At 42.8% G+C, this 113664-nt stretch overlaps 7 protein-coding genes and 3 long non-coding RNA genes across 16 annotated transcripts; 3 read left to right on the top strand and 7 right to left on the bottom strand.

Moving 5' to 3' along the window:
• The first annotated feature begins 4743 nt into the window (after positions 1–4743).
• On the top strand, positions 4744–24159 carry rmdn3 (regulator of microtubule dynamics 3). The gene is made up of 13 exons (XM_037085779.1): positions 4744–4900; positions 5157–5387; positions 6418–6607; positions 10870–11013; positions 16896–17232; positions 20177–20279; positions 21691–21751; positions 21833–21908; positions 21981–22058; positions 22158–22256; positions 22413–22466; positions 22629–22709; positions 22821–24159. Exons 2-13 carry the CDS (start codon positions 5186–5188, stop codon positions 22878–22880), a joined length of 1485 nt encoding a protein of 494 aa, XP_036941674.1. The 5' UTR covers positions 4744–4900; positions 5157–5185; the 3' UTR covers positions 22881–24159.
• Positions 24160–24241: 82 nt separating this feature from the next.
• On the bottom strand, positions 24242–35173 carry rad51 (RAD51 recombinase). 3 transcript variants are annotated; one of them, XM_037085781.1, is made up of 11 exons: positions 34933–35135; positions 34473–34573; positions 29968–30105; positions 29716–29833; positions 28855–28946; positions 28243–28337; positions 27185–27298; positions 25965–26094; positions 25761–25882; positions 25524–25659; positions 24242–25244 (listed from the first exon to the last, which is right to left on the bottom strand). In XM_037085781.1, the coding sequence occupies exons 2-10, from the start codon at positions 34554–34556 to the stop codon at positions 25536–25538; spliced, it is 1017 nt and encodes a 338-aa protein (XP_036941676.1). In that variant the 5' UTR covers positions 34557–34573; positions 34933–35135; the 3' UTR covers positions 24242–25244; positions 25524–25535. The 3 variants fall into 3 exon arrangements, with proteins under 3 accessions (XP_036941676.1, XP_036941677.1, XP_036941675.1); XM_037085782.1 differs by having other exon boundaries at positions 24242–25659; positions 35030–35173; XM_037085780.1 differs by having other exon boundaries at positions 24242–25659; positions 34933–35131.
• A 250-nt stretch (positions 35174–35423) lies between these two features.
• On the top strand, positions 35424–36878 carry LOC119012201. Its single transcript, XR_005072394.1, has 2 exons — positions 35424–36353; positions 36472–36878. It is a non-coding gene; the product is annotated as an uncharacterized LOC119012201 (long non-coding RNA).
• A 1496-nt stretch (positions 36879–38374) lies between these two features.
• On the bottom strand, positions 38375–44628 carry smim8 (small integral membrane protein 8). The gene is made up of 2 exons (XM_037085783.1): positions 44407–44628; positions 38375–38743 (listed from the first exon to the last, which is right to left on the bottom strand). Exons 1-2 carry the CDS (start codon positions 44533–44535, stop codon positions 38585–38587), a joined length of 288 nt encoding a protein of 95 aa, XP_036941678.1. The 5' UTR covers positions 44536–44628; the 3' UTR covers positions 38375–38584.
• A 1212-nt stretch (positions 44629–45840) lies between these two features.
• Positions 45841–52253, top strand: gjb7 (gap junction protein beta 7). The gene is made up of 2 exons (XM_037085462.1): positions 45841–46948; positions 51415–52253. Exon 2 carries the CDS (start codon positions 51430–51432, stop codon positions 52216–52218), a length of 789 nt encoding a protein of 262 aa, XP_036941357.1. The 5' UTR covers positions 45841–46948; positions 51415–51429; the 3' UTR covers positions 52219–52253.
• Positions 46907–49236, bottom strand: LOC119012017. The gene is made up of 3 exons (XR_005072331.1): positions 49115–49236; positions 48867–48938; positions 46907–47000 (listed from the first exon to the last, which is right to left on the bottom strand). It is a non-coding gene; the product is annotated as an uncharacterized LOC119012017 (long non-coding RNA).
• A 3366-nt stretch (positions 52254–55619) lies between the features above and the next one.
• Positions 55620–75694, bottom strand: znf292b (zinc finger protein 292b). Of its 2 annotated transcripts, none has more exons than XM_037085998.1 (8): positions 75473–75694; positions 68923–69077; positions 68678–68753; positions 67300–67435; positions 64675–64877; positions 63743–63879; positions 63195–63336; positions 55620–62708 (listed from the first exon to the last, which is right to left on the bottom strand). In XM_037085998.1, the coding sequence occupies exons 1-8, from the start codon at positions 75635–75637 to the stop codon at positions 56211–56213; spliced, it is 7512 nt and encodes a 2503-aa protein (XP_036941893.1). In that variant the 5' UTR covers positions 75638–75694; the 3' UTR covers positions 55620–56210. The 2 variants fall into 2 exon arrangements, with proteins under 2 accessions (XP_036941893.1, XP_036941895.1); XM_037086000.1 differs by lacking the exon at positions 75473–75694 and adding an exon at positions 74587–74918.
• Positions 75695–77251: 1557 nt separating this feature from the next.
• LOC119012976 lies at positions 77252–99327 on the bottom strand. 4 transcript variants are annotated; one of them, XM_037087255.1, is made up of 18 exons: positions 98165–99327; positions 97601–98026; positions 89911–90687; positions 88287–88336; positions 86886–86948; positions 86281–86718; positions 85059–85176; positions 80887–81048; positions 80138–80259; positions 79978–80051; positions 79798–79885; positions 79156–79701; positions 78833–78979; positions 78505–78732; positions 78326–78397; positions 77911–78223; positions 77638–77727; positions 77252–77514 (listed from the first exon to the last, which is right to left on the bottom strand). In XM_037087255.1, the coding sequence occupies exons 9-14, from the start codon at positions 80142–80144 to the stop codon at positions 78674–78676; spliced, it is 921 nt and encodes a 306-aa protein (XP_036943150.1). In that variant the 5' UTR covers positions 80145–80259; positions 80887–81048; positions 85059–85176; positions 86281–86718; positions 86886–86948; positions 88287–88336; positions 89911–90687; positions 97601–98026; positions 98165–99327; the 3' UTR covers positions 77252–77514; positions 77638–77727; positions 77911–78223; positions 78326–78397; positions 78505–78673. The 4 variants fall into 4 exon arrangements, with proteins under 4 accessions (XP_036943150.1, XP_036943153.1, XP_036943152.1 ...); XM_037087258.1 differs by lacking the exons at positions 97601–98026; positions 98165–99327 and adding exons at positions 92860–92969; positions 96990–97333; XM_037087257.1 differs by lacking the exon at positions 97601–98026 and having other exon boundaries at positions 98604–99327.
• Positions 88153–89276, bottom strand: LOC119012975 (trace amine-associated receptor 1-like). Its single transcript, XM_037087254.1, has one exon. It carries the CDS (start codon positions 89251–89253, stop codon positions 88258–88260), a length of 996 nt encoding a protein of 331 aa, XP_036943149.1. The 5' UTR covers positions 89254–89276; the 3' UTR covers positions 88153–88257.
• Positions 99328–102374: 3047 nt separating the features above from the next.
• Positions 102375–112841, bottom strand: LOC119012977. Its single transcript, XR_005072656.1, has 5 exons — positions 112708–112841; positions 103913–104052; positions 103490–103829; positions 102633–102841; positions 102375–102536 (listed from the first exon to the last, which is right to left on the bottom strand). It is a non-coding gene; the product is annotated as an uncharacterized LOC119012977 (long non-coding RNA).
• Positions 112842–113664: the final 823 nt, after the last annotated feature.

The raw sequence follows: 113664 nt of genomic DNA, 5'->3' as shown, positions 1-113664 counted from the left end.
TTTTGCAATGTTTTAATCGCACATACTCATATCCCAATGTTGATGAAAATACAATTTATTGGTCAGCCCTAGTGGAGACATAACATTACAGTGGAGCGTTCCGCTTATTGATCATTTTAGAATCAAATCGTATCCCTTTGAATCGGAATCGAATCAAATCGTGATGTGCCTAGAGATTCCCACCCCTAGTATCGATAAGTATGGTATTGATAAGCAATATCAGTAGTGGTATAGGTGTTTAAAAAATCCTGACCATACCCATCCCTAGTTGTTTCGACTAACAGGTGCAGTTTTCTCATGATATGGCTTGCCATTGCACCCCTTTACCTCTTGTTTAAATTGTGTCTTTCAGGGTGACTTGTCTTACTGAGAGCTACTCTCTCCACAAACCAGAGAAGAAAGACTCAAAACTTGCGATGTCATTGGGCACAAAGTGTGGCGCTGCTTCGTAGACAATCAATGTGAAATTATTTTTGTTGAATATATATATACAGTGGGTACGGAAAGTATTCAGACCCCTTTAAATTTTTCACTCTTTGTTTCATTGCAGCCATTTGCTAAAATCAAAAAAGTTCATTTTATTTCTCATTAATGTACACTCAGCACCCCATCTTGACAGAACAAAAACAGAAATGTAGAAATATTTGCAAATTTATTAAAAAAGAAAAACTGAAATATCACATGGTCATAAGTATTCAGACCCTTTGCTCACTACTAGAGGCACCCTTTTGAGCTAGTACAGCCATGAGTCTTCTTGGGAATGATGCAACAAGTTTTTCACACCTGGATTTGGGGAACCATTGCCATTCTTCCTTGCAGATCCTCTCCAGTTCTGTCAGGTTAGATGGTGAACATTGGTGGACAGCTATTTTCAGGTCTCTCCAGAGATGTTCAATTGGGTTTAGGTCAGGGCTCTGGCTGGGCCAGTCAAGAATGGTCACAGAGTTGTTCCGAAGCCACTCCTTTGTTATTTTAGCTGTGTGTTTAGGCTCATTGTCTTGTTGGAAGGTGAACCCTCGGCCTAGTCTGAGGTCCTGAGCACTCTGGAAGAGGTTTTCTTCCAGGATATCTCTGTACTTGGCCGCATCCATCTTTCCTTCAGTTGCAACTAGTCGTCCTGTCCCTGCAGCTGAAAAACACCCCCATAGCATGATGCTGCCACCGCCATGTTTCACTGTTGGGATTGTATTGGGAAGGTGATGAGCAGTGCCTGGTTTTCCCCACACATACCTCTTAGAATTAACAGCAAAAAGTTCAATCTTGGTCTCATCAGACCAGAGAATCTTATTTCTCATAGTCTGGGAGTCCTTCATGTGTTTTTTGGAAAAGTCAATGCAGGCTTTCATATGTCTTGCACTGAGGAGAGGCTTCCGTCAGGCCACTCTGCCATAAAGCCCCCACTGGTGGAGGGCTGCAGTGATAGTTGACTTTGTGGAACTTTCTCCCATCTCCCTACTGCATCTCTGGAGCTCAGCCACAATTTGGCCATAATTCCCCTTTTGCCATAATGCAACATGCAAGACATTGTACTCATCAAATACAAAACTGTTTTTGCTTCCATTTGATGTCAGTTGAAGTAATCTGAATGAGAAAAAAATAAAGACATTCTAGCAAAGTATTCTGTTTGAGCTCTTATTGGTTTATTGATACTGTAAACTACGCACTGTTAAAATAGTGAATTACTTTTTAAACAGTAAAAGGTAATTTTATGCTGGTTATTATACATCTTGAAATCTCAAAATGGCATCTGCAGTGAATAGATTGAACAATACTGTAAAATCTCAGCAGAAAAATGTATATATTTATAAGTGGATGAAAGTAAAAGTAGATGTGACATAAACTTTCTGGTTTTTGTACATTCAAAACCCATTACAGTAATGGGAAAAGTCATTAAAGACATTGGATAGTTACTGTCGAATAATGTTTATATAGAGTAACTTCCATACATTAATGGGAAAAACATGTAAATATATAGGGAAGTTGCTTGTAATTACTGTCAAATAATGTTTACATACAGTAAACCGTATGAACTAATGGGTAAAGCCTGTCAATATATTGGATAGTTGTGTGTAATTACTGCTAAATGTTTATAAAAAAGTAAATTACTGTTTTTTATTATTAATTTATAAGAAAATCCTGTAAATATATTGGATTGTTGCTTAAAATTACTGACGAGTAAAGTTTTTATAAAGCAAACTATACAACTTCATAAGAAATGCCTGTACATGTACTGGATATTTGCTTGCTATTACAGTCAAATAATGTTTATATAAAGTTAACCCAATACATTATTAAGAAAAGCCTGTAAATACATTTGATAGTTGGATAGTTGCTTGTAATTACTGTCAAATAAACTTCACATAAAGTTGACCTCGTACAATAATTGGAAAAGTCTGTAAATCTGTTGTGGATGATGCCACGGATGACAGCAGGGACCTGCCAGTGACAACGCCGCTGGGACCAGCGGCCCTCGAAGCTGAACCAGAAATGCAGGAGTAGTACGAGATGACTGTGGATCCGGCAATGTGGAAAGACACAAGCAGCGATCGGACAAAGACCATACTTATTCAGAGAGGCGCTGCAGAATTTCATAATGGCAGGTCGACCTACCCAGCTTCTGCCAGGGACAGAACTATTGGAGTTAAAAATCGCCAGTCAAGTGTAGACTGTTTTGATAATACACACATACACATACACAGTTTCCAACAACTGCTACATCCACACTTGTGCACTAGTAAACTAGTTGTCTGTTGTGCTGGTGCACATACACGTGTGTGTGTGCACATGTGCACATGCATGTGTGAGGGCCTCTAAGAGTCTGGCCCAAGGGCCTGTGAATTCTTAATCCAGCCTTGCAAACACACGACCCAGATGATGTCCCACTGACACCATCCAGCCCAGCAGCACTGCAGGGACTCCTGCTCAGCCTGTTACTGTACATCGTCTGTAACTGTTTTAATATTGTTTTTAATGATAATTGTTTTTGTTAATAGTGAATAATAATCTGTAAACAGTTATTTATGCTGTAATTTTGTGAATAGTTGTAAATGTTAAGATCTTAATAACAGGGGGCACTGCATAGTTTGGTTGGTATGACCCGGGCTCGACTCCCAGCCTGGGTCCCCCCGCAGCGTGTCACTCCCCCCCTCTTACCTTGTTTCCTGTCACACTCTTCAGCTGTTCTATCAATAATAAAGCCAGAAAAGGCCTATATATATATATATATATATATATATATATATATATATATATACATATATTTTAATAATAAAAGAAGACATTCAATCCCTTGTTGTCCCTGAAAAGTAGCACCTGCTGTTTGCTGTTATAAATTGTCCTTACGTTGTAAATGCTAAATAGAATAGACAACGTGTAACTATAGAAAAGTATTTTATTTCATGAATGATATAAAATGAACAATTATGAACAAATAATTTAAAATAACTCATACATTAAATAACAACAGATATAAGGATTGTCCTCTGGAGCAAAGAGCCTCTCCATCCTCTCTGCAGCCTCATGTCCTCCTCCATCCTCCCTCCTCTTCCTTCTGGGCCCTGGCTTTCCTCTTCCTCCTCATCGTCGTCATCCTCCTCCTGGTTACTTGGCCATGTTGTGTCCTCAGGGATAGAGGCAGTTAGGACAGGGGGGGCAGTGGAAGACCTCTGTCCTAACACCTCATCCATGAGGACAAACCAGGGCCCAGTAGCAGCGCTGGGCCTCCCGCTGACCCTCTCCTGTCCCTGGATATTAGCAATCCTAAAGCAGTGGCAATCAATCACGTCAGCAATTTACAGCAAATTATGTATTAACTTGCACTTAAAACAAATATCATTTAGTTTCCACATCATCATTCAAACCTGCAGCTACTTTGTACTGGTTCTTTAAATTGTCCCACTTGTTTCTGGCCTGCTGGGGTTCGACCTTCCTCTGCAGGCCCATTGTTTCCAAAACTGTTCTGAACACAGAGAGAAGCGAGAGAAAAGGTAAACACAAGATCACATTGACACAGGGTTGCAAAGATTTCTGACATCAGGACAGGCACATGGGCTATTTATTATTGCATTACTTCCATCCAGCTGCAGAATGTTTCGCCCTGTGAACAAATGTTGTTCTGACCTCGGACAGTGATGAAGCTCTTTGTTTGCTCCCTAAAGCACAATGAAATGTAAAAGATGTTTTGTGTTACGCCAACAGACAAAAGGGTTCTAATACAGAAAACATATCATCATGATAAGGATAATCATAAACTTAGCTCTTTATTCAAACGTTCAACTAGACTTTATAGTTTACAGTATGGAAATAAAGCAGGGATCACAGCCTGATCTGAATCTGTTCATATTGGTCCATTTATGTAGGCCTACATTAAGTAAAAATATTATATATATATATATATATATATATATATATATATATATATATATATATATATATATATATATATATATATATATATATATATTTTAATGTCCCATGAAGTTTAACATATCTGGCGTTGGATGTTCAAAGGAGCAAATACCGAGTATATGCCCAATACTTACATTTAAATGAGAGCTCCGCGCCACTTGACGTCGCCATTATTTATTTATTCATTTCTTCTTTTCGGGCCCGCGATGAATCTTGAGATATGTGAGACCACGAAGGGTTGTAGCAGTGCACACTCCAAACACAAGTAAAAGGGGGGCGCATTTGTGGGGTTCATTCGGAGAACACTTTGAATTGGGACACCCTTCACCGCGGCATAGTGACGTAATCGCACTTCAATTGCGCACTCTAAGTGTGCAGACCCTGGGACACAGCCTGGCGTTTCACAGCATCACTACTGCCAGCCGACGACACCTTCACTTCTCCATGTGATGCTAGCAGAGTGTTGACGCTGTGTCGTCGTTTTAATACACAGGTGAGATCAAGCCAACATTAAACACTAGCGTTCAGCTCATTAACAGCTAGCCACTGAGCGCAGGAGCGATAGGCTAATAACATCAGGCTAACTTGCTAACAGTGAGCTGTTATTCACTGAAGCAGGACCGTTAACGTGAAGAGGCTCGTTGTGAACATGACATCCTGTGGGTCATGTCGGAAGACATGGTTGGTGACATATGAAGGTGGTATTTACAAGGAAGTGACGTTAACGATCTTTTTTTTTTTTTTTTTAGCGAGCTGTCCGTCTGCGTAGTGTGGAGAAATGAATATGCCGCTCGGAAGGAACGGGTTGATCGGTCTCGCTGTAGGAGCCACAGCAGGTTTGAGCTTGATCGCCTTCATTTTCTACCGTGAGATTAGAAAGAGAAAGTCCCAGAGCGTGGTGCTGGAGGCACAGACAGTTCCCCGACTGTTCGACGGGGTGGACGGAGCAGCGCTGCTGCAGGAGACGCTGGATGCTCAGGGTGGGTTAACTCTGCTCCGCCTGATACTGGCACCAGCTTATCAGGAACGTGTGTGTGTGTGTGTGTGTGTGTGTGTGTGTGTTATTCAGTTGAATTAAAGGGGCGGTGATGTATGAGAAAGGGAAAGCGGGGGACTTGCAGAGCGATATTTTAGGACTATACTGATAATTGGGACCAGGCTGAGGGGGGAAATGGTCACGTCAGGTTAAAAATTTTGCTGTCAAGGAGTCATATTCAGCACCAAAAATAATCAAGTCTGTAATGGGAGGAGGGAGAATGTGATGTGTAATACGGGTCTCTTGGTGTGTATGTCTCCCTGCATCAGGAGACCCAGATCTTGAAGGGCCTGATTCACCTTCAGAAGTGGAGCCAAATTCACCTCCAGCCAAAATAATTACTATGGTCTTTTCTATAATTTTTTCACAAATCTTCTAAAACCTCTACCTGAATCACCAGATGATCAATACACCTGGGTAGCTCATGACCTTGTAAGTTTGCATGCAAGTTGTGCTCTGTTGGCTTACACAGGGATTGTAGTACTATGTGACTTTGAGGTATATCTTCATACACAACCCATGGTGTAAAATACAATATTAACACTGGAACATATCCATGTGAATATTCTGCATCCAAACTTCCGTCATGTTAACCCATTACTACATGGGTCTTCTTGGCAGTATCATTAAGAAAATACATCATCTACTTGAATTATGTGCAGGTAGATGAAGGATTATCCAGATCATCCATTCTGGGCCTTGACATCACAGGTGTTTATGTATGTTATCACAGGTATTTATTATTCCTGACCCACCCCCCAGAGAAGTTCAGAGTGGTAGCCTTTTCACCATGAAAGTTTTTATTACTGTTATAGAATCCAACAAAACATGTCCTCACCATCTTCTGTCCACTGCTGAGTGGAGGTAAGCTTAAAGCCAGACCGTTGTTTGAGCTGTGTCTTTGTCCTGTTGGGGTTAGTTCAAGTCTCAGCTCTCACATGTCTAACATGATGTATGGCACTGTCTTCCTCAAGAGTTGGAGGCCCAGCAGCAGGCACTGGCAGCAGTGGAGGCGGTGGTGCAGGGCCTGTCCCCAGAACAGCAGCTGGAGCTCAGGAACCAGCTGGACCAGGTGCTGAACTGTGTGGCCTCCCTGCGCTCCGAGGTGGCGGAGCTGAGGGGCGGACTGCAGGACATCGCTGTGCAGATCATCCAGGATGTGAAGTGAGTGAGAGTGTGCTGAGTTGTAGAGCATCTATCTGCCCCCTTGACCCAGTATGCACTGAACCGAATAGTAATCTATTTGAGGGGTCATCATACCGGATACCATCTTGCATGGAAAAACATGGTTCTAAACCCAGTAGTCTTGTGACTCAAGTGATTGAAATTGTATTAGGCTTAATCACTTGTAAATGCATTATCAATACTAGCACTGCAAGCAGTTATTAACGGGGGCCAAGCCCCCCCGCGTGACTCGGACCCTGCGCACTGCAGAGGCCACGGAAGTTTGCCCTAAAGGATGACAGGTTCGGGGCAAAAACAAGTGAGGACACAGGCCAATGTCTGAGCCATGGTATTCGCTAATGGGAAATGCACTGGAAGTGCAAAAGGCTGAATGTGTGCCGATTTTGCCGATTATGCCCACTTTGGCCAATCGTTAGTTAACTATATGGCTGTCCTCAGGAGTGACCCCATATCAGTACTGTTTCATTACATTTCTATTATTGCAACAAAAAATGAGAGTGACAAGGAAAAATGCATTTATGTTGATTAATGTGTGGTGACTTAAAGGAAAAGTGCAGCAGAAGTTGGCGGGGCCTATATCAGAAAACCTAGCTCTATTCGAGAAATACATGAATATAATGTTTATGAATGTGTTCTTTAAAATGTGGAAGTTAAAGGCAAAAATGCATTTACATCCATTATAGGGCCACCTATTGGCCTATTTGCACCAAATTTGGCGCAGAGCCTCTGGATGACTTCAGGAACAATTGACTTAAGTTTGATGTTGAAAGCATTTAGTTTGACCGAAATATGAAAGCTTGTAATAAGCCACGCCCACACTGACCAGTCATGACCACCTTCAAGCTATGGCCTCAGGATTGGCCCTACATCATACCGACCAAATTTCATAAAAATCAGTGTAGCTACTCAAGAAATATAAACTTCCCATATTTTTAGCGCCCCCTTGTGGCCAAAATTTGCCAAATTCAGACCATGCCTTCCCAGTCTCAACCAAGGATCTCAAATTTTGTGTTAATAGAATTTAGTTTGAGCGAGATATCAAACAGTTTACATTTTTATAGCTAGTTAGAGAAATTAGTTTGTTAATAATTTGCACATTTTTTGACCGAGCAAAATTCTTTTGATAACTTTAGATCAGGTCCAGCTGAAGAGTGTATGGCCCCTCGGACTTTGCCCCCTAATATTCATTATATATCTTTAAAACAAGTCTAAACGAGCAAAATAGTGAGGGCAGTGCTGGGCAGTATGACCAAAAATATATATCAAGGTATTTTTCAAAATAAAAAAAATAAAAAAACGGTTTTACGGTATATGACAGAATTTTTTTTTCATGCATAATCAGGTGTTCACAGCATTTTCTACTGGTTGAGAGAGGAATTACTAGCCCCTTTTACATAAAAAAGGCGGCACATTTGCTGCAAGGTAAAGGCTGTACTCTGCCACCCTGTCTATCTGAAAGGGAGGTTTAATATTCCTTCTTTCCCAAAAAGCCACCACTGGGGTAGGCATAAAAACATGTGATGTGACAGGAAGCATGAAGTTGGGCGTGAACAGTGGCGTACAACATATGCAATGTGGCGCACTTGATAGATTTACTTAACTAGACAAATTGCATTTCCTGCGAAAATACAGTGTGAATGCTGAAGGCCGAAGGGAAATCTGCTGAATGTACTGCCAATAAGCTGAAAAAGCTGAAAAGCTAAAGGCAGAAAGAGCATAAACACGTTGATAGCTGAACAGTTTCTGTAGCTGAACATGAAGCTGAATGTATATAGAAGCTCAAAAGGCAGAAAGATGAATATTTTCAAAAGATGAAAAAACAGAAAAGCTGAAGAGGGCTGAAAGAGTTTAAAAAGTTGAACATTTTCAAAGCTGAACATGAAGCGGAATGTTTAAAGGAGTTAAAAGGCAGAAAGATGAACATCTGAAAAGGCTAAAAAGGTGTAGAGCAAGAGGGCTGAAAGAGCTTAAAAAGGTGAAAAAGACTGAAAAAGTGGAAAGTTAAAGGCAGAAAGAGCTTTAAAAGTTGAGCATATTGATAGCCGAACAGTTTCTGTAGCGGAACATGAAGCAGAATGTATAAAAAAGCTGCAAAGGTACAAAGATGAATATTTTAAAAGATGAAAAGGCAGAAAAGCTGAGGAGGGCTGAAAGAGTTTAAAAAGTTGAATATTTTCATATCTGAACATGAAGCAGAATGTTTGAAGGAGCTGAAAAGGCAGAAAGATGAATATCTGAAAAGGCTAAAAAGGTCTAGAGCAAGAGGGCAGAAAGAGGTTAAAAATGTGAAAAAAGACTGGAACGGTGGACAGTTAAAAGCAGAAAGAACTTATAAAGGTGAAAAAAACACGGAAAAGTTTGAAAGTTAAAGGCAAAAAGAGCTTAAAATGGCTGCATCATCTATGTAAATTAAAAGATGTTGGATTCAAATCCAGCTGAAGAGAATTCTCTCTCCAGTGTTCCAGCTGCTCTCACTCACTCACTCTAGCTGACGCAATACACACGCATTCTACAGATACACACGCTGGAGAAGTAAGAGACAGAGATGAAAATGTCCCCATAAGAATGAATGGGAAAATGCCTCATAAACCCCTGCGATTTTAGAAAAAACGTTAATAGTTAGGGTCAAAATATCCATATGGTGAGTGAGAGGAGATATTGCTGAACTCGGTGATCTGGTTTTTATTTCTGGAAAGTGAGAAATGAGGGCACAAACGCGAGAGACAAATCAGGTACCGTCTGCTGTCCTCTAGAAATTTAGGCTCAAAATTAACATTGCGGCTTATGGGGCAGCTGCTTCACTTCTTGTCGCTCCAGGGCTTCCACATCCAAAACTGTAACTCATACATCTAAAATGAGACCATCATCTGAAAGCCAACAAGTTTTCCTACATTTCTATGTATACATTGTCTATGTTGAGTAAAAGGTTTGGGATCTAAATCAAGCTGAAGCGAATTTTTTTTCTCACTTTTGGAGCTGCTCTACACTCTGGGGTGCAGCAGTTGATGATGTCACGCACTCTAGCTCACGCAATACACACCCATTATAAAGTCAGAAGACGGGCTAAAAGTTCTTCCAACTAAAACTGTGATTAGTCCAAAATCGTACAATATCTTTAAAAACTGAATACAAGCCCAGTAGTTCAAGGTTTTGTGACTCTTTTAAAGTTGGAATGGTGTCTAATCAATAAATAGATTCAGATAAATATAATCTGAAAATGTTTCTGTTCGATGCATCTCGAGTCAGCAGGATTTCCCATCTCATTTGAATGCAGCATGAAGTCATACTTGTACTCTGGTACGATTAACAGTAACTGTATAGTACAGTCAGGAGCATGTACGTCAGTGTCATGATGTAACTGTACAGACTATGTGCTTACATGTAAATATGGCAGATAATTTTCATCGGTCTCTCCTGTTCCATCATGATCATAGTTAAGAAGGAGCGGCTTTTATCTCAGGTAAATATCTCTCTACATTAATAATGTAACTGCATTGTATGGTGCAACCGCTTGTAACTAAGGTGGAGCGTAGCTTCAACACTAGATTAAAATGACAACGCCTTAGAATTACACCAGGCTGCAGGTTTTTAAATAAGGCTGTTACTGTCTAACACAATAAGAGCTGATATTTCTCAGACTGCACATCTACAGGGGCTCCTTAAAGTAACTGACTGACAGCCACAGATTCAGCTGTAGCAGCTGCAATTCTTGCCTAAGGAGAGTGCAGAACCGCAATAATCAGAGACCTGCTTTCTACCAAAGTCAATCACATGATGGTTATGAGCTGGTGCTAGTGCTGGTTCAGTGTAGAGTCACATCATTCAGTCACTGTATACATTTCCAGGTCTCAGCATTGTTGGGAGCAGCGACAGAAATTTACGTTGACTCTACAAGAGCTGCTCCTGGCTTTGCAAGTGTCCATTAGCATCTAAAAATGCATGGCCCTCTGACGACTGCTGCGTTGATTAATTAAAATGGTTAAAATCTTTTGTTTATGCTTCCCTAAGTCAGAACACACTACACTAGCCATGGTGTTTAGTGTCTAGACCACTAACGTGTTGGTGCCACTTAAGATCCAATTTTCCTGGCTGAGAGCAAAAAACTGGTTCCAGAGTAGTACTAGCTCTAAACCAGCACTGGGTCAAAAAGGGGAGAGTGAACATTCAAAGTGGGCCTGGCTCCACACATGGTGGTTGCTGGTATGTTGAACTGATGTTTGTTCCTTGTTGCCCATTTTTAGGAAGGGAGTGGAGGACAGTCAGCGGGTTCGTCGACGCCGCCATGTCGTCCACAGGGAGCGCACCAACTCCACCAGCTCCAGCTCCATATACTTCACAGCCAGTCAGGGCATGGCCAGCACATATGAAGAGACCAGTGAAGGAGGGTAAGTGTCTCTGAGACACCATCTGACATTATACTACTGTAAAGAAAGCTGTGTCAGCAGTTTATATTGTAATATTATGTGTCCCTTTTCTGTTTCACAGTCATTTGATCCATTCTCACTTTAAAGTTGCACTCATCAACATTTTAAAGGGTTGTTGTTGCAGTTGGTGTCTTTAGTTTGTGGGAAGGAAGATGAGGAGGTGGAAATACATTATTCAGAATTACTGAGGGATACAGGGGCGGCTGTGGCTTAGAGGTAAAGCCACTTCGTTGTTATCACTTGATTGTTTATTCTGTGACATATCTGCATTTTTATTTTGTGTTTTGTGAATATCAGGCTCGCCCCTGTTTGGTGAGTGCAGACGAGACGCTAGCAAACGAACTGAACTCCTTCTATGCACGTTTCGAAGCTAGCAATGCTAATGCTGGGCTGACTAATGCAGATAGAAGGAGCTCTTCCAGTGAGGCAACACTCAACCCCGTTTTCTCTGAGCACGACGTAAGAAGGGAGCTGAAAAGAGTGAACACTAGAAAGGCATCAGGCCCAGATAAGATCTCAGGACGAGTCATCGGGACCTGCACTGACCTTCTAGCTCCAGTGTTCACCACCATATTCAATCTCTCTCTTGCACAATCCACAGTCCCCACATGCTTCAAGATGTCCACCATCATCCCTGTGCCCAAGAACGCCTCCCCAGATGATATGAACGAGCACTGACCTCGGTGGTTATGAAGTGCTTTGAGAGGTTGGTGAAAGACCACATCTGCTCCTCTCTTCAAGGCACCTTAGACCCACTGCAGTTTGCCTACTGCTCCAACAGATCCACAGACGACGCCATCTCCCAGGTCATCTACTCCACCCTCCACCACCTTGACAGGGGGCTATGTCAGACTGCTGTTCATAGACTACAGTTCAGCTTTCAACACTGTAGTCCCCAGCAGGCTGGCTACTAAGCTGCATGACCTGGGCCTGAATCCATCAATGTGTGGATCCTGGACTGCCTGACTGCCAGGCCTCAGGTTGTCAGAGCGGGAGGGCACACATCACACACCCTCATCCTCAACACTGGTGTCCCCCAGGGCTGTGTGCTGAGTCCTTTACTATACTCCCCGTACACCCACGACTGTGCCGCCAGGCACAACTCCAACACCATAGTGAAGTTTGCGGACGACACAGTTCACTAACAACGACACACGGGCCTACCTACAGCAGGTGTCAGACCTGACAATGTGGTGTAAGGATAACAGCCTACTACTAAATGGAGAGAAGACCAAGGAAATGGTGGTGGATTTCTGCCCACAACGTTGCAGGACCTACAACCCTCTCTTGATAGACGGGACACCAGTGGAGAGAGTGAGCAGTTTTAAATACCTCGGAGTACACATTTCCGAGGATTTATCAAGGACTGTACACACGGACACTGTGGTGAAAAGGGGATCCTGATTTCCTTCCACTCTGCTGCTGTACAGAGTATACTGACTGGAGCCATATCTGACGCCTGCGCTGTCATAAAACACGCACAGAGAGGATGAGGAACAGTTTTTTCCCTGCGGCAATCAGAACCCTGAACTCTGAACAAAAAAAAAAGGTTTTATTGTATTGTAGTTATTATATTTATTATATTCTATTGTATTTTACTTGCATTGCGTTATATTTTTATTTTTACTTATATTAAAGGGATATTCCGGTGTAAGTTTAATCCATGGTCTAACACACTGTGACACCAAGTAGGACCCCCCCTCGAGAGATAAAGTTTGGGGACCACTAGCTTACGTAGTAACAATAATACACTGCAGTAAATCGCCATCAAAAAGCCAAAAATAATGCTCAGAACAGCACCAAATTTCAGCAACATTATAAACAGGGTCCCAGCACATATTTCAAGGAATCAAACATTTGATATCGTTGCCGGCTTTGTCGGAAAATATAAACAAAACTCTTCAGCTGCAGGCTCGTTGTGGGGAAGCCCTGTGAGTCGATTACCAAGTGCAGTAGAGTTCCGCAGCTCAGTGAATGAAGCGACGCCTGCGAGCTAGTTCAGGCAGTCAGCTCGAGCTGCACTGCACTTGACTCACATCAGAGAAGCTATCAAATCCTGGTCTACCGCTGCTTTTTTTTTCTAAAAGAGATCTTTATCTCTATTAGGCCACCTCAACTTTGCTAAGCACATTATTCCGCAAGGTCGTTCATTTGTATCACGCTTGCTAGAATTGGCTCATTCCGTTCAAAATCTAAGTGACATCATAGTCTTAGACGAAGGCTGTCGCTCAGATTTGCGTTTCTGGGGCTTGTTATGTGATGAATGGAATGGCATTTCTTTCTTTTATAATGACTTTGTTGAGTCTTCAGATTGCCTCCAGTTTTTCACTGATGCGGCCCCTTCCGTTGGTTTTGGGGGGTTTTACATTAACGAGTAGTTTGCAGACGTCTGGCCACCTGAAATGCAGTCCCTTTGTGACAAATCCAAATCCACTGCTCATTATGAGCTTTACCCTATCGTTGTTGCTTGTTCACTATGAAGCAGTAGATGGACCAGGAAATGAATTATGGTGTTTTGTGACAACGCTGCTACAGTACAAATAATCAATAAGGGGCGCTCTAAAATACCAATAATTAATAGTCTAATGCGACGTTTAACTTGGACATGCGTTCTAAACAACTTCATTCTGTGAGCTACCTTCATTCCTGGTCATGAAAATTGTGTAGCTGATGCTCTCTCCCGCTTTAAATTTCAGGAGTTCAAAAGTATGTAGCCCTCCAGCATGCCATGCCCGCCATTCAGTCAGATGACTCTAGATTAAGTACACCCAAGCCTCTGCAGGATCTCTTGGACTCTGCCTCAAAATACATAAGACTTGGTTTAGCAAAAAGTACTATTAAAGCATATGATTCAGCTTGGTATTTCTTCTCTTCTTTCTGTGCCAACCTCATCCTTAGTCCTATACCAGAAGATATCTCAGCAGTTTGTGCATTCATTGTATTTTCATTTGAGTCCTCCAATCTTCAAATCCAAAGTATAAAAGCCATGCTAGCAGGGATTCATTTCCACTTAAGATGCCATGATCCAGCATCCCAGAGCCTTCTTGGGAATCCTTCCATCCAACTGCTCCTCAGTGGCCTCAAAAAGGCACGTCCTTCAGGCAATGATGAAAGACTACCTCTCACCATTTCACTGGTGCATAAGTTGGTGTCAAGATTAAGACAAGGGTGTTTTTCACCTTACATTGATGTTCTGTTGGAAGTGGTTCTGCTAATGGCTGTCTTCGGGTTTCTCAGGTGTGGTGAATATACGACCAGATCTCTCTCCTTTAATCCTCAGCACAATCTCACTCTCTCTGATTTAACCATAGAAGATCACATGGACACTATATTTCTGAAACACTCAAAGTCTGATAGATCTCGTCAAGGCACCCAAAGTATCATTGCTAAAACTAACAATTCTTTTTGCGCCTTCTCCTCCATGATGAAATTCCTGCAACATCACTCTCCGACCCCTTGGTCGTTATCGCTGTTCATCACTGATGGTTGCAAACCCATGGCGAGATCTTGGTTTTCCTCAAAGCTGCGCGACCTCTTCCTGAGCTGTGGTCTTTCCCCAGAACACTATTCCCCTCACTCCCTGAGAATTGGCGCAGCTACAACTGCAGCTCTCCTTCTGCCTACATCGACGCTAAAATCTCTGGGCCGCTGGTCATCCTCAGCCTTCTAATGCTACATCAGGCTCCACAAGAAGGAGATTTTGTCTGCACAAAAGCTCATGAGCTCCTGTACCCTCTAAATGCATCAATAAAATTTGGTAGCTACCTGGCTGTTTAATTCTATTATCGCATATCAGGTGGTTTGCTGGGTTAGTATTTATTCAGCTTAGCATGTCTTTGCAATGTGTTTACAGGAGGATTGCTGCTCACTAGATAGAATATTCCCTTCATGGCCAAGGTGCTCATGGGGGATGGCTACACGGCGGCAGTGCCAGGCCCACACATAGTAGAGCCTCACGTCAGAAGCGTTGGGTTCCTAATCCGTGCAGTTCTGGGGGAAATGTATTTAATCATCACGCCCCAATATCTCATGTAAACGTATCCGCGGGGAGTGATGAGGTCAGAGCCTCGACGGCAAAAAATCTAACTGTCCTGCTGTAATAAACATTTCAAACGTGAGTTGTCTGACTGAAATGAAGCGACGCCTGCGAGCTAGTTCAGGCAGTCAACTTGAGCTGCACTGCGATATACACATGTGATATTCTTCTCTCTCCAGACCATAACACAAACGCACCCTCCCTATTGAGCGGGCTATTTAAACGCATGAATTTCCCTTCTCTCCCTCTGGCTCGTCAATGCTACTGTTGCTCTGCACAAGCATTGCCGCCCGCTCTTTCAGCTCACCACCACCCCAGCATCCACCTGCAGGCTCTGTCTAAATGTATTTAATCATCACTCCCTAATATCTCATGTAAACGTATCCGCGGGGAGTGATGAGGTCAGAGCCTTGACGCCAAAAAATCTAACTATGTCCTGCTTGTAATAAACATTTCAATCGTGAGTTGTCTGACTGAAATACCATTACTGTGAGACTCTACTGCACTCGGTAATGGACTCACAGGGCTTCCCCACAACAAGGAGGCTTCTTGGGTGGTGAGTTTTGTTTATCTTTTCCGACAAATCCGGCAATGTTATCAAATGTTTGATGCCTCGAAATATGTGCTGGGGCCCTGTTTCCAATGTTGCTGAAGTTTGGTGCTGTTCTGAGCATTATTTGTGGCTTTTTGATGGCGATTTAGACTTGAACCAATTTACTGCAGTGCATTGTTGTTGTGCGGTCGTTTCTGCGGATGCTAAAACTATGTAAGCTAGCGGTCCGCAAACTTTATCTCTCGAGGGGGGGTCGTACTTGGTGTCACAGTGTGTTAGACCGTGGATTAAATTTACACCGGAATATCCCTTTAAGCACAGAAGTACAGTACATGTCAGGAAAACATTTCACAGCGCATCCTGTATGAGTATGTGACAAATAAAACATTTGAATCCTTGAATATCTTTGGTCCCCATAAATGATGCAACAAATTTAATATGACTTTTATTGCATATCCATGCAAATGCATATATGCACCCTTATCCGAATATTCCTAACTCATTTTGTGTAGTGTCTGCCATCTTAATACCCAAAATGAGGCTGATTAAAGAGTCCATTCGTGATCTAACAGTGTTCAGGAAAACTTAGCAGGCCCCATCAGATCATCCCTGCTAAGACTTATAGACTGTTAACTAGTGCCATGTATGGTTAATACTGACTGACTGACTTAGTGTTTAGAACACAAATACACTCAAGTGACTTGGTTTGGGCATGTTTCAGGTTGAAATACAATCCACGACGATTGTTCTGGAGTAAGTATTCACCTCATAGTCACATAATGGGATATATGTGATTGCTGGACGGGGCTGTGCTGAGCTGCAGTAAAATATGACTGAGGTTAAATGTTTCTGCTGGGACTTTCTTCAAATGGTGCTGATGTCAACTCGATCATGTTTCTGTGGGAGCATTCTTATGTTAAATTCTTCACAGCAGTTGTATTCTAACTTGGTGTTTGTCTCACACTTAATCAAAGAAGTACAGCTTCTGCAGATTGGATATTGCACTTGGCCATGATGCAGTTTTGATTATATTTTGATTGATTGTGCAGCCATAAAAAATGCATTATTTCTCTTGCCTTTTGTGATGGAGCCATTTTGATTCAGAGACTGAGGCTCTGAATCAGACCTCAGCTTGTGTTGTAAACATTTGGAATAGTTTCATAGAGAAGAATAAACCCCTGCAGAGTATTTTTCAGTGCTGTAAGAATCCCTCTCACCTCATGATTCTCCACCGATCCTCCATGTGTGTTGCAGGTACTCGACGGCCTACGCTGAGTCGGACTACACAGATCGTGACACAGACAGAGAGGAGGGTGAGCGGGAGCCTGAACAGGAGTCCGAGGAAGACGAGGACAGAAGCTGCGCCACTGTCCTTACCCTGCGCCAGGAGGACTCCCAGGAAGAGGAGATGGAGGAGAGGGGGCTAGAAGAGGAAGATGCGGAGGAGGAAGATGAGGGGAGGCTGCAGCTGGTGACTGAAGCTCCCAGTGGGGAACTGGCTCTCCTCCTGGCTCAGAGTGACATCCTCCACACAGGAGATGCCAGTTTAAAAGCTGAGGGCTTCCGTCTGCTGCTGGACAACAAAGCAGAGGTGAGGGACACCACTGAGACTGACTGTTCATGTTATGCTAAACTAGAGCTGAAACTATTACAGTATTATGTACACATATGTTATTCCCATACATGTGTCAAACATATACAGTTACACTTAGTGAAGATACTAACATAGCAAATGTTAAATGTTGACAGCCGTGTCACAGTCCCAAACTGCTCTACTGTGGTTCATTTGAGCTCAATATCTCTGTGTTTTTGGACTGCGGGGCAGAAAGAATAAGCGTGATGAAGACTCACTTTGTAATTTGTTTTTTACATTTATAGACAAATCAGTAATCAGAAAAGTCATTGGTTTGTCATTTATGGGTGAAGTTGTTTCAACCATTATTGAAGCTTATGTTTTAACTAGGGATAGACACTGTCCCATGTCTGATATTCTTCACTCCAAAATGAGATATTCTTTTGTAAAAAGGGCCATGTTCATCTGTGAGTGAGACTGCTGCTGGACTGTGGTGTGGTTGTGTATCTGTGCTTTAGGATCAGCTTAAGTCTCACTCAGGATCAACAGGAAAACCAGAGCAGCTTATCACAAAGTTGTCTCAGTCTACTATCTCTTCCTCGTTGCTGTGTTGTCTGAGACTTCATCTACTTGAAGCTGTCTGTATTCCAGAGCTTCATTCACATTTAAAAGGAGTGATCTCACACTCTCTCCCTCTCCACCGACCCACTAGGCCGGGAACCAACTTGACCTTGCCTTCACAAGGTCCTGTAGCAGCACTCTCTGTTGCCCTGCTCACTGTGCTCATCGCTGTCACTTTATATGTGCCCTTGAAGTCCACCCCCCTCCTCATCCCTATGCTTCACACGGTCACCACCTGCCGCAATCTGAAATCCCTCTCTCCCTCCACTCTCTTCTCAACTGTTCTCACTACCATCCTCAGATCAATTTACTCTGTCTACAGAGGAAACCTCCTCCACTCTCTTATCTTCCCTCTCCTCCTCTCTAGACACTCTCTGTCCCCACACCTCCCAACCTGTCTGAATCTCTGTAAACAAATAGATCGGTGTTGAAAATGGAGAAAATCATGTCATCCTGATGACCTTGCTCACTACCACCACCTCCTCTCTGACTGCAACCAAATCTACCTTCTACCTGACACAGATCAACTCATCTGCCTCCAACCCCAGGAAACTATTGTCCTTGTTTTCTTCTTTCCTCACCCCTCCTCCCCCCTAGGCTTAGCTGACATCCAAAACTACAGACCTGTATCTCTTCTTTCATTCCTCTTTAAAACCCTGGAACATGCAGTCTACAACCAACTGGCCTCCTATCTTTTCCAAAATGACCTCCTTTTGACCCAAATCAGTCAAGCTTCAGGACTGCTCACTCCACTGTGACGGCCCTCCTCATGGTGACTGATATTCTTCACTCCCACAACAAAGAGCCTCATCCCATTCTTCAACCACCAAATCCTCCTCTCCACTCTGGCTGAACTTGGCATCGCTGACTCTACTCTAACCTGGTTCACATCATACCTGACAAATCGCACCTTTCCGGTCCTCTGGAATGACTCCTTGTCCAAACCAGCAGTCTGTTTGCAGTCTGCAAACTGGTTTCCCTCAAGGCTCAGTATTAGGACTACCTCTGTTTTCACTATACACTAGATCACCAGGCTCTGCAATCACATACTGACGACACTAAACTGTTCCTCTTTTCCCCATCAGCCCTCTCCAACACCCATGCATTTCTGAATGTCTGGCAGACATCTCTGCTTGGACAACTGCGTATCACTTCAACACATCACTTCAGTAAAACTGATCTCGTCTTCATCCCGGGGAAAGACTGTCCTTGCATGGACCTGTCAGTCGCTGTCGAGGATGTCACAGAATGGCTTCTTGTCGACTGCTAGGACGCTGGGTGTAATCCTTGATGATGGACTGTCATGCCCCCCAACATCACTGCTGTGGCACAATCCTGCAGATTTGCCCTCTACAGCATCTGCAGGATCCGGTCCTTCATGGCAAAGGATGCAACGAAACTCCTGGGCAAAGTGCTGGTCATCCCCCGCCTAGCCTACTGCAACTTGCTCTTGGCTGCGACTCCCAGCCACTGCGACTAAACCATTGCAGCATATCCAGAAAGCTGCAGCATGCCTTGTTTTCAATCTACCTAAATTCTCCTCTGTGACCCTGCTCCTCCATGACCTCCACTGGCTTCCTGTTGCGGCCCGCTTCCAATTCAAGACGATGGTGCTGGCCTTCAAGGCCATCAATGGAACTGCACCCATCTACCTCCAAACACTGGTCAGACCAAACGTTCCAGCCTGAGCACTTCGCTCTACTACATCAGCTGGCTGGCTGGTACAGCCATCACTGTGAGCAAAAAAATCCCGCTCTGCGAAGTCACGACTCTCCTCTGTTCTGAAGCTTCAGTGGTGGAATGAACTCATGACCAATGTCAGGACAGCGGAATCACTCACAACCTTCCGCAAAAGACTCAAGATTCATTTGATCAGAATTTACCTCGACCCTGCATAGCTTAACTCTGTGTTGCTTCAGCTGAGTGTGGAAAGGCCTGAAAGTGAGAGACAATGCCCTTGCCTCATGTGGACATACTCTTAGTCACTCAGAACTCAACACATTTAAACACTAGTTATTTGACTGGGCAGTTGTGCATTATGTGATAACTGACGTATAAGTTTAGTACTTAAGATTAGCAGGAATGAATTTTAACATGAAACTTTCTGTAAACTTTGAAGTTATGGATGTTTTCGTATGAATTTAAACGCTCATTTAAGTTCCAGCTCCTGCTGAAGGCTGCTGGACAGTCGAGACTGAACTTCCATCACCATTATTGTCAGGGCTCATTACACAACAGACAATAACCAAGAGACTTAACTTGACTATCATGACCCAAAAATTGCTTGGGAAAAGTAATCTGATTACAGTACTTGAGTAACAGTGTTGTTCCGTGGACACAGTATGGAGACAGCAGGGAGTTTCTATGGCGACTGGCACGGGCTTACAGTGACATGTACGAGTCCGCTGAGGACAAGCAGGAGAAGATGACCTACGCACAGCAAGGTAAAGCATTTGCACACAAACACCAATATAAGAATGATTATGTTGTCTTTTGACTGAAACGGGGAATTAAATCAAAGTAAAACAAAGGGTGTGTGCTGCTGTTGCAGTCAGTCTGACATTGGGTGAGTTACACAGAGAACAAAATTATGATGTCGTTATATTGATGTTGTGAAGAGATGGTTCTAGACATCTTCAGTGGGACAATGAGCAAAATGTGGTGTTACTTCCTATTGGCTGCCACTACCGCCAATAGGAAGTAACACCATCATCACAAAATGTGATTAGAATAAATCCTCTGGTGTGATTTCAGATTGATTTTTCTAACTCTGGTGAAGACTTCCGGCTGCTTATAATAATGATGTTCAGCACAGCTACACAAAGGGAAGTATCTGTATCAGAGATACACCATGTGGTAAAAACAAAATGAACATATTTACATTTACAGACACATTCTAACTTTAAATATTAGCAGTGGTGCATCATGGAGCATTTTTTCCAGTGTATCAAAATGAATCTGAAGCTTTATTCATAAAGTTTTCATTTAAATTCAGGTAGTCATTTTTATTTAAGGTCAGGGGTCAGACCAATTAGTGATAACAAAATAACTTTTATATACTTTTTTTTCAATTCATTAACATCACATCTTTCACATCTCAAGTCTTTAGTAATTAATTATTTAAGAATGCTGCTGAAAATACAGGTTACTTGGAGACCTGCTGAACAAGGTCTGATTTACGAAATGAATTCGTACCAGAGGGTCTTTCGTAAGGTTTCGGTTGCGGGAAATTTGAAATTAACGTGAATTTTCCTGTATTTGTGGGATTTCATTGCGCGGGCATTTTGCCGTACCACGGGCAAAAATATTGCCGTTAAGTGCCTTCGTAACTTGAATTTTTCATTAAATGGAGTCTTCGTAAGCCGGGGTTCCACTGTATAACTGATAGTATTTTAGGAGTAAACAACCTTCATGGCTTCTTTTGAACAGAGATTTCTGAGTTTATGAGGTGCACATGATGCAACTTGACATCCCTGTTGGTGCACCTTGTATCAGTGTATGGGAGCAGTAGATTGCAGAGTTTAAGATGTGCACCAGAATGCACCATGAGGTCCCTCCGAGTGTCACAATTAAACAGTAAATTAGAGACGCAGTGACAAATGTATGGAGACAAAGAACACCTAAACACAGCAAAGAAGCTCATCAGAGCTTCTTATTAAATGCCTAGCAAAACTAACTGTCAGTGTGGTGGAGAGTCTTACAAGTTTTACTTGCCAACAGAAAATATCCCCACAGTTGGAGCTGCATCAGACATAGTCTTTTGAACATGTGGACCTAACAGAAGACGTAGTCAGAGCCAGTAGACAGAATGTGAGTGTTGTTGTTTCTGTCAGTGACCTGTGAGCTGTGTTGCAGGTCGGGAGGAGGCAGAATCGGCCCTGAAGAAGAAGGGCCTGAATGCCGAGTGTCACAAATGGTAAGAAGGTGAACTCAGCCGAGCTCTCTGGTGATCATGTGCTCTGTCTTCATGTCACAGTGTGGTTGTCTTTGTCTCCAGGTTTGCTGTGCTGACAGGACTGCCCTACCAGAATGACAGCATGCACAGCAAGCTGAAGAGCAGCCACATATTAAAGGTAACATGCGCTCACTTAATGTGTGTCAACACGTGGTATGTAGATAATAATTAGTATTTGTGCATCCCTCAGGAGCATCTGGACCGGGCCATCGCCCTCAGAGACGATGACCCCCTATGTTTCTACCTGCTGGGCAGGTGGTGCTATGAGGTGAGACTCCAGTCTGATCACATGAACACTCATCAATCCAACATCAGCAGTGAACAGCCATGAGTGTGTGCGTGTGTGTGTGTGTGCGTGCGTGTGTAGGTAGCCACTCTTGACTGGCTGGAGAAGAAGGCAGCTGCTGCTATTTTCCACAGTGCCCCCACCACCACCCTGCATGACGCCCTTGAGAACTTCCTAAAGGTACCATACTGCTGGATATGTCTGCACAGTTCTGCTGCTTCACATGTCAATCTGACATATTAAATATCTGTTGAATATACACTCTGTTCAGCTCTGTAACGACACACAGTCAGTTTGATGGGAGGGTGATATCTTGTGTATTGACTGAACTTGCAGGCAGAGGAACTGAGTCCAGGTTTCTCCAAGACCGTGAGGCTTTACATTGCAAAGGTACTCAACCTCACCACATGTCCACAACTCATTTAAAGAATGCTGTCATAGAATTAAACCATCTTCACTGCTAACATACTATGGTGTATTTTCTGGTTGAGTTCTTGTGTGTGTGGACTGTGAGGTCTTTAAACAGGAACCATTGTGTTGTTTGAATTGTAGTGTCACATGGAGCTGGGAAACATCTCTGAGGCCTCAAACTGGACTGAACTGGCTCTGATGATGCCCACAAATACTAAAGATGTGAGAGCTCACTAATCACAATGAGAACAAACATGTGTCTCTGAACTGCAGAATGAAGAATAAGTTAATTTGACAATCATTTACATTGTTTCCTTTTTGATGTTTCCCAAGGATGAAGAGATGTCTCAGCTGGAGGCTCAGCTTCACAGATGTACTGACAGAAAAATCTGAATTGGTTTTCTACAGAGAGCTAATGACAGAGATTGGCTAGTCAGGCTGCCAGTCAGTGGTCATTCAATCAGATGTGCTCTACAAACAGCATACCCATCACCTTTCCCTTCATTGGTGAATCTTTGTCATACTGTCACTGTGAAATGATATGGAGTTTAGTGATGTGTATTTATTTTAACACAACTTATACCTTTAATTGTTTTATCTGTTTCGTTGCCTTTTTAACTGATTAAACACAATAAGGGGTTTTTTTCATCTCAGAGACTAAAATGCGATCTGCACGGCTCGATAAACTAAAGCAGAGTAGCCCAGACTGAAACTTTCAGTTGTATTGTGATGTTAAGATACAAGACCTGCATGGATCTAAAGTTCCCTTAACTGACTAACTTCCTACCGTGTCTCTGCCCATTGTACTGTGGAAAGTATTTAATAAAAAGGGATCACACATATTTAAAGAGCATTTTAATTCACACCAAAATTAAACTGCATTAAGGGTTATTTATTACATAATCTGCACTTTCATTTTGTTTATTGGCCGGTTTAAGTCAGATTTTAGTTAAACAAAGCAGTGGGTTCATCCATGGGGACTAAAAGACCAAAGCCATTCCCACAAGGTCAGGATGCCATGTTGGAAAAGGATTCCAGTTGTGTTCTCTCATTTCATCAGTGGAACATGTGGGGAAATGTACCACAATGCAAATATTCTGACACTGACTGACAGTGACAGGACAGTAAATATGTGGACACAGAGCTGGTGATCCAGTTTGATCAGGGAGGTTTAAAGAGCTTTAAGGTAAAGAGGGAAGGTCAGTATGACAGATAGATCCTGTTGAGATTTCTCTTCATGGATAAGAAGTTGTTCTGCAGGGTTCTGTTGTTCTCTGCCAGATGTGTTTGCTTTGTGGCGATAAATGATATTTCATGTACTCTGTAGTGATCACACTACAGTGTCACCTCACTGAATAGCCCCTCATTAGAAAAGTATGAAGTGACTGCACTTGCACTGTGATTGAATCGTTGCAGCGTATCAGTTAAATGATGGTGTGGAGTCTGTGACTGAAAATATTGTTTTTGTACCTTGAATTTTTTGATGGGTTTCTGCTGCTTACTGTCTAAATCCTGTTATTTTCTGAAGCTGCTATACGTGAGCAGGTAATACTCTGATTTACATATTATATTTAATGACACTTTGCTCTTCATTCATTGTTCATGTTGCTTGATTTTGCAGTCACTGCTGTTACCAACTGACACACTGAATAAACTTTTTGTATTCGCGTAATTTGCAGTCGAGTGTGTTTAGTAACCAGTGTAACCTCTCTTGAGCTGTGTGTGTGTTAAGAACAACAACAATATGCCAACACTTGACAGAGACAATTTTAATTTTATAATGAATCTCATATACAGAAACATAAACAGCACCAGCAGTGGTGAAGCTGGCAGGAGCTTTTTAAGAACGTATGAGAATGCTTTCATGTGAATATAATGCGTTTAAGCAGCTACCTCACTAAACATTTTGCCATCATACATTCACCACCCCCCATCCCCCAAAAATGGGACCATGAAACAGAAACGAAATAAAGACAACATTCTCAAACCATTTGAAATACTTTTTCCCCACTTAAACTAAACTACAGCAGCATATTGCATTCAACAAAGAAAAAAGTTTAGCCCCATCTCTAATTATGACTTAAAGATCTTAAGTTCGTTTTTAATTATGCAACAGAGATCTAATGATGTGACTAAGAATTCTAATTCTGAGGGTTTTTCAATAATTATGCAACAATACCTAGTAAGTAATGAGAGGTGAAGGCCCATCTCTTCCAGTGGACACCATGGGACCTAGAAAACCTATGTGATGTAGTTGCTGCTTAAAGACAAATGGTCCTTCGACCCGTTTGAATTATGCCAGGAATTACACCTGATGTTTGTCTACATTTTCCAACTTGACAAAAGCTGCTCCTGTATATTGGCAGCTCACCAAACTGACAAACTCTCCTTTCACAGAACACAGTTGTCAATATGAGCAGATTTATTGTGATTTTCATCTTTTTTACAACCTTTTCTGAGGCCAGTTGGCTCCATGTTGGTGTTGGTGACATTGAGTTGAGTGAGACGATGTAGTTCACTGAGCGCTTTAACCCTAAACTAGATGATGCTTAACCATCTCTATGACTAACTGAGGCTTTGACTTTTTAAACATCATACACACATCACAACAGAATCACATGCGTGATTCACGGCACAGTTAAAATAGGAACCAAATATTATGTGTCTCTTCTCTTCACTATGGTACTTACTCTTTCTGAAATAAGGTCCCATGGGACACAGAGGCGTCACCTCTCTATGAGGAGATTTCTGGTAATCCTAGAGATGCAAAAATCATAATAATTAGAAAACTATCAGGTCATGATAAAGAAGTGTCTTGACTGCAGAAGACTTTTTTCCTTGTTGTGTGCAATGCTTCAGTCTGAATGAACCCTCCGTCTGCAGGAAACTCCTCCCATCCCATCACTCATCAACCCCTTGCCCTGGTCTCTTGATTACCCATCAGTCTGAGGCTGAGTGTGACAGCAGTAGTATGGGTCAAGATCACACACAACTGAAGTCTAGGGTTAGGTAATAGTGGTGACATGTTCCACCAACCCTGCTGCCAGCTCAGTCCTTGGCATCTCCCACTCCGTCAGCATTGATGGCAAACATGGCCTCAGCCTCTGGCAGGCAGGGAGAGTCGTAGATTTTACAGATCCTCGTCTCACCTCGGCCTTTCCTCAGGTACAGACTGCACAGAAAAGACCAGGTGGAACAAAATGACTCCAGCTGACCTGTAGGGTGCTCTGTCTCAAATCCCACTGCAACAAAAGCACAAACTGATTCACTCACCGTGTGGTGGAGGCATGAGCCATAATGTTGCCTCCAATTGGTTTCTTGGGGTCTGCAGAAAACATTGCAGCTCCATCCACCTGTGCTACCACCTGGTTGGTTATCACCACGGCAACACCAAACTGTTGACAGGATTGAGTTACATTAGACTGAATGAAGTCTATGACGGATAATGTGAGCTGATGTATCAGAGCAGCTCCCCACCTCATCTGCCAGCCGGAGCAGCATGCGCAGGAAGCGGCCCAGGTGTCCCTGTCTGGCCGACAGCTCGCCTCGACCTGAGTAGTCTGTTCTATATAGAGCCGTGGCACTGTCCACTATCAGCAGAGCATACCTGACACACAGAGAGAGAAACAGAGTGTGTGTGTGTTAGCTTTAAGGATACAGCATCTGCGAGGGAGGAGGGAGGGAGTAAGGATTACCACTACAGTTGTCTCTTCAAACACTAATGTGTACAAGGCTTCACTGATGTCTCAAGGAATTATATGAAAATGGTAAAGAGTAAGCATGTATCTCTGCTATCTTCATATTATGTTTTATTGGCCAGATTTGTCCTCTGTATTCTGATTTGATGTTAGGTCTTGTACAGCGGTCTTAACTAGGAAAGGTTCCATTCAACCAACGTTTTTCACTTTCTCCAACAGATCACAGTCATCTTTGTTTTGAGGTCATCCTGGTTGGAGACTGATCAGTGCCGAGGGCTGATGTGTTGTAGTACTTCAGTGGTGTGTATAGGCTCCGTTACTACTGCCCTGTAGAGATCGTTTGGTCCTGAGTGCTACTTGGAGGCCTTTATTACATCGTTTAGATGCTTTCTCAGTTATGCAGCCAAGAGATGTCCGTCTCGGTGGCGGGACTATGTGCTGGTCAATGTCCTCAAAATACGGCACAATGTAAAATAAACAGGAGTCATGTTATGGGGATGGAGGTGAGGTCTGAACAAATGAGTCCCGAGTCTTTTCTGGAAGATGGATAGTGAGTCCACTGTCCTGACATCCAATCAGTGAATCCCCTCCTCCACCTTCCACAGTCTGTCTTGGATCATTCTTTTACCTAGTAAAGCTAGCAATTGGTTTCTCAGTTTGGTCCCTTGCAACCCATGAACCACGGTTGTAACAACAGCCCACTGACGAGACCGAACACAACGCGGAGAAGAGTCTGGAGGCCCCGTCATACTGAATTCAGTCAGTAACAAACTCAGAAGATAAGAGCTACTCTTTCCCCTTGTACGTGTGTGTTTGGGCGTGCGTGCGTGTCCATCAGTTGTGCTGACTTTTAAATGAACATCCACGAGTTCAGAGTCAAAGTGAACTGTGTGTAACCTAGTGTTGTCATCCAGCCTGGCAGAAGCAGAATCATACTGTCAGAGCTGTTGATGAGTACTGAGTTCTGTTTTACATGTTATTGTGTGAGCACTAACTGACCTGGACTCAGCCATCATGGCAGAGGCTTGGTACAGCAGCTGGGTCTGATGGTCTGTGTTGAAGGCTCGGGCGTAGGCCACGTTGTCCAGAACGTCACTGCCCACCAGTCCATACCTGCAGTGAGACAGCAGTCCTGTAAATCCATCTTGACTTCTCAAGATGAGGCCATGCACAGACAGGATCCCATTATACAAAATGGCCACCACTGATTAATGACTTCTATCCCAAATCTGAAGTTGCCTCAACTTCAACTCTACATTTTTTAACCTTCACATTTTATGTTTCATATAATTCCTTTGGATGGGAAGACAGAATCAGAACCTTTGAGATCTGGCTCCATCAGAATGGTATACCTCAGAGCTCATCACTTCTTTTTATCTCAGCTTTTGTGACAGCTGCTCAACAAAGACTCAAACTCTTGTATCACTGCTGGAAAGTTTTGCATAAAGGATGAGTGATGATGGAGAGGAAGAAAGGGTCTAAAGCATGGCTTCATTTCACAGAGACAGAAGACTTGTGATACTAAACGTCGGTAAAATGAGAACTTTAAGTCACCAGCAAAATGAGAAACATCTTTCTATGTGACACAGCCTTGAAGAAGCGCTCTGCAGTGTTGGTAAGGAAATGTGAATGAGGAGAGAAAGATCATCATTGGCTGATTTTTTTTCATTATGCCTAAACAAACTGACCTTGAAGCACAACACCATTTATACTGTTTTACTCTGTTCATATGTGGCAGACCCCGCCACCTGTCTACCTACCGTACAAACAGTGTTCTGGGACCTCAATTTCCTCTGAGAACAGCATGTTTACTCATTCATGGTAACATGGAAAAATATGTCTATGTTTGTATCATCACCTCATCTTTATTGTAAATATTAATATTCAGAGTTTGAATTCCTTCTCCAAAACTACATATTGCTCTTTTAAATTACAGGAACTACATGGATTTGACAGGCAAAAAATCCTGTTCTAACATCATTTGGATAATTATTACAAACTGCTCTGATCTGTGAGGGTTGGAGAGAAACACACACATCTTCACTGTGATGACTCACCGTTCAGCGACAGCTAGGAGTCTCTCTGGTCTGAAGGTTCCCTCTGTGTCAATGTACATGGCTTTACCTTCTCCACCCCCCTGATCAATGGGCAGCTGTGGACAGAAGGCACAGAGCAAACCATCAGTGCACTAAAAGGTCACTGTACAAGTGCATGCACAGGTAGTCCAAATATTGTCAAAAGTCCCATATGGTCAAGTGGGATATCCAGATCATAGAAGCTGAACTTCTATGATGAAATTAACCCATGTGACACACAGCATCATAGTGAAGTACTGTAGTAGAGCTACAGAGATGTTCTGGACTACAGGACCTGTTCTCCACATGGAAGGAAACAGACTCAACATGTCACTTCATCAGGATGTTTAGTTTTTCAGTGAAAATGAAAATTGTGATGACAAGTAACTGTGAATCTCAGCACAGTCGTCATATCTGTCAGAATAATCACACTATAATTTTTTGTTACCACTTCGTGCAGCCCAAAATTCAAGAATGTATATTTACCCTGCATCATTATAATGATACAAGACTGTCTCCACAGTAAGTAAGATGTTCCACAGTGGAAGAAATATTACATTATCAAACTCTGTGCACAGTGAGTGTGGACTCTACCTGACAGGTGACAGCCAGTGTGTGGCACAGCTGGGTCTTCCCTGTCCGAAACTCTCCAAACATCTCTGTGATGGAGCCCGTCTCAATCCCACCTGCAGGACAAATGAGCTGTCAGATGAGTCTGTGGTTAACACCCTGGGACACTGGTCGGCCTAGTCTGCGGTGGATCATTGGGCTGCATCCGGCCCGCCGACCTCCTGTTTGTGGCCCCCGAACTGTTATTCCTTCACTATGTGTTTTGGTTGGGTCAGCATGTGTATACTGGGGCTTGTCTCCATGCCAACAATACACAGATAGCTGGGTCACTCACTGCTGCAAGCGCAATTTTTAACTCTCACTGTCGTTTTTGGAGCAGTTTGCATAGTGACGTTTTGCCAGCTGCAGGAGCCTAGACTGCATGAAAATGGAGTGTTCCAAGTTCATTGCTAAAAGAAAAATGGACAGTGAAAATCAACAATTCAAAGAAGAACGGACTGAGGAATTTGTATTCATTCTCCCTCCAACCAGCACAAGACCCATGTGCTTAATATGCCAGGAGACTATAGCTGTGGTGAAGATTTCCAATTTGAAACGGCATTATGAGACGAAAAATAGGAATTTTGAGGAGACATACAAAAAATTCACTCAAAATTCAGAGGTAAGAACAACAAAAATAAATGCACTTAGGCAAACAAAAAGAGGGAATATTCAACTATATATTTTAATTCATGTCAAAATGGAAATGACATTTTATTTTAGTTTGCATTTTTGTTGTTGGCCTGACCGACCTCAATACATGGACCTTTAAGTCATTGAATAAAATCTTTGTAGCCCTTCAAGATTTCTATTTGAGTACCCCTGGGATACTCAACATGTACGAACCCTGCAGCAGCTTGTCGAGCTCCTTGGAGCCTGTAGAGATCTGGATGATCTCTGCTCTCCTCTGGTGGAACTCAGTAGCTGTGGTGAAACCCATGGGCACCAGTTTGGCAGCTTCAGTCTGAGAAACGAAGTACAAGACAAATAGATTAATAAAATATGATCTTTTAGAATGATGGTAGCTGCCCTTTGGTAGCTGAATGGTTACATGCATACACTGCCACTGACAACAGCCATCGCTGCTTTGGTTCTTACTAAGATTTTGTCAGCTTTGGCCTCACTGATGCCCTTGATGTTGAGCAGCTCCTTCTTCGGTGCATAGGCCACCGCCTCGATGGTGTGGAAGCCTGCATCCTCCAGCTTCTTGATGTCACTGGCACTGACTCCAGACTGCTGCATGTGGAGACATCTGTCAGTCACAAATAAATCCACTGGGAGAGGTAACACTACAGACGATCATTATGACAATGTGTCCTGCTGCTGGGCTTAACCCAGTTATATGAGATGGCTGAATACAGGTAGGTCTCCTGTTCTGTTCACAGAACTCTACACAGTGTAGAGGGTTTGTATTTCGCAGCAGAGCTGCAGCCCGACCGACCGAAAAACGAGACAGAAAAACGAGACATATTCGTTTTCTCTGGTCTCTACATATGTAAACTGGCCCTCCCTGAGCCTGCCAACTACCAGAATGAGGGAAGCAAACGATTCCTGCATGGTCTCCGCAGCCCACCCACTGGTAAAATGGTGCTCCCTAGAGGCTGTTCAGATTCAGCTCCTTTCGTTACGTGACAAAAGGAGTCATTTTCATTGGCTGGCCTCCTCTGCGTGGTGATAGGAGCTATCTGAGAGGGGGGCGTTCATCCCCGAGGTGAAGTTTGATGTGTCCAGCGGTAAGATAGCAGTGTTTTGCAATGTCGTCGCTCAGAGTTAGACACACAAATTGATATGTTAGCTTGTATGTGGGTGCTAGCCACTTCACATCGGACTGCTTCTGTAATGAGGGTCAGTACTAAGCAGGCTTTGCCTCAACACTGACCCTCGTAAATGGATCAGTCCCACCCATGCTGGACCCAGCAACTGCACCTGAACCACAGGTAAGTGTCGCCACGTTTTGATAGTATTTACAGTTGCCTATGAGTATGGTGAAGTCAGCTGGAAATTGGCTAACTAGTTAGCTACGTTTTGGTCTGCTATGCAATGGTGTCTGAAGCGAGTTTAATGTTAATATTAAAGCTGCAAGCAGCGTTGAACGGGCCCTCACAGTCCACGCACCTTGGGGCATGCTGCCGTCAGGGCTTCTACACGCAACCCCTTGCGATGAGTAGCTGTTCCTTTATAAATTGGTGGCCTGCTCCCGCTAATATTAAATAATGTATGCTGAAGTCAGAAAAAGTGCATGCACTGCTGCATGATTCCCCGGACAAAGACTGAGCTGATGGTCCTCTTCTCGAGCTGGCTGAAGAAAATGTCCACACAAGGCTTAATGCGATGAAATAGTTTAAGGAAGAAGCTCAAAGTATCATCATCCAGTAGCCGCACAAACCCTCAAGCTTCCTGCAGAGTGGTAGGCTAAAACTCCCCTGATGAATTCAAGACGCTGGATGATGTCACATTCGTGCTCAAACACAGAGTTCACAGAACACAGATGGAAGCTCCATCTTACTGTGCTTGCTCTTGGGAGTCTGTGTGCCACCACTCTATCAAGCACACTGGTTCTTGGGAGAGAATCCAGCCAGATAAGAGAAGAACTGATTAAGTAATGGGATGTGTCGCATGATGAAAGCTAAAAAGTAAGAGGGCTGAAAGAGCTTGAACAGTTTTGAAAAAAATGTCATGTTATCACCAAAATATTTATATACTGAGTCACAGGAGACACTGCAGAAATCTGTGATGTCATTTTTTATTTCTGGAGAGTGAAAAATGACGGCGGCAGAGCAAGAGACAAAACAAGTCCTGTCTACTCTCCTCCAGAAACCTAGGCTCAAAATTAACATTGCGGTTTATGGGGAGCTGCTGGAGTGCTTGTTGCTCTAGGACTTCTACAGCCAAAAGTGTAAATCCTACATCTGAAACAGGACCATCAGCTGGAAGCCAACAAGATGTCCTACATTTCTATGTATATAGTGTCTATGTGAAGTAAAAGAAGTGGGATCCAAATCAAGCTGAAGAGAATTTTTTCTCCAGTTCTTCCAGCTGCTCTACACTCTAGTGATGATGTCACGCACTGTAGCTCATGTAATACACACCCATTATCAAAAACCAAAATCAGAAGGCGGCCTAAAAATCCTTAAAACTAAAACTGTGATGATTTGAAATCCGTAAAAGATGTTTAAAAACTGAATACATTCCCAACAGTTCAAGGTCTTCTGACTCTTTAAAGGTGGAATGGTATCTGTAGCTGAAAGCATGAAGCACAAAAATAGGTTTAAAGTCTATGAGTTTTGAGGAGGATTTTAAGATTTTCCCATTTACTTTCCATTCAAACTAATTACACTGCGACCAGATCGCCACCTATTGGCAAATTTGCACCAAATTTTACACAAAGCCTCATCAGTCCATGGAACACAATTATGAACATTTACGTGATAGTCAGACAGTATTTTGTTAATATGTGCAAGATTGTCTGCTTTCAACACAATATGCAGGAATTTGTTGTTTTAAATTTCGGGCGTTTTATGGACTATCAAAATTCTTTTAATAATTTTTTGTCAGGAGGGTCCACAGATGCTTCACGCAAAGTTTAGTGCAAATTGGTCAAACTGCCTAGGAGGAGTTCGAAAAAGTAGGTTTTGCATTTGTCACGATTTTGCCAACAGAAACTTACCTCGAAAGTGGGCCTGGCCTACACCAAATAATTCAGCTGAATTGAGGGAACATGTAGATATAAGGTTTAACAATGTGTGACACAATATGTGTGAATTATGGGCCAAAAACTCTTTCACGTAGAAAATAGCGCCACCTACTGGTCATTTTTGGTGTGTAAGTTGCAGGGGCTAGTCTATACCACCCCTATGAATTTCGTTCCCATAAGTGTTATGGTGTGGGCACAGGGCCAAATATAATTTTAAACTGGCACCAGAGCACCACCTAGTGGCCGATTGATAAGTCCTTTAAAAGATATACTCAAGAGGGCAGTGGCAATGATCATACCAAGTTTCCTGTCAATCCGCCCAACCGATGTGGAGATATAAACTATTTGAATTTAAAGAGCGCCACCTTGTGGTCACTGCCTAAAATTTTGGACACATCCTCAGGAACTCATGTCAAAGTATTATCTCAAGTTTCATGTAATTTGGACACACTATTGTGGAGATGTCCAACACTTCCTGTTTGGCAGGAAATCTGCAGGAAGTTGTTATTTAATAAGTTGAGTATTGTTTGGCCTATCAAAATTCTTTTAATAACTTTTTGTCAGGAGGCTCCACAGATGCTGTGTGCCAAGTTTCGTGCAAATCGGTTAAATTGCCTGGGACGAGTTCGAAAAAGTAGGTTTTCGATCATTTTGCGACGTAGCGGAAAAAAAACGGTGGCGGAAATGTGGCCTATACCACGAGACTCAGCACAATTCACTGAACGCGTGGATATAAGGTTTTTGAATGTGCGACAAAGTATATGGGAGTTATTAGCCAAAATGCGCTTTCCTTAATAACAGCGCCAAGTTTGGTCAGTTTTGGGGTATGTCCAGGCAGTGAAAAATGCAATCATTTCGTCCGAAGAAAAAAAATAGATAAATAAATAAAGAAAGAAAGAAAGAAAGAATCCTTTAAAAAACAATAGGGTCCTTGCAGGTTCCCTGCTCGGGCCCTAATTAGGAGGGAGCTTGGTTGTCACGGTAAAAACTCTGGAAACGTGCAGGTTGGAGACAGAGACAATGCGAAACATTGTCCAAGAGTTTGGAGACTGTGTTGGAGACAAACACAGCTTTCGCTAGCTGTTAGCCATAAGCTACATGGTAGTAAGTGTAACAGCACATAGAACAAACTAACATTATTCAGACACACCAACCATTCTGAAACTGACCACAGTCTCAGCCTTCTAATGTGTCCTGTTTTGAGATTTACAGATGGAGAACTAGAAATAGTTCACTACATTCTGTACAGTATGACTTATTATACTTTACATGTTGTTGATGTTTTTTTAAATTAATATTGCATGCCTTAGAAGGCTGCCATCATGTACCAGCTACATTTATTGATTCCCTCTGGGGAAACCCTGCATAGAACACAGAATCGGCCTGCAATTCATAGTTGAAAAGCAGAGTTAAAAAGGGTGAAATGTGTCCAATCTAAACTGATCTTACTGCTGACTAACCTGTATTTTCTGTGTGAATGGAAAATAATGGGGTTTGCACAATTAATCAAATTATCAAAACTGCAATATGGTCAGTTGCAATATCCAAATCAAATTCAAACTGTGTGACAGTACAGCATTACAGTGAATTACTGTAGTGCTGCAGAGACTACAGATTCTGTTCTCCACATGTAGGAAACATGATTGTTTACTACAGACCCAACACATGTTTTTTCAGGAAAACTGATACAAAAATGATAATTCCAGCTGATCTTGACTCACATGACAATGTAATATCTGTCATTAATCTCAGTGATTTGTTTAACTACATTGTGCAGCCATGAAAACACTATTTGACATTGTTGAGTGAGAAACACATCTGTGTGTATTAAAGCGTGTTGGTGCCCCTCACTCAGACACACAGTGGTGCAACAGGAGTCTGTGTTTGGATACTAGTGAGATAGACAAACCTCCAGTCTGCACAGAGGCTGAGGGCCGAAGTTCTCCTCCTCCTCCTCCTCAGCCTGCAGCCTGGCCTCGCTCCTCATAGCCATGGGGTGAGTGTAAAGACCTGTGTGATGGACAGGAGGAGGGAGGCTCAGTGACAGATACTGATACTCCTGATAGCCGTTATCTTCAAATTAGGAATATCACAGTTACGTTATTTTAATACTCAGTTGTTGGATTAATTTTGTCACACAGCTTTAACTCACAATTTACAAAGGCAACTTCAGGAGCGACCTACAAGCTAAGTGAACAGACACATCTGCGAATAACTTAATGTACTGGGTGACAATAAACACAGCCGGTGTAAACACCGTTGGAAGCGGCTGTAGTTTAGGTCTAACTGACATTAATTAAGTGCTTAGCTTGTTAGCATTAGCCCTGCTCGCTCCGCTGCATTTTAGCCACAGAGCTAACGGTACATACCCACTAAACCGACGACAATGCTGCAAGATGGAAGAAAACGAAGTGACAAGCTGTATACAGGTTAACACGAGCGTGTTACCGCTGTATCGGAGTGTACCGTGTGCTACAGAATCCTGTATGTTCCTGATTTAACTGCAACTGCGTCTTCTTCTTCTGCTATCCTTTCGCTTTACTTCTCTGTTTGATAACCAAAGCTCCCGCGCGCAACCGAGTCATGTCACGCAATGACGTTGTACGTAAAGACGCCACCTCTCACACGTTTTCTGAATGGTCCAAAATCACTACTCCCTAGTGCTGTCCGAACGTCTAGTGAGAAATATTATACCCTATATAGTACACTCAAAGTATCCCACAATGCATCGCGAAAAGTAGTGCACACCTAGAGTCCTCTTTAGGACTCTATACACGCCAACCAATATTTACCATCATGCATTGCGCTAAGGACGAACGCATGGACGTTGCAATTCACGTTTCAACGGCGCGACATTAGTGACGTCATTAACGGCGCCAGAGTAGTGTCCGAAAGTGCGTTTTTATTTCTGCCATTGAGCTCATCTTTATAGTGCACTTTGTTGGATTCACTATGTAGTGACTACGGAGCAGGGATCGATACTGCGATATCTATACCTCAGATACCAGATCTTTATGCTCTAAAATCGATTCTCCAATCAAAATATCGATACTTTAGTAATTTGAGGTGATGTATATCATTAACAGGAACACAGTGGAAAGTAACTAAACTACTGAAATCTTGTCTAAATGATACGCGGTTGGTAGGAACTACTCTTTCTTCCGCCTGGGTAAGTGCGTAATGCGTAAGCGCATCCACGCTGCTCAGTCAGTCAGTCACTTGCTGTGTCCCAATTCAGGGTCTGCACACTTCGAGTGCGCATTTGAAGTGCGATTACGTCACTCTGCCGCGGCGAAGGGTGTCCCAATTCAAACGCCGTGTCTCAATTCAGGGGCAGCATCCTTCAAGGACCCATCCTTCGCCGCCAGCAAAGGCAGGGTCCTTCAGACAGACCTGCAGGCCGCGTCAGCCGGTTGTTAAATGAGACAATCTAGCCTTCGAAGCATTTCCTGGTTGCGTCACCAGATGTTCCCGCTTCTACCCGCATGTCACTATTTATGCAACCCAGGTCCGCGAAAGTGACAAGAAGAGTAAAGTTTGACTGTCAGACCTGTTTGAGTTGCAGGAATCCCAGATATCCCTTTTAATCCTTTTAAGAGGAGAAGCAGCTGGTGTATCTCGGGCTGAGAGGACCGTGGAGAGTTAAACCTGTTATTGATACCACAGTAATGTTATCAATATTATCATTATTAGCTAGCTAACAGTTTGGGGTAATTAACATACCGATACATAACGTTAATGCTGACATAAACTGCTGATCGCCACATGTGATTTTATTTTAATTTTAAAGGTATTGTATTTAAAAGGTTTAGTAGATAGTTTTGTTTGTTGTAATGTATAATTATTATTATTATTATTGTTATTATTATTGAATTATGATTCTTGCCTATTTCTTAAAACATTCTCAGTGACATGGCAGCCATGGATGGAGTCAGAACTGCAGACCCAGTTGATGGACGATGTGGTGGACAGAGGAGACTGGACTCCCAAACACCCTGAGTACCGACTCAGATGATGTCCCACTGACACCATCCAGCCCAGCAGCACTGCAGGGACTCCTGCTCAGCCTGTTACTGTCCATCACCTGTAACTGTTTTAATATTGTTTTTAATAATAATTGTTTTGTTAATAGTGAATAATAATCTGTAAATAGTTCTTTATGCTGTAATTTTGCAAATAGTTGTGAATGTTTAGAACTTAATAATGAAAGAAGACATTCAATCCATTGTTGTCCCTGAAAAGTAGCAGTTGATGCCGTTTGCTGTTGTAAATACTGAATAGACAACGTGTAACAATAAAACAATATTTTATTTCATGAATGATACAAAATGAACAATTATTAAGAAATAATTTAAAAAGAACCCATACATTAATTAAGTAACAGAAATTATGTAAGGATTGTCCTCTGGAGCAGAGAAGAGCCTCTCCATCCTCTCTGCAGCCTCAAGTCCTCCTTCATCCTCCCCGAAGCAAGAGAAAAGTTCAACACAAGATCACATTAACACAGGGATGCAAAGATTTACAAAAAAAAGTGACATCAGGACTGATAAATTGGCTATTTATTATTTATTATTATATAGTATTGCCTTACTTCCATCCAGCCAGAATGCACAATGAAATGTAAAAGATATATTATATAGATAGATAGATAGATAGATAGATAGATAGATAGATAGATAGATAGATAGATAGATAGATAGATAGATAGATAGATTGGGTCTATATTCGGGTTTTACTCCTTTGAACATCTAACGCCAGATATGTTAAACTTCAAGGTAAAATACGTTGGTAATGCTCAGCTTGATGCCTTTGGAAGTAAAACCTTAAAAGCTTCACTTTCAAACTTTAGACGTTCAGCGGTTGACTTATATCTTATTGTGTCTGTGGAGATGTTAGAGACTCGTTTTACATAAATGGACCAAAATGAACAGATTCAGATCAGGCTATGATCCTTGCTTTATTTCCAGACCGTAACACTGTAAAGTCTAATTTAAAAATCTCTCTCTCTCTCTCTCTCCCTCTCACTCACTCACTCATACATATATTGCTGTCTTAGAACCCTTTTGTCATAATGTATGGGTTAGTTTTAAATTATTTGTTCATAATTGTCATTAATGTTCATAGTTCAGTCTCAGTCTGTAGAGTAGACACAATGGCAGAGCGTAAACGGAGTCATGTTTGGAGCTACTTAAGCCCCACAAACAGCCAAGACGCAGTTTGTGATGTTTGTGGGAAAACGGTATGGAGTTGTGGCAAGACGACAAACCTTGTAGAACACCTCAGGTTAAACCACAATATTTTTAATGCTTCACTCTCACCCAACTATTTGGAAGCTTCATTCTCTTCAGATGAGACTTCAAAAAAAATTAAAGCCACCAATTCAGTTTGACCTTAGTTTTTCAACAAATCCCACATTTTCACAGTTTACAGATATTCTTGATATTATTCAAAGTTTTCACAGCTAGCAATCCGCATTTGGCTTCAGCTGGTCAACAGGGAGCATTAACAAAAGTTCTTCAGAACTTGCCTTCTCTAGTTTATACTGCTCCTCTGTAAAAGCTGACCAGGTTCTGGGTCTGTAATTTAACCTTCGTTCTCAGTGATGGTACTTCCACAGAACCTAATACTGATCACCTGCTCCACCAATGTAGACAGAGCATCTGCCTTTTTTTCCCCCCAAATTCAACAATGCTATTACAGGTGAAATGACATCGCTGGACTGGACAACTGTTTGTGTGTGTGCGGTTGTCTACGCTGCTCTGCTGACAGATATTGTGAATTTGCGCACGGTATTACCCATTAATCCATCAATTATTTTTTCATCAGTCTGTTTATTGAATGTCATTAATGGCCAAGTTACACACGTCATCTTCAGTCTGACCAACAGTCCAAAAACCAAAGAGCTTCAGTTTACAGTGACATAAGACTGAGAAGCAAGATGAGACAAAACTCAATCCAGACAGGTTTTAATTTACTCTGTCCTTATAGTGCAACACACACACTTAAGGGGTTCTTGTGCCTTCAGTCCCATTTGGAGGTCTTTCTCCTCATGTATCTTTCTCCTTCACTGTCGATGGCTTCGTATAACTGCTGGTCGTTTTCTTTGGTTGCATGCAGGTAGCCCAGGTAGCCCACACACAAGGTGATGGTCACCAGTCCAAACACCATCACTGGTTTATTCTGAAACACAGCACAGTCCCATGTCATCTGTCATTGTCAGACATGTCAGTGTCAGTGAGGGCTGCATTACAGTACAGGTTACTCAAAAACTGTGTAGTGTTGCTAATATCTATCTACAATTTTACAATATCACCAGATGTCAGTTTTCCACAACAGAGAGAGGTCGGTGCCACGGCTTCCTCGTTAACTGGGTCAGCGTGGACTGGATGAAGAGGCAGAGCTCCACTGTGGCCTCACACATACCAATACCGGCACCGGTAAACTGTTTGTTCACCAGTGCTGGGGCTCGTTACTCAAAAAAGTAATATATTACACATTAATCTCAAAAATAGTAATGCCTTACATTACGTGATTATTTCTTGAAGAGAGTAATTAGTTACATTACTAGTTACATTACTCGTTACCCATGTTGACAGTACCTTCTGGTTCTGTCGAAAAGAATTCATGTTGCTCCACGGTTCCTTAGCAACAAGTTTTGTGTGTGCATGCTGTCTCTGTAGGTGCTTCGTTAAGTTTGAGGTAGTGTGGGGGTCGGCAAGATGGCAGAGGGAGCAGACGCTGTAAACTGCTCTGAGTGGCAAAACCTTTAAAGTGTAAATACGGACTCAAAACTCATCTCTGTTCGATGTGAAAAATACTGAAGTCAAGTTAAAGCCGTTCAACTTCCAGTAAATAATCCCGGACATTTAACAACACAAAAGACCACATAGCTAAAGCTAATGTCAATGCTAAAGCTCGTGCTCTCTTACAACAGGTATACTGCGGTCCAGAGAAGATGGAGACAAACGCCAAAGGCACAAAAAACAAAAAAATATCTAACACTGCCTTCTAAGCCGCCAGCTCCACAGAAAAAACAAAAAGGAACAAAAAGGAGAGGAGAACAAGTTTGCAGGAGCCCGCGCTGAGGATGCTTCAAATGCTGCTATCTTGACTGCAAAGAAAAAAACAAAGAGTTGGGAATAGAAGTGAAACAACTCAAGAAGAAAAACACAGAGCGGGAAATGAGAGCTGCAGAGTTGGAGAGATACAAAAGATGATGGAATTGAAGACTAAATGGCCTGAATGAAGAAAAAAGAAAACACACGTCAGATCAGCAAGGACATCATTGGAAAGATTGTGCCACACTGGAAGGAGGACATGGACTTCATCATAGACCCTGTGCATCGTCTAGGACCATATAATGGCGACTGTCCTCGCCAGATCATCATGCAGTTCACTGGAAGACACTTCAGAGATGAACTTTGGCGTACTACCAAACATCGCTCAGTCGGCAAGGACCTCAACAGCCACTTTGCAGAAGATCTCACCAAAGAAGACACAGAGGCCCGAAAAGCTGTATGGCCAAAGGTTGAACAAGCAAGGAAGGCAGGTCTTAAGACTATGTTACGAGACCCCCATGCCTTCATCAATGGACAGAGTCACACCATGATCAAAGTAACATGGGATTTCTAATCCTACAAGCAAGTGAGTTTTGATAAGCAAATTGACATGCTTAAGGTTTTGCTACCATAATAGTATAGTATCCTTAAATAAAACCGTATTGTTTTTTTCTAAAACAGTTCAGTTAATTCATCTCAATTTTTGTTTGTTTTGAGTCATATGTTCCACTTAAAAAAATATATTTCTCTGATGTCTGTTAATGCAAAGGGTCTAAGAGACATGACCAAAAGAAAAAGCTTTTTTTCTTTTTGTAAAGGGAAAAATGCTAATATTATTATTATTTTATATTATATTATTTTTTATTTTATTTTATTTATTTTTTTTACAAGAAACGCATTCTAAGATAGAAGATATCACTTTCTGGTCTTAACAATGGGGAGATGAAGTTTATTTCAGGGGCGGCTGTAGCTCAGTGGGTAGAGCAGGTTGACTAGTGATCGAAAGATCTAGTTCAAATCCCGGCTCCGGGCAAGGCTGAGCTGCATGTCTAAGTGTCTTTGAGCAAGATACTGAACCCCACACTGCTCATCAGTGAGGGCCCTGTGATGAGCTGGCGACTTGTCCAGGGAGTACCCTGCCCTCGCCCTGACTGGCTCCAGCAGCAACACCCCGTGACAATGACATGACAAGTTTATTTCAGCCATTTCACTACTTCAAGATCAGCAGGGGTCACCATCCCACTAAAAAATGTCAAAGGTCAGGTTATCTCTAACATGGCAGATGTTAATGGTCACTGGCTAATGCTCATACTCACCCATGACAATTTCAGATTCATCAATATTTATTTATTTATCAAAATAAAAAATGTATTTGAACAAACTTACAATTAGATAATATGAAATCAACATACTCAACTGATAATGTTATAATAGGTGGTGCTCTTAACTTAGTCCATGATGAATTTTATTATAACCTACTAGATTCTCTGCAAGTCATCCAAACAACACCTTTATAAACTTCTGCAATGACCAAAGCTTAATGGATGCTTGGAGACATTTAAATTGAGAAATATTTAAATCCTCATGGTTCAACCCTGATTATAAATCCAGAACTGACCACTGGTTAATTGCAACCCACTTGCTCCTATGATATCAGCTCTGATATATCTGCTGCTCCACTTACTGATCATAGTGCTATCTTTCTATATGTGAAAGCTAAACCTAACAGTAGAACTTGTTCTAACAAATATTGGAAATTTAACTCGCCTACAACTTTGCCTAATTAAAAATAATGATTACTGTCAAAAGATTAAATCACTAATTACTGAAATTGTAAATTTGGAAGAACTAACACCCGTAAAAAAAGGGGAATTTCTTAAATATAAAATACGCCAATTTACCAGTTCATTTAGTAACTAGGACAACTAGTTTAGGAACTAGACATTATCAAACAATTAAATGTTTACTGCAATAAACTCAACCTTACTGAAGACGATAAACAGAAAATACTAAATCTTCAACCGAAACTGGATGAAATGTATATTCAAAGAGCACAAGGGGCTTTCATTAGGTCGAGAGCTAAATGGATAGAGGAGGGGGAAAAAACTCAGCATATTTTTGTGGTCTTGAAAAAAGGAGACAAGGAAAAAATAACATCAGTTCCTTGATGGTAAATGATATAGAAATCACAGAACCAAAATCAATCTCCTCCGAAATCCTCAAATTCTATAAACAGCTTTACAGCTCTAAATTCTCTAATGAAGACTGCCATACATTGTTTAAGGATACAGAAAAATATATTCCAAAAGTTGTAGATAACTTCAAACAAATATGTGATAGTCAAATAACAATTACTGAACTGGACAGCGTAATTGGCCACCTATCTCTTAACAAGGCACCGGATTCAGACGGACTCACAGGAGATGTTTATAGACATTTCTGGGAAGATATCAAAAAACTGCTACATCAAATATTGCTGGAAATATCTGAAACTTGTATACTTCCACCCACAATGAGACATGGGCTCATCATCTCAATTCCTAAACCCGACAAGACCCCAGATTTATAGAAAACAGAAGGCCTATTACTCTTAGAAACTCTCATTATAAATTACTCACCTACATTTTTACATTTGCAATTCATGACACAACTCTAAAAGACATCTGTAACATCCCGATCACGTCAGAAATTAAATACCTTGGAATACACCTTACAAAAGACCAAAAAACAAAGTCAATACTTGAATGTAAAAAAAATAAAATAAAAAAAAAATAGAGTAAAGCCAAATTAAACTCATGGCTCCAAAGAGACCTCAATGCTCGGCCGAATTTACCTAAATAAGATGGAATGTTTATCAAGGTGCATTTTTTTATTTGGAGAAACAAGCCACACTATATGAAAAAAGCAATGTGGTTAAAGAAATTAAAGATGGTGGTTTAAAAGTTACTGATTTTGATTGCCTCAATGGAACCTTAAAAATTAAGTGGCTGAAATCTTGGATCAAACATAGCAACTCATTCTGGTACTCCAAATTCCCTATTCAATAAGGTTGGAGGTTTAAAATGTCTTCTTATGACAGACTTCAATATCGATAAATTACTTATATCATTGTCAGGTTTCATAAACAAATTCTATTATATTGGAAAATGCAATATGTGCATAACTTTTCACCCCACACTACTATGCTTTGGAATAATAGGTATGTTTTATACCGAAATAAATCATTATATTATCAGGACTGGCATGAGAGGAATATATGGCCTGTAGTTGACTAAATGGATGCCACTGGTAATCTCTTAGATTATCAACAATTTTGCATTAAACATAAATTAAACCCCTCCCAATCAGACTTTATTAAATTACAACATTCACTTCTTCATGGATTTATATTTCTCACAAAAAACTGCCTCAGTGAAACATTGTTCCCCGGCAGACAAAACAAAAATAGTATCCTTCATAATTTTGATGATAAATCAATTGATAAACTAAGATCAATATACCTAACATTTCCTATGCCCCCCAAAATGAAAGAAACACACTCTAAAATTATGAACATTTATCCTTCTAAAGAATTAAGTAGACTATGCTTTAATATCAGTGACAATTTATGCACATTCTGTGAAAATGACATTGAAACCATGGACTATATCTTCTTCTCATGGTGATATACTACAAACATTCTGGCTTAACATTCACATTTGGAACAAACAAAAAATCGTTTTATTTCCAGCTGCTATCTCTAGAGATGATGTCACTTTTGGTATGATCTTGTAAAACAAAAATGATGAATTCTGTTGCAATGTAATCCTTTGTCTAGCCAAATTTTTCATCCACGAGTAATGAAGTCATCCCCCCAAATTTATTGTCTTGATAAATGAATTGTAATTGTACATGAAAGCTCTAAAACTTCTAACAGAAATAAAGGCACAGATATTATGATAACTTGAAGAGTTTTCCCACAGAAATAGATGGTTAGAATTTGAAACCCCCCTTATGAAATCAATGTTTATTCCATTTAATATGTTCATTTTAATTTTATTTCAGTTGCTCTGAAAGTATTATATTGAAGCACTAATGTATATGTTCTTGTGAGTTGACTTTCACTAATGTTGTCTGATGTTCACCTGGCATTATCTTTACACTTGCGCAATGTGTGTACTATGAAAACGTGCCAGACTTGTTTATTTTCGTGCTCTTTCAATAAAGCATGAGGAAATAATTAAATTAAATTAATTTAAAAAAGAAAACAAGTTTGAGGTAGTGTTAGCAGCGGTGGAGAGAAGTTTCCATCACGGGCAAACTGTGCTCCTTACAGTCATGTTATTTTTCTTACGTTCAATAAATTCAAAGTAATGTCTGTCTCTCCAACCGTCAAAAGTGGTTGTACGGGAGGTCTTCAGGCAAGTCGAACGCTGCAGCATATTCTGTTGAATGTTGTTGACGCTGCCATACCTTGTGCCAAACTCCATCCAATCACTGTTCCATTACTGACGGCCCTCGGCCCCCCTTTATCCCAGCCCGTCGTGTGTGATGCTAGCGACTATGCTGTTACAATTGATTAACCTAGCAATGCAACGTAAGCAACGAGCTTGGCGAACTGTAATGTGATAACTACATTCAGAACAGTAATGCCTTACACTTCTCGTTACTGAAAAAGGTTTTTAAAAAAAAAAAAAAGTGTGATTACACCCAACACTGGTGTTCACATGTCTCTACGTTTCTGTCAGGCTATGTGTGTGTGTGTGTGTGTGTGTGTCTGTGTGTGTGTGTGCGCGCGCCTCTCACAGGTCTAATGAAGAGTTCGGGGTTGACAGCTCGGAACAGTGTGGTGGTTTGAGCGCCCCGCAGCCCCGGTGTCCTGTAGCCTTTGTCTCCGGGACCCTCCTTCCCTCTCCTGACCCCTTTCTCCGACATGCCCGGTCAATGCTCAGTGGACTGACATATACTGACAGACTGACGTCTGTTCCTCTGTCGCCATAGTGGAGAATCAACGACGGCTGCGACATAGGATAAGAAGAGGGACCAGAGATCAGACAGGCCACAGCGCCCCCAATGGTCACCGGAGGGGGTTTGTCGTTCACTGGGCTATATATATATATATATATATATATATATATATATATATATATATATATATATATATATATATATATATATATATATATATATATACAACATTAATATTTCAAATATAACCAGCAGCCTTTTTGATTTAGTAACATAGGCAGGAGTAACTTATTACTGTCCCAGAATAGGACGAACCTCAGGTGCCAGCTCAGTTCACAACAGCACTCGTAGTCCCTCCTCCTCTATTCCTCCATCCTTGCCTGGTTTGGATTGGCCACCAACCAAGACAGGAAACGACACAGAGGACAGTCAGGATCCATGGACTTGCCCTCCATTCAGAGCTGATGTCCCCACAGTCCATCCCCACTTTAATAAAGTGTTAGAAGAACAGATACTAGCTGAGTCAATCCATTTCATTTTTCATTTAAGGGTAGCTCAATATGTAAAGTGAATAATGGATGGTAATAGAAAACATCGTGAAAAGGTAATAATTACATGTGAGGTTAATACATTTTGCTACAACACTGGACATAGTCACACAGACAACACCAACACACCCTCTGTCACAGATCATCATTCACTTCATTCAGTCTACAGAAACATCTGATGTGTGTATAGAAATGATAAAGCCTGCTGATACTCAGTGTTGCTTTAGTACACCAATTGTTTCACCTGCCTGCATGTATAACAGTTATTTGTTCATATCTTCACCTGTCTTTGTCCTTGTTTAGCATAATGCATATTTCTTCCTCTACTATTTCTACATGAAGGGTTTACAGTTTGTCTTTGCTGTCAATATTACACAGTTTAACACACAGATTACTGGTATGTGTGCATTTACTTTTTGCACACATGCCATACCATTTACTTAAAAACTGAAATAGTCCCCAGTCAATGCACTGCTTCCCATGTGAGTCATGTTTGTTGAAATCTTTTGAGACCAGTTATTAGGAATGACAGAGACTTCTGTATCAAAAAACTGACCTGTCTTTATGACTCTCTTTTCTTTCAGATGCATGTCTTGAGTAGTAACCAGTGAGCCACACACGAGTGGTCAGAAAATGTTGGTTTGGGATTTGTTGACAGTAACACAATCACAGGATGATACCATCTTTGTCCATGACAACATAAGCTGCATGCAGCTGTGCAAAAAAATAAATAAATAAAAATACAGAAACAGTGTTTTCAGATGTTTACCTCCCAGTTAATATGGTTCCTTTGTTCGGGCAGCTGAGTACAGGTGGTTTTATGTGAGTACTGTCAGACTTGGGCAGAAAAAGAGGACTCAGATGCAGGTTTTATTTTCTGAGTAGCAACTCTGCAGACAGAATGATAACTAAACAGGCTATGAAAAACTTTAAGTCCGAAGGACAAGACAAGGAGAGACGAACACAAAAATAACAAAAGGCGCTCCTGAAGGAGGAAAAGGCTACACTGATCTTAAGAATATGAACTATGAAAATTTAACAAACAACTCCATTCATTTATTTAGATTTAACAGACGAAAGATAAAAACCTTATAAACTAACCTCTGTAATCACAAAGGAGACTTGACTTTTTCAGTGTGCTACAGCCTGATCCCAGTTTAGTCCCACAGTGCCTCTAAGTGGTTGGAACAGCCTACTGCAAACATCCTAGTCTCCTGATAGAATCTAATTTCATACCGTGCAAATATAATGACACCTACTACAGACTGACAACAACAGACAGGCTGCTGATGTTCTCTGAACTGAACACTTTGACTGATTATTATAACAACAGTTCAGGAACATCAGGACCATGAGAGCAGTCCTCTGTAGACTCTGGGATCAGTGTAAACAGCAGAGTAATGTGATCGGATGCTCATCAAAGTTACATGAGTTGGTCGAGATGGGAGAGTGTCTGACGCTGTGTGTACGTATCTCCTCCCCCATGCTGAGCCTGAACAGGACAGGCAGCATGTATTATTTGCATTTGGCAGCTCCATGGTGATCCTGTCTGTGTACACACACACACACACACACACACACACACACACACACACACACACACACACACACACACACTTCACAGTAACATCACAACAAAGCAGAGAGTTTGATCGAGCTGATATCAGTTGCCCTGCTGCTTGTACTGTGTGTGGTTGGAGGAGGTGTGGCACAGAGCTGAGGCCTGCAGGTGCGCAGCAGACGACAGGCAGCACAGCTTCGACACCACCTGAGAGGAGACCCACCCAGCAGCACCTGCTGTCACTGAGAGGACACCGGCACTGGCACCAACGGTAAGTTCCTTAAAGCAAACTCTCCAAAGCCTTTCAGGAATGATTAAACCTTCTAGGAGAATGATGAGAACAGATTGTAACTGTGAGCTGATGTATCATGATCTGTCATCACAACATCAAACTATTCAAATGTTGGCTGCTTCAGAATCATTGTTGAAAATATACCCTGTATTTTTTGTAGAATATGATAGGAAAACTACTGTTTTAAAGGTTGCAGCAGTCAGCTCTGAGACAATTTTATTTTGAACTCAGTATCATTTATTGTGATATACAAAGGAATATTATTGGACCATGTCGACACCACTTTTCATATAACCAGCCTGCCAGTCATGGACAGATTCTGTCACCTGAAAAGATTTTTTGAAAACATTTTGACACGATGGTGTCAGAATAATGGACATGTGATAAAGTATCAAACAGTCCATCTGAACATCCTGGTCCTGTCACACAGTCTGATGGGTCTTTTCTTTGCACTAAGCAGAATTTGTAACCCTGAAAAGTGTGTGCTGAACAAGCAGCTGCCCAGGAGCCTGCAGTGATCATTTGCATTTGAAGGCAGTCCATCACTACAAGTGATTTTTTGTGACCTCAGATCTGGTGGAAAAAAAAATCCTATTTTTTCCATCTGAGAAAGCATGTGAAAACATGTGAAATCCTTTTTTTTACATGTTTTTTCTGTGTAAAAAAGTTTTGTCTGTTTTTATTTTTACTCAGTTTCACAAGTGGTACTTGTGCAAAAAATGTACTTGTTTTCCAAACAGAAAAAAAGTGAAAATCTTTTTTTTGTCCTGAAATTCTTTTTTTATCGGAGACACTGTCAGTGGAATGCTGATTCAACAGTTATATACCGATTCCTATACTGGTATACCAATCCTTGGAATGGTATGCCTCTATCATTCTGCTGGTATTCCGCTGATACATGATAGTATGTGCCACTTGAGACTGTTATACCAGTGAAAGACTGTTATAAATGACTCAAAGCTAATGAAGGAGCTAACCGTAGTCAACATGGCTAATGTTAGCCCAGCCACCTCAGCCAGTCAGACTAATCAAAAACAGAAACTCTGAGCCAACCAACCAAAAAATACTTACTGTCAGGTTTTCTTTACCAAGAGCACAATAATGCAGTACTTTGTATAAAATCTATGTTGCGGAACATTAACCATTGTGGCATATTATGTATCATGTTAACTGTACATTTTCGCAAGCATCCTGTCCTCCACCAGCTCCTTTATGAGTTTATACAGTCTGTTGGCATCCTTCACTTTGATGCCCGTACCCCAGGACACCATAGCGAAGAAGATGGTGCTCGCAACAACAGACTTGAATTTTGAATGACCACAATAAGCTGCTAATAAAGAAAAACATGAATCAATCAAAAAGAGGTATATCCACATTTAACCATCATGATACCCAAAGGCTTATACCACTGGATTAGTTGGTATATTAATGACCAAAGGCTAATACGCTGGATCATAATAATCACAATAAGCCAAGTAAGTAAGTAAGACACTAAACAGTTAAACTACCATTTGTCAGAAAATAGCCATTGTATATGCCAGTCATCTTTTTTCTCTATCAGTGGCTTATTCCAGCAACAATGGTTAATGTTCTGCGATGTAGATTTTATATGAAGTACTGCATTTTTGTGTTCTCCTGATAAAGAACACCTGTCAGAAAGTTATGTTTGGTTGGTTGGCTAAATGTTTGTTTGTTGTTCGAACAACATGTTTATTTTAATTGTACTCTTCCTCATTGATCATTATGTGAGAAAATAATTTGTGTTAGAATTTCTGTCATCTATACATATTTCATTTTCTTTTTTGTAATGGTAAAAATAGCAAGAGAGATGGAGAACTCCTCACAGACTCCCTGAAATGATGCTACCTGGCATGTCATTGAACACAATGTTGCTCACCTTCTTCACTGGGACAGGGAGGGGGACAGGTATGGGGAGACTGAGGTGCTGCTGACTCATCTGTTGTTAAATCTGCTAAAAGGTGCAGGGACACTGATTTATTATGAATATCTTTCTAAACGTTTCCCTGCACTGCACTGAAATGTTGATGAAATGTAGGCTAACACTAGTCTGTAGCTAGCTAGCTTATTTTGCTATGGACATCAAGCCAACAGGTTAATACTACTCACAGACTATAGGCTACCCACCTTTCTTGGTGAAAAACTGGGTTACAGATTGACACCCTTTCCTTTGTCTTTCCTCTCTCTCCTTTTTTGAAAACAGCTTTTGATTTAGGCGATGTGCATTTACATGACACTCAAGAAAACCGAATTACTGGGATAGCCCGACTATGATCGGATCTTTAAGATGCATGTATACACTTTAGTCTGACTTAAATCGGACCAGATCGGATTTCTCTCATAGTCGAATTAAAGCACCCAGATTATTCGATTGATAGACGCATTACTCCTGCATGTATACGTTCCAGCGGATCGGATGAGACATGAGTAACTGCAGCCAAAGATGGCACTGGAGGAGGGGCGTGGTGAAACAAATGGGTGTGGGAAAGCCCAGTAACATCACAAGTGGGCGTGCCATAACACGGATGTTTTATGCCATTGCACTCAGTTGGTAGTATAGCTCAATTGTTACAGGTGCGGGATGGGGACGCACACACTTGTGATTAAACTCCCACTGATGCCGACTTATCATGTTAATTTTTATTTTGAAATATTAATAATTGATATGGACCGAGTGGTGTCACTCTATGTGGCCAGGGGAGGCTGCACTATGTACGGGCACACACGTCTAGATGATCCCTCCTTGAAACCTGAACATGTCGGAAATTCATGATTTTGACCGACTGATTGTCATCTTCCAAGCCCGGGGAGGCTGCACTATGCGAGGGCACACACGTACAGACGATTCCCCCTTGAAACCCAAACATGTCTGAAAATCATGATTTTGACCGACTGGTTGTCATCTTCCAAGCCCGGGGAGGCTGCACTATGTGTGGACACACATCTCCAGACGAACCCCGCTTGAAATCCAGGAGACAGAGTTTGTAGGAGTGGCTGCAGCTGGATAGTATTGTTCGATCTAGGTTTTACCACGCCCACTTGTGATGTCGCTGGGTTTTCCCACGCTCATTGGTTTTACCATGCTTATCCTCCAGCGCCATCTTTGCCTGCAGTTACCCATACTTGGATCGGATCGGATTTTGCATTCCACGCAGGCGCGAGATTTTTTCCCCAGGGCCGTGAGCCAGAAGTAGACAGACAGCAGCATCTTTCCTCCGAAATGACTGCAAGAAAGAGCACCATTGTGCACCTAGTTTGTGTAATTATCATGTACACCATATACGAAATGTAAAAAGATGTAGATTTGTCTCACTCTCAACACGCCATCTTTGTTGTATGCCGAGGCAGCTGGTCACGTAAACAGATCAGCCAGAGGTGTCTCTGTTACCACTAGTTGAAATGGGTACAGCGCCAACTATAGCGTACCGGGGTATGACATGCTCCGGCCCAATAATCCAATTTTCTCACCAGCATGTATACTCAAATAAGCTGTCCGATGGAGTAGCATAGTCGAACTATGGTTGTAATTTAGTTTTGTTTTTTGTACCCATTTTTTGGGGGGCTTGTCAGTCAGGAATTCAGGAAGTCCTTGGAATTGTCATAACTTTTCTCCCCTATATGGTGCCCCTGGGTCTAACCTTCCAACTCAGGAGTGTCTGACATCTATCAAGTGAGGTAGAGAATGCTACAGCCTCCATATGATGAGCTGTTATCGATGTCACCTGCTGGACTACACCAAACAGCACAGTCAGTGGGTCCATATTATACATTTATGAGAAGGTTTTCAATATCAGTGTCCAGTGAGGTCAGTTTGGCACATAACAGAACATATGACAAGGCTGGCTGAGACCTGACTACACCTGATCCAGGTTGGGTCTAAATCCAGGGTAGATACATGTGACCTGTGCTAGACCTGAAAATAAAATAACCTGTGTCTCATATTTGTATCAGATACAGTGATTCCCAACTCTCATGATAGAAGCACTCATGGCTCCACTGATCAGGACCAAAGTCCAATACAATAAATAATAAGATGACACACACTTACATTCTTGATGTGATTTCTGGAATGTAATCGTCACCCTGAACCTGAAAATTCTGTTAACCTGAAAACCCGTGTTACGGGCTCTGGCATTTTGGTCCAAACGATGAAGCTGTCAGACCCCAGTTCACACCACACGCACTCAAACACTCAGGCACGCATGCACACACACAGACTCACTTTACATTACACATGCTGCCTCTGTCAAATCTAAATCTGTTGAATTATATTCATAATGTCTATGAACATGATAATATGGAATGTCTAAAGATCAGCGGCTGGTACAGTATGTGTAAAATCAGTAATTTGAAGTAAAAGATAAGAACACACTCAACTTCTCTCAGATATCTGCTGTACTGTGTTCTGTTGGTTTGTTCCCTGACAGCATACTCAGAGGAAGATGAACTGGGGCTTCCTGGAGAACGTTCTCAGTGGGGTCAACAAGTATTCGACAGTGATCGGCCGCATCTGGCTCTCTGTGGTCTTCCTCTTCAGGATCCTGGTGTACGTGGCGGCAGCCGAGCAGGTGTGGAAGGATGAGCAGAAAGATTTTGTGTGCAACACCGAGCAGCCCGGCTGTGAGAACGCCTGCTTCGACCATTTCTTTCCCATCTCGCAGGTGCGCCTCTGGGCACTGCAGCTCATTGTGGTGTCCACCCCGTCCCTGCTGGTGGCCCTGCATGTGGCCTACAGAGAGCATCGGGAGGCCAAATACAAGAAGAAACTGTACAAAGACAAAGGGAGCATTGATGGAGGTCTGTTCTGCACCTACACCATCAGCTTGGTGTTCAAGACAGCCTTCGAGGTGGGCTCCCTGCTCGCTTTCTACTTCCTGTACAGTGGCTTCGGGGTGCCCATACTGCTCCGCTGCAGCCAGAGTCCCTGTCCCAACACCGTGGACTGTTACATAAGCAAAGCCACAGAGAAGAAAATCTTCCTCTACATCATGGGCTGTACCTCCATCCTTTGTATCGCTCTCAATGTGCTGGAGCTCATGTACATTGTATGGAAGCAGCTGTGGAAATGTTTCCACAGGCGCTACGTTCATGTAAAAGACAAGTCTTTCGGCCAAGACCAGCCACTTGTTTCCATCGTCAACAAGTTTGTCTCTGCCGAGGCCACAGCCAACACAGAGGACAGCAACACACAACCTGCATCCACAGTTGAAAACCAACCCCGCCAGTCCTAGAGGACTCATGTTCCCAGCTCAGAATGAAACCACAGGAAAACCTGCCGTACCTGACCAACCACCCCAGACACGGATTACAATGGCACCTTTAACAACCTGCGCAAGGCGAAAAGATTTCATGGTACAATTTTTGGCCTGAATTGAGAAAAGCTGAGATATCATGTCTGAGTGTGAACAGACTGTAGTTACAGATGTTAATGACCAGTCAAATCACTCCTGACTGATGAAGTCTGATCTGTGTCCTCTGTAGAAGCTTTAACTGTTCCCTTTCCTGCTAAATGCACTCATGAATCTCATTGAACTCATCATCAGGGCACACTAGTGAGCCTGTGAAAACCTGTGGCTCTGGAGGAGCTTTGTCAAGTCATAGATAATAACCCTGATCATGCCAAAGTGATGTCATGGCTTAGAAACAATACATTTTAATGCTACTTTTTTAATCTGTTACTGTATTTACTATGGAAAGTTTAATCATACTCATATTTAATCATATTCACTGGATACTACTGTAAAGCTTATGAAAATGTTCACTCCAATAATAGATTAATAAAAAATAGCTTAAACATAAACTGCTCTTATTTTAAATACAGAGTGATCTGACAACTACAAAGCAGAGAATGTAGATGACATGCAGTGCATATCTCAAGAACTGCACATCTGATCTACACAAAGATGTGCTTTGCGTATGTACATATATATATATATTTGTGTGTGTGTGTGTGTATGTATAATGTCTGCGTTACAGTGCATTACAGTGGTAGAATGAGATGTAGTGGCAGCAGCACTTGACTGGCCAGCAGACCCTTCCTGTGGAAAAAGATAAAAATAAAATGTCATTATTAGTTATTACTGTCATTGTTACTTAATATTAAGAGTGCTACCAAGAGATCATAAAACTCTCAATTTAGATCACATCACTTAATTGTTTAGATCAAAATAAAAAGGGTTATTGTTGTTAAATGAATTATGAATACTCTATTTTGGCTCTTGTTTCTATCTAGACACATATATGCTGTCTGTCTCTCTGTCTGCCAGCTCGTCTGTTGTCAGTGGTCAATGTGATTGGTCAGATGGCTGCTGAGCCACAGGTAGACGCTGCCCCGGAGAACGGAGCTGAGATGAAAGTCAGTCATCTCAGTCAGTTTGTTTTCACTAACTCAGTCCATCCAGTGCGTGTTTGTTTCAAACCCTCCTCACTGCAGCTCTGCATCGATGTTTGGGGAATTATTAGGTCGACTTTAAAAAAGTAAAATCTACTATTAATAAGCGGTTCCAACGTGCCAAATCACGGATCAACTTCGTTCAGTTATACCACTACCTGATCAGTTTACATTAGTGACAGCAAATTAAACAGAGAGAACTCGACATACATCATGCACACAAGCTTTAGGTTAATTTACCTTGCATTCGCTGAACAGTTGATGGTGATGGTCGTAAAGTGAAAGCAGCTAAGTAAATTGGATGTGTTGCCGCCCCTAGCACCAACTTTCTTCTCGCAGCTCCTGCAGATAGGGCTGCCATCCTCGACCAGCTGTCCCGGAGTATTCTTATAACAACCACAATACGCCCAGACTTCAGAGTCGAAGGCGGAAAAATGCCGTGATGACCGCTACTATAACGCCGCACGTTGCACGCTGCGCATGCGCCGCGAGTTTTCCACACCGTGGTTACCGACTGCGGCGGTTACCATGGCAATTTAAACTTAAACGGTAACCTTCACAATCGGGAATTTTACCGTGGTTTACCGTGACTGTTACATCCCTAGTAGCCATGGGGCTCAATTCTGACTCTCAATATTAAATACATTTTGAATAATACATGAACACCTCAGCTTCAACTTTTTGCTTTTTTTTAGGGCATTCAGTATATGCTTTTGCCCAAAGGTGGTGGCTGCCTTGCAAGGTGCTGACCAGCACACCAGGAGCAGGTTTATCTTGCCCACGGACACTTCCACAGGTAGACCTGGGGAATCAAACCAGTGACCCTCTGATGACAAGATGGTAGCTCTACCCCCAGGGCCAGACTGGGAGACTTTTTCAGGCCAGAAGTCAGTCATGTAACCAGGCCACCCTGGCCTTGCCCACACATGCATGTTCACATCCACACCTATATGCATGGGCACACATGATAGACACATATATGCAATGTATAATACAGTCCGAGAGCATAGTTCCTGATAAGCAATCACATAATATTGACTTATATTTTAATATTGGCTCTAATTATCATACCGGGGAATAATAATGAACCCCAACCTAAATCTAAGGTTGGAATACATAGCTTTCATATTTGGGCTGGGATACATTACAGCAAGTCAGCAACAGATGGCAACATTCAACAACACTAGCGCTTAATAGAATAATGCTGTAGTGCCAAGACAGCTATTGTTACAAATGAGAGCCATTCATATCAAATGGCAGTGCCTGCTGGTGTTCTTATGTCTGCAACTTGTTGCATGTTGATGCTCTACTGTAGAAATGATTCTGTACCTTCTGCCAACTGCTCTGCACTGACTTCTCCTGAAGCACCAGCAGGACTGTCAGCACCATCACCACCTTTGAATGGCAAACATATGCTTACAGTGTTTTTCCATACACTATAGTTCATACCAAGATACTGTAGCCTATGTCTCAATTGATTTGCCCTTGTATTAATATACATAATAATGAAATGATATCCCATTTGTTGCACACGTAAATAATTTCAAAAACAGTAAATAAAACAAAAAGTGGCTTGTAAATCAGTGGTTTTAATATCCCAATCATTATTTTAATTTCAAGGCCAGGGCCTAGTAGGCTACATACTAACACTGCATAAAAGTGTACAGCCTCAAGGACCATTGGGAGTCCCTGGACCTCATACTGACAAGAACCAGTGTTTTTTTTGTTTTTGTTTTTTGTTTTTACATAATTTACTTGCAGACGCATAATGGCACCATGGCTCCAGCGCCTTTCTTTTTTCTCGCTCTCTCCCTCTCGGCACCGCCTTTTCTCCTTTTTTACCCGGGTTGGGGTCCATCATCTAATCGTCGAAGCCTCGTCTCCTCTCCCGGTCCGCTCCCTACACACACAGACCGCAGCAGGTATCAGACACACGTCACACACCTCTTCCTCCACACGCTGTCTGGGTGGTTAATATGGACTGTTGGGGCGGGTGTTAATCGAAACAAACAAATCGCCTTGTCCTCCTCACATGCTACTGGCCTGAGTGGCCTCTGATCGGCCTGGCCTGCCTCTCTGACTTTTTCTCAGTGGGAGCGGTAAAGAACAGCATTTTCCTCAACTTGTAGTCTTATAACTAAGCACTATCAACCTGGGAATGATTGATGAACAGGGTAAATATTGAGGAAGAAAGACAAAAAAATGTTTTATGGGATAAACATGTAATACAAGAAACCCATCTACTGGTTCTAGCTCATTTATTGGGAATAACTGAAGACCATCCACAAAATCATTTTCCATTCAGTGTACATGCAGCCGCTCCAAGCCTCTTAACCTGCTGTGTAACCTAACAAAATGTCAAATGATAAAAAAACAAGCCAGATTGGTTGTAAAAAAGCTGTTCTTTTAATAGTAAGACTGCTGGTGGCAGTGAGTGATTTCAAACTATATACACACACACACACACACACACACAATAATCAACAACGTCCTCAAATCACAAACTACACAACAGCACAATCCATTTCAAAATCATTTGTCCCACAGGGATGATTAAGACACCACAGGCTGATGTCATACTTCAACTTCTAGCAAAAATTTCACATAACTTTTTTTGACTTGGTTCATAAATAAAAACATGCTATACACTTTTCTATAAAAAAAGACAAAAACTTTACAGACAGTATTACAGTATAGTTCAAAACAACGTTTTTTTTTTCTTTTTTAAATAACAGGAGGTGTAAAAAACATTTTGTATGAAGGGCACCAGTCTGCAGCAGATTTTACTCATTCTAGTCCTGAGATTCTGCCTTTCATCAACAAAAAGACATGTTACTCAGTTTTTTCCAGTACCACTGTGGGCAGCATGTCTTGCAGCTGTCTCAACATGAGGTGGGTGACACCTGAAAAGGCCCCGTCTATAATTATTCTAACCTTACTAAGTGATTTCAAATTCTGACGGTTGCTGAACCGGACATAGGTGTCTTTGGTGTTCAAAGGGGAGGGTTTTCTCCATGTTTCTGGTGCATCAACGGTTCTTGTCAAGGGATGTTCACATTTATTTGACTGCTCCAGGAACTTTAAGAAAGACATTTCAAAGCCCATTGGTTTAAAAGAAGCCAGTGGAGCAGTCTGCTCTGTCACCTCCTCCTGGATTATTGCAGGGCAAGAAGAGTCTGATTCATCGTCCTTGCTGTAAACCACGTCCGTCTTGGTCGTTCGTGGAATTTTCTTGCGTTTTACAATTTTTTCGATCAGTTTCCTGGGACGTCCTCGTTTGCGTTTGAGCACTACAGAGCCATCAGAACTTTCATCATTAGACATCTTGCTCTCAAACAATGCCGGGGAAATCCCTGCTGAGGTCCTTCTGCGTAGGATAGGCTTCGAGTATCCATATTCCCCCCCTCCTTCCTGGCTGGTGTCTGCTGTCAGCTCATTGTCTGACAGGTCAGAGGTGTTGTCTGATTTGGAGTCGTCACTCCTGATGGAGCGACACTTCTGCCTGGGGAACTTTTTGCAGAATATGAAATGACTCCTTTGCTGTTCCAAGTACTTCTCTGACAGCCCGTGTCCCATGTAATGTTTTAAAATGCTCCGCTCTGACTTCATGACCGAATCACACCCTTTGATCATACAAGGGTATTGTAGAGGGAATTTTTTAGTGCACATGGAAGACGCCTCCACTTTAGTTTTCAGTGAAGGTTTTCCATATTTAGTCCAGTGGTTAGTTTTTGCCTTGCCAACTCTCTTTGTGTCATTTCCTCTCTGGACAATCTTTTTATTGCTCTCGATGTTTTCCTTTCCATTACTTGTCTTGGTAATTGGGTACAGTACAGTCTTAGAGCTCCGTTTCATCCCGTCTTCTTTTGTCCGTTGACTCCTCATTTTGGGCTGATACAGGTCCTGATGCTTTTTCATGACATGTCTCAGCATATTTGACTTTGTGGCATATGAACGGTCACAGCCTTCAATTTCACACTTGAACGACCCGTTAAATTGTTCAGGTTTGGCCAGCTTTATATCTTTATGCAGTTCTTTGACGTGTCCTATATATTTCCAGACAGCAGTGAAGGATGCTGTGCATCCTTTATGGCCACAAGCAAATTTCCCAAGCTTGATGCTGGACAACAGATTCCCAACTTTATCAAGACTGAATTCATGCAGATGAAGATAATGCTGCAAGAGGTTTGGAACTTCTTGGAAAACTCGGGAGCAGTCTTTCACTTGGCATCTGAATTCAGAAATTTGGGGGATCTCTGCCTCTGGATAGTCCTCATCATGGTTTATAACTTCATCCAGTCCCTCACTCTGGTCCTGCTCTTTGTTCACTTCCAGTGCTGACAGAGCAGACTGGTGAACAGCCCTATAGTGGAGGATCAGATTGTGCTGGATGGTGAAGGCTGCCACACAGCCCTGATGAACGCAGCGATATGGTCTGTATGGACTTGTTGCTTCACCTGAGCTGGGCTTCCTCTCCTTTGTCTTCTTGGGAATCTCTATGCTTGGCTTCACTATCAGCTGCCTATTGATAGCAACTTGTTTGCTGAGACAGGGAGGCCCATTAGCCTGAGGCATGGCACTCTGCAAAGCCTGAATGACTGTGTAACGACTGTCATCTTGGACATTCTGATTAGTTGTGTCCACACTGGTATGTGGTACAAATGCCTCAGATGGGCAGAAATGTTTTGCTGTGTCTTGAGATGAATCCAGATGTGTTCCGTTCTCTGTTGATGAATGAGCAGCCATTGTACTTTGAGCTGCTTTAACCTGCTTCTGTATTGCAGCAAATGCAGCCGCTTTGGCCTCTCTGCGCTTCATATCCAGATCTGCTATTTCTTTAGCTGATAATTTGTGAGCCGACTGATAGTGAACACGGAGGTTTGAGTTTCGTGTGAATGCTTTGCTACATTTTTGACACTTGAAAGGAGCATACTGGCCATACCTTTTTTTAACCACATTCACCATCTCAAGTGTGTAGCTGTGAGTTTTGGAGAGGTGTTTCCAAAGGGCTTCACATGACATGGAACTAAATGTGCAGTTTTCATTCTCGCAAGCATATGGTTTGACAAAGTTTGACGACAATGAGCTGTGTATATCCACCTTTGTTGATACTGTCTGACTGTTCATAGTATTGCCATTATGTTTGATGGAAGCTGAAATCTGGTCAGATATTTCTCTGACCAAGTCAAGCCTTTCAAACGCACTTTGAATTTCTGTCATCCACTGTTGCTGGCTGGCAGATAACTGAGTGGGCTCAGGCTCTGCATCATTTGCCCTGACCCCTGTGGGGCTCAGTACCTCCTGTTGCGGTGTGGGAGTCTCTCTGAAACAAGTAAAGCTCTGTGTGTTCAGTAGTTGTTTCATGACACCAGAGGTTACTGGAATGACTTGTGCTTCACTCGCTGAGTCACTTTTTGCATCACGAGACATTTGATGAAGTCCAGAATTACGAGAAGAACTGCACACTTGGCCAAAAGTTATGGGATTTCTTGAATTAGCATTGGGGTCGGTGTTGCCTGAATGATGCAAGATGTTTCTACGTTGAGAACCAGCCAAAATCTGCTCCCTCAGTCGCTTTTTGATATCTTGCTCACTGGTCTTTCTTTCCGTCTCACCTTGCTTGCAACTTGTTGATGGACTAAGTTGAATATCAGGTAATATTGTTTGCATCACTTGGTTCGAATCTGTATCAAGTATCTGAACGGTTGTCTCAGAGCGATACCCGTCACTGTGGTTTGTGGGAACACTTCCGGGTACAGCAGTGGAGGGGTTTTCTGGGAGACTCTGAGAAAGAAGTGGATCAGGGAATTCACTTCGAGCAAATGTATCAATGCCTAGATGAGGATAAAGGGCTGTACTATTAGAGTTGTTCTCACACGTCAGCTGGACATTTTCTGTATGCTGTATGACTGAGCTCCCTGGCAAACGTTCACTGACTCCATAAGGGTTTTGGAACAATGGCTGGGGAGCCGGTGTATGCACAAAGAGATCAGACATGTTTGATTCAGTCATGATTTGTTTAAGAATGTCGTCGTTTGACTCGCCATTCCCATATACAAGCAGATTATCTTGTGGATAATTAGGAGTGGGGTATTCTTTTGTGGCAGTTGAACCATTTGTTACTGACTGATGGGGCTTCTCCTGATAAATAGCCGCAGGAGTATAAGGGATCTGTGGCTGAGCCGTACCAACTGTTTGCTCTGAATTGAGAAGGTCAAGAAACGATGCTGGCAGGTCTGTGTTCAGTTCAGGCTCATCATATGGTTTACAGATTGCACGCTTGGACAGATGGCCTCCCAGTGATTTGGGACTATTAAATTGTCTAAAACACCTGCAACAAACAAATTTGCCATCTCTAAGTATAGCTGGCCATTTTGTCCTTTTATTTCTTTTAGATCGTGTTGGATTCTCAGAAGCACTTTCAGAGATGACTGGGCCATTTTGAGGTTGGCTGACACAGTTTTTTTGGCTTGCACTGTCTGGAGAGGGAATTTGCATTGATTTTGTTTTTTCTGGGGCCCTGGAGCCAGACACTAAACTGCTTTGCATCTGTGATGTATATGGCTGAAGAAGGTTTTCTGCTCGTGGTGGCACATCATTTGCACCAGACATGTATGAGGGCAACACTGACTGGGACCCATTTTCCGTAACTGGTGACTGTAAAGACTCTTCTGTTCTGTTCATTCTTGACTCCATCATAGAGGAAGATGGGACACAGAGGGGCAGAGCTGCACTGGTTGAATCAACATGTGGCATTGCCTGCATGTTGGATGGATAGACTTGAGAAGAGCCAGAGATTTTATTTTGTTCACTTCCAAGGGCTGCCTGCCAGTTTTGGCTGCCTGGATCTGTATCACTTCCTAGCTGAGAGAGAACAATGGGATTTAAAACATTTTCCATCACAAGGGAAACATTCTGGTTAAGGGCAGATGAAGACTGGGGATGTAGGGCAGTATCCTTTGTGCTTGTACCCGTGTAAGTATAAGGAGGGGACTGGATAACATTTTGCCTCTGAACTCCATGAAGTGGTACTCTGCTGTCCTTCTGGTGCTGGAATGAGGCATTTGAACTGAGATGTCCAACAGATGATGTAATGGGGGCCGAAGCGTAGGTTATCTTGATTTTGGTTCGAGCAACTTTCCATTGCTCGTAGAAATCTGGATGAACCGTTTTCATATGCTTTGCAACACTTCTGTAGGAGCTGTAGTGCCTTGCACAGGTTTCAAATGCACAGTGATATCGCTCCCTCTGTCCTGGAAGAGGGCCAGCGCAAGTCAAGGATGTCATTGAGTTCTCTGCTCTGTCCCTACTGAGTGGCTGTGGGGTTACTGATGGAGGAAGTGGTTGTGACATTGCTGGCTCTGTGGATTTCTGGAGTGGTGATGGTGTTAGCAGGTTGCTGCTACACATTGGCCCTTGCTGCACTGGCATAGGTATGTTGCACTCAGAATTGTAACTCATAGATCTGGGATTTACATCACCGAGGAACATCTGTGGCTGGCCTCGTGGGATATCTGCATTACAATCATGTGACACATCACCTAAATTAGCCTCACGAGGACGTACCGTTTGATTCTGTTGGTGTGGTCTCAAATAATCAAAACAGTCTCTGTGTTCGTCAGTATCAGACATGGAGGAATTCAAAGGTTGAATCACTGAGTTATTTAAACTCGATGTGTGACTGGTTGAGAAGGGCATATTTTGTGGTTCATGTTTGACGCTGTATCCCCCTTCGGTTTCTGAAGATGCTTGTGATGATTTCAGCACACCCTCCAAGGACATTGGCAGCTTTACATTCCAGTTTTCTTGGGAGGTCGCTTGTTTACTTGGAGTGTGATTGACAAGCATTTGTTCAATGAGTGAAGGGCCCGGCTGCATGTTTTGTGAGATGTGTTCAGAAGATAAAATTTCCTCTTCTAAGGTGGCGTGCTTCTCCAAATGTAAATCCAGCTGCTGTTGTGAATGAAATACTTTTCCACAATCCAGAACTTTGCAGGTGAAAGTTTTGTAATGCTGTGCCTCATGGTCATACAGTTTGAAGGCCTCGTTGAAAGTCTTTCCACATTTTGGAAACATGCATCTAGCCTTAAAAACAGAATGTGTTTTCCTGTGTAGAAGTAGCTCAGTGTTGGACAGGAAACTTGCTTTACAGTTCAGCTGAATACAGATGTAAGGCTTCACACCACAGTGTACCTGTAAATGATCATTTAGATGAGTGACGTTAACAAAGTGGCGGCGACAGTACTGGCAAACTACCTTTTTGCTCTGGATTTCAAGGAAAGTCTTTGCTTCCTCGTCATCCCCATGGGCTTTAACATGTGCAACAAGATTTTTGAAAAATTTGAAGCTCCTTCTACATTTTCCAACAGGGCACACATTGTCTTCACTACCATCTGTGTTACACCTGGACACTGATGCCTGAACATTTCGTATTAACCCAGCATTCTGAACTTGGGAATCAGCATTTTCATAAAGTTCATTCTCTGTCTTTGCCTTCAATGCAGCGATTACAGGGGCAGCTGTTTTAGGATCCGCCAATTTCTTGTTTGTTTTCATGGCAGTCAGTCTTTCCTTACACGACTGTTTAACATGTAACGTCACATGGGGAATCAAGGTGTCTTTTGACGCAAGGGTTTGAGCACATATCGGGCAGCTGTATACGCCACCGCTCAGATGAGTCTGTGCATGGCGCACAATCCTGTGGCCGAGAAACTCTTTGTCACACAGGACACAGTACTGCATGTATGCCTGCCAGTTTCTGAACCTAGCAGATATGAAACCTTTTTCTCTCAGTTTCTTCATTTCTCTGTTTTTTTGTCTCTTGTCAGTGACATCCTTTAGTTCATAGGTGCCGCTGATTAAGTGTTCTGGGATATTCTTAAACCCATCCTGACTGAGGAATTCTTCCTCTTCTTCGGGGTCCTCAGTATCATTTAGCAAGTCGATAGAAGACACTATTGAAGCTTCTTCACCCATTAGAGCTAAACAATGTCGCTTTAGTGTTTTCCAATCCCAGAACTCTGGGTCAAAAGGCCACTGGGTTTTAAAAACCAGCAGAAGCTCGCAGCGTAGTGAGTTGGGAACAGGCATGCTCTCCTCCTCAAGTTTTTGATCAGGTTCGTTGTAAAGCGTCTCCACAGCATAGTATGAATCCACTGTGGGCTCCAAGAGGAACTCTGTCAGCTGGCAGGCTCGTTTCACTTCCAGGTCAGTGGGAAGTAAACAGGAAATAGTTTTACACACGGTGGCCTTGAGGCTTGCATCATCTGATGCCATCCGAAGAGCCCTTATGCACATTTCAATGCACACTGGCAATCCAACGCTGTCCATCTAGGAAAAAGAGGAAGTCAAAGAATTTAAAGCTGCCCAACACAATTATTCTGAAACTCACATGGGACAATTAATCAAGCAAATTCAATTTTTTGAGAGACATAAAAACACTTTGAAATACAGAAATTCTTACTTCAATAATGAAATGAAACATTACCAAAACACTATTTTGATCATAATTGTTACCATTTCATCAAAGACCTACATATTCCACTTTTTAATGCATTTAAGGAGTACAGTACCCCGAATCAACGACTCAACCACTGTAGACCCGAGATATTTGACAAGTGTGCAATGTTCTTTGTGGGTAGCAGCTGTAGTCTCCTTCATATAAACCAAAATTAACAGGCTCAATATGTTTCAACTATGGCAAAAAATACCACTTACATTTCTCTAGGGCTTTCTACTTTTGTCATAACTGAGAGTTAAGGGGAGTTAATAACTTTTTTTTTTTTACTACACCACCGCAGATCACTGTTTACTGACCTCTGATTGGATGACCTTGATGAGGAACAGGATATGGTACACGGTTTTTGATAGTAAGGACATCTGGTGACATCTGGCGAGGAAGGCCTGCGCTGATGGTTCTAATCGTTTCAGCAGCTTGCTCCAAAACAAAGTAAGCTCCCTGATAAAAAAGGCATAAGATAAATATCTTTCTTTATTTAAATATAAAAATATATATAAAAATAAAAATATATATATATATATATATATATATATATATATATATATATATATATATATATATATATATATATATATATATATATATATATATATATATATATATATATATATATAGACACACACACCGCGGTATACTGATCACCATGATAATTTTGGTCACTATTACCGCGGTGTGAAATTTTCATACCGGTACATCCCTATTTATCAATATTTATGAGTGGGATAAACATACAGCCAAATTAATATAATTTAAACACAGGTGTATATTCTGTTCAGAATCCTGTTTTTCTAAACAAAGAAACCCTGCACAGATGCATCAGACGGGGATACTTGTGTTCTCTTACCAAGCACAGTATGTATCTCCCTGGAGAAGCTGTCGGGTCAGGAAGGCCGAGCATAAGGTGAGAGCTGCCCTTTCATCTCCATCCGACTCCAGGTTGCAAATCATCTCTAAAGCATCACGGCAGTCCTCCTTTGAAAGCTTCACACACACACACACACACACACACCCCCAATAATGACACCATACATGCCTCCAATAGTCTTAAAGAATGTGTTCAAGTATGGTCTGCCATCTTGTGAAAGAGCGATGTATTGCAGTCAAAGCTGCATAAAATACAGGTTCAGTAGAAAGTATGGCAAAGATAGCAGAGAAGTAAGGCCTGCAGCAACGAGCACTACACAGTTCAGTTATCAAAGGCTCATTTCAGGGCATTCATATTAAGTCAAATTATACTAAGACTCTAAAGTTTGGGTTCACTTAGAAATTTCAATTTTTGAAAGATAAGGAACATTTTTTCAATTAAAGTTAAAACGCTAATTGATCATTAAAACACACTTATTATCATGATAGACTGGCCAATAAAAAGGAAAGGATCAATACAGGCAAAAGAACACAGACACTGGACAGAGGAAGAAGGAAAAATTGTTATGGATGGACAGATCTAAGTTAGAGGTCTTGGCATCACAGAACATTTGAGAGACAACAAATATAAAACATGCTGGAGGAGTGACTCTAGGGTGCTTTGGTGTTGGTTAACTAGGTCATTTGTACAAGGTTAAAGGGATCATGAAAACAACTTAGATCTGTCCATCCATAACATTTTTTCCTGCATCCTTCCTTCCTGTTAGGAGCTACTTTTAGCCTTAAGATTCTTTGTAAATACGAGCCCAGATCTTCATGCACTTTATAAACACTTGGCAAAGCTCTTTCTTGAGCCTTAAAAAGAAAATCCTATACAAGTGCATGTGGCATCAACTAAGTAGCTGCACTTACCTCGTCCATCAGCTGATCCTGTTCTGAGGTAGCACATAGGCAGACGAGGTACATCTGCTTGAAAGATCCTTTTTCATGGAAGGCAGGACTCTGACAGCAAGTCTTTGCCAGCAGGAGAGCCTTCCCCATCTCATTCTCCTTCATCAACTGCTTCACTCTCATCTCCAACAGGACCAGCCCCTCCTGCACCAGGAACTCTTCAACTGAAAACCAGGGAATATCAGCAATGACACCACAAATAGACACTGATGTAATTGTTTATGGAACAAGAGTACACATCACTTTAAAGAAACACTGGAACCACACTGTATAATGTTATCATGTATGCTGGAGCAAATTACATTTCACTGCAAAAATTGACTTCACCTCAAAGTGATGTTTTATGACAATAACAATGCAATGGCTGTTACCATAAGTGTTCACCTAAGCATACCATTCCTTGTATTCATAGCACACAGTTAAAAATCATTGCACCAAATCAGGCAACTGGTTAGCTTCAAATTTTCCTGATCACAACTCTACAGTGGAGAACACCGATTTCTGGTTCTGTGCACCTTACTACTGCAATGACCTACAATGACACACCTGTTCGCTATGAGAGCATGGCTGTGCAGGTGTGGTGTGGTCAGGTGTTGTGCAAAAAAGAAAAAAAATAAGATTAATCTTGGTTAGATTTCCTCAATAAACCTAGAAGACTTCAAAACAATCATTAAAAAACAAACATGAGGCTCCATCAAGATGTTAAAACAATTAATATAGATAATTTGCTCTCTATTAGATTATTAATCATAACTATAGATATCTACAAATATGACAAACTACTTAGGAAGAGGGTGGAGTTACCAGACTGATATGTTAATATCCTATTTGGATAAATCCCTCAACTATAGCGTTGTCTTCTATAAATTAATAAATAAATCACATAAAATCAACTTTTTTCAGCTCAGAGTTCATTCTTTTCTGCAGTTTGCCTCAGCAAGTGATGTACAGTGCCTAGGGCTGGGAACCGAACTTCGGTTCTTTTATGGCACCAACCGAAATGCTTTGGTAGTACCAAATAACCAATTAAAGCTGCAAGTAGCGATAAATGGGCCATCGCAGTCTGTATCGGGGCATGCTGCAGTCGGGGTGTGCCATGTAGATGTATTCAGGGCAAGACCCTTTCCATGTTTGAGTAATTTGGAGTAGATGGAAAACTGTATGTGGAAGTTATAATGAGTTGATGGTTTTATGGCGAAGCACCAAAATGGATTGCTCCAGCAGGTGTGACGCAGGTAGAAAGCTTTTGATAAATTCTGTCTATAGACACTACTTGCAAAGTTTGCTGCAAATCAGTCAAATGGCCTAGGAGGAGTTTGAGAAGTAAGCTTACCATTTTTTCATAGAGCCTTAGTGGCTCATGGGGAGGTAGTCACCTGGGTTTCATGTCAGTCGGACAGACCAATGTGGAGATATGCAACACTTTGTGTTTTAAACAAAATGTACAGGAAGTTCTTATTTAATAACTTGAGTATTGTTTGGAATATCATTTTTTTTAACAATTCTTGTCAGGAGAGTCCACAGATGCTGTGTTCAAAGTTTGGTGTAATTCGGTGAAATTGCCTGGGAGGAGTTCGAAAAAGTAGGTTTGCGTAATTTCGCGAATCTGTGGAAAAAAAAAGGTAGGCAGAAATAGACGAGGCCCATATCACGGGATTCGGCACAAATCAGTGAACACGTGGATATAAGGTTTTTGAATGTGTGACAAAGTATCTGTGAGTTCTAGGGCAAAATGCACATTCCTTGATTATAGCGCCACCTAGTGGTGGAAATGGAGGTCAACGAAAGATTATGAAAATGTTTTGGCAGATGTAACATATAGATAAGTTTGGTGAGTTTTGTGTGTTCAAGCAGTGAAAAATGCGATCATTTGGGACGAAAAAGTGGTCATTCCAGGTCGAAAACTGCTCGGGCCCTAAATATGCCTTGTCTTTTGGTGCCACTGCAGTGGCGTTGCTAGAGGATATGAGGGCAGAATTAAACAATATTTCCTGTTTCCAATGAGAGAAACAAAAATATCCTCCAATTGAAATCACGTTCATCACATAATGTTTTCCCTTTACATAGTCAAAAGCATAGTCAATAGTCAACACGTTTTTAAATGTAGTGTAATTTAAATCGAGCTGAAATGAAAAATACCTTGGAAACCCTTTTTTGATAACATTCACGATCATATTGTACACCTAAAAACATAATTCTTTGTCTTTTTATACTAAAATACAGTCATGTCTTCTTCCTGTAAAAGAAAACGCTTTATGCTAAGCTTGAACCAACCAGTATCTATAGAAAACTTCATGTCCACCCTTCCATTAATCTTCAACTGCTAACTGCTACTGTCTGTTCTACCTACTACAGAATACTGACATTACCGTTACTGTAACAAAATTAGGTGTCCTTTTATGCAGATGAACAAGTACACTGATGCATAACAAGGAAGCCCATTCATGAAACCTTAAATATCAAATATACATTTCTATCTTTTGGTTTCTGATTTTCTTTCTTAAAAGAAAACCCAGGATAAGTGAATGTCAGAGCATATTTACACACTGAAAGAAGCATTTTGATTTAACCGGGAGAGGAACTTACCGTGTTCAGTCTGTAGGTTTTCATTTGACAGAAGACCTTGCAGGACCTTGTTGGTCCAAACACCGTCATATTTGCCCAAAGCAGACAGCAGAGACAACTGTGCAATTCCATTCTCCTGAAGCTTACTGTAAGAAAACTATACAGAACAAAAGAACTTCAGAACTTTAGACACAATACAGAAGGTATGTCACTATCTGAGGTTTGAGGTTAAATGTGTTGGTAAGGTTTGAAATGCAAATGACGAAGCACGTTCACTCACTTAATCACACACGCCAATTTCTACCCCCCCCCCCCATTCTTCTTCTTTTTTTATTATTGTTGCAAATACACCACCGCCGCATCATATCTCCACCTTCACAGCAGAGTCCTGCACTGGGTCGGGTGTCGAGAGTGCTGAGGTAAACTAGATAACTATCTTGCTCAGTATCTACTCTTTGGAGTAGACCCCCCAAGTGTCATCTTGAAAATAGGCTCACCGGAGAAAAGGTAGACTTATTAGTTTAAGAAAACTTATAATAGATTTTACAAGTTCAATAGACATTCGCAAAATATTGATGGCCAGCTAAGGTTACGTAACATATCAGTAGCTTAATTAATTGGGCCCGGTGCCAACTCATCTCAGTGACGCTAACATGACTAAACTAATTTATAGCATTAAGCGAATACATACACGCCATGATGTAACTGCCGACTGCATTTTCAGATGAGCCTTTTCAAATATTCCTCAAAGAAGAGAAAGACACCTGATGAAGATGACGCTAGTCAGGTATCATTAGCCTTTTACTGACTCAAATGATGATGGTTAGGTAAAAAACCGTGTTCACACTTGTAATCGGATGTGATGTGAGTGTACATTCTCTAACGTTAACGTTTTATGTAATTGTATAAGACAAGTAACATTAGACAGGAAGGAGCAGTGGAACAAAGTGATGGAGAGCAGAGTACAGCGGGGGAGAGCCGAGTGAGCCTGGGTTGTTCTGAGCCTGGGTGCAAACATTACCACTGATTCTAAAGCCCCATCAAGAAATTATTATTTATCATTTTATTTTTTATCTTATTATTGTATTTTTGTCATCATTGTTTATTTTTACATTCAGCCTTTAAAAAGGCCATTTTCCATGCCTGTCATTCAATAAAAAGCGGGATTATGCTGGGCATAAAATTAAAATCTGCAGTCAAGTGTCATTTGTTTACGCCGCCACTGCTGGAAAAAATCCTAGTGGACAACACAAGTTCAGCGGATAGTGTCAAGGAGTTATACTAATACTGTAATCACAGGAAGAAGTAGGGTGACAATGCTTGGTCATGGGATGCTAAACAGGTGTTATTTTTTTTACTGAAAGATATTACTACATCCAGTGTGAATTTGCAGCTTTACCTGCACAGATGATTTAAATTCCTTCCATAAGTCATCTGGAATTTCCTTCAGTGAGAGCAAAAGCTCCACAAAACTCCTGCAGGATAAAAAGACAATCAACAAACATTATATTTCTGTTTGTATGTGTGCATTCATTGCATGAGCTTTAGGATTTGTGACAGGGTTTCATTCTGCATTATAATTATCCATAATGGGTAAGAGCTCTATATTTTATCTGCAGTTAATCCCAGTTTACTGGTACTTACATTGAGAGCCTCTCAACCACAAGAGGAACATTTTCACACTGCAGGGAGAGGTATTGAGAGGCCTGGGCGTAACTCAGCAGGGCGACTATGTATACTTCCACCAGCGGCAGAGGCTCTTCCTCTATCCTCCAACGGCCTGCATATTCCAGAAGTGTCTGCAAAGAGGGAACCACAATAATTCACCAATTGAACAAACAGAGTTAGAGACTCTGTTTGTGCTGATAGCTTTCACACAGAATTGCCGCATTATTTTTGCCAGTGTTTGTTCACACAGAACCAAGCAGCTCCAGCATAAAGCTGCATTAGTGTAATTCACATAGCAAGCTGGCACTGTGAATCCAAAAGTGCCGAGACGGTACACGTCATGATGATGATGTCTGTGTTTTTTTTTTTCCCCATGTCTTCCCTCTCCTGTCATCCTGTTAATCTGCACACGTACCCACTGCCTGTTGACTTTAGCTGACACAAACTCAAAGTAAGGACTGTATTTCCAGCTAGGAAACACGCATCTCCCTCCTCCCTCCATTGTTGTTTGTGGCACTGCATGGTGTTACACCCGAGTTGTCTTTGTGCTGAAAACGTGACTTGTTGCATATGTGACTAACTCCCCGAGAATTAAAAAAAATTATGTATTTTTACTAAGGAAAATGACAAATAATAGTAACGCACAGTGACTTGAATAAGGAACTTTAATCTGATTACTGGTTTGGAAATATTAACACGTTAGAGTACTCGTTACTGATAAAAGTAGTTAGATTAGAGTAACGCATAACTACGAAACTAAGTACACTGTAGGGCTGTCAACGAAGCGCACGAAGAAACTTGATTTGTTCATATGCAAGGACATGAGGCCGATCAGTATCGTTGATGGCACAGGCTTCAGAGAGTTTTGTCAAGAATTGGAACCAAGGTACCATATCCTGAAAATACCTATACAAGTACTTATGTCTCATTGTAGTAGTTTGTCCTCCTGTTACTGACATAATGTGCAAATATAGATATTCGAATGGTTCAAACATATGTGTTTGTTTTTTTTAGAGTGAATATTCGAACGTCATTTTGAAGCAGTTTTGAGAGCCCTATTACACTGGTTGTGACTAAAATCCTGAGCCACCACACATCCTGGAAAGTGACAGTGACTTTGAAACAAAGCACTGATCTTTTGAGCAAAGTTATCCACTAAAGTCCGAGCTGAGAGAAAACAAAAAATAAACAAATTGCAAGCCCAGTATGACAGCTCTACATGGCTCAGCACACGTTCATTTACAGCCCAGAAATGTGCAAACGAATGTTCACTAAAGGATTTTGGGGCAACATGAAAAAACATTTAGTAATGGGACAGTTGTGAAGGAGTGCTTGAACGCCATTGCCAAGACATTATTTGAGGGAAAACAAAAAGACAAGTTATGTGAAAAAAAAAATCAAACAAATCCTGCTGTCAGCTTCAAAAGCAACCCGAAAATCTGAAATATTAGCAGATGATGTACTTGAACAGCTTGATGCCGTTATTCGGAGTGCAGCCTTAAATTCATTAGGTTGGGACTTCTTTAATTTAAGGGGAAATAAAGAGTTATTCGAGGCTCTGTTTGCACTTCTTATTCCTTTTGTTCTGAGGTTTCTGTATTCTTTAACTTGAAATAAAGGCCATAAATTCATTTGCCTGGGACTACTTTTACTTATGGTAAAAACAGTAGTTGATTACTATACAAGTGCACTCTGTTAAAAGTTTCTTGTGTTGAAAACTGCCAATAAATATTGTTGAAACCATATGAAAATGTGGACATAGACGTCCAATTGCCTTATTCGACCCCTCTGTTGCATCTTGTCTGACCCGTTCGGCAGAAAAGTTGCATTGAAACACACCGCTTCGACCTGCTGCCTACTCCACAGTAGCGTGTGCGTTCTGCGCAATAAGCGGGTGGCGCTTGTGTTGTGAGTTGTAAATAAGAGGCTTATGCATGTAACTCTCTTTACTTTCGATCAAAACAAAACTTAACTATTTCAGATAAAAACAGCTGCATACTAAACATGCAGCGAGGCATTACCAAACGAACACAAATTAATTCGTCCAGAACGGACATAACAACTACTCTTGTGCCAGTACTACAAAATATGAAAACGGAGAATGACGGAAGGGAGTGCATAGGAAAACAAAGCGCACACAGTATTCCGCCCCTCCCACACACTGCGCTGATTTGCTAGCACACCACCAATCAGAACGGCCACTCAGCTGGCACACAACCAATCAGAGAATCCAATGGCTCAGACATCCAAAGGCCCACCTCCTCAGACTTTGCATGCTCAGTCGGAGCCGACAACATCCGTGTGGCTCCGAAAGCTTCCAACGCAGTTGACCACACTGAACATATTTGTTCCCGACCTCGTCCGAGTCTCTCCAAATGCTTCAGGTGTCCAATGGTTGGACCGGTGTGTTCCTGCCTTAAGACACAAGTTGAACTTTATGAGGTTCAGACCTTTTACTTGGAGGACATTTGAGTAACTGAACCTCAGTGGCTTTTAACCGAATACCCCTGGTACACTGTTTCAAAGTCCAAAATAAATAAACAAAACAACCAGAAACATCAAATAAAAAGGACTCAATCTCTGTTAGCAAAAACTGCACTTAAATACAACCAAAAACAATAATCCCGTCGTCTTTCATGCTATACAGTTGTGGAATTGCCATTTGTGACATGTATGTTCTCCCAGGCAATTAGTACTGGCTGTCAAACGTTTGCAGAATTTGTCAAAGTGCCGGCTTATCGACAGTATTAAAGGGCTGCATCTCTTTAGCGATGTAGCGTACTATACTGTCTGTGAGTGCACACCATTTTTTTTGTAGTTTGTCGACTAAACACCCCAGTGATTGTGGACTGTCAGGAAGGCAGAGACAGCCTCTCTGTGGCTTTAAGGCCCCCACACACCGCCCAGACGTCCAATTGCCTTATCCGACCACTGTGTTGCCTCTTGTCTGACCCATTAGGCAGAAAACCCAGCGCTTCGATGTGGTGCCAGCTCCACAGTAGCATGTACGTTCTGCGCTTGCGCGAGACGCAAGAAGCGGGTGGCACTAGTGTTAAAGACGCTGGACTAGAGGTTTATGCACACAACTCTCTTTACTTTCGATCAAAATGAAATGTAACCATTTCAGACAAAAACAGCTGCATACTAAATATGCAGCGAGACATTACCAAGCAAACATAGATTAATTCGTCCTGAACGGACATAACAACAATTAGTCTCATGCAAGTACTCCAAAACTTGAAAACAAGAAATGACAGAATGGAGTACATAGAAAACCAATGCGCATACAGTATTCCGCCCCTCCCACACACCACGCTGATTCGCTAGCACACCGCCAATCAGAGTATCCAATGGCTCAGACTGCCTTTAGTTGTAGTTTTTTTTTCCCCAGCTGGGAAAACTGCATTGTTTGATTATGCCTTAGGCACAGATGCATGTTTGTTGTATTGCCGCTTTTAGTTGCTACTCTATTACAACAAATGAGTCATACCGGCTCATCCAGGTTCAGCTGTCAAGACTTTTGTTACTTAAATTATTCTATTATTATTTGTGGGTCTAAATAATTTCTTCATGGGTTTCTGTACCTGTTCATTTTATTTTGAAAAGGTCCATTTTATTTTGAAAAGCTGTTTGTAAGTCTGTGTTATGGCCAGTTCTGGTTGATCACGGAAGTAGCTTACATCCAGACCATAGATCAGGGCGCACAGCCCACTGGTTTATGACCTGCTGTCAATTGGATATAAAATAAAAAGAAGCCAAAAAAGACAATGGTACACCACGGTCATTCGGTTTAAATTCGAAGTGCTCCCACGCTGCAGCTGTCGCGTTCGGCTTTGAAACCAATTCCATCTTTGTTTCTATTCCGTCAAATCTCAACTAGCGTTACCTCTGGCTTGCTACTCCTCATGGGGCTCTCATGCTGCACTCCCCACACAGAGACAGAAGCCGTTTTTATTAGAGCCCGACCAATTTATCTGTGGGCCAATATTATCAGCTCACAGCAATTCATAGCAAAATCAGAGCCAAGTCTTATTAATTTTGAGGATTGTACTTGTACTGGGAGTTCATCATAAACGCTCATCATAGGGGTAGGGACTGAACTCAGTACATCTAAAAAGGTACCAAATACCAATTCACAAATTTTTGTATCTGATTGCGCTTTACAGTAACTATAGAGTGGAAGATATACAGAGACATCACCCCAAACTGTAGCTTCTGGTTGTACTTCAAGTGCCTTATGTCTTAAAGGGACAGTTCGTGTTTTTTGAGGTGGGGTCATATAAAGTATATACCTAGAGTCGATCTGTTCCCTATCATAATCACTGATCAGCGCAGCATCAGTTTGGAGAAGTAGAGAGTCGCTCCAGCCCAGATGCTCAGCTTTGTACTGCAGTGGACAGGGTCCAGAGAAAAAGTGAAATTTAACCTCCTGAAACAAGGCCCACCTAAAAAAAAATCTTAAAAAACTGTAAAATTCACACCGCCTTACGTTGCCATCAGACCTGCCTTTCTTTTGGCACTACATTTTTTCAACTGTAGAACCTCTGCATCCCTACGCATTAGCACAGCTGGGCAGTGATCTGGTGAACAGGCGCAAGGCCCAGTTGTTGGACGAGAGGTTTACTTTCAATAAAAATGAAACTTAACAATTTCAGACACAGACCGTAGAACCTCCATATCCCTGCGCATTTGCGCAACTGCGTAGAGGTACCTCTGTATGTGACTGCATACTGCAGTGTTTGATTACTTTATTAAATTCATATGAAAAGCGCTCAATCTGGGGTGTCGTTTTACTCAGTTGGTAGAGCGGGCATCCCACGTACAGAGGCTTCTTGCTGCAAGACCCAGGTTCGACTCCCGGCCTGGGTCCCTTTGCTGCGTGTCACTTCTCCTCTCTCTTGTCCTGTTTCCTGTCACTTACTCAGCCATACTATCAATAAAACTCCCCCCCCCCCACACACACACACAAAAAAAACTGTGGGAAACACTGCAGATTATTCGTTGTTTGTCATTAGCAAAAAACAACAGTGACCTTGAAGTTTAAAAAGGAGCCTCACATAAGAGACAATACTAAAAAAGCTGGAAAGGTCACGTGAGATATTGCGTGGATAGTTGTTGCCAGGAGACAGTAACGGTCCACCTCAACTCTCCTCAAAGTTACATTGCATTCTGCTCAGCTGCCATGCCGACTGGGAGCAGAACAAGCAACTGCTAAGGTGAGTTGTTAGAAAAACTTGCTTTTTAGCAAACTCTGTGTACACAATGTTCTCAATGCTCGTGTCCATGTGTAGAGACCCTGGTGATACTAAGAGCAAAGTTTCATATTGTGTCGAGCCTTCTCAGTGTTTTAAAAATAGCGATTTTGATGCTCGTAAAAGTGCCCCTTACACTGAGAAAATGAGCTTGACCCAAAAACGAAAATACAGGAAATCTTAAAAGTGACTCTTTTGTCGTAATTATGCTTTTACTCAAAGTTTTGACTCCTAAACATTCACAAAAAAAGCCTAGTCTGCATTATGGCGAGTTTCACATTAAGCCCTCCACATGACCCTGCTAATATAATACACACCTGTAATTTGAAGATTAGCCTAAACATTTTCATACAACTGCTGCAACACTGTGTCTCTCGATGTGCTGTACCTGGGCACGCTAGATGAATTTCATTTCATCAAATCAAGCAGACTTTTTCAGTGGTAGTCCAGATCCGCCAATATGCTCACAAATCTCTCGAACCACTGAACTGCGCCGATGGCTTCCTGATGGGCTTCGCTCTGGGCTGAAGATGGCTAGCTGTAATCAATAGTTGAGCATACAGTTCTGCGTGCTTCCTCTGTGCTCGATTCGGCACGTACTCACACGAACAAACGGTGCCGTGCCCTCCTCCTCCATCTCTAGTACGCCTAACGTTAGTGTTGACAGCAGACTCTATGGTAATGACTCCAACAAACAAACAGGAGATTCGGTTTAGCTAGCTTGAGGGCGACGTAACCGCCACAGACGATCAGCCAAATTATTCTCACGTGCACGCGCACGTAGCAAAACACACAAGGCTAAAACTAATATTTGGCTAACTGCGGGTACAACTGTTTTGGTCGATCTAGTACCAAGTAACTAAGTATTGTTACCACATTGAACCAAATCAGACAAACACACTGGTGATAATGTGTCGGAGCCACTCTACTACATATCCATGTCAATGATTTTAACGACTCAATCTAACGTTTAGCTGACGTTATCTCCTGCAGAAATAACTATCAGCTAGCGTGTGCTAGTAGCTAGATGGGCGAGCCATGTCTCCGTCATGCTGAATTGTATTTGTACGCTCTACATTACCGATTGGCTGAAGTCTGACCACAGCACACGTTCTTATTCTGTTTGTGGACGAAGCACACTGAAGAAGTATCCATTCAACACCAGTTCGGCACTGATATCAAACATTGCCCTGGATTAGCCAGGAGCCATGAGAGACCGTTATTAGTAATGCTAGCTGTCTTTACGGCTGAATATGTTGGGGACCATAACTCACCCTACAAAACTCCTGGCAATATTCAGAGGAGGACTGTGTTGGGGAGTCGCCGCTTTCTCCAACCACGACCCCTTGCAGTTGTTGCAACCGTTGTCTGAGTTCCTCGATGGTCGCAGTGTTACCGTTCTCAGGACTACGGTCCTGCTCGGCCTCCTCGTCCGCCATCTTCACACCCAGCTCCTGCGCGTAGCTGCGTATCTTCTTCTTCTACATCTGCTTCTTCTTGTTTTACGGCTCCAGCTTATTGGCGCATTACCGCCACCCTCTGCTCATAGGTTGGACCACACAATAGACTGTAACTGCAGATCTTCTGTTCAGGAAAGGTGCTTTAGGGCTCCCTTTCTTATCTCATTTTAATTTTTTTTAAAGATGTTTTACACATCGACAAAATATATAGATGGATATGCACATAAACAACAAAAATGTGAGAGACAGGTGCAAAAAAAAATATTAGGGGTGTCACGATTCTCCAAATCCTCGATTCAATTCAATCTTCGATTCTAAGTTCACGGATCGATTTGATTCTCGATTTTTACATTTACTTTTTTTAAAGCACAGGTTGCTATGCCATTTTTAGACTAGACTTTTATGCAACATAATATCTGACCTTTGCTCGCAATGTACCACACAACATTGTCAAATGTTGAAAATACTTCCAGACCTGCGACTTCAGTGAAAAAGGAGGGGGTTCAAGTTCTGTCGATGGGTCTCCTGCATCTGCAGTTGCCATTGTTGTAAGATCTGCATAGCCCCTTTCTGGAATAGGGCGGTGCGTGAGGTGTGTGTGCGTAATAGGGATGCAACGGTATGAAAATTTCACACCGCGGTAATAGTGACCAAAATTATCACGGTTATCAGTATATGGCGGTATTTTTTTTAAAAATGTCTTCAAAATGTTGAAAAAATACTGATAAATTGAAATAATTTCATCAAGATTTATATTTAAATATATTTATGTCATGTCATTGTCCAAACCACTTATCCCTTTCCATGGGGTTGTGGGGTGTTGTTGCTGGAGCCAGTCCCAGCCTTGTCTCAGGGCGAGGGCAGGGTACTCCCTGGATAAGTCGCCAGCTCATCGCACTTGCCAGTGGACCAGCCTCTACCAGCTGCAGAACACAGAGGACCCCAGCCTCATTGTTTTGTGGCTGATGAAGCGTTCCCACTCCGGAGGAACCTCATCAGGCCATTCCCTGGGCGCATCCTCCCCAGAGACAAGAGGATCTTCAACTACCATCCCGGGCTCGGTTGGTGATCGAGAATGCCTTCGGCATCCTGGCGGCTCAGTGGAGGATGTACCACCATGTCCTCGAGGTCCAGCTGGAAGTGGCAGAGAAGTGCGTGAAGGCGACTTGTGTTCTTCACAACTTCCTGCGCATGACAGCCCAGACACCGGGAGTTGGAGGAAGCGTCACAGGGAGTGAGGTGGAGCCACTGCCAGGTCTGGGAAGAGCTGGGGCGAACAACTCGGCGAGAGAGGCCATCAGGGTTCGGGAGACCTTCTCAGCCCTCTTCTCCACGGAGGGAGTGGTCCCGTGGCAGCATAATATTTAGTGCACAAGCACCCCAAAAACAGCTCTTTTAAGAGCCATCCAAATAAAAGAACTGAGCAATAATCCTGCAATATCACTACGACAATTCATGTCTACCAGTCACTGTCACTGTCATGTCTGATATTACACCATTAAACTTTTTCTTTACTTTAATTATTGTTTTGAAACTGGCCAGTCTACAGTCTCATTGTACTTGAAAGAATGTGTGAAATAATGACATGAGAAGTAGTAGTTATTAAGAAATATATACAATATATTTTTAATTTGAAAACAAAATAGACTCAATTTGCTGGGGTGGCAGCCTATGGAGGGAAGGAGCCAGGCTTGTCAAAAACCTCTCCTCCTCAATCCACGCAGGTGGAGGTGGTGGAGGTGGCAGGGGGGCAGGTGGCCTCTGCAGGCTCTGGATGAGGAGCTCCTCTATCATCTCCTCCTTTCTTCCAGCTGCATCAATGTCCCTCCCTCTTTTCCTCTTCCCTGTCCGCGCACCTTTATGAAATCAAAATCACGTATTCTGTTGATGACATAGTCTGTAAACATTCATTTTCAATTTAGACTGGAGCTCTACAAATAAACACAATAATCAAAATCCCATTTCTGTAAAGTACACACCACTGATCGATGCAGCAGCAGCAGGAGCAGCAGCAGGAGCAGCAGCAGGAGCAGCAGGAGCTGTGCCCTTGCTGTCACTCAAGGATCGCTCTATAGAGAAATTATCATTATTATATGATCCAAATGTATTCTACAATAGGTGAACATAACATTTGAGATTTAATGGAAACAAATGAAAGAGAAACAATACAGATATAAATTGCTCTTTCGCCAACTGAATTTGAAAGTGTTTTTACATGTACTTTACTATGTGTATGTCTTCACTTAACCAACCATCACAAACTAATGGTCCTGATGATGGCCCTGACGATGGCCCTGCTTCTGCTTCTCCTGACTACAGCTCTGACGGCCCTGCTGCTGCCTCATCTCCCAAGCTCTCTTCATATGAGGTCACTGCGGTCCAGTCTTCCTCGACCCCCTGAGCCATGTTGCCACTGGGCGTGGTGAAGGGGTCGAGGAAAGACAGGACCGCAGAGAACCGCCACATTTTAAAACTTGCCCCTGCTGACCCGCTCCTTTTTTCTCCTTCCCTCTTTTTTTTTTAAATGACAGTCACGACCCCGGCTGCCATCGTCTGGCAAGAGTGCTACAATACATGACACAGATTCAATAAGTTGAATGAATTCAGGTTCATGTCAATTCTCCTCTCTTTGTCTCCAAATGCAAAGATGTGCTGACTTGCACTTACCAAGCAGCTGGGGTATTTTCTGCTTGGCCGCCTGCAGGAACTTAACCTCATTTGAGGCCTCCAACTGCTCATCTGGGAAAACAGTGTCACAAGCCACCCATTAGGAGGTTAAAAATAAAAAATTTTGACATGACAGGATATAAACAAAACAATGACACAATTGATATGTCACACATTACCGGTCTTCTTCTGTCTGACTTTCTGACGGTGCACCACCACCTTCTTATGTAAAGCTGCCATGAGCTGCTTAAGCTCATAGAGCAGCTTTGAAAACTCGGAGGCACTCAGCTTGCTATCTCTCGGGAAAAAAACACTGAATATGACGAATGAAGGCAACGACATTACTCATCATGTTGCGGACAGTGGTTGCCACGTAACCCTTCTTCTGCAGGCTGTAGGCTGGCCACCTAATAGAAAAGGTAAGCAAGTAGAGGTGATGAAACACTGCACCTACTTCACAGCACCTAATTCCATTATCTCATCACTCTAACCAAAAAGCACACTTACGACCATAGTTTGTCATTTTGGAGGAGAAACTTGAGATCCAGGCAGAACGCCTTTTCCAGCAGTGTAGAGGCCATGTACAAGCAGAATCGGAGGGCATGACTGGCCGGTTGCCGGGCGTTATCTTTCTGAGGTCATCAACCGTACGCTCTGAGATGAAACACGCAGAAAGAAGTTAGTGGATGAGTTCCAAAAATACATCTCTTGTAATACACTGCAACGTGGAAGCCATGAGTTAGAATCTGGAATATTCCACGTTGCTATGTCTATACATGTGAATATGATGATTGTAGATGAGAAAAAGTTATCAGGATGTTAAAACTCACCAAACATGTGCCGAGATTTGCCAAGTTTAGCGACATGCTCATATTTTTGGGCTGATGTCGTCAGCGTCGCTGGCATGCCCCTGGGGGTTTTGGGGGTGTGGGCGCCCTGTTGCTGCTGGAGAAGCTGGGCAAGGGTGTCCTCAATGGTCTTCACCCTTGCCATCAGCCCCCAGCAGCTCTGCTCATGTGCGGCAGCTAAGGAAACCATTGATTCAATCCCACTCGAGGAGGTGGTGGTCAGGCCGGCACTGGTGGGTGGGGCACCCGTGTGCGAGGGACAGGCCGAGGGAGCGTCGACTGAGGGGGTGCCGGCCGAGGGGGCACCGGTCGAGGGGACCCTGGGAGACGAGGGGACCCTGGGAGACAAGGCAACGGTTGCCTGTTGGGGGACTCCAAGGCTGGCGACTGCTTGTTGTGGCGTAGACGCCAGCACAGGGACTCCGATGGTGTTGTTGCCTGCCTCGGAGTCCTCGCTCAGAGAGAGGTGGAGGACCAGCTCTACTTTCTCCATCAGCCCGCAACCCTCGCCATAGTCCAGTGCTTCGCCTACAGTGAATAACAAAAGACTTGTCAGGGACACATGTACTGTTTGTATCAGTGAACCTTTCACAGACAAATTCACTAATCAGAGTGTAAACTTACCTTCATCTGGATTTGCCTGTAAACCAAGCGTCGACACCATTGGTATCGGTGGGTAAGGGTTAGCCTCCTTGACCATGAAATCTCTGTCCTATTGATGTAAAGTGACATATTTGGACACAAAATTTTTTGTATTGCAACTTCAAACTACATTTGCAGGAAATGCGTTGCATTTACCCTTACCTTTGGAGGGATCATATGGACATCGGTGAGATTTCTCCTGTCACATATTTCGCAATCTAGACGTTCGGTGGTCCCTGGAGTAGGGAATCCAAAATGAATGGGTGCAAAATTTGGACTTGCAAAATGCTCCCTTTTTTCATGTGGATGACTAAGTTCTTACCTGGCATTGCCGTATTTCATTAACAGAGCCATCTCTGCCTTATTGGGGATTGTGTGCATCCCCGTCAGATGTTGTTTTAAGTTCGAGTAGTTGCGGAAACATTTTCCACACACCTTGTCAGCCTGCAGATGAATACCACAAAGCACATAGAAAGAAAACAATTTCCTGTCTCCGCTATGGGCCGCTGTGACATTGACTTTATGATGTCTTAAGACAATACATGATGAACCCTCGACACACTTTCTCTCACAAAGGTAAAGAAATTACAGACAACACTTGCCATTTTCTCTTGCTCGGCTTTCTCCAAAAATGGAATATATGGAAATTTGGAAGTTAAAATACAAACAATTCCACATTTACATTTATATCATTTGATCAACCATGTGCACAGACAAAATCACAAAGACTAACTTGTCAAGTGGTGAAAAGTACATGAAAACACAAAGTAAGGTGATCTTGATATGTTACACACTGAAATGCAGCACAAGCAGCAAGTTGACAACACTTTGGCTTTGACAACAGACGCGACGGGCCTCACTTAGCAGGCAGCTACTGCTAACATTAGCCACGTCAATTTTGCAAACCCTCTGCACAGACATTATGACATGAATTAACTTTTCAAAGGGTCAAAAGTGCATGAAAACACAACGTAAGTTCATGTTGATATGTAACATAAAATGCACCAGAAGAAGCAAGTTGACAACACTTGATGTTTGACAATAATTAAAGACGTCATGCCGCTGACTTACCGAGCTGCTACTGTTAGGGTGATAGCTAGTCAGGTTCTACTTCCTGTTGGGACAGGAAGTTCAAGTTCCCATGTAACAAATATGGAAGCGCATTCAGTAATTCCGTATTTACATTTATGTCAGCTTTGCGACCATGTGCGCAGCCATGACGACCTAAATTAACTTTTAAAGACGATAAAAAGTACATGAAAACACAACATAAGCTCATCTTGATATTGTCATGTCTCCTGTTTTTGTTCTTGTTTCTGGTTTTTGGTTTCTTGTATTTGATTTTCATCCTTGTATCTTGTCTTGTGTTATGTTTTGCTTTCTCCATGTCTTGTGTCTCGTTTTGCCTTCTCCATGTCTTGTGTCTCTTGTTTTGATCTTCCATGCCCTCATGTGTCCTTTAAGTTCTCCCCTCTGGCTCCCTCTGTCTGTTGTCTTGTTCCCTCCTGGTCTGTTCCTCTGTGCTCCTCCCCCTCATTATCACACCTGGTTTCCTTCCTCCTCTCTCCTCACCTGTGCCTCGTCATGTCGTTAGTGTGTGTGTATTTAGTCTCTGTGTTTCCTTCACTCCTCGCCCAGTCATTGTATTCTGTTTGTTGGATTCGGTCTTGTGTATTCTGTCTAGTGGATTTTGTCTTGTGCTTGCTCCATGCTCCATGCTCCATGCTCCATGCTCCATGCTCCATGTCCGTTTGGTATGTTTTTGGTTTTGAGTTTTCTATGATTGAGTTGGACTTTGATTTTTTTGATTTGCTACTTTGTTTGGTTTTGTTTGCTACTTTGCCTTTTGCCTGCTTTCGGATTTTGTATTCAGCTTTAATAAAAGCTCGCCCTTTGTTTGTTCCCTTATCTTTGCCTCCTGAGTTCACTGCGTTGGGTCCACCATTCCCTTCCATAGTTTTCCCTTTTACCCCAACGTGACAGAATGACTGGGCCTGAAATGGACCCACCAGACAGTGTACTTATTTGTAGGCTAGGGAACAAGATGATGGAGATATTGAGCGGCAAGGCTAACACAGGGGAGAAGCTAAAGGCCATAGCAGACTATAACCATGAACTGGATATCAGGCCTTGGTTAAAAGAACTCCCTTGGGTCGCACAGGTTATAGCGGACCTAGATAACCTCAGAAAGGCCTTGGTGGCTACAGCCACTGCCAAGCTATCAGCCCATGCCACAGCTCCAGTCCAGGCCACAGCCACAGCCACAGCCAAGCTTCCAGCCCAGGCCTCAGCCACAGCCGAGCTTCCAGCCCAGGCCACAGCCGCAGCCACAGCCGAGCTTCCAGCCCAGGCCACAGCCTCAGCCACAGCCGAGCTCTCAGCACAGGCCGCCGCTTCAGCCACAGCCGAGCTCCAAGCCCAGGCCACAGCCGCAGCCACAGTCGAGCTTCCAGCCCAGGCCACAGCCGCAGCCACAGTCGAGCTTCCAGCCCAGGCCACAGCCGCAGCCACAGTCGAGCTTCCAGCCCAGGCCACAGCTTCAGCCACAGCCGAGCTCTCAGCCCAGGCCGCAGCTTCAGCCACAGCCGAGCTCTCAGCCCAGGCCTCAGCCACAGCCGAGCTCCCAGTCCAGGCCTCAGCCTCAACCCCGTCGACACCTGCCAGTGGCCCCCAGTCGGCGGTCCGGTCGACACCTGCCAGTGGCCCCCAGTCGGCGGTCCGGTCGACACCTGCCAGTGGCCCCCAGTCGGCGGTCCGGTCGACACCTGCCAGTGGCCCCCAGTCGGCGGTCCAGATGAGGCCTGTACCTGCACCTCGGTCGGAGGACCGGCCGAGGCCCACGCCAGGTCCAGCGCCTGTTCCTGCTCCTCGGTCGGAGGACCGGCCGAGGCCCACGCCAGGTCCAGCGCCTGTTCCTGCTCCTCGGTCGGAGGACCGGCCGAGGCCCACGCCAGGTCCAGAGCCTGTTCCTGCTCCTCGGTCGGAGGACCGGCCGAGGCCCACGCCAGGTCCAGAGCCTGTTCCTGCTCCTCGGTCGGAGGACCGGCCGAGGCCCACGCCAGGTCCAGCGCCTGTTCCTGCTCCTCGGTCGGAGGACCGGCCGAGGCCCACGCCAGGTCCAGCGCCTGCTCCTGCTCCTCGGTCGGAGGACCGGCCGAGGCCCACGCCAGGTCCAGCGCCAGCTCCTGCACCTCGGTCGGAGGCCCGGCCGAGTCCCACGCCAGGTCCTGCGCCTGCTCCTGCACCTCGGTCGGAGGCCCGGCCGAGTCCCACGCCAGGTCCTGCGCCTGCTCCTGCACCTCGGTCGGAGGCCCGGCCGAGTCCCACGCCAAGCCCTGTGCCTGTACCTCGGTCGGAGGCCCGGCCGAGTCCCACGCCAAGTCCAGTGCCTGCTCCTCGGTCGGAGGCCCGGCCGAGCCCCACGCCAAGCCCTGTGCCTGCTCCTCGGTCGGAGGTCCGAACGAGTCTCACGCCAAATCCAGTGTCAGGTCCTCGGTCGGAGACCCAGCCGAGTCCAGTGCCTGCTCCTCGGTTAGGGGTCCGGCCAAGGTCGTTTGTTGCCAGAGACCCTTCATCGGTTCTCAGACCACTAGCTCCCGGCAAAACTCCGTCGGTGGTCCGGCCAAGAACCTTGAGGGTTTCCCAGCCAGTGGTCTGGTCGCCAGTGGGTCTCCGTCCACGCCTTCGCCTTCGTCGTCAGCCTCCAGGGGAACCCAGCCCGCACCTACGCCTTCGCCTTCGTCTAGGTCGCCAGCCTCCAGCGGGTTCCAGCCCGCATCTTCGCCTTCGTTACCAGCCTCCAGGGGGTTCCAGCCCGCACCTACGCCTTTGCCTTCGTCTTCGTCTACGTCGCCAGCCTCCAGCGGGTTCCAGCCCGCACCTTCACCATCGTTACCAGCCTCCAGCGGGTTCCAGCCCGCGCCTTCGCCTTCGCCGTCGTCGCCGGATTCCAGTGAGTTCCAGGCCGCTCCTATGTCTTCGTCGCCGCCCTCCGACGAGTTCCAGGCCGCGCCTACGCCTTCGTCGCCGCCCTCCGGCGAGTTCCAGGCCGCGCCTACGCCTTCGTCGCCGCCCTCCGGCGAGTTCCAGGCCGCGCCTACGCCTTCGTCGCCGCCCTCCGGCGAGTTCCAGGCCGCGCCTACGCCTTCGTCGTCGCCCTCCGGCGAGTTCAAGACCGCGCCTACGTCTTCGTCGTCGCCCTCCAGCAGGTTCAAGCCTGCGCCTTTGCCTTGGTCCCTGGACTCCAGTGGGCTCCAGTCCTCGCCTCCACCCTCATGTTTGTTTGGACCTTGGCCCTCCCCTTGACCCCCTCCACCCTCCCGGTTTTGACTCTGGCCCTCCTCCTGACCCCCTCCACCCTCCCGGCTTTGACTCTGGCCCTCCTCCTGACCCCCTCCACCCTCCCGGCTTCATTTGGACTTTGAACCCTAGTATTGAGGGACATCTGGGAGCTGTCCCTTAAGGGGGGGGTTCTGTCATGTCTCCTGTTTTTGTTCTTGTTTCTGGTTTTTGGTTTCTTGTATTTGATTTTCATCCTTGTATCTTGTCTTGTGTTATGTTTTGCTTTCTCCATGTCTTGTGTCTCGTTTTGCCTTCTCCATGTCTTGTGTCTCTTGTTTTGATCTTCCATGCCCTCATGTGTCCTTTAAGTTCTCCCCTCTGGCTCCCTCTGTCTGTTGTCTTGTTCCCTCCTGGTCTGTTCCTCTGTGCTCCTCCCCCTCATTATCACACCTGGTTTCCTTCCTCCTCTCTCCTCACCTGTGCCTCGTCATGTCGTTAGTGTGTGTGTATTTAGTCTCTGTGTTTCCTTCACTCCTCGCCCAGTCATTGTATTCTGTTTGTTGGATTCGGTCTTGTGTATTCTGTCTAGTGGATTTTGTCTTGTGCTTGCTCCATGCTCCATGCTCCATGCTCCATGTCCGTTTGGTATGTTTTTGGTTTTGAGTTTTCTATGATTGAGTTGGACTTTGATTTTTTTGATTTGCTACTTTGTTTGGTTTTGTTTGCTACTTTGCCTTTTGCCTGCTTTCGGATTTTGTATTCAGCTTTAATAAAAGCTCGCCCTTTGTTTGTTCCCTTATCTTTGCCTCCTGAGTTCACTGCGTTGGGTCCACCATTCCCTTCCATAGTTTTCCCTTTTACCCCAACGTGACAGATATGTTACACACTGAAATACAGCACAAGCAGTAAGTTAAAAACACTTTCGGTTTGAGCAAAATAAACAACTTGTGGAGCGTACTTACCAAACTGCTGCTGCTGCCGATGAAAGTCTTTTGCCACTTCCAACAGGAAGTCCAGATTTCAGTCCAGATGTTGACGTCTATGTCACTCTAACCATCACATGCTCAGTCCCACACAGTGCTAGAAATTACATTGATAAAGGTCAAAGATGGATGAAAATGCCACCTAAGGTGACATTGATATGTTACACACTGACACAGAGCAAAAGCAGTAACAATGGTTAGGGTTAGGGCTATTTCATAGATTGAATTGTGGAAGCCAGATTAACATTTTAGCCTCCAGATTTCAATCTACAACATGCTAGAGGCGTAGATTGAAATCTGGAGGCTAAAGATGATAATCTGGAAGCAAAGTAGCTTTAGCTTCCATATTTGAATCTATTATGTGTAAACATGACAGTTCTTCATGTACATTTCTAAGATGACTAATGCAAACTAATTGACATTAATGCTACAAGGAGTACAAGTGGGGTATCCTCGTGTTCGTCTCTTCAAGGCGTTTCAGAATGTTCCACTCCCCTTCTTCTATCTCTTTCTATTAAAGACTTTGATCCAGGAGAGCGCCACCTACATGTACTTGGCATATGTTGTACAGATGATCAAGACATCTCAACATAGGTTTTTGTCTTACTCCAGTGAGCTTTCATTGTGGAGATACAGCACTTTAAAAAGTGGAAAATTGGCCCCCAAGCTGCCCGCAGGACGGGACTAGAGCCACGATTCGAGCGCAGGGCGACTCGTCTCAACCAGTCTTTTAACAATATCCCCCTCCCCTTCTCATATCGCCCTCCAGGACGGACTTTGCTCCAAAAGAGCGCCACCTATATGGTATTGGGCTATGCGGTAGAGCCCATGGAGAGCTCTCTAAATATGTCTTTATCTTACTCCAGGTCCCCTCCGTTGAGGAGATAGAGCAGTTAAAAAATTGGACTTGCCCATCCCCCAACCCTGACTCGGCACTCAAAATCGGTTTCCAGAGCATCCCTCCCGGGTGGATTTTTCAACATCGCCCGATGAAGCCTATGTTGGCGTGTGTCGAAGGCCTGGCCTGGACGCGTGTCGTGCACGATTTTGGGACTCCCTGCTGCTAAGGCTTGTGCTAAAAAGGCATGATTACACAGTCCGCCTTTGCTTCTGTTACCATAGAAATTTGCCTCGTTTACAACGGCGGGTCGTGTCACCTGTGAGCGACATAGGCGATTTCTGCCGGCAGCTCTGCGCTCACCAACTAAGGGGGAAGGCGGCAACAGGAGCCACGAGCGGTTTCAGAGCGTGTGTTGTCCCAAATGTTGTCCCAGCTTCACCTCGACCCACTGGCCACATACAGGGTCCCGAGCGCTCCGCAGAAACATTTTCCTCACTGCTCTGGCTGCTTGCGTTCCCATGATACGGGGCAGAGAACTAACCCTAACCCTAGAACAAGAAACACAAAATGAATACCAACCAACTTCTTGTTGTATCTTCCCCACTAACCAATGACTTCCTGAAGTATTGATGCTGGCAACTTCTTCCGTCATTGTCGTTTCTAGGGAAAACAAAGTCAGATGGTAACCAACTTGGTCCCCTGGAAACCAGATGCGTCTGAATTCTCAAAGTCAGAACTGAAGGCCAGTTATCAGAGTCAGTGGACAGAGGCTCATCCTCAGTTCTGCTCCAGGCAATTCTAATGGAGAGCACAAGGACATTAGTATACACACATTATTCACAGCGTATATAGTGGTGGAAGATCACACACACCCAGTGATAATAACATTATAACTGTCTGCAAAATGCTTTGCATGGATGGAGACACACACAAACGTGCATACTGACACACACAAACATACACACATTTGTGGAGATGTGTGGCTGAGGAGGTAGATGGCTCGTCATCCTGGCTAGTGGCAGATGATGCTTTAAAATACAACATAAATAATCAATTCAATAATAGCACAATTTAATAAACACGTTATTAAGAGTAATTTATCCAACTTTTAGAACAGGAAACAAATTAATAACACAACATCCTTGGTTTATGGATAATTATATACGTGACACACTCCAAATGACTCAGAAAGCCATATCATAAATTATCAGTGCTATATATGTCTTTTGGATTAGCTCACTTTACTGAGCAGCACAGGACCTAACGTGACATTTACCAAACAATATGTGAGCTAGTCATCATTGTGTTACATTATTAGGGTGCAATTAATTACATATAATGTTTGCTAGTCAGTTGGACTGAAAACAGATACTGACATCATCTACTACTACAGCCAGCTGTATAGCAAGAAGCTAACGAACATATGAGGTAGCCTATACCAATTAACGTCATTTCATTTCATTACATGCATGATCATACTCATGAGGAGTAGATGACATGGCTCCATACCTTTATCTGTTGCTCGTTTCTCATCTTCTTCTTTTCTAACCACATTTTGTAATATATTTCACTATTTAACCAAACCACCAAAACTAACACATGTGAAACTATGGGCTTTTATTTATAATGTTATTATGACTGAAATGTGATTCATGTGGAAGGAATTTGCAATGTGATTGACTTTATCCTACTAATTGCATTAGAGCTGCGCTATTAGATGAATCCCCTGCTCCCCCACCCCAGTAGGTGAACCTGACCCCTCCCTACAGGCAACATGACATCATGGACTTGATGTGTAAATGAGCAATACAATAACCGGAGGAAATGAATGTAAACAAATGTATATACATTTTGCATGCACTCATGCTGCCCCTCCACGAATGCCACCCTGGGCAGCTGCCCATACTGCCCATATGCGAAACTACCATTGTGTTTGACAGTTATTGTATTATTGCACTGCTTTTAGTGTTTAACTCCTTAATCACTTTATATTTTACATCTTTTGTATAATTCCCTAATATGTAATACCCTTTATTGTCTTAAACAGACCTGACCTGAGGAACCCACTGGTTGCTACTGGTATTTTGTACTGTATTTTCATAGCAATCTGTGGTACAACAAATACCTTTCTGGATTAATACACTTTCATTTTATCCCATGTTATTTTATCTATAATCTCTACGATGAACTCCAGAAGGGACCAAACTGTTTTAATTTTATCCTTGCATACCCTCGTGATTTATCCACACCTTTTTATTTCTAATATTTTATTGTCTCAGTGTACTAAAATCCATTGACAGTGTGCAGTATGTAGAAATTTCAACACTGCATATTATTTCAAAACAAACTTGTGTTGGTAAAGTCACCTTGGAACATTTTTCCAGAAATTATCATTCTAAAAGCTGATCGGAACCACCTGTAAAAGAAAGCATATATGAAGGGATTCAGCATTGAATTTGACAATGCAAGCCAGTTAAGTGTTTCAATCACAGGAATGGGTGGGGTTTTATAAGCTAAAGGCTGAAAAACAATACAAAAAAAGTAAGGAATCATACATAACAGAAAAACTCCCATAACTATAGCCAGAGTTTTAGTTGCCTTTTTCTCCATTTTACTGAAAGTAACTCTAGACTTTGTGCTCTGACAGGCTGCATTTTGGATACTGTTCACCTGCTTCTGTGCAATCAGGAAAATTTTCACATATATGCAGAGCATTATGATTGCTGGGAGATAAAATGATAAGACAGGTCCTATAGTGTTTGCCAACACAACATCAACTGAGCACATTTCTTCACAAGTTCCTTGGCTGAATCCTGCAAATATAATTGCAATTCCAATTAAAATTGAAATATACCAGCTCACAAGGATCATGATCACAGTAACATGGACACTTATTTTAGATCTGTATGTCAGAGGCTGACACACTGCATAATATCTGTCTATGGAAATACAACATAAGTTAAGAATAGAAGATGTGCACAGTGATACATCAAAGCTGTCTCGTATTTTACAAAATAAATCTACATGATACACACACAGGGTTACAGTGAATACCATGCTGAAAGGAAAAACTACAAGTCCTACAAGCAGGTCAGCCACTGCCAGAGACAGGATAAGGTAGTTTGTAGGGATGTGGAGCTGTTTGAAATAAATAATGGAGATTATTACAAGAAGATTTCCACATATTGTGGCAACAGATAATGAGCCCAAGAAAATATTCAATATTACACATATTATGGAAGGGTTACTTGTTAATACATAAGTTGTGTTATCTGATTCATAGCAGGGATGCATGTCATTGATAGTATAAGTCAAATTGACAATCAAATCCATGCTTCTCGATTTCTGCAATAATTAAATATGGTATCAAAAGAGATAAACAGTTAAGCATGTAGATCATGTGACAGCAGTTTTCTCAGGAAAAAAAAAACAAAAAACAACAACCTTTCCCTAAAGCATTTTTCCTCGCTGAGTGACACCTCAATACAGCACATACAAGGGCAGTGTTGTATATACTTGGTCACTATGCCACTGTGAAGAGCCTAGTGACTTAATACAGTATTTATCAGTCCCTATCCTGTCACCTAAATTAAGACAAACTTTGCTTCTCCAATCAGATGTAAGTACCTCCCTCCTGTTTGGAAGAGACACAAAGACAGAAATAAAGAGTAATGGCATACCAAGTGTGTGTGTGTGTGTGTGTGTGTGTGTGTGTGTGTGTGTGTGTGTGTGTGTGTGTAAAAATGATGGTTTGGGTTAAATATGCCTGCTTTTCATGGTGTAGAGACAAAGGAAACTACTAACAAAATGGCTTATGAGGGTCCATGATGGCAGCTATCAGTGAAACAAAGAAACAGTGCTGTGACTGGTGGTGGCTAATGGCTAGTTGTATGCAAAAACCTGAGTCTGTGTGAAGTATAACTTAAATACCATACACATACCCGTGTGACGTGGTGTAAAGGGTGAAGAGGGAAGGAGAGAGGACAGTACCTTGTAGGGCCCCGGTGTTGCTGACAACCGCATCTGACACACAGTGCCACAAGCATGTGTACTGTGGTTGGCCAGTGAGGTAATCCACAATCCAGGCCACAAGGGGGTGGGGGATTGACCAGCATCGCCGTCAGCTTGTCACCCAGTAGAGCAGGCCTTATGGTATTGTAAGCACTGGAGAAGTCAAAAACATGACAATCACAGTGCTCCCTGACTTGTCCAGGTGGCCATAGAAATGGTTCCACAGGTAGATGATGGCATCCTCAACTCGAATCTTTGGGCTGGTAGGCAAATTGGAGGGGATCCAGGTGCAGCCTGACCATAGGCCTGAGCTCTCCAGGACATCTCTCCAGGGTCTTCATGACATGTGACACCAGTGCCACTGGTTGATACTCTGAGAAACCGCTGGGCTGTGGCGCCTTTGGCACAGGAACGAGGCAAGACATCTTTCATAACACAGGGACCCTCTGGAGGCTTAGGCTCATGACGAAGACTCAATGAAGCACTCCATAGAGCCATTGGGCACAGGCTCTGAGAACCTGTGGGCTGACACCATCAGGGCTAGCAGCCTTACTGGCGGGGAGTTTGCTCAGCTGTCTCCTCACATGAAGAGGTGTTAAAAGTGCAGGTCGAGGAGGGGGAAAGTTGGAGTCCATAGTGAGAGGAGGGTGGGTAGCATGGGAGCCAGAGAAGGTGTGAGGAGTAGGGGATGGGTGTGCTCTCTAACCCTAACCCTAATCCAGACTGGGAAATTATTTTGTCACAGCAGCAGTGGGTCTGCAAAAAAAATATACAGTGCAAATATACGATAAACCATAAACAATAATAATATATACAACAAAACAGTAGAGAGATCAGAGTTCTCTGTCAGGCAGAGGTGAGAGAGTTATTATATAAAGTGATGGCTTGTGGCAGGAAAGGTTTCCTATATCTGTTGTTATGAAAGCGAAGCTGAAGCAGCCTTTTGGAGAAGGTGCTCCGCTGTCTGACCAGTGTGAGGTGGAGAGAATTATCCATGATGGACAACTGTTTTTTTCAGTGTCCTCCTCTCCACCACAGCCTCCAGAGTGTCTTGTTTACAGGCAATCACAGAGCCAACCTTCCTGATTAGTTTGTTGAGTCTGTTGATGTCGCTGGCTCCGATGCTGCTCCCCCAACAAACCACAGCAAATAAAAGTACACTGGCCACCACAGACTGATTTAAGATCTCCAACATCTTGTTGCACACGATGAAGGATCTCAGCTTCCTCAGGAAGTAAAATCTGGTCATCCCCTTCTTGTAAACAGCTTCAGTGATAGATCTCCAGTTCAGTCTGTGGTTGATGGTAACACCAAGGTACTTATAATCCTCCACCGCCTCCACATTCTTTCCCAGAATGTACAGTGGTTGGGGAGCCGTCTTCCTCTTCTTCCTAAAATCTATCACCATCTCTCTGGTCTTGCTGATGTTCAGCCGCAGGTGATTCTGTCCAGTCCACTCCACAAAGTTGTCTACCAGTGCCTTGTACTCCTTCTCCTGTCCCTCACTTATACACCCAACAACAGCTGAATCGTCATAAAACTTCTGCAGGTGACATGACCCAGTGTTGTACTGAAGTCAGTGGTGTATAAGGTGAACTGGAAAGGAGACAGTACAGTCCCCTGTGGAGCTCCTGTATCACTAACCACCGCATCAGACAGAATGCTGCCCATATGGACAAACTGTGGCCTGCCTGTCAGGTAATCAGTAATCCAGGAGATCAGTGTGTCGTCTACACCCATCACCTGCAGCTTCTCCCCCAGTAGCAGTGGCTGAATGGTATTAAAAGCACTGGAGAAATCAAATAACGTGATTCTCACAGTGCCTCCTCCACCATCCAGGTGCGAATGGGCTTGTTGCAGTGGGTAGATGACAGCGTCATCAATTCCCAAGTGGGGCTGGTAAGCAAATTGCAGAGGGTCTAGCAGGGCTCTCACCTGCGGCCTCAGGACAGGGTGTTTGATGATCAGACCCACATTGTAAGGACCTGTTGTCCAGAGAGTTGGTGGCAGACCTTCGAACAGCCTTGGTGTGTCTGAATGATCAGTTGTGTCCGACTCATAGTACCTGGTGAGGTATTGTTTCTCCAGTACCCCTTGCTCCGTAGTGTTGCACGAGATTCTCCACATATTAGTCTCTTCATTTTGAAACAACAGGGGTGAATCGGTAGGCCGGTAGTCCAATGGAGAGTTATTGCTTTATTTTGATCATTGGGCCCAGTCACTTTGCCTCGTGACCTACTCCACTTGCCAGGGTGATGTGAGGTTCTGCTGTGCTTGATGAAGCGTACCACTGGAGTTGTTCTGAGGTTAAGAGACAGTGTGCAGCTGCACCCTGCTCTCTGAGGTAGATGTGTTTGGTTTTATGGGTTTCAGTCAGCCCCTCCTTTTCCTCCTCCCAAGCTTAGAGATGCTCTTCATCTGGAGCGGTGAGGTAATTGTAGGTACAATGCAGAGGGTCAGGTGGCTCAGTGTAAGTCAGCTGGGTTTGAATCCATGGTCTCTATTTCATGTATGTGTACTGAGTGTGTAGAGTTTGTTCTCCTTTTGGCATTAGTTTGGACCAGAACACTTCTTTAGGCTCTTGGGTGGGTGCATTGTACAAAATCCTTTGAGTCTGAGTGTGCTCTTTTGGGCTGTGTGTCATGACAGCATGGCTGTGGCGGGGTGTGGCATCTGCATCTTTCGAGAGTCCATTACATCAACTATGTCAGCCATTATTGCACTTGGGGTTCTCTGTGTGTGTATCTTGCCTCCAACTGGCTCTTCAATTTCCAGTATTCCTCCTTTAATTGTGAGAGTGGGACCTTGTAGTATTTGTTGAGGCACTGGCCTGAATGGCTTGTTGTTAGAAAACTCAGGTGCATAGGGTGGGGGAGGTGTTTTGTTGTCTGTGTCCACTAGGGTTGGGTATAACCTTGAAACACCTACAGGAGGTGGCACTGGGCTTTCAAGGGGTGCAGAGAGTGTGGGGTTTCCCTTCTCATGCTGCATCGCTGTCTTCTTCTTGTTGTTCTCTCTCTTGGCTTTTGCACACCATGCTATGGTCATGAAATTACACACAACTTTTGTTATTTCAGATTTAACTCTTTTGTGTACCACCATCCCTTTATCCCATCAGTGTTTTCCTCTCTTTTCCCAGTAAGCTTTGGCTTCATTGTATTCTCCGGTCCCATGTGTGATGATACACATAATAGAGGCAGGATTAGGCAGTGGAGCAGCTGGGTCGTTGGAGATCAATCCCTTATTTTCCCACTTTGTCCACAGCTTTTTGATTTCTTTTCTGGTTTCTGTGCCTTTCTCTTCCCCCCCTTTTTTTCCCGATTCTTTTCATCTTCCAGATGACCCATTCCTTCAGTTCACCCACATTGGCGATATTTTGAATATCCTCCAAGTTGTGAAAACAAATGCTCAAATCGTACACAGAACATAAATTGCAAATTAGGCGTATATTTCTTTGCTCAACTGGTATCAATTTAACCTGTGTGTTTGTGTCTAATACAGTTAGCTTTCCTGTATATATGTACTTTCAGTTATTCCCTTACTTTATTTATTCCCTCTAAGCAAAATCTTCAAATAAAATGATTTACAAATAGAGCGCTTATTGGCCAAGACAATCTAGATTGTATTATTTAAAAAATGAATATTATTATTATTGATTTTTATTTATTTATTCATTTATTTATTTTTTGAAAATGGAAGAAAAACAATAAAACAAAAGGGGCTTATAGCACACAATAATAGGAGTACTGTTAACACAAATGGAAAGAGGGGAAAAATCAGTCTTTCAAATGGTGTGGACGGTTGACAAAGCAAAGCAAATCAATGTATTTAAATTATTAAATATATGAGCCCTTCGCGACACAGCAAAACAAACTTTATATCATCTCATTTACACAACTATTTATTTACTTTTTCTTTGTTGCGTTTAACTTTATTTAATTAATAGTTTTAATCTGTGGGTAATTACCAAATTATTTTGATGAGACAACGTTTTCCCCCTCTCAACATCCTCTTGCTCTATCTGTTCTCTCTTCTGTCATGGCTCATGCTGACAACTGGGTGGTGGGGTGGGGACTAACTTGCGCCGGCCTGTGCCTTGCCGCTGTCTCTCTACCCAAACTATGCTTGTCGGTGGGCAACATAGGGAGAGACTCTGAGTACTTTACCACTATACCTAACCACACCAGTCGGTTATCCTAACCTCAGCCTCTCCCCTCTCCACGTCTAACCCCAGCCCCTCCTTCTTTTTCTGACCTGACGCTGGACACACCGTACTCAGCATTTTTTGTATAGATTTACGGACGTAAAACACATTTTTTTAGCCACTGGACGCTCGACTGTGGTTTGCATTGGTCCTGCCAATATGCATGGAGGCTCGCTGAAGGCCTTCTCCCCCTCCTCAACATCCTCTTGCTCTATCTGTTCTCTCTTCTGTCATGGTTCATGCTGACAAGTGGGTGGTGGGGTGGGGACTAACTTGCGCCGGCCTGTGCCTTGCCTCTGTCTCTCTACCTAAACTATGCTTGTCGGTGGGCAACATAGGGAGAGACTCTGAGTACTTTACAACTATACCTAACCCTATGTCTTAAAAACGCTTTGGTTCTCTGTCCAGGAGATGGAGGCAGAGAGTTATGTCACTACTATTCTCTGTCCAGACAATGGAGACAGAGAGTTATTTCGCAGGCTGTTGATGCATTCTACTTAAGACCAGCAGGGTATCAAAAGTCAAGTTTAATGTTCAATTTTTGAAAGACCCCAGATCGGCGACCAGATGGAGACAACGCTCCTTTCCTCCGAAAGTCAATATCACCTTTACCCACTCGGTGGAGCCAACGCTCCGTCAAAATGATTCAACCAACACCTTACGTCTCCTCAATCACTTCTTCAATCCAAAGCTATATTTTATGCACAAAACTATCATCTACAACAGCCAGTCAGTTTATATGGAATTCACCCAACCAACTGACCCCATAGATTCCTTGAACAGTGGCCAGCCGGTTTGTGTGGAGTTCACCCAAGCAAAAAGCCTTTTGGTGGGAGATGCTGTGTGTGTTATCACCATTAGGTTTTCAGCAGCATACGGACAATTTTGCTTACACCTTCAGGGTCACCCTGTTCCCTTTCTCCCAACTTGACACCACAGTTTTCAGAATCTCGACACTGTTGTGACTTCACTTCACTCTCAACACTCCATAAATTCAGCAGCAATTTCGACACCAGTTCATAAAACAAAACTGAGACTTTCCTCAGTAAGTTTTTCAACACTCCAACACAGCAATAACACAGAAATATCAATAATCATCAGCAACCATAGAACAATAGAATATATACAAACATATATACAAACATATAAAATGTAATATTGCTTTAGAGACTAAGCTCAAGGACTTTCTCACTCTGCCCTCACTTTTTTGCTTTAGAGTCTAAGCTCACGGACCTTCTTGTTATGCCCTCATTTTTTGCTTTAGAGACCAAGCTCAAAGACCTTCTCACTATGCCCTCACTCAATTACCAATAAATCTATGTACAACATACAGTGGGTAAGTATTCAGACCCCTTTAAATTTATCACTCTTTGTTTCATTGCAGCCATTTACTAAAACCAAAAAAGTTTGTTTTATTTTTCATTGATATACACTCAGCACCCCATCTTGACAGAAAAAACAGAAATGTAGAAATTTTTGCAAATTTATTAAAAAAAGACCCTTTGCTGTGACACTCACATTTAACTCACATGCTCTCCATTTCTTCTGATCCCTGTTGAGATGGTTCTGCTCCTTCATTGGAGTCCAGCTGTGTTTAATTGAACTGATTGGACTTGATTAGGAAAGGCACACACCTGTCTATATAAGACCTTACAGCTCACAGTGCATGTCAGAGCAAATGAGAATCATGAGGTCGAAGGAACTGCCCAAGGAGCTCAGAGACAGATTGTGGCAAGGCACAGATTGGGCCAAGGTTACAAAAGAATTTTTGTGGCACTCAAGGTTCCTAAGAGCACAGTGGCCTCCATAATCCTTAAATGGAAGAAGTTTGGGACGACCAGAACTCTTCCTAGACCTGGCTGTCCAGCCAAACTGAGCATTTGTGGGAGAAGAGCCTTGGTGAGAGAGGTAAAGAAGAACCCAAAGATCACTGTGGCTGAGCTCCAGAGATGCAGTAGGGAGATGGGAGAAAGTTCCACAAAGTCAACTATCACTGCAGCCCTCCACCAGTGGGGGCTTTATGGCAGAGTGGCCTGATGGAAGCCTCTCCTCAGTGCAAGACATATGAAAGCCCATATTGAGTTTTCCAAAAAACACATGAAGGACTCTCAGACTATAAGAAATAAGATTCTCTGGTCTGATGAGACCAAGATTGAACTTTTTGGAGTTAATTCTAAGTGGTTTGTGTGGAGAAAACCAGGCACTGCTCATCACCTTCCCAATACAATCCCAACAGTGAAACATGGTGGTGGCAGCATCATGCTATGGGGGTGTTTTTCAGCTGCAGGGACAGGACGACTGGTTGCAACTGAAGGAACGATGAAAGCAGCCAAGTACAGAGATATCCTGGAAGAAAACCTCTTCCAGAGTGCTCAGGACCTCAGACTAGGCCGAGGGTTCACCTTCCAACAAGACAATGAGCCTAAACACACAGCTAAAATAACAAAGGAGTGGCTTCGGAACAACTCTGTGACCATTCTTGACTGGCCCAGCCGGCTCATGGCTGTACTAGCTCAAAAGGGTGCTTCTACTCAATACTGAGCAAAGGGTCTGAATACTTACGACCATGTGATATTTCAGTTTTTCTTTTTTAATAAATTTGCAAATATTTCTACATTTCTGTTTTTGTTCTGTCAAGATGGGGTGCTGAGTGTACATTAATGAGAAATAAAATGAACTTTTTTGATTTTAGCAAATGGCTGCAATGAAACAAAGAGTGAAAAATTTAAAGGGGTCGGAATACTTTCCGTACCCACTGTATATGTAAATGTAACAGTTAATGATACAATTTTTGAGGGAATGTAGACTTTTACTTGAGTCAAAATTCAATAAATTTAGCGTTAGAGAACCTTACCTCTTCTTCACTCACATTAGTTTGTATATAGCCAATTATGCAGAATTCGGCTCTTTTAACAACAGGTTTTTTTAAGTAGGGCTGCCCTTGTGAGTGACGAGAAGTCCAGCGTCCAGCTCTGGTTCCAGCAGGAAAGTTGCTCGGTCCGGTCCCAATGTGGTCATTGTCTCCTTTTCTTGAATCACATCAGGGTCACCAAATTGTCTTCAGGATGCTGGGGCTGACACCGTCAGGGCCTGTGGCCTTCTGCTGGTGGAATCTGTCCAGCTATGTCTCCTAACCTGGCCTACAGTCACAGTCAGGCGGGGGAGGGTGCTGGTGTCTTGAGTGGAGAAGGAGGAGGAGGAGGAGGAGGAGGAGGAGGAGGAGGAGGAGGAGGAGGAGGAGGAGGAGGAGGAGGAGGAGGAGGACGGGGAGGAGGAGAGGTGCTGCACAGGAGACTTCACATCAGGGGAATGAAGGGGGAGGGGAGGAAGCATATGGGGCAGTGAGGGTGTGTGGGGGTCTGGAGGTGTCAGGGAGATGACAGAGGGCTCTGAGATGAACCTTTTGAAGAAATTGTTCAGCTCGTTTGCCCTCTCCAAACTGCCTAATGACTGTCTACCACTCACCTTACACCCAGTGATCTGCTTAATTCCAGTCCACACATCCGTCACATTGTTCTGCTGGAGTTTGGCCTCCAGCTTCCTCCTGTAGGTGTCTTTACAGGCCCTCAGCATATCCCTGAGTTCATGCTGCACTCTCCTCAGTTCTTCCCTGTCTCCAGACCTGAACACCCACTTCTTCTTGTTAAGAAGGGCTTTCAGGTCATTGGTGATCCAAGTCTTATTGTTAGGGAAGCAGCATACAGTCCATGTTGGCATGGTGGTGTGTTCACAGAACCTCATTTATTCTGTGATGCAGTCAGTCATGCTGTCGAGATCCTCTCCATGTGGCTAAACAAGTACATCCCAGTCTGTCGACTCAAGGCAGTCCTGTAGTGCATCAGCAGCCTCCTGAGTTCACCTCCTCACACTCCTAGTGTTGACAGGCTGCCGCTGAACAAGAGAAATAAACTTAGGGGTCAGCAGGACCAGGTTGTGGTCAGATCTACCAAGGGGGGGGATTGTATGCATCCTTAGCATTTGTATATAAAAGGTCCAGTGTGTTAGTCTCTGGTGGGACAGTCAACATACTGGTGAAATGTTGGGAGGCTTTTGTCCATTGAGATGTGATTAAAATCCCCAGTGATGACACTAATTGCGTTAGGATGCTGCGTCTGTATTTGGGCAACTGTGAAGTGGATGATGTCGCAGGCCACCGCTGCATCAGCTGAAGGAGGAACATACACACTGATAATGATGGTGGACGTGAATTCCCGGGGTAAATAATAGGGCTGCATCCCCACAGTCAGCAGTTCAATGTCTGTGCTACAGAGACGTTCCTTCACGTGAACATGTCCGGGATTACACCACCTTTCATTTACATACAGTGCAATCCCTCTTCCCATCTTCTCTCCGCTGCTTATCACATCCCTGTCCGCCCAAATGGTGCTGAAGCTGGGAACCACCACGCTGTGGTCTGGGATGTATGAGTGAAGGCATGTCTCTGTGAAATACAACACACTGCACTCACATTATTCCTTCTGAGTCTTTATCAGCGCGGCGAGCTCGTCTGTCTTATTCCCTAGAGACCTCACGTTCTCCATGATGATCGCTGGTACAGCTGGTCTATGTCTCCTCTTCTTTGCCCTCCATTTCACTCCGGCCCTGCAGCCCCAGCATCTCCTCCACAGCTCCTTCAGGACCTCAGGCCTGGCTCCGGGCAGAAGTGCAGGTTCACACAGCGGTGCAGGTTTACAAAGCGCGATCAACTGGTCATGTGTGTAAACAATGTGCTTCTGTTGCTAGGGCTAGCAGAAACATCATTATAAGTTCCACAAAAGTGCCACAAAATTAAAAAAAAGTAAAGTGTCCATCCTCTCATGGTCACCGGAGAAGAGTTGCCATAACTCACATTGAAAATCAAAACAAAAATACAAAAAAAATACAAAAAACTTGGAAACCCACCAGAGCTGCTGCAACAGGCTGTCATTTAGTACCGCGCCATAAACACCAAAGTAAATGTATTTTAATGGGATTTTAAGTGATAGACCAACACAAAGTGGTGCATAAAGTATTCACCCCCCCTGAGTTAATACTTAGTAGAACCACCTTTTGCTGCAATAACAGCTCCGAGTCTTTGGGGGTAATTCTCTACCAGCGATGCACATATAGAGACTGAAATATTTGCCCATTCTTCCTTGCAAAATAGGTCAAGCTTAGTCTGATCGGATGGAGGGTGTCTGTGAACAGCAATTTCCAAGTCTTGCCTGAGATTTCAAGTTGATTTAGGTCTGGACTTTGACTGGGCCATTCTAACATATGATGATGCTTTGATCTAAACCATTCCATTGTAGCTCTGGCTGTATGTTAAAGGGACAGTGCGTAACAATTCAAGTAATTCATTAACTCAAATCAACGCCTTTGTTCATAAGTAAGTCCTCATTGGTGTACAATTATCTCTGCCAACAACCTGACTTGTCGTCTTGAGCAAAGAATTACCTATCTGAATATACATAGCACGGGCAAGCTCTATGGAGACTGCCATGTCTTTCCGGTTTAAAAAAAAAAAAAAAAAAACTGGACTGCCGAGAGGGACACAAAGCACTACGTGGTACTACGTAGTAAGGCTAAACGCGTTTTCGGTCAGAGCCAGCTTGACTGCAGAACTGAGAGGGTGCTCAGTGAAAGTGCTTGTCACTGCCTTATAACTAACTACATCTTTACCTCATTACATGAATCAGTAGAAATACTCGACGCTGTTGGGAAAGAGTCCATATTTTGAAAATGTGTTTCTTGTCCGTCAGGGCCACTGTAGCTTTCTGAACGTCTCTAACGTCTTCAGAACGGGAAGGGTGAACAAAGGAGTGTTGCAATATAGAACCTCACAGCTAGATGGTGCTAAATACTTGATATATTACACATTGTCCCTTTAATGGTCATTGTCCTGCTGGAAGGTGAAACTCTGACCCGGTCTTAAGTCTTTTGCAGACTCTAATAGGTTTTCTTCCAAGATTGTCCTGTATTTGACTCCATCCATCTTCCCATCAACTCAGAACTCAGACCAGCTTCCCTGTCCCTGCTGAAGAAAAGCATCCCCACAGCATGATGCTGCAACCACCATGTTTCACAGTGGGGATGGTGTGTTCAGGGTGATGTGCAGTGTTAGTTTTCTGCCACACATAGTATTTTGCATTTAGGCCAGAAACTTCCAATTTGGCCTCATCTGACCAGAGCACCTTCCACCACATTTGTTGTGCCCCTGTCAAAGTGCATGGCTTTGTTCCAACAATGGCTCTCTTCTTGCCACTCTTCTATAAAGGCCTGGTTTGTGGAGTGCATGACTAATAGTTGTCCTGTGGACAGATTCTCCCACCTGAGCTGTGGATCTCTGCAGCTCCTCCAGAGTTACCATGGGCCTCTTGGCTGCCTCTCTGATCAATGCTCTCCCTGCCCAGCCTGTCAGTTTAGGTTGTTTTGTTAGTTGTTTTATTTATTTATTTATTTATTTATTTATTTATTTATTTATTTGCCTTACTCTTTCCATTTTCAGGTGATGAATTGAACAGTACTCCATAAGGTGTTCAAAGCTTGGGATATTTCTTTCATATCCTAACCAGGCTTTAAACTTCTCCACAACTTTATCCCTGACCTGTCTGGTGTGTTGCTTGGGCCTCATGAGGCTGTTTGTTCACTAATGTTGTCTAGCAAACATCTGAGGCCTTCACAGAATAGCTGCATTTACACTGAGATTAGATTACACACAGATGGACCCCATTTACTAATTAGGTAACTTCTGAAGGCAACTGGTTGCACTAGATTTTATTTAAGGATATCAGAGTAAAGCGGGCTAAATACTTTTGCACAGCACACTTTTTATTTATAAAAATGTTTGAAAATCATGTATCATTTCCTTCCATTTCACAATTAGGCATCACTTTGTATACATTTATGTTTGAAACATGACAAAATGTGGAAAAATTCAATGGGGGTGAATAGTTTTTCAAGCCACTGTAGCTACTTGAGGCCATTAACTCTCGGGTTCTACTTCCTCACGCTCCGGTCTATCCGGAACTGCACACAATCTTAAAGGTCATGAACTCTCACACATAGAACAAATTAATTTTCAGCTTATTTTAAAACATTCAGAACCCATGAAATTATATTTCACACATTTTAAACAGAAATCATTTATACATTTTAATATCTTATGTCAAAATATTTAAAGCAAATTTTTACTTCTTTACAACTGGCGTTTTATCTTTAACTTGTTCCTGGGAGGGAAAAGAAAAAAAAAAGTGTATCTTTTTTACATAACATTGGCTATTGCTAATTACATACATTAACTTTCATTAAATAAATCAATTCAAGCTAAAATTTAAGGATCTATAATTTAGCTGTATTGAGTGTGATCTATTTATACCAGAGATTTTCTTAAAATTTTAGAAAATTGTCTCCTGGGGTAAAACTCCCCCCCGCTACTCTGATTTGCGTTTGTATAGCTCACAGCATTTCCATTTCCATGTTAAATCCTCCCCTAGAATTAGGGGGAGGGGGGTCATAGGGGGACAACCGCCAAGCAAGGCCCACGTCAATTTCCAACAATTCATGGCAGTTTTCGGTGTTGCCTGCAAATTGTCATGTGCAGTCGTAAACCTGAACTTTCACGACAATCTACAATGCTGCTTACTGATGAAAATTCCACTTTTCATGCAGTGAAAAGCTTTGCCAAAACATTTGAGATTCTTCATCCAGGTCAAGCTGAAATGTGCACTGATGTCCATTCCTTGATTTCAACCCAATTCCCAAGGGAAATTCAGGATTAGGTTAATTCAGCACTCCTTTGATGTGTGTCACAGATCAAAAAACCTCTCAAGATGAATACTTGCTGAAGAAATTCAACAAATGCAATTTCAAACAACGACAACAACAACAACAACAAAAAAAAACAATCCACAATTTGAGAACAGACATTATAAAACAATTATCCAAAATGTCCCAAGTACACTACAGACCTTTAAACCAGGACATTTTCAAGGATATGGAAAAATGGGGAGTATCGATGAAAGATTTCAGCTCGAGGATACAAATCATTAAGATGAATGTATTATCAATAATTTTGTATTCATTTCAGTCTTTGCCAGTGCCATTTCTCCCTGCACAGTTCCTAGAGTGGGACAAAAAACCCCTCTCAATTCATTTGGAATGGAATGGAGAAATACAGTTTTGATGGATGGATGGCTTATGATACTAATTTTAAACCAGGGATTCTGAATAAAGGATTTAAACAATGTGCAAATAAAGGTAAAGAAGAGAGATACTATTTTACTGTAAAAAAATTAAGCTGGATTTACCTATTGAGTTGAATAGAATCATGGCAACCCTGTGCAATGCATACAAAAACATATACACAAGAGTAATATCAATATTGTTCCAAGGTATGGTGAGGCGTAGAAATACTTCAGCTCTGTATATGGGGGATAAAAGGGGAAAAATAACTAAAGAGAAAAACAAACCAACAAGAAGAATGGTACACTATATGTAAGACACAACAAACTACTACCAGCTCAACAACGTTGGTTGAAAAATATGGTCAGATTCTTCATAACACCCAGATTGAAATAACAGCTCCCACATGTTCTGTAGCTCTGCCTGGAAACTCTGGGGAGAGCACAGTGCTGATCACTTTCATCTTTTCTAATATAGGTATGGGGATGATGTATGAAAAGGGCTGAAAGCAATTGTAGGATAACAATTAACTACAAGGAAATGCTGTAAAGAGGAAAAAAAGAAAAAATAATGAAGGTGTCACAGGTCATGCATGGTCCCCAGTCAACAGAATATGATTCTTGTGTTTTGAAATCAACCAAGGAAGAACATTTCAAATGTGTTTCAAGTGGTGTATTTAGATATTTCATCCTGCCAGTTCAGAATAAGCATTCAGACTAGTCACATCAATAGTTTATGGTCAGTCATAAAAAAAAAAGGCCTAACTAAGCTTGTGCATCACTTCCAGATCAACATACTTACATGTTGACCAAATACAACAGACCAAATAATCTCCTAATATAGAGTGTTATGGCAAAGACACCATCTTGCTACTGAAGACTTCACAACATTTGACATTCAGAAGAACTCAACAACATTTTTAAGTTAGTTGAAATCAACTCCCTGGATTTCATGCAACAAAACACTATGTGGTTACACAAAAAACTGATTCTAGAATCACAAGAAAGCAGCCAATACTAAAAAACATACATTTTACTACAGTGCAAAAGACCCACTTTTAAACGTATATGTGGTGAACGCATCTGCATTGCCTTTTGACTTAAAATCTCTACAGGTGTAGCAAAATATGGCATGACAGGAATACTCTAGCCATTCTCTGTTTTTATACCAGTTGCAAAATGAATGTCTCACCTGCTGTACAAATGAGATGGGTGTGTATTTGGACAGGCCATTCTTTACTACTAGAGGGCGTGTTATGCTGTATGGTGGCGGACAGGACCCAAAAGTGGCCAGCGAGGCAGGAGTTGATTGCAGGGACATTTATTATTTGTTCAGCAGTGGAATATGCAGGGCAAGGTGTATCAGAACCCCTGTTGGAGAGTCCACCGGAGAGGGGAAAGGTATTTGTAGGACAGTTTGCTCAACAGGGTATTGGTGGACCAGCTGGTGTGTGGAGGACGAAGGCTGCAGAGGCGCAGAAAGCTGGGTTGCTGGATGTGGAGCCACTGACAGCTGGGGATGTAGCAGATCACTGCAGAACAAAAACAACTTAGAGAGAAAAACTCAAAAATACTGAAAAGCTGATTGTAAAGCGAGTAAGCAGGAGCCATATACCACTTCAATGTTGCAAGATCATCTGTCAGCAGGTCGCGTGAAGACCAAAGCTTTGAAGTCGGCACTGATTGCCAAGCTGCCACAGGTGTGTGTCTGCAAATCTGGTGAAGTGGAACTCCTCCCAGCCTCTCACTGCACCTCTACAGAAAAAAAACACCACAGAATTTGAAAGGCCGTAACAGGGCAGCCACCAAACAGTGGTGGTGTTTGAGACTTATCCCGGCATGGAGGAGAGGGCGATGGTTCGGGTGGTAATGAACTAGTGCCAGTAGCCAGTGTAGCTGTGACAGCTAGGCAGCTAACCATGGCTGGAGTCTCATTGCTGCTTGTAATTTTACTAATCTCCCCATGATCTGTAGCAGTGGAGGCAGTGTTATTGATGTTCCACTTTGGTGGCTGCTTCATCCATTTCAGATATCCATGATCCGTTACAACAATTTTGACAACTCTACCCAAACATAGATGGATTCAATTTAAGATAACCCCGCTGTGAACATGTTGCAAATTACGTGCAGGACAGGTCATGCATACCTGTCATGGATGGTTGTATTAAACACAACCTGACTCACTATAAATGTATTGTTATTTTTCAATTGTCAATTCATTTGACAGTGCAGACATTTGAAAAAATGGCTATAGCTACAATATATAAGTACTGTAAGACAATACTGCTGTGTGCTGCGGCAGACAGGAGAATAATGCAAAGACACCTATAGAACCACCACAGCTCTCTACTACAATCAACCGCGCTTGAGAAGAAAACACTGAAACGCCAGAAAATGGTATATGTTTTACTGCAGACTTTCCCATTTTTCAAGCCCCATACAGAGGCAAACATAGCCATAAAGTTTTACAAGCAGCTTTTAAGGCCAAACTATGGCATCGCTACTGTGACTGAAATTTGCCTATTTGAGGCAAAGTTGACTGAGTGAGCCTGTGGTTCTTAGGCTGGGCAGTGTAGCTGTAGCCAGCTATAAGCTCTGTATCATGCTTGGTCAGTCTCTGTTTGCACATGAAGTATTGAGAGAGTACTACTTTGATTATGCTTACACTGTTTGCAAAATAAGACCAAGAAAAACTTTTTTTCCAATTTATACTGTTTTTATTTTTTTACTTTCAATTTGTGGAAATGAGTTCAGGCTTCAAATAGAAGTTAGAAGCTCAGACATAGGTCATGGACAGTTATAAGTGGTTTGCTGAAACCACAGTTTTTACATGTTACAATGTTTGCCTTATAATAATCGCTGTTACCGATACAATAATTAATTTATTGGTATTGCAAGGTGTATAACAAGAAATCAAATCAAGAAAGCCATTGCAGACTAAAAAAACAGGACAAGGACTATAGCTAGATCCGCTCACCCCAATGGCAGTTATTCACATTATTATAACACTGAGGTTTAGAAGACATGCAGTTCAGCTGCAGTTCTTAAAAAACCCCCCAAAAAACATGAAACACTGGTTTATTATTAGGCTATTTATTCAAGAGCAAGTGCAAACTAGAAATACAGGCTACACATCTAAAAATGTGACAAAACCAAGAAATGACTACTGTGACTGCTACTGTGAGCGTTAGTAGGAACAGCAATGTTTACAACAGCAAAGTCACAATAAACTCAATACCTGGAAGAAGTTTTTGTTTTGAATATTTGTGGCAAGATAAACATCTCACACAAACAGCTGTCAGATCATCCTTAACTCTCATTACCAAGCAGTTAGTTTAACACGCACAAATGGGCGCTTTTGTGAAGTATGACTATTTAAGCACGATGAATAAGTGGAAGGCGACTTGTTAGCCCCCACAAGAAAATACGTTAATGGATTTATAACTCACAAAGTTTCAAGTCGCGCCACTGTCACGTCTCATCTACGTGCATGGTGGAGTTCCCGATGAGGCAGCAGCTTCTCTCTCTCTCGCTCTCAATCTCTCTGTGTATGGTAGATAACAGTGGCGTTTTTACACCACCATTTTTTTTTACATCCCTTTGCACAACAGGAATTTATTTATGTATTAAAAAAACACACAAAAAGGGCACTTTTTAATACAAGGCAAGAAGGGCATGGGGCTCAAGCACCCCTTGGGCCTTATGTGCGCATGTGCCTGGCAGAGACTGTCAACTAATGAAGCTGTGCCACATCTAAATAAATCAGGCCTGTTGACGCAAGATTACTTGGACCTCTCTGAGGTGTTTTTGCACTAGGCAATGAAGAGGACACAGGTCAGCAGAAGAATAAAGAGGAATTAACTGCTGCTGAGAGAAAATTGGTCAGATGGACAAGAGTCAATCAAAAACCACCTAGTCTAGTGTATGCTTTCTTCCTGAACATGGCAATGACACAACTGTGACATTTGATATTTAGAAACAATTATTTTCACAGTTGATCTTGGGAGCTGTTACTGCTTTGTTAGAGCTCAAAGTGACTTTCCTGACTTGTTCAAATCAATAATGTATTCTTTCAAATCAATGCTGAGCTCTTTAGACTTTCCCATTGTAGTGTTTGTGGCTGACTATAATGGGTGTATCAAACAAGACCTATTCAAATGGTCACATAATCAATCAGAATCACTCAGAAGAAGTTAGAGGACCATGCTACAAAGAAAATTTGAAATCAAAATGATGGAGAATGAGAAAGTCTTATGCAAACTGTACTGTATTGGGGAATAACACCCAGTAATTATGGATTGGTGGCAAACAGATTCAATTTGCATATAATGAATAACAAACTATTTACATTACATTTAGACAAACTGTGCAAAGGTATTACCAAAGATAAATATGTGGTTATAAAATGCCACATTCTTAACGTATGATATATTCTGTTTGGTCTTCAGTTTGTTTACTTTGTGATGCAATAATATGATGCAACCTGACACCTCTTATTAGAGGTGTGAATGACTGTTGAGTCTGGTCCCTGAGCTGCTCTAGTGGTGCAACGAGTTCTGCTTGTCCCCAAGGTGCACTGTAGAAGCAAGCAATCTAATTCTCACTTGGCAATAATGTAATGTTAATATGTGAAATAAGTTTTAAGCTGGAACAAAATAGGAACAGCCAAGTAACAACAAAAGTGACATGACATGGTTACAGCAACAACAACTGAGTAATTATTTCGTGAGCGTTATGGTCATGTCAGGTTTGTGAGAGAGATTTTCTAAACCTGCAAACTGCACACACTACATAAAGCGGTTAACACCTTTTTTGCAAAATGACTAAGAATTTAACTTGGAGAAGTGGAGCAGCCGTAGTCATCTTGGATTCACAAAGTCAACTCAACTCAATTTTATTTATAAAGCCCTTTAAAAACAGCTGCAGCTGACACAAAGTGCTGTACATAAAATAGGACATGAAATAAGACATATAAAACAAAGAACAATATAAAAACAATAATAAACGATAAAACAATGTTAAAATAATATTAAAGCAAAAACAGAAACAGAGTCTCATGCTGGATTAAAAGCCAAGGAATAAAAATGGGTCTTAAGACGTTTTTTAAAAACGGACAGTGAAGGGGCTTGTCTAATACATAACGGGAGGTCATTCCACAATTTAGGACCAGCAACAGAGAAGGCTCTATCCCCTCTGAGCTTCCGTTTGGCCCTTGGTAACTCCAGGAGCAGCTGATCAGCTGACCTGAGGCACCGGGCAGGAGTGTATGGGCGGAGCAGCTCAGAGAGGTAAGGCGGGGCGAGACCATTTAAGGATTTAAAAACAAATAAAAGAATCTTAAAATGGACTCTAAAGTGCACAGGCAGCCAGTGGAGAGAGGCTAAAATGGGAGTAATGTGCTCCCTCTTACGCGTTCCAGTCAGGAGGCGAGCAGCAGCATTTTGAACTAACTGGAGACGCGCCAGGGAGGACTGGCTGACTCCAAGATAAAGTGCGTTACAGTAATCCAGCCGCGATGTAATGAAGGCGTGGATTACTGTTTCAAAGTGCTTTTGTGCAAGGAAGGGCTTCACCTTTGCCAGCTGCCTAAGGTGAAAGAAGCTGGACTTAACTATTGCACCGATTTGCCGGTCAAGTTTAAAATCACTGTCCATCTTAAAACCCAGGTTTGTAACTGTTTGCTTCCTGTAAGGCAGCAAGGGGCCCAAGTCAACAGGAAGTGGTTCACAAGAGCCACTGGGACTGAACACCATCACTTCTGTTTTATTTTCATTAAATTTTAAAAAGTTCAAAGACATCCAGGCTTTAATGTCTTCAAGACATAACAGAAGTGGTTTCAAGGAAAACCCGTCCTTCTTCTTCAGTGGCATATAAATCTGGGTATCATCAGCGTAACAATGAAAAGAGATACCATGTTTTCTCAGGATGGAACCCAGGGGCAGCAAGTACAGTGAGAAAAGCAGGGGCCCTAAAATTGAACCCTGTGGAACCCCATATGACAGCGGAGCAGAGCGGGACTCAGAACCACCAAGGCTTACGCACATAGTCCTGTTTGCCAGGTAGGACCTGAAGCAGTCCAAGGCGGTACCAGAGATGCCTACTAGCTGCAACCGATGCACTAAAATGCTGTGGTCCACGGTATCAAAAGCTGAACTTAAGTCAAGGAGTAGAAGGGTTACATAGTCTCCAGAGTCATTTGCCAAAAGGATATCATTAAAAACTCTTAATAGAGCTGACTCTGTGCTATGTAGTGTTTTAAATCCGGACTGGAATACCTCCAGGACCTCGTGCTCATCCAGAAACGATTTCAATTGAGTATACACAAAGGTATCAAGGTATCAAAAGACATTTAACTGCTGGCCCTGTTTCACATTATAAATTGATACACACGCACACACACACACAGAACGTTAAATATATGTAAAAAATATGTAAATGTACATACACCGTGACCATCCATCCATCCATCCATTTTCATCCGCTTATCTGGGACCGGGTCGCGGGGGCAGCTGTCTGAGCAGGGACACCCAGACTTCCCTCACCCCGGACACTTCCTCCAGCTCTTCCGGGAGGATCCCAAGGCGTTCCCAGACCAGCTGGGCAACATAGACACTCCAGCGTGTCCTAGGTCTTCCTCGGGGCTCCTCCCGGTGGAGCATGCCAGGAACACCTCCCGAGGGAGGCGTCCCGAGGGCATCCGAAACAGATGCCCGAGCCACCTCAGCTGGATCTTCTCGATGTGGAGGAGCAACGGCTCTACTCTGAGCTCCTCCCGGGTAACAGAGCTCCTCATTCTATCTCTAAGGGAGCGCCCCGCCACCCTGCAGAGGAAACTCATTTCGGCCGCTTGTATAGACAGAGTATGTCAGTTATAGTTTTCTGAGATGACTTTGTCACCTCACCTTTCTTCTCTAGCAAACTGGCGTGCCTAAACCAGGCAGCCTGGCCTGTTTGGAAGGGTTGGTGTAAAGATTTATAGTCTGAGAACCACGAAAGATCTGCCACCCGATGGTGTGTTAGAGGAAAGCCAAAGGATCTCCAAGTCATTTGGCTTTTATCCTTTGTGGTCCATATTATCTCTATCGTATTCCATGACAATCCCTCCAATAGTTGCAAAGACATTTGACTTAAAGCCAGAGGATCATAAAGTTAGTTTGGTACGATTAATATGATATTTTAGTCTGGACCAAAATGGTTGATGAACTGTTGAACAGACTGACAATACTATGTATAAAGCCACACTGCTAGTGAGACTAATGTACAGTGTCACTGACATACAGTGGCAAGTATTGTCTTGCCAGTATTCTCTTTCCAGGTGACAAGAGTCAGGAGGTCAGCTTTGTAATTGCTCTCATAAATGCTCTCACCCAGTTACCCTAAAAATAAATTGACTCCTCTTCCACATACTCCACACTCCAGTGATGGTCCTAGCTTGCATGACGCCCTCTGCAAATCTTACCCTCAGCTATCTCAGGGATGCCAAATGTTGACCAGTGGACTCCTCTGCCTCAAAAAGCCCCATGAAATGTTCCTTTATATGGGGCTTCTCCAGTGACACAATCCGAATCACAACTGACAACTGTTCAGTGTGGCTGATATCTTGAGTGCAATCTAAAATTACTGAACAAAACTTTGCCTACATAATAATAATGAGACGTGTCAGCACCACTGTCAATCTTAACCTCTCAGCCTCCAGAAGTGCCATTTCTTGCTCGTCAATGGTCTCCCCCTTTCTTAACCTCACTTCCTCACTTTCCACATTTTCATTAAATTTAGGTGTTCAGAACTGCTGTCATGTGATGGGAGCAATCAGCTTGCATGCAAGTCTGTCAGTCCTAAACTAGTTAAAATATTTTTCCTCTTGGAAAATAATGTATAACCGAAACAGAAATAGCTGTTGTTTTTTTGAGGAATACACCAACCAATGTTATATTTTCCCTACTAACCAATGACTTCCTGAAGTGCTGATGGTGGCAACTTCTTCCATCACTGTTGTTCCTAGGGAATACAAAGGCAAATGGTGCCTGACTTGGTCCCCTGGAAACCAGTTGTATCCGAATGCTCTCAGTCAGAACTGAAGGCTGGCACTGACCACTTGTCTAAGTTTTGAATTTTGGCAGTGAAGAGGGATGCAAATTCATTACAGACCTTTGTGTTATTATTGGACTTGTGGTGGCCTGTTTTGTGGTGTGTTTTTGTACTTTGTTTCAGAGGTGTTTGGTGAGGCTGGGCTTGGTGTTTCTGCTGGCTGGAGCTGTGTCGGATCACACCTGCAGCACATTAGATGTAATCAGCACCTGCTCCTTTACCCAGACCTGTCCTCTGCACACTGCCAGATTATTGTCATCAGTTCCAGTGATACGTGGTTTTTCTCCAAAGCCATTTCTCAATATGCGTTCTTCTCTGTACTTCTGTTCTTGTGGACTTGAGAAACGTCATCAGCGTCGGACCAAGTACTGTTCCAATTCAAAGTTCACATCTGGCCAAATACAGTGGAATACCCCGGATGTGTTCTTGCCCCACCCATTTCATCGAGGATGCATTGGTGGAGACTTGTGTTGAATTTGGAAAGTTACGTATCCCAGAATGCACTTTGTGATAGCAATGGCCGAAGAGAAAACTCATAACTGTAAGTTACAAGTTTTACACGTTTAGAAATTATACTGATTTAGGGTCACGAAATGTAAGTTTTATTTTTTTGTATGAGAACGTAATTGTTATAAGTGCAAATTAGTGCTGTGATTGATTCATTACTGCAGCACGTAGTTTTTGCTTCGACGTTGTAGCTCCGCTAACAGCTATCATACTCCTCTAGCTGCTGGCAAATTGGCCCGGGTGCTTAGCATCACTGCTACCCCTCTGATTACAGCTGTGTCCCGGTGTGACCGTCTGAAATCAGCCGCCCGCTGGTTCTGTATCGTTGTAGTGGTAAAACGTGACCATTCACTTTGCATTTCATGGGCAAGTGTCTGAAACGAAATACTTTAGGGTTTATGATACCGGATTAATTGGTCTGTCTAGGAGGTGAGGGTTTTATTTAAGTTTTATATTTTATTTAACCTAAAGAACTTGTCGCCGACCAAAACGTGTAATGTTATCTGCTCATACTCCCTGTTGTTCCCTATTAGTTTGACTACTTAAACACATCAGGAGTGTAAAAATGTACGATACTGTGCATTAAATCTGTCGACTGTAATTTTGTTCAAGGGACAGCTGAGGAGACCTGGGCCCTCATCAAATGGCGCTCCGACAATGAGACCCTCTTCACAGAGGACGGCGAGGACGGGATGGGAATGAGAATAATATTTTCATCTTTGCCTGTGTGTCTGTGGAAGGGTTCAAATTTGCCGGTCTTAAACCATATTATGGAGGGAGTATGCCATTAAATGTATTTATGTATTTCCAAAGGACTTTGTTACAATCTGTGGCCTGGCGATAACTGCCAAACAGGCGAAAAAAAAAATGGAATAACCTCAAGGACCAATACAAGGTACCAATTATATATTTGCATTTAAAATGGTGATGGAAAGCTCTTGATTACTTGATTTTAATTTCTCAGGTCATAAATTAAACCAAACTAAGACTTTCAGTGTCACAATGTAATGATTAATAACTTATTTATAGGAGTTAAAAGACCCACCAACCAGCAAAGGGGTAGAGGCCGGGAGTGTGAGCTCTGTCACCTGGCAGTGGTACAGCCTGATGGATGCTGCTATCCAGGGGCAGCATGCTATCAATCCACCCATGGTTGTTAGCCAGTGCCACACCAGGTGGCATGGTCAGCACCCTGGCCTCTACCTCTACTGCAGAGGGAGAGGCAGGAGAGGACATGAGACAGGCGAGGAGGACAGGAAGAAAGAGAAAGAGAGAGAGAGAGAGAGAGAGTGAACTGATGGATTTTTAAAAAAAACAAGCAGAGAGAGTGGATGAGAGAGAGAGGCCTTGGTGAGGGAGGAGGAGCGGGAGAGGGCAGCGGCAGACAGGGCAGAGAGATACTTCTCACTTTTTGAGAGGCTTGTAAATGAGTTTTAATCCAAATATTTTATTTTGTTTGTGTTCTGTTCTTGTGTTATTAAATTTTGGAATGTTTAAAATGTGTTTAAAAGAGAAGTTCAGTCGATTTAATCATGCAGCTTCATTGCTCAAGCTACCCTTGGCTTGCCAGTACCGAAGATGCAAACACATTTGGTCCAACCATTACAGGGCTCCGTGAATGGAGAGTTAGCATTGACAGCTAACAGCATTGGGTCAGAACTTTACACTGTGTTTTAAGGTTCTTAACATGCTCCACATCTCACCCCAAAAGTTATGCAACATTAGCAGACGCCTTACAACACAGCACTGTACTGTGTATGACACAAAATGAATAAAAGTAGTTAAAACAGTGTGTTTGTGCAAGTAGCCACATACCAGTGTGTTGACATCCGTGTCTTCCGGTAGCTAGACCAAACTAGTCAATCCGTCGAGCCTCTCTTTAGATCGAGCGTGCCAGGATGGCATGCCTCCTCTCCGTCCTTCGCCAAATGGCGGCTCTCCTCTGATGGATGCTCCTCCTCAAACGACCCACTTCCTCTTCCGCTTCCTCGTACATCGCCCTGGCGATAATAGCAGTGACCAACTGCGCCATCTCGTCAATTGGACAACATATGGTAACAATAACAACAATTAAATCTAAATATTTTGCTCTCTTTTTCCGCTGCATCACTGCTCTCCACTACAATAATAAACCCCACAATATTTTCCCATGACTCGGCCTTTGTATAAGCATTTTCTGAAATTCTATATTCATTAATGTATAAAAAGCAAACACTATATTATGTCCACATAAAATATCTAATAAAATATACAAATGAAACAGAGTTGTTTTTTATTGTGTTTATTTTATTTTAACCAGTGAAAATAACCGGCAGTTGAATTGCCAAAACCAGCGAAGACAATGACGTCACGTTCCTGTTCCAATTGCAGAAAGACCGTCCTCCTGTTCTCCCATCCTCCTGTCCCCCGGGAGTTTGTTCTTCCAACTGAACTCCGCAAGTCCAGACTCCCGGAGTTCACAAGTTCGACCTTGGCGCACTTGGTATTGAGAAACAGACCTAGTGTCTCTTTAGTTGTGTTTAGCGTGTTTAGCGTTATATTCACTCACCAACACCTTAAACCAGCTTCTCTCCTCTTCCAGTGTGACTGGACAGTTCCTGTGAACCAGCTCCTCTAACACTAGCCACCCACCTCTGCCATCCCCACCAGTGGCATGCACAGACTTTTTGAAGGGCAGGGGTGAAAATACAGTGCATTCTTGCTTCTGAAAAAGTCACTAGCGCATGTTTTGGCTCCCAAGAGGGCAGTTTGTCATGTTTTAACCAGCCAAGG

Source organism: Acanthopagrus latus, chromosome 22 (genome assembly GCF_904848185.1).
Source record: "Acanthopagrus latus isolate v.2019 chromosome 22, fAcaLat1.1, whole genome shotgun sequence".
Taxonomy (NCBI): Eukaryota; Metazoa; Chordata; class Actinopteri; order Spariformes; family Sparidae; genus Acanthopagrus; species Acanthopagrus latus.
Note: the sequence above shows the minus strand (reverse complement) of the source record. Positions and strands in the feature narration are given on the sequence as shown.

What these genes read in the sequence shown, in the direction of transcription:
- znf292b (XM_037085998.1), bottom strand. Translation starts at nt 75,637, where the DNA reads ATGGCGGACGAGGAGGCCGAGCAGGACCGTAGTCCTGAGAACGGTAAC. An exon ending in ATTGCCAGGAGTTTTGTAGG is followed by an intron (nt 69,078 to 75,472) that starts GTGAGTTATGGT and finishes CCCTCTTTGCAG; the next exon opens with ACACTTCTGGAATATGCAGG. An exon ending in AAACCTACAGACTGAACACG is followed by an intron (nt 64,878 to 67,299) that starts GTAAGTTCCTCT and finishes CCTGGTTTTCAG; the next exon opens with TTGAAGAGTTCCTGGTGCAG.
- smim8 (XM_037085783.1), bottom strand. Translation starts at nt 44,535, where the DNA reads ATGTCGGAGAAAGGGGTCAGGAGAGGGAAGGAGGGTCCCGGAGACAAA. An exon ending in CCGAACTCTTCATTAGACCT is followed by an intron (nt 38,744 to 44,406) that starts GTGAGAGGCGCG and finishes GCTGTGTTTCAG; the next exon opens with AATAAACCAGTGATGGTGTT.
- rad51 (XM_037085782.1), bottom strand. Translation starts at nt 34,556, where the DNA reads ATGGCTATGAGGAGCGAGGCCAGGCTGCAGGCTGAGGAGGAGGAGGAG. An exon ending in CACTGGCTGTCACCTGTCAG is followed by an intron (nt 28,338 to 28,854) that starts GTAGAGTCCACA and finishes TTCTGTCCACAG; the next exon opens with CTGCCCATTGATCAGGGGGG. An exon ending in TGCTCCGGCTGGCAGATGAG is followed by an intron (nt 25,883 to 25,964) that starts GTGGGGAGCTGC and finishes TCCTGTCAACAG; the next exon opens with TTTGGTGTTGCCGTGGTGAT.
- gjb7 (XM_037085462.1), top strand. Translation starts at nt 51,430, where the DNA reads ATGAACTGGGGCTTCCTGGAGAACGTTCTCAGTGGGGTCAACAAGTAT.
- LOC119012976 (XM_037087255.1), bottom strand. An exon ending in TCCATATGATCCCTCCAAAG is followed by an intron (nt 79,886 to 79,977) that starts GTAAGGGTAAAT and finishes TTACATCAATAG; the next exon opens with GACAGAGATTTCATGGTCAA. An exon ending in CAAATCTCGGCACATGTTTG is followed by an intron (nt 78,980 to 79,155) that starts GTGAGTTTTAAC and finishes GTTTCATCTCAG; the next exon opens with AGCGTACGGTTGATGACCTC.
- LOC119012975 (XM_037087254.1), bottom strand. Translation starts at nt 89,253, where the DNA reads ATGGATTTGATTGTCAATTTGACTTATACTATCAATGACATGCATCCC.
- rmdn3 (XM_037085779.1), top strand. Translation starts at nt 5,186, where the DNA reads ATGAATATGCCGCTCGGAAGGAACGGGTTGATCGGTCTCGCTGTAGGA. An exon ending in TGCTGGACAACAAAGCAGAG is followed by an intron (nt 17,233 to 20,176) that starts GTGAGGGACACC and finishes CCGTGGACACAG; the next exon opens with TATGGAGACAGCAGGGAGTT. An exon ending in AGAGCAGCCACATATTAAAG is followed by an intron (nt 21,909 to 21,980) that starts GTAACATGCGCT and finishes TGCATCCCTCAG; the next exon opens with GAGCATCTGGACCGGGCCAT.